Raw genomic sequence first — 144,179 nt, 5'->3', positions numbered from 1 at the left:
ATTATGTATCTGTGATTTTATGTGTTCATTATTATGCTTTTGACAAAAGATGATCCAAACACTGATGAGATGATTTTTCTATTATGATTGGCTGTATCAATCATTGTGATTGAATGTTTCAATCTTATTATGTTGTTCTTAATGTGATTGTTATTGATGTAATTGATGTTGTGTAAGTCCACACTCAAATCTGAAGATTTCCATTGATTTAAGTATTGAACAAAATATTATTAGACTAAGGGTTTAGATTATCAAAATTGATAAAAAGAGAGGAACTGTTGGGGAAATATTTTCCAAGGTCCATAACTTTGACCCAGTTTATCAGTTCATACTGTCCTGACTGAGCACACGCACCTGTAACCTTGGCTGCTGTGCTCTCAGTGTTTTGTCTGCCTGTTCCTGGCTGTTGGCGTCAGCTGATCGAGGTGTTATGATTCTATCTTGTTATGCACAATGTTGATTATTCTCTCTGAACTAGCTAAATACACGGGTCTGGGGTAGAGTTCTTCAGAATTGACGTGGCAACTCTACCGTGAAGTCAGACCTCTGACTCTTGACTTGTTTTGTGAATTCTCCGGCCGAAGCTCCTAATAAACCATCAGTGTTTGACATCAAAGCTCCAGTGACTCCCACTGCAATTGCTACACAGAAGTTTTCCCCCACAATATACATTTATGTTAACAGTACCCCTAAGAGGCAAGTGAGAAAAAAATGTGGATATGATTGTGGTGATGTGTAGAGTGACCAGGGGCCTCATTTATAACAGGCGTACGCCATCTTTAGAGCGTAGGCCAATTTCTAAGCAATCTTTGCGATGTATAAAAAACAAACTTGACTGGAAAATATGACGGAAAAATATGACGGGAATATATGCAGTCCACTCTTTTCTTTTTATCTCAGCAAGTTTGAGCCTGTGCTGAAGTAGAGTTAATGGCATCTGCCACATGCAGCCAGATGCATCTGATTCATTTTTGGCGTTTGTGACACCAACCCGACGGGTGACCCGCAAAAAAAGTCATTCGCGGGTGGTATTTAAAATTAAAAGAAATCCGGGTTCGGTTCTGGGTAAAACAAAGAAGATGCGGGTCGGGTCGTGGGTGTTGCATAATAAATATATTTAAATAATAATAATTTAATTTAATGTTTAAAGATTCCTCAGACCTCTCCCCGCGGGACCGCGCATAATCGTAACCTCTGCACCGCATCAATCTGCTGCTGAGCGCGCCACATTCGAAATGGCTGAGGTGAAGCTCTCTAGTGGAGAATACAGCATTGTAAATAACTCTTCCTCAAGAGCGAAATCCAGCGTCTGGGAGGCTTTTGGTGTCATCCTAGATGGATCAAATAATCAACATCCCACGCTTTTTGAGCCAAATACGCAACTGCGTGTGTTAATAATTGCATGTTTTCACTGGCCCTAGGATATGCGGGTTCGGGTCGGTTTGCAGATCTTGTGCCGACGGGTCGGGTCGGTTTGCGGAACTAATTGGCAATATGTGCGGGTGGCAGGGCGGGTTCGGTATTGCACGTCGCGGGTACGGGGCGGGAGCAGGTCTTGAAAATCAGACCCGTGCAGGACTCTGGCGTGCGCACTGTTTTATAAAAACATATGTACGGGGAGAAGCAACATATGTGAGTTAGAGGGGACGTAATGGCAACGTCCGGAGCTAACGCTAATGATAACATAACGAGACGGGCTAATGCAAAGAGCGCATCAGCTCTAATCCATTTTTGGTGGATATTGATTAGACTGTTTGAGTTAATGTGGATATGTTTAACCAGACGAATATGGATTACGCCGGCTATGGCGATAGCACCAACTAGCATGGAGCTAACGCTAGCCACGCCCAAAGCAGCAGGCTACGCCTCCAAACCATTACCGGCGCAAACTAACCCTTTCATCATGCCGTCAAATCACACCTAAATAGTGAGTTTCTAACCCCCTTTCAATCGATATGTGACGGTTTTATGAGCATGACATCAACCCCAGTGAAACCAGCTAATCCCTGAATGCGCGCGCAGGCCCACAGTATATAAGGCGGCTACGCCTCCTGACTGTCATCCTACACCCTCTTCAGCGAGCGGCATAGGAAAGACAGGGCCCCTAGGTAGAGGGCTCCGCCTGTGCTTATATAACTAGGGTTACAATACGTAACCCCCCATTATATCTCACACAGGCTCCGCCCTATACTGGACTCTATGGGTACAGTGGGTGGAGCCCCGATGGATAAACGCCCTGTCGTCCAACAACATCGATCCGCCACACTGCCCCTGACCGGCCTTTGGTTAACAGCCACCGCACCCCCACTTCCCGTCATCCGGTTGTGACCGAGGAGAAGTCGGGGCCGCAGCTTAATTGGTCTGAATAGGCCCATAGCTCCACCCTGCAGGTGCCAGCGCAAGTGACTACGCACTGCACACTACATTCCCCAGGTCCCTAAGGAGCATGGGGAGAACGTAAGTGCACCATGTCCCCCACACTCACACACGCTCACCTCGTGTAGAGTGTGCATGGACAAAAGTGAGGAAGGCGCTCCCCGCTTGCCTGTGGGCAGGCGGGGAGCGCCCACCAGCCCTGTACGTGTGCATGGACCCTAGTGGGGCCTAGGCAGGCGGTGAGAGTCCTCAAGCCCTGTATGGGGCTTACTGCGCACCATGTTTCCCGGGTCCCTAAGGAGCATGGGAAAACATAAGTGCATTATCACCAGTCCTGTGTTGCCCCAGCAAGCACAGACGATGAAAAGGAGCCAGACATGTCCAAGAGATAAAACCTTATGAAGGGGCCTGGCGTAGACCAAGACGCCGCCGTGCATATGTCCTCCACACTCACGCCGTTGAACAAGCCGCGTGCCCTACATAACATGCCAGCGCACGCACCGGGCAGAGGAGGTGCAAATATGTCCCCAATATGGGGTGGAAGACTAAAGCCGTCTAACTGTATAGCCCTCAACCTGAACGAACTCCTTAGGTTCTTGGGAACAAAGGAGGGGTTCGGTCTGAGTGTCACCCCGCTACGGTCACCCCGAATCAAAAAGGCAACTCGGGTGCACCGACAGAGCGGTCAGCTCGCACACTCTGCAAAGCTGTTTTCAATGATAGTGCCTTCAGGGAGGAGAGCTCCAGAGGCTCAAATGCTTCTGTGACCAGAGCCTCGAGCACCAACGTCAGATCCCATTGCGGGGTGGAGACATGCACCACTGCGCGCTACCTCCTGACTCCCTGCAAAAAACGCGCCATAAGCGGTTGACTAAAGGCTGACCTGCCGCCAAATCCCTCATGGCAGGACGAGATGGCTGCTGCATACACCTTAATTGTGGAATGAGCAAGCCCCCTGTCCACCAGTATCTGTAAATAGGACAGAATAGAGCCCAATGTACTGGACAGAGGCTCTAGACTCTCCTCCTTGCACCAACGTTGGAATCCCAACCACTTCGTCCTGTAACAGGCTGTGGTGGATCCCACTCCTGCTGCCTGGATAGTCTGTATAACATTGTCAGACAGTCCACCCCTTTTCAGCCTGTCCCTCTCAGGAGCCAAGCCTGGAGAGGTTGGCCCAGAGTGGGTAACGCCCCTATTGCACCTGCGGTGGAAAGGCGTAGAGCAGCTATCTTGGCCATGGCTCGTGTGCAAACGTGTCCACCCCCAAGGGTGGATTGTCCTGACGAGCAAGGGAGAACCACCACCAGGGGCCCTCGTCTTGACATGAGGCCGGCCCCCCTGTTCTCCAGTCCCGGAATGTGAGGGGCCTTTAGAGATACAAATATTTTCTGAGGCCCACAACCACAGGTTCTCCGCTCCGCTAAACAAGGCGGCGGAGCTGACTCCGTCCTGCCTGTTGATGAAAGCCACTGTGGTGCGGTTGTCGCTCCTCACCAGCACACGTTTGCCCTGTAGGAAGGGAAGTAACCAAACATGAGACAGGTAGAGCAGGAAAAACGCGTCATCTGCAGGAAACAGCGTCTGAGGGCTTCTTAATATTTAATAAACTATGAATTTTTCATATCCATGTAACGGGAAGAAACTCAGCTAACTGATCTTTTTTTTTTTTGTGCAAAAAACCACAAAGCTAACGCTGAGCCTTTGAATTAGTCACGAGCGAAGAAATGCTAACGGCGTTTGCACAGAAAACACGGTATAACACCCTTATTACTTATCGTAACTGTACATCCAACCCATCGATTAGCATCGTGAGAAGACACAGAATAGATAGGTATCTATATAATCACTCCATGATAAGAACTCGCAACATAATAAACAAAAACAGACATCATAACACGTGGCGCTAGGTAGCAAAAACGGTAATATGTCTTACCTTCGTTGTTGTCTGATCAAAAGTTGTCTTCAATGTAGGGCTGTGCGATTATGGCAAAAATCATAATCACGATTATTTGGGTCAATAATTGATATCACGATTATTAAATACGATTATTCATTGACTTTGAAAAAATCCATTTATTGAACTTTAAAACAAATACAAATAATAATTTGATCAGTATCTTTTTCACTGTTGATTACCCTGAACGTATAATTCAACTGAAAAACCAATACAAAAATAAATGATACATTTAAATAAATAATATCAAAATAATAAATACCAATAAAAACAAGATCAACAAATATTTTGGAGCGCACTTCCACAAGCTACTAAACATATATAAATATGATAAATACAAATAAATGAGACCAAAATTAATTAGATCAAATATGTTGCAGTGCACTGTCACAACCTAGCAAAGCAAAATAATTGTTTTTTTCGATTATGTTGTTTTCGTAATTGTGGCAGGCCAAAATCGTAATTGCGATTAAAATACGATTAATTGCACAGCCCTACTTCAATGGCATTACAACGATAAAAACGCTGCTGAAGGTTAATCCATAGGTTAATCCAATGTGTCTGTGTCACTTTGAAATGATTTATGATAATCCATAAGCAATAAACCTACTTTTCCGGTTTCAGATTTCAGAGCGCGAAGCCCCCACTTTCTTTTGGTAACGATGGTGTGTATGTGGAAATTCCCCTTCGATTCTATTGGCTCTAACGGTTAAAAAGAGATGTCAATCATCAAAATCGACCAATGGGTTCCAGAGAAACGGCAAAAACGCCCATTTCCACCCAAATCACCCCAGAGGTGGAGGTTTTTTTGCTAAACCTCTCTAAAAAGATCAAATGTCACTTGTTTGCATCAATCTTGATACAGGGTACTTATTATATGTTGTACTTTGGATTCATAAAGCTTTTAGTCTACTAACTCATCATCCAAGGGTGGTTTTCACTATAAGTTAGACCCTCCAGAAAAACGCGATTATGCGATCGCATAATTTACCGCATAATCAGCAAAATGGCGCCGATTTTTAAAAGGGCGCATAATCCCCGCATTTTTCCACACAAAGTTGAGGGAAAAAAAAGTTAACGTGAAGTAGTGATGTCATCAGCTCGCGCAGGTAAACAACACCGTAGAGTGAATGTGTGGAACTCACACGAGAGAGAAAACAACAAGATCAGCGCCATATAGATTATTATATACTATTATACTATTATTATTATTATATACTATTATACTATTATACGGCTCTGACCAAGATGAAAAAATCGAATCCATCTCATTTGCCTACGAACATTTCTACTAAAGACCGGGCAAAGCAGTACCCCGATGTCTTGCACGAAAGTGGGGGGAAACTATTCTGCACCCCGTGCAACTGTGTGTTGGAGCATAAGAGAAAATCGACGGTGACGACCCACTTTGATTCATTCAAACATTCTAAAATGCTTTCTGCTGCTGCGGACAAGAAAGTCAAACAACTCAGGTTCACCGAGGCATCAACCTCCAAAACCCTTTCGAGGGCTACAAGAAACGAGGTGAGTAGCCTACAAGATTGAAGCTGGTCAGATAACGAACGAGTAAATGAAAACAGAATGAGGCGGAGAAGAGTGTGTGTGTGTGTGTGTGTGTGTGTGAGAGAGAGTGATTAAAATAGCCCATATATAAATACATAAATAACACTTTGTGATGTAGCTTGCTTCTAGTGTGCTTGTTTATCATAGGAACTCTTTAAAAGGGCTCACTTTCATTCAGTAGTAGCCTAGTAACAGGGTGTGGGAGAAGAATCACCTTTTTTCCGCCTCCCGCATATTTCGCAACTTTTCGCATATTTAGCATATTTCCGCATATTTCGCAACTTCACCGCATAAAATCACATAAAAACCCAGCATGTTTAATCGCATAATCAAGGATTTTAGCCCGCATAATCAAGGATTTTAGCCCGCATAATCAAGGATTTTAGCCCGCATAATCAAGGATTTTAGCCCGCATAATCAAGGATTTTAGCCCGCATAATCAAGGATTTTAGCCCGCATAATCAAGGATTTTAGCCCGCGTTTTTCTGGAGGGTCTAATAAGTAAAAAATAATTTTTGGACGGACACTATAATTTACAGTTTTTTACTATGTTCAATCTGAATTTTCTTTAAAATAAAAAACATCTATATTGATTCTGACTTTTCTACATCCAACTCACAGGTTTATCATTACTTTGAGAAAAAATATTATTAATTTTCCCCTTTTAGAAGTGTAGTTAAGGTCATTTGTTCTGGAAAAGTCATTTTCGAGCCTGAGACCTGAAAAACAGGGATGGGGTTTAACAGGTTAAGCTGTAGTAACGTGTGATTACAACGTCAGGTAGCTGCCGTGATCAAGAATTTTAAAACGATCGATTTAAGATAATATAAGCTATCAGCAGCAGAACAGGCACACAGGATACCCGGAAATGACAACAACAACCGGAAGTGACAACACGCTTACCGCAATAGTGAGGGTCCGTGTAGAAACATCTCCTTATATTATAACCGTTTGCATAACTTGATTGTATGTTCTGTTGTCCATGCTTTTCATGTTAAACTAACCCCAACGCTCTAGAGTCAAGCGTGGTTAATAATTGATGAATAAGTATAAATTAAGCATACTTACATCACACTGCATTATAATGCGTTTGAAAATAAATTCATTTAGAAGTAACAATATGGGACAGTACTTGATTATTTTATTAAAGAGATGATCCTCATCTGGAAAACTGGTTGTTTATAGAACCAGAATAAGGTTTGTTGGCTTATGCCTTTCATCGTAGTGGAAAATATTGTCATATGCAATATTTTCTGATAGTTTCACCATTTAAATGTGTTTGATAACACTAGGTGCTCTAGTGCCAAGTTGTGGCCTAAAAAATATCTCAATTATTCATTTGTATGGCACCCAGAGCTTCCACATTTTAGGGAATATGTTTTATGATTTAACATATCATCACTGTCATAAGCAATGGTTACATTAAAACCCTCCTGTTGTGTTAGTTTTCCCCCCCCTTACTTTGGTGTTCGCGGTCAAATTTGACCGGTCCTGTTTTAACTGCTATTACATTAACACAAAAACCGTTAATCATCACCAAATTTAATTTAACACCCTTTCAAACTGTACATATTGTATCAGACTACTGGTATACATGAAAAACTGCAGGAAATATACAAAGAATAGACACTGAACATGTATTGCGTGTGCCAGGTGTGATCCATGTGGGGGGATGGGCACATAAGAGTGGGAAATGTATCAAATTGTTGTGTGTGTGTGTGCCAGGTGTGATTCACATGGGGGGATGGGCACATAAGGGGGGGGGGAACACATCTAGTGTATGTGTGTGTGTGTTTGTGTGGGTGTTTTATCTGATCCGGTTGGTTACTAATTCCATTTCTTTATGGCGGTCATTTTTGACCGGGAACACCATGGGTGTTACAAAGTTGACTAAATCATCCAAAATTCAATGAAAGTGGTGATCAGCAATTGTATATGTTTAAATGTCTACTGTGAAGGATATCATAAAGCCGAATGTAAAACAAAAAAGTTATGATTGATGAAAGTAGTAAATCGGTCAGATTTGACCCGAACACAACAGGAGGGTTAAAAGCATAGCTATGCTACATACTGTGCTTAGAATGGACTGTTATTTCATATATAAAAATGAAACTATTTTTCTTTTACTTCATTTTTTATAAGTGTGCATGTGCTACAGTCGTGCTGCCATCAAAGACCCCCTGATCACCTCGCAGCCTCCAGCATGAAATGAGGTCATATATGAGGGGACTGTTGTTGGGGAATTACTTTAACTTGAATTTGCAGAGCAATAGCCTATAGGCAAAACACAGAAGATCAACAAAATATATGACATAAAATGAACTTACCAAAGCTGAAGTTGATGGTCAACTTCATTCATTTTCTTTCCGTTTTACTGATTTTAATCGCTATAAGCTGCTCTCCCTCTTCACATCTAAACTTTTCGCGGCACACGTACTTACAGCCAATCAGCTCTCTGAATTATGAGATGACGTTTGGTGGGTATGGCAGCACAGTGCCCCTTTGGTGATTCTTTTTTTGCCGCACACATTGAATAGAAAAATACTCTTGAGCATTCGCAGTGTAGTTTTTAAAAGTACACGTTCATTTTGACAGCAGAGAGAGGGGCTTGCCCCACATCGCTCAACACGGCTCAATAGGCACACTGTAGACACTAATTAGAAGAACGCAGACTAAAACAGTAATGTACAGACAAATCAGATGACTAAACATGATCTTAAAATATATTTTGTATTTTTTTTTGCATATTTTGGGAATTATTATTTGCATTACTTTCTGCGGACACTAGGTGGGGCTGTGCGCGTGTGTTTAAAAGAAATATACAATACAAATGTGTACTTTTGCCCTGAGATCCAGGTGGCGATCTCAGTTCGGGTACCGTATCTGTGAAGTGACAAAGCGTCACCATGACAACGTGGTGATGAGATGTGGATAACTTTCTAGATAAAGACCATCCTGATACTAGAGTTGTTGGTTTCAATAAGTGAAAAAGAAAATTCAAAGTAATCACTACCATTTTAATTTCTCAAGCATTTAAATCTGTCCCCAAAAGCTTTCAAGTGTAGTAGCAAACCCACAGTGATCCACATCAGGATCATCTTAATAGGCCTGTAATTAAATTCTATGCAAGCCTACCTCCAAAGTGTTATACTTCGAATGTTATACAAATTAGATAAGGCAGTGGATGGCAAAGTAACAGATTTCACACATGAATATGCTTAATGTAGGTTATGGTGTTCCTTTCACTGAAAATGAAATCATGTAGTATTTCAACTGTAATTTCCTGAAAAGTCAAATGCATTTTGGTGGAGGTTTTCATCTTATTTCTAATAGAAAAATATTAAATAGGACTCAAATGGAGCATATAAACAAGAGAATAAACATACAAAAACAAAATTGGAGTTCAAATAATAGATTTTATTTGTTTGCGTTATTCCAGAGAATTCTTCAACTGCCAGGAATGAGCCCACTCCTTTCCACTGAAAACAGAATGGAATAATGTTAGATACAGGTCCTTGTTTCGTCTTTCCAAAAAGCAGAAACCATGTGTGAAGCACACATCATCTTATAACTCAATTTATATCAGTAAATGTTTCATTTTCCATTTATTAACAACCACCACCATTTAGAAAAAGTGAACGTAGAAATTAAAACACATTTTCAAACAAACAAACAAAAATACATACATACATTAACAACAATGAATAAACCAATCATTTGTTCCTACACTACTTCAGCTGATTCAGAATAACAGTGAAATATATAAGAGGACTGGTGGTAGATTTGGATGTTTTGCATTTGTTAAATATCATGTGTTTGTTCTCCAACATGGGACTACATCAGATGACATGAAGCCAGGTAACTGGAAGATATATATACCATACTGGACAGGGCTCCCAATCCACCAACATTTCTGCTTCTCCCTATCAAGAGAAGAAAACAAATCTCTAATTTCGGAAAGACCAAACACATATTAAATATTTAGCAAACAATTGTGGTGGAAGTTTGTAAATCATAAAGCACACCCTATGCATTACTTGTATTCCTGTCAAACCTTTCTCATTCTTTCTCTTATTACACTCCTGATGGGGAAAGCTTCTAGGTGAGTGTGGTAGGAGCAATCTGTGAACATCAAAGCAGGTTCCACATACAGTATTAGTCATATTAGAAATAAAATAAATACAACTATGAACACTATTAGTGGCAACCAGACTTACACGATGAATAGTGATCACACTGTCATCACTGGTCAAAAGTGGAAACATCATTGAAATGGAACCAAGCTGCTCTCAGTCCTAAAATGGGATGCTTGTTTGAATGGCCATACCACTGCTGAGCCTGAGATGACAAAAGAAAATACTGCACTGCATTGCATTCTGATATCCACCTTATCAACTATGACTGTATGTATTTTTGTCTAATTAGACAATTAAAGCCCTTTGGATTTCTGGATAATGCATCAGTTATAAGTAGTCACAATATAGCATTGTTAACTCACTGAAGAAGCATTAATCATTGCGTTAACATGCACTTGCTAAAGTATCTTCATTATGGGACAGTGTCATATCTAAATGCAGTTCTTGAGTATAAAGTTGAAATATGCTGCATCACGTTTTTGCACGAGTTGCTTCGAAGTGTACCCCTATGGTCAGGGATTGCTTTAGGTAGACCACAATATTAATGATATCAACCTCTCGTACAATATATGGACATGAGCCAAATCATTTTTATATTATCGACCTACTGCCCAACGCTACAATGTGAGACCCTTTCTGTGGGTAAACATAAAACATAAAACCAAATGACATAAAATCACATTTTATTTTGTGATTTCTCAAATTTACAGTAAGCCTTCTGTTGCTTTGCATTTTTGGGTGAAAAAAGGTATAACCATATAGTAACCACATGTTGTCTGTTCAGGAATGAAAGACTGTATTTTTCTAAATGTTTAATATTTATTTATATCTGAGTACCTAAGGATATACACATACCCAAGTATCCCATTTTCCTTTCCTATTCATGAAGTTATATTTTGTTATCTAGAAATGTTTAGATTAAGCTATTGTTTTTATAATTAATTTACCTATTGGAACAATCATTATTCCCAAAAATCACTTCTAGTATTCACTGATAGGCAGTCACATGTTTCAGCACTTGTTAAGAGAAGTGCAATTAGGTGTTTTTAGATATTGTAGAAGCATGACTTGTCAACAAGTGACCTACAACCTTTTTTTAGGGAAAATCGGAAAACACTTTTGACTTTTAAAAATATAAAATCTGCAAATCTCTCCTTATTACCTGGCCCCTCCGTGGTGGTAGCCCGTGTCACATCTTCTGTAGCTTGCTCAACCTCCATATCCTGCTGGGACTGCTCCTCCTGCCCCACATCTGTGGTGGTGCACTGCTTCACGGGGGGGGGTCTTTAGCACCTCCACCTGCACGGTGCTCGTCTCCAGCACCTGGCTCTCAGTGGTCCCTGCCTCCTGCCAGTTGTTTGTTGGTTCCGATGGGTCACAGGGTGTGAGCTTCAGCGTGACTCTCTCTTCAACAGGATCTTCCTTAACCCCCTGGCCAGTGGAGTCCTGTGTCCAACCTGTGCAAGTTAAACAAATGTTGGTCTTGACTTGCTTAAGACAAAGAGGTTAACTCGTATATCTAGAAATAAGAAATACAGCGTGCTTAAGGTATGTTTCCAGAGAGGGTCAAAAATGTACTTGTCATGTCATAGGACTGTGTGCACTCAAAGCTAATAGAGTAATAGCGATATGTATCCAGTCAACCATTGATGGTTTCGTTTTTGCGATATTATTCTTCCCATTTGCGTCTACATTACATGTGATGTGACATGTCAATTTGTCGGATAACTGCTTTTTGTTTATAACCTGAGAAACATGACATTAATACAGAACTGCCAAACTGAATATGTGGTCAACTGGGATCGTCTTCATGTATTGTGCTCTTACCTCAAAACCTTCCTCCCTTTTGGGCGTTGATAAAGGAAACAGTTTAGGAACGGATTGCTAAAAGGAAATCGCTTAAGGGATGGCTCAACCCTAAAACAACATTTCCGTCATCAAACCCAACTACCTTGACATTAACAACTTTAGAACTTTCTATTTGTATACAATGAATGCGCAAGTGGTAGCACAATACCCCAAAATTGTTTTTCAAATTGAAGTAAACTCTGCTACCTATTTCCTGATAAATAACAGTTAAATGTCCATAAGTTCCCTCTGCAGAGTAAGCCATGTCTCATTAGGCTACATACTCAGTGTTTAAAAATGTATTTATTGTATGTAGTTTGCTATAAAAATAAACAGTCAAATATTCTCCATATCCCCAAATCTTTTGCAATTACTTTCAACTTTTGTAATACTAATAGATACTAAAAATAGTGACAGTTAACAGCAGAGGTGGGGACTCCAGTCACATGACTTGACTCGAGTCAGACTCGAGTCGCATATTTTGGACTTGAGACTTACTTGACTAACATTGATAAAAGACTTGACTTGGTATTCATGACTTAAGACAGATGACTCGAAAAGGACTTTACTTTTTAAAATTAAATATTTGCATTTGTTTTTGTATTGTACGGAGCCCCTAAAGGGCAATGAAAAAACAAAAAGATATGCTACTGTATCTCCACACGAGAAAGTTACCGGAGCCCCAAGTAGGAAGTGGAGCACACAGGAGACAACCAGATCTCCCTTGAAAAAGAGATCAATGATCTCAATGGGATACACCTGGATAAATAAAGGTGAAACAACCGTTTCATTGCAGACTGTTATGTTTATGTTGGGAAATGGCAGTATACATTAATTTAGATATATTTCAAACTCGGACTCTCATTCACTTCATGAAATCGCTACAGCACCAGGAGGCAGCGGGACATGTAACTCCGACTCTGAGAAGTGCAGCACCAGCGCGCAAAGAGCTGTGCCTTTTACGCAACGCCTTCACTGTGTTTACTTTCATTAGAACAGCTGAAGAGCGACCGCATGCTGCTTCGTTTTAACCACACACACACCTCGAACTGCCCGATTAATCCCTCTATTACTCGTTTTATGAAGGAGATGTCCGGTCACTAAGGCGCATGATGTGTGTGTGTTTGTGCTCTGCTCAGCTCTGTGTGTGTGTGTGTTCGGTGTGTTTGTGTATGTCCGACAACGGCATTTGTTTTCAAATGACCATGAACAGTAATTTACACACATTTGGCCAACTCCATATGTATATGTGGGTGTTCCCAAATGAAAGAAATGTGTTTAATCTTAATGTCGCACTGTCTGCACACACACACACACACACACACCATGCGCCCTGGTACATACAATATTCCGTTGCATTGGCTTTGATGCAATATTTCTTTGTGCGCAGACACAGTTAGGAAAACAATGAGACAGTGTTATATGGGAGCACCTTAGACAGACCATGGAGAAATGCTTAACATGTTGATGTAAAATATGTGTGTTGTACTCCTGTTTTCACTTTAGAGCCCTTTTAGAACTTATAATTTCAGCGCCCCACTCTGCATTGCTGTTTATGTTGAAAATCAAATCTAAACTTTTCATAACCACAATATTTTTAACTGATTTAAATGCAGAAACTGGGGTTATTCATCAGAATTTTGTATGACTTGACTTGTGACTTGATTGACCTGAGCAATGACTTGACTTGCTTGACTCTCACCACAGTGACTTGGGACTTGTAGGTTAAGACTTGAGACTTGCTCATGATTTGCACATGTAGGACTTACTCCCACCTCTGGTTAACAGGTAGAAAAGATGTGTGTTAGTTGTCTTACAAAAATATAGTTTGCCAAACCCAAATAAATGGCTCGAATGACTGCTTTCTGGCTGTATCAAAGGATAAATACTGGATCAAGTTGTTGTCTCTCACAAGATTTGGATGGATCGAAAAAGTCGCCGTAAGTTGTTACTTACTTTATTAAATGAGTTGATCCAAACTCATCCCATATAACTGTGTTGGTTATAAGGAAATGTTAAGCTCTCCAACGTTTATATTGTCAGGGAGGGGAGGAGTTGTTGACTGAACTTAAGTGTTAGGGGTGAACCATCCCTAGAAGAGTTTAACATCGATACAAAGATCTTGTGTACACAACACTTTATGTGAACTGTTATAGTGCAAAAATCTCACCTTTACAAAGGAACTCATAAGAAGTGCCTATCTTCTCAAGGTAGTCCTGGGCATAGGCGTTCAGTGTGCAGCGAGGGGTTAGTATTTCACATTTCTTTTCCTTCTTCTTGGTTTTCTTGCAAAGCAGCAGCACTGGTTTAAAGCCAATGGCATGGAGTTTCTCAAGCTGTAATGACAAAATAATATATTTACTGTTTAAAGAAATGGAAATGCAACATCAACAACAACTCAGCATATGAATTATTGAGAAAACTATAACATTACTGATAACAGCATCTAGGTGTATGCCATTCATGAACCTAGATGCTGAGTTTAGCTTTTGCAGAACCATGAATGTACCAGGAAGGGTTACACAGTAGAAGCAGAAAAATATTTTATAGACAAACACAAATAAATCAGTATCCGAGTCCCAGTTCAAACCCTGAAAATCTTAAAGTTAAAATACAATAGAAGTTTGACATTTGTAGCATATGCAAGGCAATTAGTTAGATACAAATGTGTGACCACTCAACAATTAACAGTTAACACTTAAAATGAGTATTGTACAATTAAATATTAAACACAATCCAAGTTTTAGCTTGCCACTGTTGAATGAACATAATCAACAGCGATACTGAAATTTAAATAGAATAGAATAGAATTGGAGGGATGAAACCCTCTTTAATGGTCACACATGCAGAGCACAAAGCACACCGTGACATTTGTTCTCTGCATTTAACCCATCCTAGTACCAGGAGTCTAGTACTAGGAGCAGTGGGCAGCTACTGTACAGCGCCCGGGTGCTCCGCTGTAAAACGTTCCCGTATGTTGTGGCTGCAGTCGTAAGAGTAATATAGAGTAGTAACATACAATGATGTAGTCTTATTAAGGTCTACAAATGTGTACATAACCAAGAATGGAACACAACATGGAAGTGAAGGAAGTGCTCTGTTTATTTAAACGTGAAAGTTCAATTAAAATATTGTCCCTCGGGTGTGGAAGTTAAGATAAGAGTAGTTTTAAAACTGAAAGAAAAGAGAATATTAAATAATACCTTTGCAATAATATCTGTATTCGAAGTTGATATTAAAGTGTATATTGGTTTTCTAAGATACAGACATCATTAAGAAATAAATGTATATAAAAACATTCAACTTTATCCTGGCCAATATATTGGCAAAAGGGTTATTTGTAACTTTGCAATATAATGCTTACTTTATCTCAAATTGTACCACATCTAACATACAGTAAAAATTGTACATACCAAGACAATGGCTTCATCCTTGATGGACCCAATGTTGTTGTTCTTCTTCCGCCCAGACACCCAATCCTCTCGCTTCTCATCAAACATCTTGAGCTTCTTCTCAAGGCGCTGCTTTCTCGGCTGCTCCTTAAGGCAATGTGCACAGATCTTCTGAGCACAAAATAAAATGCCCAGACAGAAGGGACATGTCTTTTTTGTAGACCCACGTGGCATGATGGAAAAAGGGATTACAGACAGACTGACAAACAGAATAACAAACACAGGTTAATATAGACAAGTACACAGAATAGATAGAAGGGTTAATAAAGAAATAGATAAAGATAATAGATATAAGAGAGCTAGATAGGGAGATAGCCTGAGTTTGCCTGTTAAAAGTGCCGTTGGTTTTATGAATGACTACGTGTAGACCAGTGTATGGGTTTGTTGGCTACAGGAGCTGCAGGAGAGAACAGAAAAAGTGAATTATGTAGTGAAAACTAGCTTTTTTAAATGCACATTGTGACCGTTTAACTACTTCAGACAGTCAGGGTGAATTCATTTACGTGTTTCCTGTTTCGTAATTATCCTTAAAACAAGGATAAGTTTGACTCAATGTTGTGTAAAGTACACGTTATGGTTTAAACAAAAAAACTTTAAAAAAGTATTAAAAAATAATACAGCTTCCGGCTTCCCGAGACACGAAAAATAGAACGGAAAAAAGACGTGGAAGACACGAACAATTCTTCCAATTGAAATGCATTACATTACATTAAAATCGTCCTTTCTGAAACGAAAAAACGTGAATTACGTGTCCCTGACCACGATTCAATAGATTAAATTACGTGACCATGTTACGAACTTCCGTGAGACTGGGTTGATCTATCAAACAAGCTACCTAGTTCGCGTTATTCATCTAACAAACGAGCTATCTATTGTTAGCTTTCCACCTAACTAACTAGCCAGTAAATGCTAGCTAGCTTGTTGGCTAGAACGGTATCATGAGAGTATCTAATAAGCTAGTTACCTTACATTATCCATTTAACAAACTAGCTATCTCTATAGCTATCCACCTACCTTACTTCCAGGGCAGACCACGTGTATACTCTTAGATGAGAGTGATTATAAAAACATTTTCGACATGCTTTTTTATATGCTCCTGCCCCACAGCCAGCAGCTCTTGTGACTCCAATATTATGTTCCTGCAATGCCGGAGCGGGCTGCAGTAGTTTCAGGACAGCATTGTTATGGAACCTAGTTGTTTTTGCAACATCGCCACCTAGGGAATTGGATGCCCACACAAGTACAACCAGCGAGTATTGAGTCTACCACACAGCGAGTCTGTTTAGACATTGTAATAAAAATAAAATGTGTTCTAATATGTTTTGCTATTGTCGAGCAAACACATAATAACATACATTGTATTGAATATATACATACACACAATGGATAGATAGTCTTTCAGTGGGGAAGTAGATTGTTATGGCTATTGTATTTAGCAGACGCTTTTATCCAAAGCGACATAACAACTTAAACCACTAAAACAACCATAATTAACACTAGAATATCAATACAAACTTAAATTTATAGAACAACAATAGTGGTGATAACAACAATAATATATGAGATTACACACTAGAACTGGGTCGTTTGGCAATAATAAAATGCATCACACAGATCTCACAGATTAAAGCACATGATTAATACTTGGGGTTAAAAACTGAGACAAGAAATTGATTTATCTGATTAGATAATAATAATAATAATAATAATAATAATAATAATAATAATAATAGATTTATTTTGTTAGCGCTTTTTCAGGTGCTTAAAGTCAAAGTCGCTTTACAGAGATAGTGAAAAGAAAAGAACAACAAATAAATATAGTTAAAGTCAAATTAAAATCAAGCAATACAAAAACAATCACACATTAAAAACCAGATTGAAGAGGTGAGTTTTTGTAAGTTGTTTTGAAGGTGGTGAGGTCAGTGCAGATGATAATAATAGTTCCTTGTATGCTAAGGGAAAACCTTTTTAATTCGTGTTGGATGAACTACCCAGTGCTGTCCGTTCCAGCGACAGCCTTTGTATTTTCAAGAAGCTTTTAAAAACTCACCTTTTAAAACATCTGTCAAATTAGTTCATATATTTGAGTCTTACTCGTACATTTAATCATATAGTTATTATTTTTGTCATCACCACTATTGCTATTAGTCAGTTTTGCTATAAAATTATATTTGTATTACTAAATACCATTAACATAATCAGCCACTTAAACTAAAGTGAATCGGAAGAACGCATGAGAGGCACAAAGTGACGTGAGAATATTAGAATAAATAAGCAGCATATAGTGAGCATATAAAATAAACTCTGTTTTAGAAGCTTTCTTAGAGAAATATTCACTCCAATCCAAATCCAATTTTTGTTAAGTGGAGAAAAGCTTTTGTTTATTCACTATTGTTCAAAGAAAGAAGGCATCATACCTCATATAGCACTTAAATTGAACAATTTAGCTATAGTATATATATATATATATATACTGCCTCCGGTATTGCAGGAACATGCTGTGTTTCAGGGATCTGTGTATGGTAAAGGGAGAATACAAAATTGACCTAATACTTTGGCAAACACACCCCAGAACCTCTTTTTTTCTTCCATGGCTGCACCTTTTATGAAACACATAGTGAAAGCTTAAAACAAGTTTAAATAATTTCAATTCATATCAAATCTTATCTTTTAATAGACTTTGTATGGAACCACAATTGGCCAATACTTGAACACTCGCTCATAGGCCCTTACAGCTGAAATACAGCATTTAGTCAAACATAAACATTGAAAAGGTTAGCTTATTCCATGGTGAGATCAGAACATCAGTTTTGGAGCTGATGCATCTGCAATACAAATATTGTGGAATCCAGAAAAGGACATCATCTTAAAAAGGAAAATCGGCTTCTGTAACTACTGACCACTTATGTTGAAAGCAGGTTGGTACATCATTGATTTATTAGTTAGTCGAACAAAGCTTCTCTTTATTGAATATCCTTGTTTTTTTTAAATATTGTATCTAATAAGTTAAAGAACCCTACTGTATGTTTTACCATAATGTTTAACAGGGTAAACAGAAACATGTCTGTGATGTAGAAGCAGTTTAGCGATTTATGGCACATATTAACCTACACCCAAGGTACAGGCACAAGGAAATGTCTAAAAAGATAATACTGCAGCAACACCTGTAGTATCAACTAGACTTCAGCCTTTGCCTATCAACCATTTAAAATCTGATGGTAACAATATTAATGATAATTAAAGCAGCAAGCAGCGATGAACTGGCCTTCGCAAGTCAACGCATGTCGGGGCACTTCCAGGATCCCTGTGGATGCAACACTGAAACACTATTGTCACTAACCGATCCGTATCAATAACCCTATCTCTTCTGTGCATGTGCGCAAATCAGCGACTTCCGGCCACCGCTAATAAACAGTAAATGTAGCTATAATAAGCAAAACATATAAAATATTAATATAGTCAGTGGTGACTCGTCATTAGGGGCAGGTGGGGCACAATAGTAGCCACTTACTGTCAGCAGAAATTAATTAAAATAATAATTCCAAAAATATGTATAAAACATATGTTAAAATATATTTTAAGATCATGTTTAGTCTTCTGATTCGTCTCTACATTGCTGTTTTAGTCTGCGTTCTTCTAATTAGTGTCTACAGTGTGCCTATTGAGCCGTGTTGAGCGATGTGGGCAAGCTCCGGGCTGCCCCTCTCTCTCGCTGTCAAAATTAATGGGTACTGTAAAAACTACACTGCGCATGCTCAGAGTCTTTTTGTATTCAATGTGTGCGGCAAAAAAATAATCACAAGTGGGGCAAATTGCTGGCAACCCCACCAAAACCTCATCTCATAATTCAGAGAGCTGATATATCGTAGTTCTGATGAACTATTGTGGGAAAAGTACTCCGGTGTGAACGCGCTATATGTGTGCCGCAAAAAGTGTAGTTGTGAAGAGGAGAGAGAGAGAGCAGCTTATAGCGATTCAAATCAGTAAAACGGAAAGAAAATGAATGAAGTTGACCATCTACTTCAGCTTCGGTAAGTTCATTGTATTTCATATCTTTTGTTGATCTTCTGTGTTTACCTATAGGCTAATGCTCTGCTGGATCGATTGATATTGTGACCTCGGAGATGAGTGGCTGTGTTTTCCTTATATTTACAGTGTATGGTGTTTTAATGCTGAAGCATTACGGTTGTTGTTATTGTTAAGTATTGCTTTGTGATGGTGCCCTTTACTCCATGTATTAAGGAGCATTACAATAAGACATGTACGTAAATGTATGCGCTGACAGTGTTGCTCCCCCCACTCTCTCTATCGGAACCATGGACAGCCTACAGCTATTTGTTTACGTGTTTAAAAAAGCACCAGAAGCTTATATATAAACATCTAAGTTGTTCGTGCCCCACCAGTTGTGTTCATATAAAAACGCCACTGAATATAGTTTAGTAAATGAAAGCATAATGATAACAGTAGAAAATAGTTTTAAACAATGGCCATTCTAAAAAAGGTAAAACAATTAAATCTGTTGTCTGAATGTGCAATGTTTAACTGCTGTCTTCAGAGATGTTGATGATGGTGTCCTCGTTTATCAGGTCTTCTCCATCAGGGATTTCTGTAAAGGCATCAGAAAATACACATGATGTTTTAGCCAGGCAATTTTTGTACATGGAATTATATTTCTGTTAAAAGTGTTAAAGTAGAGAAATGTAATTCAATTGTTGTGAAGTGATGTAAACTAGTACACGTGTCCCCTTGTTTGTTTGTTTTTGTCTCCGAAGATGTCGCTGATGGTTTCTTCGTGTAATATGATGTCTTCTTCAGCGATTTCTGTAAAGGCATCCGGAAATACACATGATGTCATAGCCAGATATTATGTGTTCATGGAAGTATATTTGTGGGAAAAGAGTTAAATTAGACAAAGGAAACTCGTTTGATAAGTGATATAACCTTGTTCCCTGTTTGTGGTTGAAGTGGGCTTTCGTGGGCTTTGGAGATGTTGCTAATGGTTTCCACGTATAATAGGTTTTCTCCTTGAGCAATCTCTGTAAAGGCATCAGGAAATACACGTAATGTTTGTCACGGTGAGGGTTAAATAAATCCTGTAGTATTCGAATTGGAGTTATTGTACTTACGAATATGCTTATGCATGCATTTCTTATGCTTATGCACTCAGGGTCATCCACCTTTGGGAATTGATTTGGTGACAATGCCTTTTTCTGTGAAAAACATGAGGAAGTATACAATAAGGGTTTAGAGGGAACCGTTTATTGTGAAGCATTTCAACACAGAATGTGTGTGGTTTGTTAGAGATTATGTCAAATATAATAATAGCAGGTATTATTTGTTCCATCTAACGGTAGTTTCCAGTAGCTTTGAAATAATACTTTTTTCCCAAACATTAATTACATTACTTTTGTCCGAATTTTCAATATTTCTGCAAAAGAAAAACTCCCTTGAATTCAATTAAAAGAGAGGAATAACCCCTATCAACATTATAAGGTCAAATAAAAAAAAAGACCTGAACAAAAATCTTATATAAGTCCAGCAGGTGGCAGTGAACAATCTGAAATGGCTAACCAGTCGTTGTAGATGGACTGCCAGTCTACAGCTCATTATCTAATATAGCAGTGCACTTATGATCAGGCTTAGTACATTTAACATTGATCAAATAGAGTGGTGCAGGAATGAGTGCTAAATCTCATGAGTTAAAATGATAAACTTCCAGTTCCTTCTTCTCGAAGTCAGCTATGTTTTTGGTTAGACGCCTGAAATTCAAGATTCAATGGTTTTATTATCATATGCGCGCATTGCGCAGTAGCTACAGTGTTATGGCAAATACATTCTTAGGTCCCGCGCTCCTCCAAAAATGTAACATATTATATATAGGACATAAGACAAAAAAGAAAAAAAAAATAGTGCAAAAAATAGGTCTGAGGTTAACAAAAGCTGAACAGATTTTCACATTTTGTGTTGACAACAAAATGAGTTTGTAAAAACCACAGTGGTGGTAAAATGTGGAAAACACCATCCTGGACAAAACCTGTTAAGTATCTTAAATGTGTATTTGCGGCAGAGATTATTTTCTGCAGTATACTGAAATCCAGTGGTAAAAATCCCATTGCTTTGCCTAACTCTATCAACTGATTGGAAAGATGGCGCCTTTTTTTTATCTAATCCATGTGAGCAATCAGAGTAAATTAAAGGCTTTCCTCGGATAGCAGAATGCAAGCTGGATGCAGTCATGCTAATGCCTTATTTTGTTAACCTCAAGAAGTGGGCCGCGCTTAAAGCAAATGTAAAATGCACGTAAAAGACTAGCAGCTGCATTGCATGCTGTTAGTGCTTAAGGATTACTTTCTTGAGAGTAGAGAATCTACGTATTTAAACTTTGGCTGGTACTTCCCATTGTTCCTGGTCAGCCTCAGTGTGGTGTATGTGCATAGTTGATCTTTTAAAATTGATATGTGCTCCCCCCTTGTGTTCTCCCTCTCCTCTCCTCTCCTCTTTGCTCCCTTAGCTCAGGCGCTCTTAATTTCCCCCTGACTTCTCTGATCTCTAATAGTCAAGGAAGGCTGGAGGAGAAGGAGTCTCTCTGTCTCTCTTGTTTTGCTGACACTGCAACGCTCAATGCTCAATCCAATGGGAAGATCCCATTGTTTTTTGTCGAGGAATTCATTGGGATTCTAACTTCCTGGTTGGCCTACACAAATATGTCATCCCTGCACCACTCTATAGATGAGTTATAACACATTAAGTCATCTATCAGCAAAGCTTATCCACAAAAGTCATTTTACTCTTAGAGACCCACAAAAACACATTTTTGTCTTTTTTAGCGGGGACATGGGATCTTCAAGTGGAGAAAAACAGGTCAACAGTTTATGCAAGACAGAAGTGACATAAATCATTTGAAAGCTGGAAACCTGAACATTAATTTGAGATTTGGTTAAGTACTGTAAAGTTTTCCTTGTCATAAATCCATGATAAACATTGTGTTTTGGTTAGGCACCTATTCAATTTGAAAGTTAGGGCTAAAAACTGTATTATTAAAGTATTGATGACCATTGCAATGCTTCATCATGGCTCATAAGTTCAGCAAGTGTTGGGTTGAGACCATGGACTGTATGGTTGACTGTTTATACAGATCTTTGCCAAATACAGACCTTGAGAAAAATAATTAAAATTCATTTTCTGATTTGAGATTCACGAGAGGAGTCTTTACTGACATATTTTATGTCGTGGAACATACCGTGAAATCCCCTCTGAGACCTTATTTTAGGTGTCTCAACCAAAACATATAAAAAAAAACCTTGACGAGGGAAGCGTAAGTGGTAAAGTGCTAAGTCATTCCAGGGTTTAGGAGTCATTCTTGCATCACTGTATAGCGTGCCTCACTGAAAGCACGGTCACAGTGACTAAATCTTTAGTACGGTCGTGCGGGATGATTTAGATTTATCAAACTTTATTAGATGTCGTCTGATACACTGAAGGACATTGATACAGTATGATAGTTTGGAGGCCAGAACTAAGTGATAAGGTACTGCCTTATCAAACTGTTCTTTACTCGTTAATAATCCTGAATCTTATCCTACGCTGGTTTATAACTGGTCGTGAGAACAGCATGAACACAACAACATGCTTGTTGTACATTTTAGAGAAACTACTTTAGGTGTGCCTTTTATCACCTTTATTTTGGATGCTAATCTGTTATACCAACATGGTTTGTTCTCCCTCCTGTGCTGCCATTCAGATCTTATTTATTTCAACAGGAGCAGTTGCAGCTACCTTGCTCATTGACACCTGCTATTATCTATACCAGATACTAAAGCAGCAGTGGTTTTAAACCATTTGTGATTCAAAATTAATTCAGTCCAAATGACTTGTTAGGTTGTAAATTGGGCCTAAAAAGGGATTGTTACGAAGTTCAAACCAATAAGACAATGTCAGATTAATAAAGTTTGCAGTTGAAAATGGCTCCTTAAACTTGAGATGTTTAATATGATTTAGCATTTGTGGGAAGTTAATGGTAAAAATGGTGCCTACTGTAAAAACCGCAGCATCAGAGCCGGTGACACCAGCAGAATCAATAAACTGATCAGGAAAGCTGGGTCTGTCATCGGCATCAAGCTGGACCCCTTTGAAGCTGTGGTGGGTAGGAGGACACTGAACAGGCTGTTGTCCATCATGCATAACCCCACCCATCCTCTCCACCTACAGCTGGACAGACAGATAACCCCACCCATCCTCTCCACCTGCAGCTGGACAGACAGATAACCCCACCCCCCCTCTCCACCTGCAGCTGGACAGACAGATATTTTATTTCTAGTCTTTGAATTTTTATTGTACAATGCCATGTCTTTTTTATGCTGCTGCAACGCAAACATTTCCCAAATTGGGATCAATAAAGTACTATCTTGTCTTATCTTATCTTATCTTATTACTTCTTGAACTATCTGCTTAAGGTAGACACTCTGAAAGATGGATGTGAACACAGGAGGTCAAATTCATCCTGGACAAGACTTGGCTCATGTTTCTTCAAGGAAAAGGATTACCCATGCATGGAGACCTTAAAGATTAGGAGTTCCCAAACCTTGTTTCTCTGTATTGGATGGGCTAACACTTTTGACAACCCCTTGTTCTTGTCCTTATGCCATAGAGTGGTGCAGTGATAGCATATGTATTAAGGCCGACCCGGAAGATAGCATTGCAATTGGAATGGGAATTGTATTTGGATGTCCAAAGTGCTATAATACAAAAATTGAATGGATTTGAGGCTTTAAGTGTATTATGGTGGACAGACTTAGATAGTAATTGTGTATTGACAGAAATTATTAATGCTCATGTTCATTTAATAGCCAAAGTGTAATTCATGCAAAAATGCAATGGATAACCATAAATACATTTTTGCAGAAAAGGGAATAGACTAGGAATACAAAGTCACCATTCACACCGCATTCATACAGAGCAATGGGCCTTGTTGAAGTAAGCTAACATTCACAAACATTCACAAACATTCACCCATCGTTGATAAGTATCTTGCCAAAGGATACAACAACATGTTAAAGCCACAACCTTCCGATTGAAAAACAACCACAACTACCTCACTACCTCACGGCCACAGTCAATCCCATCTAAGTCTGAGAGAGACACTGACAGTTGTATCTGTTTGGGTCAATGTCAGATGGGGTGAAAGTGCACAGACTACTTTATGGTTCAGCCATAAACCAGTTCATATAAACCTGGAGGTGGAACTGGCAGTGTATCAGTAGGGAGCGACTGTAAGGGTGAGTGCTGTTCAGTCTCTTTTCACCTTCGGTCAACCAGACTTAGAATAATCGCTTAGCAACTGATCAAGAGTAATGCATTTGTATTGATTTCATGGAACTCGTTTCTGATAGCGTAAAGACTTTGCTTTGTCAAACTACCATATACTTTATATATTGAAATAAATACAATGAATTTGACTTAAATACGTGCACTGCTAAACATTTCCTAATTGACCCACAGGGAATTATTAAGTTCTTGATTTTAATTAAATTGAACTGAAATAATTGATCAAATGATAAAATATAATATAATATTAATAATGATTAAATATGTGATACCATTTCAGAGGGAAAAGATGTGTCTCCTACTAAAGTTTTTGTTATCTTCTATTTTTTAATCAATGTGATATCATACTTTCACTACACAATTATTGTGTTTTGGTTATATCTACTGTAAATTCGGGAAAAATAATAATCATGCAAATTCTTATTTAGCTTGTTAGTTACTGTGCAGGTTTTTTTTGGCAAATACATTTAAGAGGCACTGCATTATTATAATATGTGTATTATTACCAGGGTATTAATATTTAACTTATATATTTGACGGTTATCTTCAATACCACAACCCTAATTCTTAAAATATTCTAAACATTATTTCTGATATACAAAAGTCATATCTGTTGTGAAATGCGAAGTGACATGCTCCTAGGTCTTGCTAAAAAAATAAATGTTAGGTTTATTGGTAAATTTGGTAAATTTGGTAAATTTGTGTTATTTAACACGGATGTCTAGTAATGTACCTTGCACAGATAACATGTTACATGTTGAAAGACCTATATCATCCTTACCAAAGGAAAATATTGATAATGTCCCAAAAGATTTGAACCCAGTCGTTGTTAAGACGAAGGTGTTTTTTCTCTAGTGATCAGCCCAAAGGAAAAAAACGTATCAACGAAAATGTTCCTTGCATAATAAGCATATATTAGATGTTGATGTTGTGGATGTTTAAAGGCTTTTGATGGAGAATATTTTGTGCTTCTTCTCCAGATGACGCTGTCAGTGTTTTTGCTGCTGGCCCTGCTGGGTCTGTCCTCAGCCAGTCTGCAGGACATTGTGACGAAGAGCTCACTGCACAGAAAAGGTATTGTTCTGACCTAAAAATATATAGTTTGCGTGACACCTGTGGTATATAACCATGCAGGCTAAAGCAACTCTGAAGCAGATGTTTTGTAGAAAGTCTGTGGGGTCCCTGGTGTGAGGTCCTTTGACTCTTGCTTTGCCAAACGTTCGGTCCATTTGTTTTTTTCTTAAAACAGAAACTATATGGTTAAATATGTAAACGTTCTGTCTGTCTCTTTTATACAGTTTCTTTCCTGAACCCAGAGCTGGAGGGTCAGGTGCCTGAACCAACTCGTAACAAAGTGTTGGGCCCTCTGGCTCCTGCCGACCTAGAGCAACAGCAGGATCTACCTTCCTCTTTCATTTTCGGTAATAACGTTAACCTGGAGTGGCTGACCTGGAACGGCTCTGTGCCCAATGGCGCAGTTGCAATCTACAATGGCTACACCGAACGCACCGACTACGTCTGCAAGTACAAATGTGAGGCTGGCTTCTACAACCCCATTCTGGGCCCCTACTGCCGCTACCCCTACGGAGATAGTGAGTACCACGCCCCCGAGTTTGAGACCCTGACCAACAAAGACAACTTTGAGTTCCTGGAGTGGAAGGAAGGTTCCTATGGTTCAGTGCCCCAAAATTCGGTTAGAACATGCCCAGGTGTTGGCATCTACGTTGGGAAGAACAAGTATGGTCTTGGGAAGGTTGTTCCTCAGTTCGAAGCCTTCTTCCTGCCTTGGGAAGGTGATGAGTACTGGTACAAGAGTTACCAGGTCCTGGCCATCAACAGGGATGCCTACACCCAGCACATTTCTGACGTCAAGTACGGCATTGATGAGGTCGCAATCTTCCAGTATCCTCCTGAAACCATGCGCATCTCCGGGGTCACCAACAACGAGTGCCAGACGGTGGAGAAGACAGTCACCATTTCAAAGACCACAGAGCTGGAGACAACCTGGAACATCGGCCGATCCACCATGCTCGGTATCACTGGCAGCATCACAGCTAACATCCCCTTCATTGGCTCCGGTGGCATTGAGCTGGGCGCTGAAAAGACCCTGCAGTTCTCCAGAGGAACCACCGTGGTGGAGTCCATGAGCCATTCAGTGTCTGTGGCGCTCAGCGTTCCCCCTAACCACTCCTGCAGAGTCCGTATGGAGGGACGCAAGATCAAAGCGGACATTCCCTACACAGCCCGTCTCAGCCGAACCTACCGTAACGGAGAGAGCCAGTGGACGTCCATCTCTGGCACATATGACGGAGTCCAGATTGGAGAAGTCAGAGCTGTAGTGGACCGCTGCGAACCTGTTGCTGATGCCAAGCCATGCCCCTGAAAGACTGACAGACATCTGATGTTTGTGATTTTGGATGCAAATTATTTGTCTGAATAAGCAAAAATGCCACACATGTATAATTGGAAAATGTCCTTTGTGTCATGTTGCTCTAAAATAAGATTCTACAGTACATGTCAAAAATGCTAAATAAAATAATATGGAACTTTAACTTTTTCTTCATTTCCATTCTCTACACAATTAAACTGATGAGATATTATTGTTCATTTAAGATTTGCAACATACACAACCACGAGAGCTATAAGGTACAGTTCCTTAATTATGTACTTCTGCTAATTTACTTTGTAAGGCTTTTATTTATTTCATAACCAAAGTTATGAGAAATTGAACTTTAAAATGACTTTATTAATTGTTTGGTGTTACTTTATTTGATGAATGGAACTGTGATATCTATTGAAAGTGTAAATATGTCGCATTATACTTTTTGTAGTACACTAATAAATAATAATTTTACTTTGATTACACACATTACATCTATTAACCCATTTGGCCTGTTCTGAGATATCTCAATAATTAATAATACATCCGACTTTTTTGCTTTTCATCATTTCAAAGATGCTTTACATATTGTGGGATAAATAAACAAAAACATTTTAATATAGCTAGGTGAAATAAACTTCAAATGAAATAAAAATATCAAAATAATTTGTGTTAACTAGGAATTACAAGATGGGTGAAGGCAAGTCTGAAGAGAGGGTTTTGTGGGCTTTTCTGAATGATGAGAATGTGGGCACATTTTTGATAAAAGTTTGGCAATGAGTTCTACAGAACCCTGCATTTTTTTTAACATTTATATTTTATTAAACATTTTCAAAAGACAAAAACACACAGACAAGGACATGGCTCACATACATTACAAGTAGGACAGGACATAACATGAAGGGTGGGGGGTAGGGGGATTACAGTGTCAGTTACATTTGATGTATGCATATGGCGTTGTATTTATACATGATTTGCTTCACAATATAGGTATACTTCATTGTTTAATAGGTAAATAAATAGATAGTAAAATAAATAAATACATATATATATATATGCACACATATGTACATATACATACATACATCTCTTCCTTTTATGATTAATTCACCTATTCATCCATTTCCCATTTAATTTAACTTCTTTCATTATTATTACCGTTATTTTTCTGTTTCTTCATAGCTTATTTCTCTTTATTTATATTTATTTATTAATATTATTAATTAATATTATAATATTTATTGTTGGCAGCCGAGATGGTTGGAGTCCAGGAAAGCCCTTATCTTATCCCAGAGCCTGTTGTCTGGCTTAACCAAATATAACAGGGAGAAAGCAGCCTCTTCCATACTTCAGATGTTTAGGAAGTCCTCCAGCCATCTATTGAAATTGAAGCAGTTGGGCTTTCTGACTTTCCAGTTCATAAGAACGAGGCGTTTAGTTGAAAGGCATGCTAGGGCTATAAGTTTACTTGTAAATGTTGATGTTATGCCATTGAGCGGGGATCCCAGCAAGCATGTAGCTGGAGTTAAGAGTATCTCTTTGTTCAGAATCTCAGCGAGAGTATCTCCAACTACGTCCCATAGAGATTTTACAGCCGGACAGGACCACAGACAATGTAAAAGGGTACCCACTGCCGCACAACCATGCCAGCATAGGCCCGAGAGTGTTTGATCCATCTTTTTGAGTCTACAGGGTGTGATGAATGCTCTGTGAAGGATTTTTAACTGTATTACTCTAAACCGGACACACTTGGAGATTGATGTTGAGTTCGACCAGATTCTGTCCCACTCAACTGGGGTATGGGTGATGCCTAAGTCCTGCTCCCATCTGTGACTGCAGATTAGTATTGGCGGTTGAGGTGAGGAGAAGTTTATATACCTGAAATCATTCCTTTCTTGTTTGCAAGTCTTTTTAGGTTCATATCACGGTGTTCATGACAACCTATCTTTATACCTTTTGATGTTAAGTTTTTAATATTTGATTGTAATTGCATATACTGTAGGAGAGGAAGAGGGATTTATTCAGATTCAAATGTTCCATCAACACTGTGAACGGAGTTATGATATTGTTTTTTACTATTTGCCCAATGTGTTGTATGTCATGTGCTTGCATATGTATATTATTCAATGGGTTACCGCCCGCTGTGAATAGTGGGTTTTTCCATAATGGGCATGAAGGAAGGGAAATACCAGTGATGCCTAGCCTCCTTTGTACAGATGTAACCACACTGATAGAAAATTGAATTAATGTATTATTCAGACTGGATTTGGGGCAGTACCATAATGAATTTAAAGATATTGATTTATTGTTTTCTGTAATTATTTGTCCTTCCAGCAAGTCCCAGTTAGCTTTTTTCGGTGTCGCTCCTTAACCCCATACTATAGGGAATCTGGCATTATATGAGAGATAATATAAGTATAAATTGGGTACCCCCGGTCCACCTGTTCTCCTCGGCATAGACAACTTTTTATGGTTGATTCGTGGTTTTTTATCCTTCCATATGAATTGAGAGAATATAGTATTTATTTCTTTAAACCAATATTGTGGGATTTAAAGGGGAATTGAGGATATTATATAGGTCAATCTTGGTAGGACATTCATTTTTAACACATCCACCCTTCCCCACAGCGATAGGGGTAAAGAAGTCCATTTTCTCAAGTCCTCTTTAATAGTTCTAAGTAAGCCTGGACCATTCATTTAGAAGATCTTGTTAATTGGTGATCTGATGTTTATGCCCAAGTATCTCAATCCATCAGCTTTCCAAACAAAAGGAGCAGAGCCTAAGTGATTAGAGTGAGTCTGACAGTTTAGTGGCATGGCTTCACTTTTACTCCAATTTATTTTATATCCTGAAAATAAGCTAAATTCTCTAATAACCTCTAGCACCTTAGGTATAGAGTTTAGTGGGTCAACTAATGTTAAAAGGATATCATCAGCGTATAAGTTTATTTTGAACTGATGTCCGCATTTTGGGATACCCATAATTCCTGGATTTTCCCGGATGGCACAAGCCAAGGGCTCAAGAGCTAAAATTAATATTAGAGGGGATATTGGACATCCCTGCCGTGTTCCCCGATGCAGGGGGAAAGGATCAGAAAGCATGTTGTTGCTTCTGACTGAGGAGACTGGCTTATTGTAAAGTGATTTAAACCATCTCATACAGACAGGGCCAAATCCAAATGTTGATAGAACATTATAAATATGGCCATTCTATTCTGTCAAAGGCTTTCTCTGCATCCAGTGATATTGCCATTGCTGGGAGATGGAGGGTGTTAGCGCTAAAAATAACCTGGAGCAGCCTTCTCATGTTATTAGCTGACTAGCGTCCAGCTACAAATCCTACCTGGTCTAGATTCACTAGGGATGGGATAACTTCCTCCAGGCGAAGGGCTAGGATTTTTGCAAACACTTTGTAATCATTGTTAAGAAGACTTAGGGGTCGGTAGTTGCTCATGTATTGATGATCTTTCCCAGGTTTTGGAAGTAGACATAATGTGGCGGTACGCATTGTTAGGGGCATTGATTGTTTTTCTATCATGTCGTTATACAACATAACCAACAATGGCGACAACACTTCCAGAAAGCATTTATAAAATTCAATACTAAAGCCATCGCACCCAGGGGTCTTACCCGATGCAAGAGATTTTATGGCAGATGCTATTTCGTTTGGCGTGACAGAAGATTCCAACTCGTGTTTCTGAGTAGGATTTAGTACAGGAAGTGTAACATTCTTAATAAATTCATCCAGGCTATGGTCTTGTGCTGTGCACTCAGTTTGATATAATTTGGAGTAAAATGTTTGGAATTCGCGGTTTATTAGCTTGGGATCATTTATAATATTACCTCCAGAGTCTCTTATACCTGGAATTGATCATTTACCCTCTAACTGTTTAAGCTGCAGAGCGAGCATCTTTCCTGCTTTATCACCACATTCAAAGTGTTTTTTACGGAGTCTGTAGAGGGAGAAAGCCGTCTCTTCATGTAATATTGTCTGCAGGTCAGCTCCAACTGTGAGTAATGTTTTCTGAAGTAGTGGGTTTTTAGGATCACGCATATGCTGTTTCTCAATAGTTTTAAGTTCTGATTGTAAATCATTTTTCTTTTTAATAGCTTTTCTGTGCTTAGCTGATGCATGGCTGATTATCCACCCTCTGCAGGTGGCCTTCAAGGCTTCCCATACAGTTTGAATGGAAGACACAGAGTCTACATTTATGGATATATATTCTTTTATTTTATTTTCAATAAGTGAGATGAATGTGTTATCTTTTAACAAAGAGTTGTTAAGTCTCCATTGTTTAGGTCTGTTCTCACTAGCAACTAGGAAAAAAGTGATAGACTGAGGGGCGTGGTCTGATAGGACAATACTATGTATGTCCGCATCCATTACATTTTTAATAACAGAGTGGGATAATAAGAGGTAGTCAATTCTTGAGTAGGATTTATGCACCTTAGAATAAAATGTATATTCACGAGAGAGAGGGTACAGTGTCCGCCATACATCAGCCATTGCCAGTGATTCTAACAGCTCATTGAAGGCACTTGATAGTGATCTGTCCATTGGAAGAGGATGGCTTGAGCGGTCTAGTGAAGCATCTTTTACTAGATTAAAATCTCCTCCCATCAAGATAGGGCTGTCAGTGAACTGGGCCAAACTGGTGATCAGAGGGCACATAAAGGAAGCTTGTGCAGAGTTTGGAGCATAAATATCCACTAATGTGCATTTTTCATTCTGCAATTTACCTCGCAAAACCAGATATCGACCTTCCTTATCACTAACCAAATCAGTCAGTTCAAAAGATATTTTCTTAGATATCAGTATACTGACACCTCTCGTGCCTCTAGAGCCTGGGGAGGAGAACACTTGGCCAACCCATCTTTGCTTTAATTTGTTTGATTCTTCTAAGTTCAAGTGGGTCTCCTGTAACATGGCTATATCACTATCAAGGCCCTTTAGATGTGACAGGATTTTGTATCTCTTGACAATGTTCTGAATTCCATTTACATTCCATGATGTTACCTTTATAGCATTAATCATATGACATTCTGTAAGAGATAAATAGCACAGAGAGTGAGTCTATGAATGGAGAAGGAGTGGGGAGACCAGTGTGTATGTGTGGCCGTTTGCACGCGTCTATGTGTGTGTGTGTGTGTGTGTGTGTGTGTGTGTGTGTGTGTGTGTGTGTGTGTGTGTGTGTGTGTGTGTGTGTGTGTGTGTGTGTGTGTGTGTGTGTGTGTGTGTGGGTGTGGGTGTGTGTGTCTAGTCTCCCGGAACAAAACTAAACACCATCCTGCACTGCTGTATCCACTGTATCAAATATATTCTCAAATCCCTTTTTGATATCTTGAATCTCTGCGCACAGCTGCTGGGCCCAGCGCGGTGTTACGTCTGTGTTTTCCTCAGCTGGTTACATTGTGCGAGCGTCCTCGTGGTGTTTATTCCTCTGCGACTTCGCTGTCTGCCTAGTTTGATGCTTTTTAGACATTTGCTTAGGACCAACTTCAAAAAGTCAATATCAGGAAAAGACTGTTTTAGCCGATTATTTTTAGCAAATTCGGTCTGATGAGAAGCAGCCACCTAGTGCGCCATGTTCACCTGTCGTGTCACGTGATTCTCACACCTGTCTCCTGATTCTCACACCTGAACCCTGCATTTGGCGCATAGGGTCAAGGATGACTCCAAGATTGTGGATTTGGGAGGAAGGAGAGACAATTGAGCCATCGATATTGATTGTAAAATCATAAATGGGGTAGCTAAGGACGTCTAGACCAGTGGTTCCCAAACGGTGTGCCGCGGCACACTGGTGTGCCGTGAGGCAAGTCCGGGTGTGCCGTGGGATTTTGTGACAACCATACGTTATTATTGCAATATACAACTACACAAAAAATAATTATTTTTTAATTTACTATATCAGTACTTTGTATGCACTCATTTCATAATACAGAGGCAAACTCTATACCTAAAAACAATTCTTTAAAAAAAAATCCTCACAGAACCCCATATTTCGCTGTTAACGCAGTTGCAGGTGGGAATTATAAGACCGTGACACATCGAAGGCTGAAGGACAACATTAAAACAGAGAGACACGCAAGAGGGAAAATGGAGCGCTTTCTTGTGCGGAGCAAACCACCAACCACCAGTGCAGAGACTGCCGACAACCCACCACCGAAAGAAAAGAGGAAAAAAACTGTCAGCAGACAGTATCATGAAAGTTACCTGTCTTATGGCTTCAGTTGGACCGGGGATGTCAACAATCTTCAGCCCGAGTGCGTCGTCTGTCGGGAGAAGTTAGCTAATGCGAACATGGTTCCAAGCAAGCTGAAGAGGCACTTGGAAACCAAACATCCCTTCCATGTTCAGAGAAACTTGGCCTACTTCAAAAGAGCGCGGGATCTGAACCAGAGGCAGCAAGACCGTTTGTTGGATTGTGTGAAAGTGTCTGAAAAGGCAATGGAGGCTAGTTACATGCTAGCGGAGCTCATTGCAAAGCAGAAGAAACCTCACACAATAGCGGAGACACTCATCCTCCCCGCTTGCAAAAAAATTGTAGGTGTCATGCTGGGTCCAGATGCTGCAAATGAGCTATCCAAAGTGCCGTCGTCTGATAATACAATCAAAAGAAGAATCGACGACATGTCAGAAGACATTGAGCAACATTTGACAGAGAAACTGGAGGCGAGCGGCAGATTTTCCCTACAAATAGACAAATCTACTGACATAAGTGGGGCTGCCCAACTTCTGGCAAACGTCAGATATGTTGATGCTGACTCTATCAAAGAGACGTTTTTCTTTTGCAAAGAAATGGAAAGCCATACTACGGGAGAAGAAATATTCAGGGTAACTAATAACTATTTAAAAGAGAACAGTCTGACCTGGAATATGTGCCTCAGTCTTTGCACAGATGGTGCGGCAAGCATGACGGGGAGAGTGAAAGGATTTATTGCTAAGGTGAGAGCACAAAACCCACATATCGTGACAAACCACTGCATTTTGCATAGAGAGGCATTAGTTGCCAAAACCATGCCCCCGGAGTTGACTGAGGTGCTGAATCAGGCTGTGCAGATGGTGAATTACATCAAATCAAGGCCCCTGAAATCTCGCCTCTTCTCCCAGCTGTGCGCCGAGATGGGAACCGACCACCAAAGCCTGATCCTCCACAATTTTTGGTTTAAGTGAGTGTGTTGCTGCTTTGATGAAGCCTAATTTGATAAAGTTTCAAATTAATTTCTGAAATATTTCGTTAATAAATATTTCATGAGTAATATAGTTGTCTTTGTCACATTTTATTTGGCATTAGTAAATAATTATGCACATTTACAGATATTTTACATGATATGAGTGATAACACGTGTTATAAGGGCTATTTTGCACAATAGGTGTGCCTTGAGATTTTTACTTGTCCTTTGGTGTGCCTTGGCCACAAAAAGTTTGGGAACCACTGGGCTAGACCAATGATAAAGATGTCCGACTTATTGCAATCAAGTTTTATAATGTTTTTTTGCATCTATGTTTTAATGTCCATTAAGCAAAAGTTGACCTTGGAGTAGATGCAGCAGTCCTGGAGGACATATAGTCCTAGAGTGTCATCAGCATATTATCTTAATACTTTGGTTAGTAACCAAATACTTGCAAAACAAAAGCTAGGATTTAGGGATTAATGGACCATTTATTGTTATTATGCAACTGGAATGCTCAATAAAATACATTTGTAACTAAGGGTTAGGGTTGGACATGACAAAACAGAACAAAAACAGGAGAAGGGCATTCTCAAAATTATATTTTTAGATACATTTGCAAGAGCAAAAACAATAGTTAATTCTAGGGGGAAATGATATGGCTGTTAATTTGACATCAGGGAAATATTGTCCGTTAACTAGTCAACTATGGCGTTTGAGCACCAACCATCATTTATGTAACACAGAGGAAGCCACGCTGTCCTGTTGCTGGGTTAGCCTGAGCCATATTTTCCTCAATCGTAAATTAGACAGTAGCAAGCTTGACTGTGTAACAGCCTTATACTGTAGGTGTTAGCTGGGTTCGCTTATGGCGCGTTTCCACTACAGCGCGGAGCACGGTTTAAGAGGGCTGTGACGTCAGCGGCCCGTCTTTGGTTGCGTTTCCACTTGGCCTAGTACCGGCCGGCGGGTCCTAATTCACAGGAGTTTTTCTGGCCTCATAAAATCGCGGGTCTAGGGCCAGAGACAACGAGGCTGAGTCGGGCTGAGTATGCTAAACTAGAGAGAGAATCGCTGGCAAGGGGGATACAACTACAACAAGATGGACATATTTGACCGTGATTTAATTGTAATACACGTTTCAAAATGATGCCGAAGTAACAACATACTGATACCGGTTAGTAAAAACCATGAATTAATGCTTTGTCAAGTCTGCAGACAGACGGCAGGCGAAAAATCTTTTAAAATGCGTGTTTTTCTAAATGGAGATTGGCTAAGCTAACGCAGTATATGCTCCGACCGTCCACACTCACAACAACGGCCTATACAGACATAAATAAAGCAGCGACTGTATTCACCATGACACAGGCAGTCTGTGGTTTGTACTTGTTTAACTTTTGTCTAGTTTCTGAACATATATGAGGAGCTGTGAGCTCTGAGTGCTAACAGCTAACGGCTGTGTTGTTTTTCCTGTGGTTCTCTGAAGATCACGTCACGGCTCCGCCTACACTGCGTTACTATAGATACTACCCCAGTTCCTAAACTGTAATGGAAATGCGCCATAAAGTGAGCCAGTCCTAACGAGGCCCAGCCATACCGAGCGGGGCCGAGCGAGGCCGTTTAGTGGAAACGCGCCATTAGCTCCCCTCTCGGGCCTCTTCCCTCTCTGTGTATCTCTGTCATATGCCAAACATGCTCCAGTAAAAAATAAGATAAAAAGAGAACTTGTAAAGTTCATGGCAGCTGGCTGTTGCACTTACATGCAATGCCTTAGCTGCCTTTTGCTAATTATCTATTGTTAGCATGCTAAAATACAACAATAGCAACATGGTAAACACTTAATCTACATCACATCAGTATGTTAGCATTACTATTGTGAGCATGATAGTTTATAGCTTAAAGCATCAGTGTGTCCGAGTACACACAGAGCTACACTCCTAACTCTAAGGCCCCATTTACACAGGAACGCAAACGAAACGCAAACAAACCAAATTCGATGTCAAAAAAGTCTTCCGTTCACACGGTGTCACAGAGGTGATCTCTGGGCCCATAGATCTCGGCCTCCGTTACGGGTTGTATAGCTTCATTGTTGTTGATTGTGTTCACCTGGTGCCCTGTGTTGTCTCCTCTCCCCTCACCTGTGTCTTGTTCATTGATTAGTGTGTGTGTATTTAGGCTCTGTTTTCACTGTCAGTGGACAGGTAGTGTGTGGGAGATCCTTGTGGCTGCTGACTGTGTTCAGGGAGGACAGTCATATTGAGGCTGGTGACTATGTGCACATGAGAAATAAATGCCCACACCGGGTTATATTTGAACTCTCTGCCTCTGCCTCCTTGCTTGGTCGGGCCGCTCAACGGTCAGCTTCACACACGGATACGGCTCAATAAACGTGTCCCTTCACACGAGACCGCTCGACCTGCTGGAGACTCTGTAGTACATATGCCGGGCCTGTAAGTGGCGCTGTACTTCCGCCACAAAATACACCAAAAGCAGCGAAGAAGACCCCCGAGCATGGTTGCCATGGTTGCCTGGTTGCCCTTCTGTTTATTCTCCGCGGTGGATTAAGCAACATGTAGTTCATGTAGTTCTCCATGTCGACTTGTTGCTGATGGTTGTGGTAGAGGAGCTGTAGATTTTGCACTAACATCTGTAGCATGGTACAGCTACAGCAGTGAGCAGCAAAGGTGGGGAGAGGCGGGGCTATGGCTTTATCGTTATCAGGAAAATGATCGTAAAGGACAATGCTTCTCAACCCCTGACCGACCCTGAAAATGTTTGATAAAAAAAGCGTATATAAATAATTACAATATGGTGATGTTCCATCAGTGTGTGATTTATTAACTCCTTCATGCATGAATTACAACAAACTAAGGATATTTTCATCTTTATGCATGAAAATAAAGAACATAACGAAAAAAGATTAAAATAGATTAATATATGTTTAACAAACCAATGAACAAAAGGATATATTATGCAAAAACTATAAAATACAATATATAAATATTATAATAAAATCCAATGTGGTGCCTGATGTGCAACTATACCATCCGAAACCCCATGCATATACAAGAAAACAGCATTACATTAGCAGTCTCTAATGTAGTGACCACAATGCATGAAAGGTTTTTTGTTTTTTTAAAAGAACGTTGGAACTGAAAGAAATGTGCAATTATAAGCAAACTATGTAATAACACTGCAATAACACTATTTAGGAGTTTTAGGTCCTCAGCGATCGTGTACTGCTTTTTGGCTTTAGCGATGAGCAGTGACACCGCGATGCCTCCAGTGCTTTGGCTGATGTTGTGGAGGCTTTTCGCATCATCTCTTGCGAGGATCGGTACTCAGCAAGTTGTCTCTTGAAAAACTCCGGTGGCTTACCAACATGACACAGGTGTTTGGTGCTGAGATGTCTCTGGAGGTGCGCTGGTTTCATCGAGCTGTTGGTTAGTTTATCCCCACAGAAAAAACACAATGCCTGGGGGGCGGGTTGCCGTTTGTTGACGTGAATCCCATCAACGCATACGCCTCCTGATATTGACGGCATTTTGTTGGCTCAGTTTTGGTTTTCTTTTTTTCTCCGTTGTCCACGTTCCCTGATGTAGTGCTGCTACGTTTTAACCACGATCCCATTTCAATATCTATTTGTTATAATCTAATATTGCAACTGGCTTCCCGCTCAACTCTGGTTCTTCCTGTTTCCATCGCAGCGGAGCCGGCTCTCAGTAACGAAAACCGGTTCTTAGCTGGCCCCACTCGACTGCCCGGCAAGAACCAATACTTCACGCTTACGTCGGAGGGGGGCGAGATTAACCTGAGCAATAACAGTTAATGGCGAGTACGGCAAATACAAGTTGTAACAAGCAGTAGCGCTGAGCAAAGTGACTACATGACCACACACTTGTAAAAACAGAGAAGAACCAGAGAAGCACACTAGGAATATTTTATATAAAATGGTGTTTTCTATTTAACTTATTGTAACTTATGATTATCTTTGTAATCATGCATGGTATTTTTTTGATTAACCTTTTTTTTGTTTTATCTCACGTACCCCCTGCAGTACCCCAACGTACCCCTAGGGGTCCGCGTACCCCCATTTGAGAATCACTGGTATAGGACGTACACACGGAGCCGTTTGGCCCCCCAGAGCGTTCCGTCCGCAGATCTATCCACCTTGGGACCCGTTATCGTTTTAGGGGTCCGTTTCCGCGGTTCCGTTGCGGCCTCGTGTGAACGAACGGGCTATACGAAAGAGAAAAGTAGCGGATACAACCCGTTTCGTTCCCGTGTAAACAGCACCTAACTCTTTTAACTTATGTAGTTAAGAGGCACTGCTGATTGCAACAACCTTTTTTAAACGGAAACAGCATCATTGAAAGCACTGAAAGGTCAGGTAAGAGGGACAATCCAATCCTTGACTCAAAGCTTTATGTCACCAGCTTCCATACAAAATTACTGTCTTTTTGCTTAATCTATATATAGCAATGTCCTCATATAGACTCTCTTGCACTATTTCTATTCTATTTTATTTGCACATCTCAATTATTGTATTTGTTTATGTCCTATATATATTCATTTTGCATTGTTGGAGGAGCCTGTGACTTAAGTTTGTCATTGCCATATCTACACTGTAGCTATTACATGACAATAAAGCCTTGAATCTTGAAATGAATCATAAAGCATTGGTACTATTAATTTGTACAGCCTATTTTTCTTTACCCAGACACACATTTGGTTTTTAATATTCAGCTTAGACAATAAGTACAGTCATGGGCGGATAACAAAACAGTGGGCTCCTGGGCACATACTTAGAAAAGGCCCCACCACCTCTCCTACAAAGGAGCAGAACACAGACTTATCATTGTGTCACTTTGTATTTGTTGTGCACCGACAGAAATGCTAGAGAGATGCATGTTATTTACGTTTGCTTTCTCTCATTCAAGGCTTCCTGATTATTTTCACCTGTGTCTCCTGTGCTCATCAATGTCAGCCCCGCCCCTGATTGGTCCCACCTGTGTCTAGTTACCCTGTGCTTATATTCCCCTGTCTCCCAAGTGTTCTTTGTCAGTTCGTATTGTCTCTTGCTATGGTCAGGTCTATGCTCTTTGTACTCTTGTAAAGTTTGATTCCTCACTACGTGAGCGCTTTCATTTTGTTCCTCTATTTTTGTCATCTCGGTTAGAGATTTGATAGTTACCTTTTTTGTTGTTCATTGCTGTATTTTGGAAAATAAAGTATCTTACTAATACTTTACCTCTGTCTCCCGGGTCGTGCAATTGGGTCCTACATCCTAAGTGTCTGAGTTCGTAACAAAACGAACTGACCATTATGGACCCAGCCGACCCAAGAACGCTTCACGCAGCGCTGTCAGCACAGGGCGTGAAGATCTTTCATCACGAGGAACAGCTGGGCCTAGTCAACCAGGAAATGCAAGAACTAAGAGGACGCCAGGCCGGGATTCAGGAAGCATTATCCACACAGATGCAACAACTGGCTGTCCAAATGAATCATTTTTTCACTCACCAACAGACTGCTCCTCCGGTGACGTCATCCACAACTGAGAGGTTGCCTGTCAATGCTCCAGCTGATTTCCCAAGTCAGGCTGTTTCTTTCCCCTTTACGGCTGGCTCTTCCGGAGAGATTTTCCGGAGATTCTTCTAATTGCAGAGCCTTTTTGGTACAGTGCGATCTGCATTTTCAACACAACCCAGGAGCCTTTTCATCGGACCATGGTAAAGTGGCGTTTATTGTGTCTCATTTAACGGGAAGAGCTGCAGCCTGGGCTACTGCAGAATGGTCAAGAGAAACTGAACTATGTTACTCATTGACCGATTTCATAGAGACTATGAGTCGTATTTTTGACCACTCATCGCCTGCTACAGAGGCCAGCAGAAAACTTTTTCATATACGCCAGCTCAACCGCCAGGTGGTTGATTACGCCATCGAGTTTCGCACAGCAGCAGCGGACAGCGGATGGAATGTTCCGGCTCTTCGTGACGCCTTCATGACGGGACTTTCGGAACCGATAAAAGACCAGCTGGCTCCACTGGAGACACCCCGGGATCTGGAATCTCTCATCGCCGTGGCCATCCGGATCGATAACCGTCTTCGGGAAAGAGAGAGGGAGCGTCGACGCAACCGAGACGTTATTCCCAGCTCCCAGAATGCATCTTGGTGGGTCGCGCCGCCAGCCGAGGATGTCCAGCCCATGTTACCACACCGTCAGAGGATTACACTTCCGAATGACTCCGGGGAATCCATGCAGCTGGGAAGAACCAGGCTTTCTCTGGAGGAGAGGCAGCGCCGTCTACGGGAGGGTTGTTGTTTCTACTGCGGCCAGTCGGATCATCAACTCGCTTCATGCCCGGGAAAAGATCGTGCTCACCAGTCAAAAGGAGGGCGCTGGTGAGCAAGTTTCCCGCAGACTTTCCTCCTCGACCTGTTACGCAGGTAAACATTTGTATTAACAATCAAACCATTGACCAGGGTGTGTTAATAGACTCAGGGGCTGACGAAAGTCTTATGGACTGGGGCGTAGTAAATCAGCTAGAAATAAAGACTGTTCCGCTATCTCATCCTATTAATGCCAGTGCCTTAGACGGCCGCTTGTTGTTCACAGTCACCCATTGCACTGAGCCCATTCAGATTACTGTGAATAAGGACCATACCGAGAGCATGCAATTCCATATTTTTGAGTCGGCTCAGCACCCGATTATTTTGGGGTTTCCATGGCTAAAGATCCACAATCCTCACATTGACTGGCGTTCAGGGAAAATTAAGGAATGGGGAGAGGATTGTATGGGCAGGTGTAAACTTTCACAACCTGTTAATGCACCAACAGACTCTCGTAAAATCATTATAGATCACCCCGACTATCCTGATCTACAGAAGGTACCTTCCTGTTACCATGATTTAAAGGAAGCCTTTAACAAATCCAAAGCCATGTCGCTACCTCCTCACCGAGATTTTGACTGTCCCATTGATCTCTTACCGGGAGCCCCCATTCCCAAGGGGAAACTTTATTCGATTTCGAGACCTGAGAGAGCAGCAATGGACGAATACATTTCCTCTTCACTCAAATCAGGAATTATCCGTCCTTCATCTTCTCCAGCCGGAGCGGGATTTTTCTTTGTGGGAAAGAAAGACGGGTCTCTGAGACCTTGCATAGACTACAGTCCACTAAATGACATTACGGTGAAGAACCGCTATCCTCTGCCACTCATGACATCTGCCTTTGAACTACTTCAAACTGCCAAAATATTCACCAAGTTAGATTTAAGAAATGCATATCACTTGGTTAGAATAAGAAAAGGGGATGAGTGGAAGACAGGATTCAACACTCAGAGTGGTCACTATGAGTATCTAGTAATGCCCTTTGGACTATGCAATGCACTGGCTGTGTTTCAAGCTCTTGTGAATGAGGTTTTAGGGGAATTTTTGAATATTTCAGTGTTTGTGTATCTGGATGATATTCTGATTTTCTCCCCAGACACTAAGTCTCATGTTAACCATGTCCGTCAGGTTTTGCAGAAACTGCTAGAGAATCAGTTATATGTCAAGGCAGAGAAGTGTGAGTTCCACACAAAAGAGGTATCCTTCTTAGGATACATAATCTCACCTAATCATATGCAAATGGATCCGGCTAAAATCAGTGCAGTATCCCAGTGGCCTACACCAGACTCCAGGAAGAAGGTCCAACAGTTTCTAGGGTTTGCTAACTTCTATAGGAAGTTTATTAGGAATTTCAGTTCTGTTGCTGCCCCTCTACATGTTCTGACTTCTCCTAAGGTTCCTTTCAAGTGGACTCCCCAGGCGGACTTCGCTTTCCAACGTCTCAGAGAGATTCACATCAGCCCCCATACTCACCATTCCAGATCCCCAGCGCCAGTTTATGGTCGAGGTTGATGCTTCCAATGAGGGAATTGGAGGAGTACTGGCTCAACGTTCTGCAGAAGACAACAAGATGCATCCATGTGCTTACCTGTCGCGGAAACTGACAACGGCAGAGCGGAATTACGACGTGGGGAACAAGGAACTGTTAGCTGTAAAAGCTGCCCTCGAGGAATGGAGACACTGGTTAGAGGGTGCAGAGCAGCCGTTTTTAGTCTGGACAGATCACAAGAATCTGGAATATATAAGAAAGGCTAAGCGTCTCAACTCCCATCAGGCCAGGTGGACACTATTCTTTAGTAGGTTCAATTTCACCCTCTCTTTTCGTCCCGGGTCTCAGAATCAAAAACCCGATGCTTTGTCTCGTCTTTATGATCCGGAACCACTTGCGGTAGAGCCCAAGACCATCCTTCCACTTAACCGTGTGATCGGAGCCTTTTCCTGGCAAGTGGAGTCGGACGTAAAAAAGGCGAATGTCAAGAATCCAGCACCTAGCGAGTGTCCCAACAATCTGCTGTTTGTTCCTGAGGCTCTTCACTCCAAGGTCATCCACTGGGCTCACTCATCTGTGCTTTCGTGCCATCCGGGGGTAACAAGGACAATGTTCAGGATAAAACAACGTTTCTGGTGGCCAGCCATGAAGAAAGATGTGGCAGAGTACGTAGCGGCTTGTCCGGTGTGTGCGTGTAATAAGACCTCATCACAAGTCAAGATGGGCTTGCTCCAGCCCCTGCCGATTCCCCAACGTCCTTGGTCACACATTTCAATGGATTTTGTGACAGGATTTCCTTCATCCAGAGGCAAGACTACGGTCCTAACAGTGGTGGATCGATTTTCAAAGATGGCTCACTTCATCCCATTGACCAAGCTTCCCTCTGCCAAAGTCACCGCAGAGGTCATGATGAATCACATATTCAGGATCCATGGATTCCCTGATGACATTGTTTCCGACAGGGGTCCACAATTCATTTCCGTTTTCTGGAAGGAGTTTTGTCGACTCATAGGTGCCACCGTCAGCTTGTCATCAGGATATCATCCTCAGTCAAATGGACAGTCGGAGCGTCTGAACCAGGAACTAGAGACTACGCTACGTTGTCTCGTCTCCCGGAACCAGACTACCTGGAGTGACCACCTCACATGGGTCGAGTTTGCCCACAATACTCTTCCTACGGCAGCCACAGGTCTCTCTCCATTCCATTGTGTCAATGGTTTCCAGCCTCCATTTTTCCCTAACAACGAGGAAGAGGTGAGGGTTCCATCGGCTCATGCCATGATCAGACGTTGTCGACGAGTTTGGGCTGGTGCTCGCCAGGCTCTTCTCCGAAGTTCAGCTCGGATGAAGGCTGTTGCAGACGTCCATCGCAGGGTCGCTCCCTCCTACAGACCAGGCCAAAATGTTTGGCTTTCCACTAAGGACTTACCACTCCATGTCGCCTCAAAGAAACTGGCTCCGAGATTTGTGGGTCCTTTCCCGGTGTCCAGAGTCATCAACCCGGTGTCTGTACGCTTGCAACTCCCCAGAACTATGAGAGTACATCCGACGTTTCACGTCAGTAAAATCAAGCCGGTGTACGAGAGCACACTTGTTCCCGCCTCCAAGCCCCCTCCACCGCCCGAGTTCTTTGAAGGGGGTGAGGTTTACAAGGTCCGTAAGCTACCGGAGGTCCGTAATAGGGGGAGGGGGAAGCAATTCCTGGTAGACTGGAAGGGTTACGGTACTGAGGCTAGAAGCTGGGTAGCTGCGTCATTTATCGTAGACAAGACGCTTATCCACGATTTTTACAATCAGCCTGGGCCATCAGGAGTTGGCCCTAGAGGGGGGGGTACTGTTGTGCACCGACAGAAATGCTAGAGAGATGCATGTTATTTACGTTTGCTTTCTCTCATTCCAGGCTTCCTGATTATTTTCACCTGTGTCTCCTGTGCTCATCAATGTCAGCCCCGCCCCTGATTGGTCCCACCTGTGTCTAGTTACCCTGTGCTTATATTCCCCTGTCTCCCAAGTGTTCTTTGTCAGTTCGTATTGTCTCTTGCTATGGTCAGGTCTATGCTCTTTGTACTCTTGTAAAGTTTGATTCCTCACTACGTGAGCGCTTTCATTTTGTTCCTCTATTTTTGTCATCTCGGTTAGAGATTTGATAGTTACCTTTTTTGTTGTTCATTACTTTATTTTCCAAAATACAGCATCTTACTAATACTTTACCTCTGTCTCCCGGGTCGTGCAATTGGGTCCTACATCCTAAGTGTCTGAGTTCGTAACAGTATTTCTTTTGGGTCTTATTTTAGTTATTTTTTGTCTCTGTCAATCTTTTGAACCTTTTCATAGTCAGTGAGTTTCTTTCTATTCATTTCATGTTTCTTTGTGGACATTTTGAGTGTCTTCTTGGTTGCTACTGTCTCTTTGAGAGACATCCATTCATGACAGTACAGTATGACATTTCTATGCACCGCAAATAGAAAAACCTGCCTTGTTTAAAATACTATTAGCTCCCATTGTGTGAGAATAAGATGGTCATTACTGGTCAACTTAACATACGCATTTGAGTAATACAATGAACACAATGAGGGCCCTAACAGTGCAGTGTGCCAATGTAAATGACTTTTACACAGCTTATTTCACACAAAGACCTCATTCAGAATTAACTAAATACATTGATAATCAGTTTCTGTCTCAAGGACGTACACCAATGGGCATGACATCAGCGATTTTCAATGATAGTACATCCAGGACAATGTCAAGGTTGAGCGGCTCCCCCTCCAGTTTAATCTTGGCAGCAGGCAACATTACGTAACAAGGACCTTCTTAATCAACGACCCACTATTACAGGGGATCTAATCATTTTGTTCCTAGCCTGAGCTTATCTAGATATCTTATCAATGGAGAAAGAGCGCCACAGCACTTTGGACCTCATGCAATCGCCTATTGCCTAGTAGATATGGGATGATAAATCCAGGCAAATTTGAGTGCTGTTTTCCAAACAAGGATCAATAAATCATCCTGTAATCATTATCAGCATGGATGGTCTTTTTACACTCCTTGAGAGCTTGGGCTACATGTTTTGTATTCAAGGACAAAGTAAGACAGAAGAGCATGATGGTCCTTTGTATATCTGTAACTGTTTACTAAGACAACTGGCTAACAAAACAATAAATAAGGCAATGAACTAAACAAACACACACAAAGTAATGCACTGTAATTTGTATATATATCTAATTAAAACAATTTGTATGTAAGTATAACCGTGCAAATGTCTGCATAGGAAGTAATCCAGTGGATGGTTGAGGCCAAAACACCAGAGAACATTTTTGTTATACCGGACATCGTCTTGGATTTATTTGACAACTTACGAACTTATAACAACACTTGCGTTATCATAACCCAAACCTCAATATTTCCTTAACCTAACCAAGCAGTTTTGTTGCCTTATCCTAGCCAAGTTATTTACTGTGTAGATTGGAGGTTATTTTTAAAAGAATGGACGTAATAAGCTAAATGTAACATGTTTTGTTGGATAATCTTGAGAAAATGCTTAAAAATGTACTTTTTCGGAAGATATCACTCTCACTATGTATGAGGAGATATGTTGAAATATTCACTTTGTATGTTCAGCCACCTGTTCTATGTACATGAAAACTAACATAATGTACCAGACCACACACACATACTGTACAGTATTTTCTAAATCCATGATATTCCTTAAAACAATCTGACTGCATGAAAATCAAACACTGTGTACATTTACATTTTGACTTGGCAAAAGAAAAAAGATGCAACACAAAGAATAAGCATATACAAATTTAAAAATGGCAGAATACCGCAGGTGGCTTGTAATGTTTTTTTTTTTAAATATACCTTAAAGGGGGCCGTATTATGGTTTTAATGGATCCCTTTTCCTGTAGTGTGTTATGTAGGTTGTTGTGCATGTAAATGGTCCTCAAAGGCTAAAATCCCCAAGTCCTTTGTTTACTTCCTTGACCATGTGACATCACTGTGTTACACCCTTGCTTCAATTGGCTTGCTCTCCAACACATTGTACCTTATAGGCTAAGAGGTGGGATATCTCTAAGAGGTTGACCAATCACAACCGAGCCGACCAGCTAACCAATCAGAGCAGACTGGGCTCTGGTTTCAGACAGAGGGTGAAAAGAGGTGCTGCAGCACAGGCAGTATGAGAACAATAAAGACCTTTTAACATTAAAACATTTAAACAGGTCACAGTAGAGGCAGAGAATACAAATATGAAACCTGAAAATAAGCTTATCACGCCTTGTTTCCATTAAGCCCTTCAGATGTCTAATGATGTAAACCAGCAAAACATACTCAGTCACACATCCTACTTCCCTTATACGAACTGAAACTAGTTATTTGGGAAAAATACATTGCCAAAGCTTCATGTGAGTATTTTCTAACACTAATACATTAAACTGAGCAGCAGGAGGGAGTAAACTTTGCGTCTGCTGCAGCCCTCCGTCCTGTTTATTGCGGGCAATAAGTCTGCAGAGAGGTTTTAAAACTCAGCACATACTGCAGGCAGCATCACTGCAGGAGGAACCTGTCAAGGTAAAACGGCTTCTCTATACCTGAATGAAGTGCTGATTTAAAACAAAATACTTAATTTTACTGTCTTATTCTTTTCCTATAGTGCATGCTATTGGTTGACAATCAGAACTTGCAAGGCAAGGCAAGGCAAGGCAAGGCATAATAATTATGAACACTAAATGTGACTTTTTTTTGTATTACTAGAATATGTATGTATGGCTAAAATAACAATAATAATTCATGAAGGGGATCATACTGTTAATAGTACAGACAGATAATAAAATACAGGCAGATAATAACATCTGAGTTTGGCAGTTTTTTTATTTATTGTCTTTTATTGTGATTGTAGTAATGTGTTTTTATTACATGTACAGCACTTTGGCTCGACCAAAGATCGCTTTTAAATGTGCTTTATAAATAAAACTTGATTTGATTTGATTTGATTTGATCATCAACATAATATAGATTTCTGCTTTATGTATATGGCACCACCCTATCTCCTCCGGCGGAGACATACATGACAAATTATTTTTTAATGAGAGGGGAAGCTTTTTAAATATGCACTATTTAGTATGTTATTTATCAGGGTAGTTGCACTGCCCTTCAACTGAACTTCAACTATTGATCAGGAAGGATTAATGACAATGGCCGACGTTTTTGAGTTGAAAAACATGGTATATGAAAACTATATTAATTGTTGCATTGTAATAATTGCTGAAATGGATTAATCATCTATTCAGAAAGAAAATCAACATGTGAAGTAAAACATGGACCTATTAGTGTCTGAAACCTCAAGCAGTATGGGTCTATTTTACTCACCCTTTTCCATCCAATTTCAAACCTGAAATGTGTGAAAAGGAACATGTCATATCAAGTACTTTCTACAAAACTTAACTTGTCTCTTTCATTAAATTCATTATCATTTCAAGTATTATTGGTTGGCACGAAACTAGTCTGTCAAGTACACATACCGAACTGTAACCCAGGGTTTATAATTGGTTGGTTTGATCAGTTTTCCTTTTTTGCTACAGACTTTCAATGCTGACATTTGGGTTTTGTTTTTCTCTGTTGGTCCAGATGAAGTGGTGTGTTGCTGTTGTGTTGGCAGTGTTGCAGCTCTGCAGCCCGGCGCTGCAGACTGACCCGCTGCTCTACATCTCCCAGATGCATGAAGGGAAAGAACAACTCCGCAGTAAGTCTTAACAATACAGAGTTTCCCATTTGCCATTTTTTATTATGTTTACATGTTGCATTACATACAATATAAGATATACTTTATTGATCCCAAATTGGGAAATGTTTTCATGTTGCATTCATATCATTTTCTCCCAAAAGACCATAGTTTGCGTCCCAGGTGTAATCAAAAGTCAACATGTTTTTTATTTAAGTTACGGAAGAAATACATTACAACATTAGTATCTAGCAAAGTCAGTGGAACCCTCTTTATCAAATATGTATGTAATAACTACATCAGGTACTCAATTTGACCCAAACCACAATCTTTTCCTAAACCTAACCAAATATTCTATTTGTCTTAACCGATCTCTTTTTACGACGTTTAATAGAAAGGCCATGTGATCGCGGGCAATCTACCTATTTTGTCGTTTTGTATGAAGAGATGTTGATCGGTCAGCTGTATGCGTCCTCGAAAATTAACACTACAAGTCTCGCAGAAGCAATTAAGTAAATGTTTTCCATGGAGGAAACACTTTTAACATTCAAACAAAATACGCAGGCAAGGGAGTGAAAAATATTGTTTGCTTATGAGAAATACGCGTTGGTTTACCTTTGATTGAGACTTGATTCAGTCATCTTTTTTGAAATTATGGCAATTGATTTGATTCATCCTGTATTCTCTTTCAGAGGCATGGCTCAACCCCACGCTGGAAGATGTTGTCCCATCCCGGGAAGTGACCCAAGCTGCTGAAATGAGAGAGATTCTAGAAACTGAGACGACCACACACTCCTACCCCATGTTTGCTGAGCACACCAACCTCAAGTGGGTGACGTGGAGTGGCTTCCTCCCAAGCGGTGCCGTCGCTATCTTCAACGGCTACACCGAACGCACCGACTACGTGTGCAAAGTCAACTGTGAAGCCGGCTTCTATTCTCCCAGTAAAGGGAACTTCTGCCAGTACCCGTACGCCGACAAAGAGTACGCATCCACAAAGTTTGAAATGCTGATTAACGTTGACCAGTTTGAGTTCCTGGAGTGGGTTGAAGAATCGTATGGATCAGTCCCAGGTTATGCCATCAGAACCTGCCCTGACTCAGATATCTTTGTGGGCAAAAACAAGTATGGTCTCGGCAAAGTGGTGACCCAACATGAGGCCTTCTTCCTTCCCTGGGAGGGCGATGAGTATTGGTACAAGAGTTACCAGGTTCTTGCGATCAACAGAGACAGCTACAGCCAGCACATCTCTCATGTGGAGTATGGCATCGACCAGATGGAGCTCTTCCACTATCCTCCGGAGGCCCTGCAGCTCGCCAAAGTCACCAACCTAGAGTGCAGAAATGTGGAGAAGACAGTGAAACTGGAGAAGACAAGTTCTGTGGAGAAGTCCTGGGACATTGGCAGAGAGACCCGCAATGGATCCATCTCCACCATGAAGGCCAAAGTGCCCATCCTTGGCCCAGGGACTGTGGACCTCAGCAAGGAACATTCGGTCACCTTTTCAGAGGGAACCAAAACGGTGGAGGCCATCAGTCACACCGTGTCTGTCGAGCTGGTGGTCGCACCCAACCACTCCTGCACCGTGAGGATGGACGGCAGAAAGATGACGGCCGACATTCCCTTCACTGGCAGGCTGAGCAGGACCAACCACAACGGGGACACCCACTGGACGTACATCACTGGAATCTACGACGGCGTGACGGTTGGAGAAATCAATGCTGTCGTGGAGAGATGTCAGCCGGTGATTGACGCTGTTCCCTGCTCCCCAACTCAAGACTGATGATCAGTGTGTTGTATTAAAAGGCAAATGTAAAGAAAAATGTTTCCAAATAGATTACAATAAAAAATGTCAAGGACTCAGTTTTTTGTTTTCTTTCAAGTAAGATATTAAAAGCCAGTTACTATCACCAACCTGACCCTTGAAGTCATTTTCAGATGAGTTATTTTGTAATACTACTTGTCCAGTTACAAGAATGTACAATTTATTAAATATCTATTTTTAAAGATTATGTTGGAGCCAGTTTAGCCTCTATTAGAAAGGGGATTCCTTAAATTCTTGAAGTACATTTGATAAGTTTAATGATACGGCAAATGTAGTAAATACATTGTATGGTAAATTAAAGTACACTTATAAGAACCTTTCAAAATCAGGGATTAAAAAAATAAATAGCCACAACATAAAATGATTATACGTTTGGACAGGCCACCACCAAGGCCACAGATCTTCAGGCTCCAGGTTCACAAAGTGGCAATACATTTGTGAGATGTAATTAAATGCATTGGTGTTTGTTAATACAGGACTAGAAGTTGATATATACTTAAATATAAAAGCTTTAAGACATCTAAATTGCCACCAACTCAAAAGTCCACTGTGTCTGTATTTTACTTCAAAAAGACATTTAAATTAAAGAAAAGTAGCAAAGTTTGAACTTTAAAAATAGACTTACCCAATAAGTACTATTTTAAGCAGAATATAAAATGTCTGTGTTACATAATACTGTATCGATATGTACATCGCTTTAATATGCATTGGGTAAAGGTGGGCTAAATCTAATTCATCTACAATGTTCCCCCTAAGAAGCAAGTCAAAATGAATAAATAATATCTTATGTAGCCTACATATAAGTTTGTTAAATTTGTAGAATTATTTTGAATCCTTATATAATCCAATAAATAATGGTTGCATAGTTGTTTTGTTGTTGTTTTTTCAATAGAGATAATGAGATTATTTTCACATTCTTCCGGCTTATCATTAGTAGGTCACGCCCTGATAAATAAAGCAGGTGATTTCACTGATGAACTCCTGATTAGTTGAAGGTGTGTTTTTCAGGTAATGCAGTTATGCCCTGCCACCCACTCAGTTTTTACTTTGCTGGATTACTAGCAGGATTCCAATGTTAGTAAAATAACAAATATATAGTGTTTGTTGTAAAATGATAAGATCTTATCTCTTCTCTGTAAACTGTACTGTTATAGGCTAATACTTTAACTGTGGATCAATACGCCTACTGCCTGAATCTGCCTTATGGTTGTATCTCTCTTTGGTACATTTGTCCTTGCTTAATTCAGTAGGTGAACCTAAATGTTCATTACAAAGTGTGTTTGAACCCAACTGTGTGTATTAAATTAAAACGGAGCATTTTCTGTCTGCTCAGATTTTATTTCTGCTTTTTGAAACTGTAGTATGTGCTCATGTCTTTCATTGTTAGTGTATCTACTCACACAATATTCTTAATGAAAGGCAGGTTTTCCTATCAATACATAATGTTTGATCCTAAAGATCTTGGTTTCTTCTATTCTAAGGTCTCACTGTTATGTGGTCTTACATAATACACTTAAGTAAAAAACATGTTATTGTTATTTATTTTCTCTTAGTTTTAAATGCATTGCATTTGATATTGAGATAATCCAAAAGGAATTTGATATTTTGATATTTAGATAGGCTACATAGAAGTAACTAGTAATTGTAACGGATTACATTTTTAAAGTAACTCTCCCGCTGATAAAATGTACACTATATTGCTTTTGTTGATTGAAATATAGGCCCATTGTAATTCTCAGTCACCATGCTAGATGGTGCTGTAGCCCAACAGAGAATGAACAGCCTGTTCTCTCATGTTGTCTTTGTGGAGCTCGTTGACTTGTTTTTGGGAGGAGAGGCATTGCATGTCGTGCTGTTAGTGTTAACTAATGTAACCTCAAATGAGACCAGAGAATATCTTAAAATTGAATTAGTTCTCAATGTGTGATTAGCCTAAACCGTGCGTTTGCCTTACTTGTTCAACCGCAGTGTGTGGCTCTTAAGTGTGCCTGTTGAGTTAAAGCTGTCTCGAGCTAACAATTACTGTAAGCTAACCTTTGCAAGCTAACGCTAACAATACATGTTACAAATCACACAGTTGTGAGATAAATACGATGTAATAACTTTTCTCCGAAGGGTTTAATGATTAAGCTTATCTAATACATTAAAGACAAATACATAAAAAGTAAAAATACATTTCAGATATATTGAATCCCATTGAGAAATACATCTTATTAATCAATAAACATAGCCTACAGGGTATTCTAATGGGAATTTGTGGCTCATTACTTTATAAAAACGAATGCAATTTGACTGACCGTTTTTCTTTATGAGCCGATTGAAAAAAGTCACCGTTTTTGGTACATTGTGTCGGTATTTTTCACTCTTTTGTAAGAAGCTGTTGAACTTTGTCACAATGCGTCGACTTTTAACAAGAGTCATACATCGAGTTTTGTTGTGTGGGCCGTTGAAACCGGCCATGGGCATTGAAGCAGAAATACACACACAAGGCCAACGGAGACTGGTAAGTGTTTAACCTCAAATATGTTACATACTGTCTACTATAAGAAAAGCAGACTTTGTCTACCATAGATTTTCTAAACCATTAATCACCTGTCAAACTGGATTACTGGACTTCATAAATCCCACCAAAAACCATTCAGGAAATCAGGGAATTAAGCACTGTTGGGACAACGTTGCCATATCCATCCCATATTTCACGTTTAAATACATGTTCTGGATCAACCCAGGCCACTTTATTATTCGATATTAGTGCTACATTCTTGGTAAATATCGAATAGAGAAACGTGACAGCTTCAGCCATGTTGTTGTTGTTACTAATGCAAGCTATCTTTAATTGATAGATTTTAGAATGGAGTTTGGTGACTGAGATGCAGTGGTGTAAAGTAGCCTACATTTACTCTGTACTGAACTTTCAAGGGGACTTGTAGTTGCTTTACTTGAGTATTTCAATATTTTTGCTACTTTATACTTCTACTCTAGCCTACTACAATTTAGAGGTAGATCGTGTACTTTTACTCCACTACATTAATTTTTTTCCTTTAGTTACTTTTCAGATTTGGAATAATGATGTGAAATATAATCAACACTTAAATACAACTTTTGTTAAACCTGGAATAAATTCCCAAGCTACCCTGCAGTATACAAAGTCATTAAAACTAGCTGCACCTTTACCAGCTTTGATAACACTTTAATGCATCAATAATAACAATGAAATCATATCATTTATAACAAAGTATTCCTTCTCTCTGCTACATGTACTTCTACTTTTACCTAAGTACAAGATCTGAGTACTTCTTGCACCTGTTTTGTCAGAGACTTGTCATAGTTTGTCCAAGGAACTTAGCCACAAAAATGGGTTTGGAACACTGAAAGACACAAAACAGGCATTGTAACTATACTATGATATATAAGTTTAATTCTTATTGTACCATGATAAGGACGATCATGAGTAATTTATGTTTCAATAAAAGAAAACTCTTTATTGTACATTCTCTTTACTGTACTGAGTACTGTTCGGGTAAAAGAAAATAAGAACTTAGTGTGTTGAGACAGAACACAATGTGTGCAGTGTGTCAGCTGCCCATAGAGTCTAATACAATGTAGTCTATATTGTAACTGTTGCTGCTGCCAATGGAACAGTACCATCAGTGCAAGGCAGTGGCTGTGTATGTGTCCTGTGTGTTTATGTCAGCCCTCTCAGCTGGCTTTCTCTCAGGAAAACAGTACATTTACCATTCTCCTTTAGGGGTTTTAACCCTTTCATTGGATGTTTCTCAATCATCTGATTCAATGCTGTTGACAAAGGCTTTGTAAACGCACAGTACTTGTTAGTAGAAGACATTCATTGTTAGTTTTCAACTTTAAATTAAATCTGCTGGTACATTTATTTATATAATACCATTCTCATTCACTTACTTTAATACACATAAATCATGTGTGAGTTTGAAAAAGACAGTAAAGGAAAATGTAAACCTATTTACAAACTTATGGGACAACCATGAGGGAAAAAATGAAATAAATGAACAAGAAAATTACAATATCGGAATTTTGCTCATGTGTACAAACATTTAAATTATCCAGTAATTTGTTCCATGTATAAATATATTAAAAAAAATCCCAAGCCATTTTATTTAATATCTATTTATTTAGAAAAAAATAAATCATATTCTAGTAAAAAAATCAAAGATAAGGTATGAAATGATGTGTTTGTTTATATATATGTGTGTGTGTGTGTGTGTGTGTGTGTGTGTGTGTGTGTGTGTGTGTGTGTGTGTGTGTGTGTGTGTGTGTGTGTGTGTGTGTGTGTGTGTGTGTGTGTGTGTGTGTGTGTGTGTGTGTGTGTGTGTGTGTGTGTGTGTGTGTGTGTGTGTGTGTGTGTGTGTGTGTGTGTGTGTGTGTGTGTGTGTGTGTGTGTGTGTGTGTGTGTGTGTGTGTGTGTGTGTGTGTGTGTGTGTGTGTGTGTGTGTGTGTGTGTGTGACAGGTGGTGGGGCTGGGTAACACAGGGATGGAGGGTACCAGACACAACGTCGGCATGTCGGTGCTCGGCGCGCTCGCCGCCCGGCTCGGCGTGGCTGACCGTTGGCGTGACGACAAGCACGTGTCCGGTGAGGTCATCCTGTCACAGGTCGCACAAACACACGTGGTGCTGCTGCGGCCCAGGCTGCTGATGAACATCAACGGAGTGTCAGTGGCCAAAGCAGGTGAGGTCAGTGTGTGTGTGTGTGTGTGTGTGTGTGTGTGTGTGTGTGTGTGTGTGTGTGTGTGTGTGTGTGTGTGTGTGTGTGTGTGTGTGTGTGTGTGTGTGTGTGTGTGTGTGTGTGTGTGTGTGTGTGTGTGTGTGTGTGTGTGTGTGTGTGTGTGTGTGTGTGTGTGTGTGTGTGTGTGTGTGTGTGTGTGTGTGTGTGTGTGTGTGTGTGTGTGTGTGTGTGTGTGTGTGTGTGTGTGGCAAAACAGGAGGGTGTTTGTGTGAAGGGATGATGAACTAATTAACATTTTACAAAGATCCTAGATTTGAAAAAAGCAAAAATGATGACAGTACATTAGTCAATAAGCCGAGGGCTTATTCTCTGCTACGTTATGTCAGCTTTTTAAAAATATTTCTTTCTTTTTTTGTACAAATGTAAGTTCCTGAATTATTCTTATATAAAACGATATGGTTGTCATTAAGGGAAAGATTCCTGGTTACATGTTCTTGAATATTCAATATGGATGATATAAAGTGTCTTTTTGTCCTCTGTAGCTGCTAAATATGGCATCAAGCCTGAACACATCCTGCTGGTCCACGATGAACTGGACAAACCTCTGGGGAAAATCGCAATAAAACATGGAGGAAGTGCCAGGTTGGTTTTCATTCGTAACCTTCTCAAGATCTCAGGTTGTCTTTAATAGTTCTACCTTTTGCAGTCTGAAGGTCTGGAAAATGATAACCTTTAATGTGTCATGCTAAAAATATCTGTTCGACCACTATGCAAGAATCCGACCTCACTGCTGGTGCAAGACATAATTACACCGATCAATTTCTTATAATACTGTGATTGTTGGAGCTATTCATTGATTTTGTATTATTTAATAATCAAACATTTATTTTCTTGCTTTTATTTTAAATGCAGCTTTGGGCACCCAGTGATTTGGGCATAGGGTAATTAGGTGTTTATTGGAGACAGGTGGAGGTGGGATTGGATCACTAGAAAGGGCAAATGGGTTCTTATCTGGAAAAGCCACAGGGCATGAGAATAGGTTGTTCTTTGTACTATGAAATAAACTAAAACTAAAAACAACATGATTTTTCTGCTACAGTGACATTTTTGTCACAGATTCACTTCAATCAGTGTTATAGCAAATATTGAGGCTCCCTGTAATGTTTTTGTGGAAATGACAGTTTGATGACCTGTGTTAAAAGTACAGTGAAAATGCAAAATTAACTTTGACCCCAAATCTTCTTGTTCACAGAGGTCATAATGGAGTCCGCTCCTGTGTAGATTGTCTTCATACAGATGTAAGTGTCACTGCACAAATGTTCGCACGATTATTTGTATTTATTAGGGACAACCTGCTCCTCTTATTTGGATTTAGTTTTATTCTTAGATATTATAGTATTTTTTTGTATTTCTATGTATGATTACTTTTATAAATGTAAATCTGCTGGTTAAACTCATGGTAACAGCTCAGACATATTTCCATAGCAGTCATGCAGATTATCTCATTAAGTCTCATCCTCAATAGGCTTTTCTCTGTTTTAAAACACAACAGCAATACGAAAAAGTTACAGAAAGACAAGACATTAAGACAAAGGAACAATTACATTAGATATAACTTAGTTTATCTAGAAGACAATCTTTGCCAATGACGCTCAATAAAGTTAGTATAATAATATCCTAATGTATACTGGTTATGCGTACAGTAAAATCAAATATACAAAAATATATATAAAAGCGTAAAGAAACTCACTCTGGATTACCAATTTAATTTACGTGTGCTTTTTGCTGAAACTTTTACTATAAAAAATGTTGAAAAAAAAATAGACAAACATTTTAATGTTGAAAAAAATATACTGGTCTTTTAAAAATAAATGAAATCAAGCTCAAAACAATAGACCGGAGCTTGATCGTGTGAGTGTGTTATGCGGCTTTCACACCAGCGCTTTTCCCTTTCTAGCTCCTAGCGAGAGCTTTTCTGGTTCAGCTCCGGTTTCCCTTTTCAGCTCCCGCTCTGTTCACACCGCCCAGAGCTGCCGAGAGATTTTCTCCCACAACAACAACGGGCCGGGGACTGCGTCGGGTCGACGATCGTGTTGCTTTTAATCATACGAAGCCAGATTAAATTAAATAACGACTTCTCCAACCTTATACTTTTCTCCAGAGTGCCGTGGTTCATTGTTTATTAATGTGTTTCAGCTGCATTTACCGACCGCTGCAGTGCTGGCTGCTCTTCAACGGGAGTTTATTCTCCCGTTAGCTCACACGGCTCTAAAGTATTCACTGTCTGACTGTCACACAAGCAGCTGATACATATCCCCAGTTCCCCTTAAGTGAATGTGTGTCAGTCTGAATTGACGCTGTATGGCATCACAACGCTGTTATGAAAGTTTCTCTGGTATAACATGGGTGATGTTAGCATAGCAACCGAAGCTAAACTGACTACTTGCTAAGCCGTTTTCTACAGGCACATTTTACCGGCGTATTTTTCATTATGATTCTACTTGTGATAGTCGGACATGACAACCTGTACAGCCCATGTATTGATTCCATCCGATAGCTGCTATAATAACAAACAAAACGTCTGCCTGCTCTCCACAATGATCAATAACAGCGAACGGATGGTCAAAGTAAGGTTTCCTGCACGCCTCGACGTAAGAGACGTAAGCGACGCCGCGTCATAGCTCCAAAGCTCTTGCCTCTGGACCGACAACTTTTTGGAGCTGGAAGTGAACCGCATTCCGGAGCTATGACGCGCCGCCGCTGCGGTGTGAACAGGAAAAACCGGCGCTTTTCAGGCTCTAGCTCCCAGCAGGAGCTGGAAAAGCGCCGGTGTGAAAGGGGCATTAGTGGTCTCATCCTCTTGTCTCTCCCGCAGGTGATGCCTAGACTTCGGGTGGGGATCGGCCGACCGGAGGGGAAAACGGTGGAGCGCCACGTCCTGGGCCAATTCTCAACCGAGGAGAAGAAGGTTCTGAACTCTGTTCTGGTCCAAAGTGTGGACATCCTCCTCTCCCAACTCTCCCTGCAGGACTCCCAACAGGACTCTCCGTCCCCCTCCTCCCCAGCAGGGGGCAGACAAGCAGCACAGAAGACTCCCCTGCCGCTCACAGCTGAACCTAACTCAAAAACATGAACCCTGACAGAGAGAGGATCTTTACTGTGAATGTATTTATTCTCTGTCCTGAGATAAATGAGCCAAAGGAGACACATTTCTACCGAGCATGATAACTGCTCAAAACAATAGACTTGATCCTTCTTCTTGGTAACAGGAGTGTGTGGATGGATGCCACAGCCTCCTTAAAGCAGAGCTGCAACTGATTATGTGTGGTTTTATTTAAAGATTATAATTTATTTTATCACATTTTGGAAAATGAGCGAAAAAGAATATCAAAAGTATTGGTTACTATGGATAAGGAGGTTGTGTTTGTCCTTATTTTGGTGTGATTATTGATTGACATTGATAGCTTAAAAAAGCAGAGCTTATGTTTTTGATGTGGAGTCAGGAAAATATGATCTATATCGTTACATTTTTAAATATTAAACTTGACTGGCAGAAAACATATATCGGGAACATTCATACCATTGTTGCCTGCACTGTGTCTATTCTAAAGCTAATACAGATTTTAAAAAGTAAGATTTATATACATTTATTGTCCTTAAAGTAATACATTTTACTTTTGGAGATACATATGACATTTCAAGTGTTTATGCTACCATTATTTTGGAAATCACTTTCATATTAATAAGAAAAAAATCAAATGTAGTCATAAATGGTTATCTGCAAGGTGGATTTAAAGGTATATAAATGCAGAAAATAATCTGGCACTAAAGGAAAATTGATTACTGATGCATGTTTGATAAACTGCTATCAGCTGATGTATCTAGCAGGAAACAGACGTAAAAAACAGACGTATTGATGCGAAATGGATCTTTGCAGAGTTCATTCTCTACTTGAGGAATCCTGCTACTGACCGAAGCTGGACTTTGTTGCTGTTTTCTTTCAGAACCTCATATTTTTGCATATTATATTTCACTTGTCAGGACTCAAGCCATGACCTAGAAACACAGATGTCTGTACTGAGATGCTCCTCTGTAGTGTGAGCACTGGAAATATCTTATTGTATCTGACGTAAAAAAATAAAATAATTTAAGCATACTGTAAGCATGGTCTCATTTGTGTATTTCTCATGTGTGATGGTATTTAAGTTAATATACTACCAAGTGGTGCGGCTCTTAGAAATCGAAAGTCAAGAATTGCACTGGAAGAAAACAAAAAGCTCTTTTTCTCCTCTTGCATGTAAAAGTGTCAGCGAGCCTCCTCATGCTGTCAGCCGAACATACGCTTCTCCTCTCATGCTGCTCTCTTCCATCTTGTCCTCCCTGATGTGGCTCTTTGGGCTAAAACATATTGATTTCCCCTTTGCGATTGTCACACTAATTACACTCTTCATCAATTAGATGCCTTTAATGAGTTGCATCCAGTCAAGAGGCGCACTGCGTTCTCACACTGTAGAGAATGCCGGAGGAGGGAGGCTTTCGGTGGGGGGAGGTGGCGGACAAAAAAAGCCAGAAAAGAGCATATAAAACAGCGGAAAGAGGCCGACGAGCTGCTGAATGAGGGAAATCAATACAAAGGGGGCCAGTAGATTGCGATGGAGGGCTAAAGAAGAAAGGCAGGCGAGAAACAAAAGGGGCCAAACATTGTTTAGAGCCGGTTTGTTTGAGGCCTTCTGTCCTGCTGTAGCTCAGAGTCACAATAGCTGCAGGGACACACTTGTGGACATGAGCAGAAGGGGGGGGGGGGCTCAAAGGAAACTTCTTCCACACACACACACACTGAACACCCCTCACCCTCCTAAAACCCCCCGTCTTTCTTTGCTGTGACCCCGTTGAGCCACCCTCCGCCTCCATCAGGCCACTTTCCCAGCCCCTCCTCGCTGGTCAGCTTTAGGAGGCTTCACCAGTGCCTTCAATAACGTTTCTTCTGAAAGGGCCAAAGGTCAGCAGTGGGGCTGGACACCTGGGTCTTTAGAAGAGACCCTAAACGTATTCAGGAATGGGACCCCCAACCTTCCCCCATGCTCTACAGTCAGGCGTAGCAGGGCTAACAGTGGCCCGGTGGGGGGTCTTCCCACAGATGTGCTAACCTTTCAGAAACATACAGGCCAGCTTTAACTGATGAAGCTAATTAAGTAGAACTACATAGAATAGAAAATATTCTCATTTACCATCTTTTAAAGTTGAAATCGTACATTTTAGCCATGCTTGCAGCTCAAAGGATGGAGATGAAGGTTGGTCAGTCCAACACTTTGGTCCTGACTGAAATACCTCCACAACTATTGGATGGATTGCCATGAACTTTGGTGCAGTCTGATCCTTTGAGGACTCTTACTATCTCACTGTTGACTTTTTAATTTAAGTAAATATCTCAGCAACTATTTGTAGGATTGCCATCGATTTGCTTCTGATACTCCAGTTTAAGAACTACATAGAATATAAAATGTTGTCCTGACTGAAACACCTTGACAACTATTGAATGGATTGCCATGAATTTTGATGCAGTCTGATCCTTTGAGGACCTTTCCTTTCGCACATGTGTGTTTTTATTTAAATATCTCAACAACTTTTTGAAGGATTGCCATTGAATTTGTCTATGATGTCTTGTCTTGGTGTTGCCCAGAAGATATATTATATTGAATTTTCCAAAAAGGTAAGAATGTGTCACCTATAGAGTGTGCCAGAATCGGAAGTTAGCATCGCAAGGGGTCCTTCGATAAAAAGTAATGGGATGCCCCATTCAATCGCCAGAAATGCAATCACCAGAAGTAAAAAGCTAACGCTGCGATATAAAATAACTACATCACGGTCAATGGCTTCTCATCACCCCCACTAAGCTAACGGCGGACTTGTGCAGTTTTTGCTGCCGTATGTTATGTCGTAGAACAAAAGTCTTCAGCTTCAGTTAACCACATACCTTATTTCAGACTTCTTACCACAAACACCTTCAAGAAAACGTTGACTTCAAGGTGTTGGAACCGGAGTGAAATTCTAAATATTTTCCGGGTTTTAGGCTCATTACTGCACGACTCTATTCAATCAAATATTTTTAAATGTACTTGTTGGATTGGTAGCAAATGTTGCATGGATATCGTTGGGCCACTGCTGCCATCAGATTGACTGATTATTAGTATTTTACTTTCAGATATCTCAGCAACTATTATGTATTGGCTTTCAATTTGGTACAAATTGGTAGATCATACAAAGAGGAAGAATTTGACACCCAAACTACCAACTAGCGCCACCATCAGGTTCAAATATCTTAGTTGGTTACATCTGTTTATGATCCAGGACCTGCACCAGCCTCAGCTATACTTAATTGTGTTAAATGTTAAAATGTTACAAATTGTTTGCATGCTAATATCATACACTAAGATGGTAAACGTTATTAAACAGATGTAAAGATGCAAACATGTTGTCCCTGGTGATGTATCAACAAGAAAACTCATTCTCGATGAATGGCCACTCTAAAAGACACAGTTGTTCTGGTTCCATACGGAAAGTGGCATCCTGGCTACATACCGACCCTATTACCTTGGCAACCTGTAGCACCCCCAACCTGCTGCAGAGGCATGTGGCTTCAGAAGTGTCAACATAAAGGACAACAAGAGTGACTCTTATTCTTGGTGTGAGGAGTTTGAAGTGTGGACATCAGCAGTCTCCAGCTGAGTTGCAGGCACCAGTAGAGGCCCCATGAAAGTGGAGCAGAGAGTCAGGACCTCACACTCGTAGTGGTCTTTATAAGTATATTGCGATGTGTATACAATCAGTTTTTTTTTACATTATTGGCCTGTTCCTTTGATATACTGTAGAGAATCTATTGCCTTATGACTGTCATCATTTCCAAGTACATACAGTAGAAATAGGGCTGTTTTCTTATTTCTGCAGCATTATAATGTGATATAGATATATAGAATAGAATAGAATCCTTTATTGTCATTATACAGGTATACATATATATATATATATATATATATATATATATATATATATATATATATATATATATATATATATATATATTAAGCTATATTGTGCTTACTGTGCTTATTTTATCCCCATCAGTGTAGGTTACCCTCATGATAATAACCTATGCCCTATATATTACCCAATAATATTTCTCCAGGGACTGAATAGCAGTCTTTAGTGACCTCAATGTATTTTATCTCTTGCTGTAGTACTGTAATGTTCCAGTAGGGACCTTTAGTATCTTTCAGCATCTATAGAGTGGCGAAGTCCCTCCCCTTCCGGTGGACCTCCATGGGACCTTATTTCGGAAAAATTATGTATTGAAGTCAATGGAGAGAGAAAGATTATCTTTCGATCCTGTTTGAATTGTGCCACGAATTACACATATGATGTTTGTCAATTTAAAAGATAATTTTGCAAGTAAAAAAAAAAAAAATGTGTCGTAAAACTGTGAAGTAACACATTTGTTTGTGTGAAACGCTCAATGAACTACATCTCTGGTCAACAACACACGTCACCAAGATGGCCGTCACTACTGTCTTGTCAACACAACGATTGACTACCCTCACTATCACCACAATGAAACACGTCCTGAAGAATGTCATGCAAAGCTGCCTGCCTGCCTTCCTTTGATTCTCTCTGAACTGCCTGGTCGTTTTAATGTTTAATGTCAACCATTTGTGCAGATAGCATGAAGTAGAGAAGATCGCTAGCGTTAGCGTTAGCATTTCTCCCCCGGGCTTAAATGGTGTATTATAGAATGATCACACCGGTGACAGTACTCTTCAAAGGGTTCACGAAATATGACTACTACTCTTACTGTTTAACATTTTGGGTTACTTAATGTTACTTCATGTTAAGGCTAATACAAATGACAAGGCTGTAATGCTAACTAACGTGCTAGCTACTAGCTAGCTTGATCCACACACTCCTCTTTCATCAGACGGGAAGCAAAAGAACGAGCAAGACCCATTGCTGGTATAATAACAACCTGGTACTAAGCACACAGACATCTTGTGAAAGTTATCTTATCTTAGCCAGCGCCATATAGATAGATTCTATCTATATGGCGCTGATCGTATATATACGGTATTATACGTATATCGTAGTGTCTCAATTGTGACATCACTTACGCGACTCTGGGATTTGTAGTCTTTCTAGTTGCGTATTTTTCATAGTCTTATATTTCAACAGTTTTACGACAAACTGTGACTTTTTTGACATGGAAATGATTTTTTAAGATTGACAAACATCATATGTGTAATTCATGGCACAATTCAAACGGGATCGAAAGATAAGTTTTCTCTCCCCATTGACTTCAATGCATAATTTTTCCGAAATAAGGTCCCATTACCCGGAAGTAAGTGGGCGTGACTTCGCCACTCTATACAATTTCTTTTTATTGTACACTCTGAAGCCGTGATGGTTTCCCATGGCAGAGCCGTGTGTTACAGTGAATCCAGGCCCGTTGGGGATCCTTTTCTCTATCGTCTCTTTCTGATCAGCATGCATTAATAACGCGTCCTTCTCCCCTTTCATAGCTGTAATCTCCAGTGATCTCCCGCACTAAATTATTCTTACAGTGCCATGAAAAGGCAGCAGCGGGGCCCTTTAAGAGGCAAATGAGCATCCAACGTGCAAAGATGTTCCCAGCAACGGAAATGTTAACTCACCGTACACAGCAGAGCAGAGGAATCCACTGACATGTCTGATGAGAGGGAAAGCAAGGGTCCACCATAACCTTAAAGGCAAAGCCTGCTGTGTAAATTGTCCTTTAACCCCTTGACTGACTGTTTACATTTGCCTTTACGCTGATGTTTTTGTACAGAGCGGGGTGCAACAATACAAAAGGATATTCACATGTTGGATTATCACCCTGGGATCCAAGATATAGGTTTTCTTTAGAAGCCAATAAAACGCAATCATATTGAGTTTTTGTTCCTATTCATTGTTCATTTGAGGGTATAAAGCTTTGAAGTGAAGTGAAACCCAGACCTAAGAATTTATTTCATGGTGAGAAGCTGATCTACAGACCAATACTGCCAACAATATTGAGATAAATGAAGATTAATATATTTTGGTTTTAACGTTTCGCTGCATCTTTAAGAATGAGTATTGCACAGCTATTGTTGAAGGAACATTGTTTTGCAGAATTGTTCAATGCCAAATATTTTCGTCCAATGGGTTGCTTGCAGTTCTAGACCCCAAATCACAAGTATTCAGTATCTGTACAAGAATAATTTTCCACAGCAGAACTGGAGGTCAAAGGGACTCTTGTTTTTTTTGTATCTTGAGAGGGCCATGCCTGTGTCATTTAACCACTTACATAAGGATTCTGTATGCTGAAAACAAACCACACATAATTATGATTCGACCATATATTTATATATATCATTGAAATATAATTGGAAAAAAAATGTTTGCGGCTCTTAACAGCTGGCTGCTGGCCAAACGTAAGTGAGATTTTGAAAATTACCAAATCTGAGGCTTATTTTGATTACCTTCAAACAAATATCTGTATTTGTTCATGAGCAGTGAAATGAAGTCATGTGAAGTTGCAATACTGACAAATATCGACAAAATATTACAGATGACATTCTCATCTGTAATATTCATTTGGTTTTCATTCATAATTTCATAGACTGTATAGTCACCAGGAGGTCTCCCAAAGGTTTGTGGACTACTTTTTCTTGAGTCTGGCATTAAGGCCGTCACCAACCCTAACCCCAACCCTAACCCCAACCCTAACCCTAACCAGCAGTGACCCAAGAGGGTACAAATTGGTAAAAATGAAAAACAAATTTTCCCATGACCGAAATGTTACATATATACTTTCATAAACTGGCAACACATTGTGAAAGTTAATGAATGGGGCTCCCAAAGCAGTGATACACCATGGTAGGGACCCGTCAATCGTAAGGTAATCCCGCCCTAAAGCATACCCTGCTTTACTTTCTATTTCACTCTAAATTGGAACCTACTTTACAAACTTAACATCATGCTGTATTAACCTGTTAAGGGGGCGGGGGCTCCCGCAATATCTTGCAAGAAACAGCGTCTGAGGGTTTCTTAACATTTAACAAACTATGAATGTGTCATACCCACTTAACGGGAAGAAACTCAGCTACCTGACGATATGAACGATTTTTACAGAAACAAAACACAAGTCTAACGCCGAGCCTCTAAATGAGCACTAAGCGAAAGAGTGCTAACGCACTTAGCACATAACTCACGGTAGAAATAATAGGCGCTTTCACACCAGAGTACTTTTCCCAGTATAGTTCCGATATAGTTCCGAAAATTTGCGTTCACACCAAAAAAATCCGGAACTAGAACTTAGTCCATGAGAACCTTTCCACCCCCTTTTCAGTCCCTGCTAGAGAGCAGGTACTTTCATGGGAGAAAAAGGTTCCCATTTCTGATTGGCTGGGCGGATTGTAAACCACGCCCCGTAAAACTCCAAAAATGCTTTGTGAAGCCGCCATTTTATTTGCTCGCATTAACATTATTAGCAATAGCATTAGCCCAGCGCACCAACGGAGAGTGACTAACTTATGGCAACATAAAATAAAACGTGGGAGTGGTGGAGTGATGAGGAGATGTCGGCGCTCTGGCGATTTACTCGGAAGGCTTCAGGGACTCCCAGCAGCTTCTACTGAAGCCAGTCCCCAACTCCGGGGACTTCCGGCCGGGGACTTCGGGTGGCAGTATACGCCGTGAAGTTGTTTGCGGCCTGCCAGTAAACCCAAAGCAGAAGAAGAAGTGACGTCAGCGGCTTCATTTGCCTAATCCTCCCTCAGGGACTTATTCCGGTGTGAACGCCATCTGCTCTTTAGTTCATCAGAACTAAAGAGTTCTGATGAACTAAATTCTGATGAACTAAGTTCTGATGAACTAAGTACGGCAAAGTACTTGGTGTGAAAGTGCCTATTGTATACTTCATCGGATCTGCACAAACAAGACATCATATGAAAGCTGAGAGCGGCAGCGAAGGCGAAACCAGACAACACACAACTTAGCTTTACGTATAGCCAAAACGGCAAATACGTCTTACCTTTGCTGTTTGCTGATCAAAAGTTGTGTTCAATGGCATTAAAACGCATAAAAACGCTGCTGAAGGTTAATCCAATGTGTCTGTGTCACTTTGAAATGATTACTGATAATCCATCATCATATTTATGGCAATAATCGTATTTTTCATATTGAGTGTGACGGAGCTTCAGGTTTTGGGCAAACTGCGTGTGCATCGCTCTCAATCCTCAATGGTAATGTTTAGATGGATTTAGGAACTTCCCCTTGATTCTATTGGCTCTAACGGTTAAAAAGAGGTGTCAATCACCAAAATCGACCAATGGGTTCCAGAGAAACGGCAAATACACCCAAATACACATCCAAATGACCCCAGAGGTGGGTTTTCTTTTCTAAACCTCTCTAAAAAAGGTCAAATTTCATTTGATTTGCATCAATCTTGATGCAGGGTACTTATTATATGTTATAGTTTGGATTCCTAAAGCTTTTTGTCTACTATCCCATCATTCAAGAGTGGTTTTCACTATAAGTAAAACGGAAACTATCATTTACATTTTTTTGCTATGTTCAATCTGAATTTTAATTTAAAATAAAAACATCTATATTGATTCTGACTTTTCTACATCCAACTCACAGGTGTATCATTGCTTTGAGAAAAAAGATTATTAATGTACCCCTTTTAGAAGTGAAGATATAGTCATTTGTTCTGGGCATGTCATTTTCGAGCCTGAAACCTGAAAAACAGGCTCAGGGCTTAACAGGTTAAAGCAAATCTGAAACTAGCAATTTAGTACCATACACTTGTTAGTTAAATCTTTACTGAGGTAATAAATCAAGTGAGAATTTGGTCATTTTCTCATAGACCTCTATTCAGCTGGAGTTCTTTTAGCAACCAGTGGAGTCGCCTGTTGCTGGCTTTTAGAAACAATGCAGGTGTAAGGCCCCCTTGACATTGTTTTTTAAGACCCAGAGGCAATACTTGAATAATTACCATCGATATATTGTCAGAACCTGTGCCATTTGTCAATTTGGTTATGATTTCCAAATATTAGCTTCTTATTTGTGAGCAGAATATGAGTAACTCAGGGTCTGGTCATAAAGACACAGGAACAGTAAATTCTTAACATGGTGTGGAAGTTTGTAGTATACTAAAAGTCAGATCAATTATTAAATATGTGTGTTCTTTCTCCACATTTTCGATGCATGTTATCAAAATAGTAACAGTTTTTTGAAACCTTCATGTCAACACTGCTACATCTGCAATGACCTCTTGTTGATCAGTATTGATTTCAGAAGGGAAATCAATAGAGGATATTGGCTTTGACCCTAGACTCACCTCATCACTCGGCTGATGACTTTTTCGATGTTTGTGATTATCACATTAGCCTATCAAAAAGTTTGTTACATTTTGTTTTCATTATTATCCATGTTGTTTTCCTTCAAAATGCAGCTTTTTAATTTGTTGCTCCATTGGATTCAATTTCGATTGCTATGGGTCAGTTAACACTCTTTTATTTCAATTAAAAGTTTACAATCTTTAAGATTATGAATAGGTAATATGTTAATTGTAAGTTTGTGTTTTTTCATACATTTTTTTTTATTATTATTATTAAGGCTGTATATATACTGTTTACATTCTAGTTGTCATACAAAAACAAGCCTATCTTGCAATATGCTCAAGAAAATAAATGATTCTCCTCCATTTGGTTGGCAACCTCAATCCCCAGCTTTGCAGGAGCTTTCAATATGCAATATAGATCTTTTTTTATTTTTTTCTGAAATGTCAAGTACTATCAAACATTTTAATTTAAACACTTGAATATCATTTAAAAATGTCTCAAATGTGGATCTAAACTTAAGTAAAATTATGTTAAAACGAAATAATATCCTATAGGATCGAAATGACTTGAAGACAAATACTGTATTTATCAAATTCATAAAAATCTTGGAATACATTTCCTTTTTATTTTCCTCAAAATAAAATATTTGTTTGGCTCTGTAATGATGCACACATTTCTATGTTTTAAATTCATTTCGTTGAGTTGAGTCTAAAAACACCATGTGTAGCTTTTTGTTTACTGTTGTTATTGTTGTTTTCTCCTCCGTCACATCATCAGTGAGGGAAGCCTTTGAGCTCTAACAACAGCAGCAAAAAGGGAAACGTCATCTTGTAATGTGTGTGTGTGTGTGTGTGTGTGTGTGTGTGTGTGTGTGTGTGTGTGTGTGTGTGTGTGTGTGTGTGTGTATGTGTCTGTGTGTGAATGTTACAATCCCGGGTCTATGTAGGGTTAACAGCGTTTTGATTGTGATTGGAAATAAAGAAAAAGAGAGAAAAGAAGAAAAGAAGGAAAAATGAGAGCGTTGTCTTTAAGAGGTTTGCTGCCCTTATTCGCAGCTGCTCTCTCTCTCTCTCTCTCTCTCTCCCTCTCTCTCTCTCTCCATCTCTTTCGCTCTCTCTCGCTCTCTCAGATTCATTACTTCTTCTTCTTCTTCTTCTTCTCCTCCTCTGTGCACAATGGGCATTTATCATCACCCCCGCGGTGTGTGTGAATGTGTGTGTTTATTCAAATCTCTGTACCAAGAGCGGACCGGCCCCACTCCCGAGCTCTCTCTCGGTGACACGGACGCACCGGGGCTTATTGTTGGAGGAGCCCCAGAAAAAGCCCCCCAATTCGGTCAGCAAAGGAGGAGGAGAAGGAGGTGGAGGTCAGCAGCGACAGAAGCAGCCGGCGGTGGCGGTAGTGCTGGTGGCTGCGGCGGTGTGCCTTGCGCTCGCATCCCGTCCTCCCTGCCACCATCCGCGGGGAAGCCTCCAGCCTCCAGCCTGCAGCCTCCAGCCTCCAGCCTCCAGCCCGCTTCCCTCCCTCCATCACGAGCCTTTTCTTTCCCCGGAGTAGCCTAAACTGCCCCCAGTATCTCTCCTGGAACTACACGCGGTGGAGCAGGTGCACCTGCAGCACCGTCTTTTTTCTTTCTTTGCAGATTTGTGCAGCTGGTAGATGGTAGTTTTTCGGGGAAATACCAGGGGATGGAGGAGAGATGCGTCTTAACAGGTGCAGATATGGCGGAGAGGAGTTTTGGGGTTTTTGATTTCCGGGATATTTTGTTCTTATTCCCCTGCATATTATCTCAAAGTTAGTGTCCGTGTGATGTTTACAGATGGAAGCTGATATTCTTCTCTCTGCTGTTGCTTTCGGGATTATTTCTGATAAATTGGAGAGTGGCTAATTAGCGGCTGTAATTGGATAGTATGGCTGCTGTGGCCTCTGAAGTGTGGGCACTGTGAGTGTGAACACGCTGCTGGGGACTTCAATGTGAATCGTGACGAAGAACATTTACTTGTAGACGGCTCTTTTCAGGCCTTAAAGCGCAACAAAATGTTTGATTCTGATTATTTTCTTTTCATGTCTGCTTTAAAGGTGATTCGTATTTTGAGCTCTAGCTGCTGATTGTCCAAACGCAATTCTTGTTACATTTTTTATCCAACCCGAGAATTGTGCATGGACATCTGTTGCTTGACGCTCGTGCACTTCTGACCCCTATTCACCGTAACACATACACGTTTTTTCCCCTAACGTTTCTCATTCGATCTATTTTATTTTGTCAAAAAAATCATATTTCTCTCTGATGTATCGTAGGGTTGTCCTGTCTCGGGGCCTTTAGAGGGCCACTGAGTCTTCTCCTGCTACCTTCATTTGACTCACTTTCTTTTATTTCGGCTTTATCTAATGATCCGAAGTCCGTAATGTCTGCACATTTACTGTCATTACAGGCCTACAAGAGAATAAGGTCAAGCAAGAAACTAAAAGAGTGATAATTAAGTATTTTAAAAGATGGGACATCTTGTTGAAGTGATACTAATATTTCCCAGGCAGGCAGCTTCTCTCTTTATTCGCACTTTTTCCTGCTAAACCTCGCAGGGAAGGTTTATTGTCGCTCCACTGGTGAGCTTTTGTTCCCGCCTTTTGTTGGCGTTTTGGGGATTATAATTAGCATAATTCTTCGGAATGTATCATTTTAATTTTGTTTAACAAACCGTGACCTTTTCCAAGCCCTTTATCCTGTTGATAAAGGATGCCATTACAAGCCAATAAAGACGGAATTCGTTTGTACTGTTTCTACTGTTGGTGAATAATAAAGAATGAAGGATCATTGGAAGCATCACATTTTCTTTTTGTTCTTCTTCTGTTCATCCTTCCCACGTGCATGCAGGTTTCTTTACATATTTATTTGTATTTAAATCGTATTCATATAGGGACAATTTCAAGTTAATTGGTTTCAAAATAAACACATTTTCTCTATAATTATAGATAGGCCTACATGTCATATTTTGTGCTCTAAAAAGATAAATCAATGCTTGATTTGTTTGATGATCTCTAATTTTCTAATTTCGGTAATATAATCCTGACATTATTCTTTAGGAATCAAGTGTATGAACATATTATTATTTTTTGGTTTATTTTCTGTTTTAGGAAAAACCCAGTTTCATTCCAGAAAATTGTCAAAAAATGATATACATTCAAAAGTAGAAATATTTGAATATTTTTTCAGAATAAGATTGCATTTCTAAATGTTATCTCAGTTTTTATGGAAACAATATGCAGAATATATCAGACGTTACATCTGCCAAAATGGGAAGGCTGTGACATGACAGGCATCCAAACTGCTGTCAGCAGAGTAAACCAAACGCTCAGTTTGACTTTGGCCTCCTTGAAATCTTGAGACAGGGGTCTGTTTGATTTTCACACCACAGCATCACCTCGGCTCGGATGCGGCCGCTCTCCTCAGGCTAATTTGCTGCTGTAATCCCCTCCCAGCGTGTTGCCCTGAGGAGTAGAGCAGCTCTGGAGCTCTTCCTCAGATCAGTGGATTAAAAACCCGGGGAGGTGTGTGTGCCGAGTCCAAATACCACCACCCAAGTTGGGGGGGGGGGGAAACACACATGTTGGCTATTGACTGAGTGCATCTGAACGCCCCATCAGAGAGGAGACCCTCCTCATGTCCCCATCAGATCACTTTGAGTTCATGAGTAAATTGGGGTTTTACATGTTTGATTGAAGTCTGCAACAAGCTGATCATAGCCTTGACAGTTTTGAATTTGGTTCAGTGGTGACAAAAAGGGATAGCATTTTGAGTCTCAGCTTCTATTTTATATTTGAGTCCAAAAATAAAAAAGGTTCAGGTGACTTTGCAATTGTATTTGCTCAAGAAAAGCTTATTATTACAGTTTGACACCAAAGTTAATTGAAGGAATGAAACCTGTTTGGTTTCGCTTCAGTAAATTCAACCAAATCTGATAATGCTCTTAGTTTTTAATTCTTAATCTTATTGACCACTTGTTTGGCTTTAAAACTATATCTGTCTGCTCAGCTGCGACCAAAAATAGATTTTCTTTTTAGAGGCCCGAAGAATTCAAAGTAATCAGTCACTCACAAAAAAGGGGCAACGATAAGAGGAAAGACTGAAAATAAAACCAGTTAATTTTATGTAGTAGAAATATTAGATTTAATTGTATCCTGTGAGTCCTTCTGGGTGTCCCGATCCACAAGTTAGCAACCGCTGTCATTGCATCTCTTTCATTTAAACAGATCTGAATGTTCAGACTAATCTCTAAATTGTTTGAAGAGAACAAGTTTGGTTCAGCTTGGATCAAGATTCAAATATAAAACCAAAACCTCTGTTAATTTCCCACGCAAAACATTCTCATTGTTCACCTCCAAACATGATAAAACCTGAGCAGCATGGTGCTGATGCTGCAGAATCTTTCCTCTGGCAGTCAGGGTTACTTCAGGCTCACTTGAAGCTGAGCGCCTCAATGAGGAATTGATCAGTATCGGCAGCGATATTGATGACAAAGATATCTTGAGGAAACAATTAGGAGAGCAGTGTAATGATTAGAGAGATCATTAGAGCCATTTAACCTCGCTGGCATCTGCTGATGAGGTATAGACTGATGGCTGGGCCTCCTGTGTGTTTGTGTACGCTGTATTATGATCTAACCTCTCCGCCCCCTGCTTTACTGTCGACATAAAGTTAATTTCTTTCTGAATCTCTTCAAATCACCTCCTGTGAAGCCACTTTTCTCCCTGTTGAATACTTTTAGAAGCATCTGCAGCATCACAGACGGTGAAACAAACCTTTGTTGATGTATTACATTTGGTGTGTTTATGAACATTTTGGCTGCTAACAGTCCTCTCCTTTGCGGCAAAAAAAGCAGGTTAATCTCTGCCTTCATCTCCATGTTGACTTTAATTAAATGTATTATGTCAATGGATTTCACATAACTGTATTAGGTTAGTTGCAAGCAATAATATTAAGTTGAACCTAATATTCAACTAACCTAATACAGTTATGTGAAATCCGTTGACATAATTCATTTAATTAAAGTCAATGCTTCAGTTTTTCCAGTGTGTCGGTTGAGGGGGGGGGGGGGGGAGAACGTTGATGCTGGGTTTTCAAAACTATTCGGGAAACGCTCCCTCTTCCGGTTTCGGCCTCCATCTCGGAGGGTCTGTGTATTCTGCACCGGGTCGCTCACTTCCGCCTCCATGACCTCCCCCTCCCCCCGCCCTCCCCATCCGACGCTTCCACGGTCAGATGACTCTGCCTGTGACATCACTGAGACACACACACACCGCCACAGAATTGAAAAAAAAAAGGCAGGGAGGATGGAGAAGGACACGAAGGGAGGGGACCGGATGTGGGAGGAGGAGGAGGGGGTGGTGAGGGTGGGGGGCACAGTTAGCATCACAGGGGTGTGACGTCACATCACGACCTCCTTCCCAGCATCCCTCCTTTGCTCTTTCCCATCACAGACACACACACACACACACACACACATACACACACACACACACACACACACACACACACACACACACACACACACACACACACACACACACACACACACACACAGAAATGATGACCTCCGGAGCGGAATGTGATGTCTTTTTTGGTTGTTGCGTCGAGCAAGGACGCCATTTGTATTATGTGTGTGTGTGTGTGTGTGTGTGTGTGTGTGTGTGTGTGTGTGTGTGTGTGTGTGTGTGTGTGTGTGGTGGGGGGGGGCTAGCAAGGCTAACATAGGTTAATGTGATATGATGTAGCACTTCCCCTTGTCCTGCTCTCCCACCCACTTACCCATCTCCATACACACACACACACACACACACACACACACACACACACACACGCACACACACACACACACACACACACACACACACACGCACACACACACACACACACACACACACACACGGCACACACACACATAAACACTTGCACCCCCAAATCACAACATCATCAGGAGCACCTCACCTCCTGTAAAATGTCGCTGTATTCGCTAGCCACTTTGTTCTGCGACAAGAACAGGCGGCCATGTTTGATGCTCAAGATGGTGAATGTAATTTTACGACGTTTGAGCTCACACGCGACTTAAAATGTTAGCATGCTTTTTTTGGGCCGCAATTACCACACCAGCTGGAGACATCCCTGACCTAGTCGCCATCAACCCCCCCCCCCCCCCCCCCCACATCATCCCTTATTTTGTACCCAACAGCTCTGACATCACCACCTCTTCTCAACCAATCATCTGTTTTGTTTATTTTAAGCAACAATTAAAGGAGGATATTTTTTTTGCTGGAAGTTGTCCTGTCTGAGTTGTCGTCCACATTTTCTGCAGCGAGGAGTAGAGATTATATATAAATAGCACATGTCAAGTTTAACATTTATGAGTATTACACCCATACATTTCATTGGAGATATCATTTACAACTTCAAAGAGATTTTGCATGAATAAATAACTAAATAAATGGTTTGTTGTTTAACACAGCAACATACATTTAACATTCTTATATTGATTTTGTGGGTTTGGGCTAAAGCCAAACAGAAGAGTCAGCTTGATTGCATTTAAAAAATAGGTCCTTATGAGTAGGAAAATGTGAAAATTCATTCATTTTATTTATGATAAGTACGGTGGCCGACAGGGGCAAATGGGTTACAATGGCCCAACACATTTCCATTAGGAGAAACGTGCTGCAGTTTAAAAAACAATGCAAATATAAAAACAGATGTGCCAATACACATGCCAATGAAGCGCAGCGTTTACTAAAAGAACTGCATACACAGAGCGCTGCAAATTCAAAACACTGCAAAGAATAAAAGTTGGCCAACTGTAATCCAACAAACGCTCCGGTCCCAGCTGTGTGCATCAGTTTTTAGTGTCCATGTTTCCGTTGTGTTTTGAGCTCCTAGCAGTGATTTGTATTTACAGCGTTTTAATATTAGGGCGCTTTTAGTAAACGCTGCACATGTGTTGTCTATTTAAGATGTTTCTTTATTTGCATGTGTTTGGTTTTGGTACATTTCTGTTTTTTTTTTTTTGCATTGTTTTTGAAACTCAGCGCATTTCTCCTAATGGAAATGTTTTTGGCCGTGGTAACATATTTGCCCCTGTCGGCCACCGTAGGTAAAGGACAGAAAGATAACAGAAAAGATACTGAAGTAGTCCAATATTACCAAAAACAATACCAATTTGCTACCCACTACCTAAAACTTTTTGTGTCTTCTGGAAGCTGGACAAACATTTATTTGCGGATTTAATTACACCGAAGGTATTCTCTTGACTGCAGTACATCCAAAGTGCTACAGATGTGATGATAACCTGAGATACTTCTTTCAATGAAAGTATCTGGATTTTACATATTTCTTTTGACTTTTAAAACATCTAAGAAGAAAATGATGCATGTAGAAGCATGCTGTTGGCTTAAATGATAAGCATTTATTAAGAAGTACACACATCAGGTTGTAATCCTGCTGGTCGGTGTGATTAGAGTCGTGCAGGGCAGCTGCAGAGTTGCAGCTCCTCGCCTCTTTCAGGAATATTACCATAATTTGTGGTGGGAAAGGAATCGCTCATCAATCAGAAGAGTTGGGAAAGTGACCACGCCAAAGAACCCGGGGCCACTGTTTGAGCAGCGGGCTCAGAGAGGTCAGCCGGGGTGCTCTGTGTGTGTGTGTTTTGTCATTAATCACCTTCAGAGAGTGAGAGGTGTCACAGGCTTTATCCTCCTCCGCTCTTCATCTTCCTCCTTCACGGCCGGTGGCCTTCGCACCCCATCTGACCACTGCTCAGAGGCCAAGGTCAGCCTGACCCCCTCCGCCACCTTCTCCCACATCAGCCCCTTTCCAGGAGCCAACCCATCACCCCCCCCAACCCCAACCAACCTCGTTCCTCGCCTCACATTCCCCCCGCCGCGTCCCCTTTGTCCACCTGTTGTCCTGGAGACTCGATTGCCACCGAGACCACCCTCTCTACTCTGTGTGTGTGTGTGTGTGTGTGTGTGTGTGTGTGTGTGTGTGTGTGTGTGTGTGTGTGTGTGTGTGTGTGTGTGTGTGTGTGTGTGTGTGTGTGTGTGTGTGTGTGTGTGTGTGTGTGTGTGTGTGTGTGTGTGTGTGTGGCAGAGGCCAGGACAGAAGCTATAACATATAATCTCACAGAACACTGGTCAGGCCATGACATGGAGGCCACTCAGCGACAACAAACGTAACATCACAGAAATGAGCATTGTAACCTCACAACACAACAAACTGTCACATCACATCACCCACGTCATTTCAAATAACTTCATATGACTTGACAGAGCTGTCAAAATAAAGGGAGGTATAAATATTATAAACACCTTTATTGAAGTGGCAAAATCGTTATAAAGTCAATATGTGTCAACCTCTGTAGGTCTTTGTCAGGGTTGTGGCCTCACCTTTATAGTACGACCTTTACATGTCCAGTCAGTATTGACTGTAAATGTAATATATTGAAGCAAAAAAAAACCTCAGTGCCGGCTTTTTACAGAAAAGGTTTACTTCTCCTGCTCTTGGCGCTGCGCCGACAGGGAGTAACTAAGTGCATTTACTCAAGTACTGTACTTAAGTACAATGTTGAGGTACTTGTACTTTACTTGAGCATTTCAATGTTACGCTACTTTGTACTTCTACTTTACTACTATTCAATCACGTCACTATATGAGTGAAGATTAAGAAATTAGATTGCTACCGAAGTAAAAACGTTCTTGCATATTTGCGTATGCGAGATTTTTGCGCGTATATAATTATGGGTGTTTTAGGATGCTAAGGTGGGGCAGAGGCACTAATTCATTTAACACAATGTTTAAATATATGCCTGTGTTAATGTTAATTTCCTGCATGTGGATGTCTTTTTCTGCAGCAACTATTTTAGAAATGTTTTTAATAATGCAAATCAAAAGAAGCACCCATTTCCACCCACACAAGATTTTGATTTGGTCAGTAGATCTGTTAGTCAGGGCAGGCTGTGCTTAAACAGTAACTTATCTATTTATTAAAACAACAAAAGAATACCAGTAAATGGGCTCTGAAGGAAGGACTAGAATTTGAATTTGGATCACTGAAAATGAGAAACACTTGCAATTAGCTGCTCTCCACACACCTGACCCTCATCTGAATCCTAACCAGCTTCCACATATATATCCAGCCCCCCCTCAGATCCATGTAAGATCCTCCGTCCTGTTTGGACATGGCTTCCTGTCTGCAGCGGTTTCCCCAATGCTTACTTAGCCAGTTGCCCACACACTAACATTATTTTAGTTCAGCCGAGCTTTCGCTGAGTCGTGCGTTTGAGTTAATGCCAAGCCTTTGCAAAAAACATTTACTCATGGAAACTAAAGCAGGACTAATGCTTCAGGATTCTGCCAAAAAAACAATAAGCAAACAAACAAAAAATCTAATTGTGAAACACATGATGAAGATCTGGTATGATGTGAAAAGATATTAAAAAGAATCACACTCATTATCACCACACAGTCCAGTAGGTTCAAGGTTCTTTATTTTTGTGATACGAACATAGCTACAGTGTAGTTATGCCGATGAAAATCTTAAGTCACAGGCTTCTCCAACAGTGCAACACAATAACACAGATAAACAGACAAATATAGTGCAAGTAAATAGTAAATACAAAAAGAAAAATTGTTTAAAGGGCCCATGTCATGCTTTTCCGGTTATTACCCGTCCCCTTGTGTGTTATGAAGGTTTTTATGCATGTAAACGGTCTGCAGAGTCAAAACCCTCAAAGTACACCCTGTAGCGAGTAAAACTCTAACACAGAAAATACCTCCCCAAAACGCCTCGTTGGAGATACGTCATTGTCCATTTGATTCTTCCGGGTACGGCATGATGTCAAGCCGCACCCGGAACGACATGGACCAATCCGTGGAGCCGTTACGTTACGTCCGCGGAGCCGTTACATTAAGCCCCTGCTGATTGGTCCAAATTGACCAATCCACGGACTTCCTCACACACACATCTGTGTGCAGGGAGCAGGCAGCTCAGCTGATTTCTCCTCCCTGGCTGCAGGCTGATAACAGACAGTTGGGATCGCGGCGAAATTCTCTCTGCAGACCCATTCTCACAGCGTTTATCAACCTTTTTCTTACTCAATATCAAGCCACACTTATTGTTTTTAATTCGGCTGTGAGTTTGTGTGTGCTCAGGATGAGTTTGGCTGTGTTTGGCTGTGTATCCTAAACAAGGAAACAACACAGAGTTCTGAATTCAATCTTGATGAAAAACATTTCTTTAAATACCTCCAGGTTAGAAGCTTTGTTAAAGCTAATCAAAATGATGCACTTTTGAGACCCCAACACTCATCTTTGGAGAAAAGGATGATAAAGCACAGCCTGAGAAAGGATATGATATCAGAGTTTTACAATATGCTCTCATCTTTCTCATTTGAGAATTCACATTGAAGGTTAAATGCATGGAAGGACAACCTCCCGACTGAACTTTCAGATGAAGATTGGAAAAAAGCTTGTTGCTGATCTTACCAGGTCTATTAATATACGACTGAAACTAATACAGTATAAATAGTTGATGTGAATATACACTGCCCGTCCAAAAAAACAAAACACCAACAGGATTTTACAAAGCCAATCTGAGTCTTCCATTGGATAATTAGTGCAGTTATAATGTATTTCAGCTGGCAACACGTTATTTAAGCCTAGCTGATGCGTTGAGTAGCTGAGTACATTCTGGGTTTGAGGACTCATTCCCGCACTTCTCTATGTTACATGTGATGACAGTTAAGCTCAGTAATTCTAGTCTGAGGGCCTCTGCACACGTCCTCCTACACAACTTTGAGTTGAGCATTCGCTCTGGACTTTCATCCACCTCCGTCCCGTCCCGCTCTCTCCGTCCTGCCGGGGGCCGGCCGGCTGCAGGAATGCGAGTCTGGGTCCCAACCGTCCCAAATGACTGCACACAAAAAAAAGGATTTACCTCTTTGTCATGATTGTCCCCTCACACTCTGGCCGGCAAGAAAAAAACAGCACAAGACTCCCTAAACCAAAGCCCCCTCCCTCCCTGTGCCACCCTCAACCCTGACCCACCCCCTCATTGTATCCTACCCCCCTCCTCTGCTGCCCCTACCTTTCTCCTGACCCCGGCCGTGTGCATAAAAGACCCATCAGAAGTATCGCTGGCCACATTTACAAGTGAAAGAGGCCCAATAATGGAGCGGTTAGGGAGAAGAATGAGGAGACAGAGGGGCACTCACAGATGTGGAGGTGGGTGGGGAAGGGGGGAGGAAGGAGCAGTGTCCCATTGTTCCACCCCCCCCCCCCAACCCTGATGGAGGGGAGGGAGAAGGGGAGGGTTGGGAAGGGGTGAGGAGGTAAAGTGGGAGGTGAGAGGGGCTTTTTACACCCGATTTGTCATGACGTAGCATAGAGGGCAAAAGCAGAGAAAAGGGCAGATTAAGGAAGGGGAAAGTGGAAGTAGAAGAAGAAGAAGAAGAAGAAGAAGAAGAAGAAGAAGAAGAAGAAGAAGAAAGTAAAAGGATAGAAGACAGAGCTGACAGCTGACCAGCTTCTCTTTCTGATATCCTCCCTCGACTGTCCCCCTTTCTGCAACTACCGCTGGAGAGGCTTGTCCGGCTGTTCTGCAGGGAGCGTGTGAAAATAGGCTCAGAGGTCAGAGAGGTGTGTGTATATGTGTGTGGTGGTCATTCCCACATTATTATGTATGTGTGTGTGTCTCATTGTCCAGAAGGATGGAGATGGCGATACAGCAGCTGGGGTGAAGAGGCCTCTGAGCTGACCTTCGAACCCCTCCCTATTCCTCACACAGCCTGCGTGGTGGTTGGTGGGGGGGGGTTAATGAAGTCATCACTGCAGGATCAAGGAGAGATGTGGCATATATTTGAGGCCACGGGTGCTGTCGCAGGACGAGGAGATGCTTCCGAAATGTTGGCGGGACGGTCACCTCCAGCAGGTGACCAGATAACATTCAGACGTCGGAAGAGTTTCCGTAGAAACAAAAGGCGCGTTCACACCAAGTACTTTGCCGTATTTAGTGCCGGCACTTATTACCCCAGGGCATTTAGTACAGATCGCGTTCACACCGGAATAAATTCCCTGAGGGAAGATTACGCAAATGAGCCGCTGACATCACTTCTTCTTCTTCTGCTTTGGGTTTACTGGCAGGCCGCAAACAACTTCACGGAGTATACTGCCACCCGGAGTCCCCGGCCGGAAGTCCCCTGAGTTGGGGACTGGCTTCAGTAGAAGCTGCTGGGACTCCCAGCAGCTTCTACTGAAGCCTTCCGAGTAAATCACCAGAACGCCGACACCTCCTCATCTCCACCGCTCCCATGTTTTCTTTTGTGTTGCCATAAGTTAGTCTCTCTGCGTTTGTGCACTGGGCTAATGCTAATGCTAATGCTAATAATGCGAGGATAATAAAATGGCGGCTCTACAAAACATTTCAGAGTTGTACGAGGCGTGGTTTGCAATTCGCCCACCAAATCAGAACTGGGGCACTTTTTCCCCCCAGGAAAGTACCATCTCTCAGCAGGCACTAAAAATGGGGGTAAAAGTTCCCGAGATGAAGTGCTCTTTTTGGTGTGAACTCGACATAAGGGGTACTAACGGAACTAAACGCGAAAAGTACGGTGAAAAGTACTCCGGTGTGAACGCGGCTAAAGTCAGGGCTGTTGTGAGGTACTAATCTAAAGAGGTGTTCAAAGTGAGAAACACCTTGTTTTTCTTTTAATCATTCAATATTTTCACACAGAAAGCGAATACTAGGCATCACGACTGAAAACAAGTTTTTTTGTTGGTAACAGGTACATTTTTCTGAGCTTTTGCAAAACAAATAAAGTCCATAACCAATAATGTTGTGGTGTTCCTTATATTTATGATGATCCCAAAGCGGTGGCTCAGTAACCAAGATGGCAAACTTGACTTTTACACCAATAAAGGCAGAGCATAACAGATCCACTCCTTCTGCTCTTTCCTTTCACAATAAAAGCCCTATAAAAGTAAAAGAATCCCATTTATTTTTGTATATTCCTCTTGGATTTTAGGGAAAGACTTGAACTTAAAAGAACCAAACCAATGTGTTTTAATAGGGGAACATAAAGGTGGCAGAAAGTTTGATGACACCAATTGAGGAGGAGTGATGGGTAGCAGATATTACCATGATATGGTCACCAGGTTACCTGCATGATACAAGGCATCATACCATCTCCATTTCTGTAGATTATGCAGTCTTCTGGCAGTGCGTCATAAAACTTGAACAATGCGCCAAGTGTCCTTAAGTTTAAGGGGAATGCAAAAAGTATTGGGAGGAAACACAAAAGTAAAAACAAAAAAACATATAACCCTTAGAGGATTCTGTAGTTATATGAAATTGTTCTAAACACTTAAATATGGTGGCCGACAGGTGCAAACACATTACAACTAAAAACACACTTCTTCTCTCTGGCCTTCTAGTTAGAGCGGAGCACGACTCCTGACTTTTCCTTGTGTTTTTTTTTAAATATATATATCTGTTGTAATTTATTGTCTTTTATTGTGATTGTAGTAATGTGTTTTTATTACATGTACAGCACTTTGGCTCGACCAAAAATCGCTTTTAAATGTGCTTTATAAATAAAACTTGATTTGATTTGATTTGACAACGGCTCAAAACAATTCCATAAAAATATTTTTAATCACGTCCTCACAACAGACATCTTACTTCCTCTGTTCCTTTTCCTGCAGGATTCGACCTTAAGGATGCATTTTTAATCTCAAAAACATTTGAGTGATCATCATTTATTTGTTTTTTCCAATCAAATCAATCATCAGTGACAATTGACCAGCCCTATGGGGGACATTAGAAGTTCATAGGAAAACACACACACGCACGCACGCACACACACACACACACCTGAAAGACCTCTGACACCTGTTCATTTCCGATGGAGAAAGTATTAATTTCCTGCTGAAGGAGATAGAGAGATCACATCTCCTCTGCTTCCTGTTCAGCTGTGACAAACAGCAGCTCCACTCCTCACCATCAGAGACAGGTGGCGAAGAGCAACATGCATCAACATACACTAATGTCCCTTTTCAATTCAATTTCATATTCGATTCCTTACACACTTAATCTATGCTTTATATTTTGTTACTGTATATTTGTATTTCAACATATATATTTCCTACTTATTTAATGCAATTGTATTTCTATTTGAGATGTTTACATTTTGGATTGTTTATTTGTAGTCTTTTAATTTCTCTAATGTACAATGCCTTATCTTTTTATGCTGCTGCAACGCAAACATTTCCCAAATTGGGATCAATTAAAGGTGGGGTAGGTCATTTTGGAGAAACCAGCTCGAGTGCGCTAGAATTTGAAAATACACAGCCGGAAAACAAATCTGCCACTTCCTGCTGTGAGCTAGCTAGCTAAAGTAGTTTGCTGAGTCATTTCTAATAAACGGACAAAACACTTGAAATTATGAAACAGACTAACTGCCAATGCGTTTGCACCTGTCGGCCACCGTACTACAGTACCAGAGTGCCTTTCATTTAAGAACAAGTTGGTTATATACACAAATCATCTTTTATAAAAACCTCATGCTGATCAAAACAGAAGCTTCTCCATCTGCATGACTTTTCGTATTTGGTTACAACTTAAAGAGAATATAAGAGAGAGCTATGAGAGATAAGAAGTACTTAAAGGTGGGGTAGGTAAGTTTGAGAAACCGGCTCGAGATACACTTTTTGTTATATTCCATGGAATGCTCTTAACATCCCGATAGCAATGAATATATTAAATGCTTTGACAAAAATCCATACAAAATGTCATCTGTGGAAGCCGTAGTACTATAAAAAGCACGACCAATCAGCCATCAGCATTTTTATTAGCTCTTTTTTATTTGTAGCATTTCCTTTATGCAGTGCTTTCATTAAACACTGCGCATGTTTTGTCAAGTTGGTGAAGATGTTTTTTCCTTTGCATGTGTTTTGGCACATTCGTGTTTTTATATTTGCATCATTTTTGAAACTGCAGCGCGTTTCTCCTGATGGAGTTGCTTTGGGCCTGTCAGCAGCCGTACTGTAGGACTACCTAAAAATGACATTAGACAAACATGCTGTGTATTAAATGGAAATGTTTTTTGAATGTCAGAAAGAAAACAGAACATTGTTTTGTTGTGCGTTTGGAGATTTTATTCTTTCATTACACTATAGTACCAGACATTTGCATTTAGCTTTAGTTACCAGCATCCAGGCACTTCAGCGGCTGAAACTGGTTACTCAGTGCTCATGTAACAACCCTGTAAACAATGTCTGCTCCTCATTGTGAGACTTAAAACGAGAGAATGTCATTTATTGGCAGGGTTAAAAAAATAAAATAAACTACATTCCACTAATAGTATACTCTTACCGTCTGGGCTTCAGAGGCAGAGGAAAAATAGATACAAAAAAACGACAGATTTTTGCATGGAGTCTGGTTAGAGTTTCCAGGCTCCATGTCGGATCCATTGTACCCTTCATAGAAGTAAAGTGCATTTTGAGTGTGATTAAACACACAGGCAACATCCTTACAATACATTTTACATTCATTAAACTACACATCATTGAATTCTTTTGTGAACTCTGCTTCACACTCTTGGCAAAAGGAAGTCTTTACTGCCCTCTGGTGGCAGACATGATGATCTCTAAAAACTACAACATCCACAACAACACTATATCAAGTAAAGCCCTTCTTAGGTCTTTAGATTTCTTCCTCCTTGTTGATGTCTTTAAAAATAGACATGACACTCTTAATTCCAGATGGAGGAAATCCAATCTGAATGACATTTATTAAAAAGCAGCTGCTATTTCAATGATAATGTGTTCTTATTTAAGGTAATATATTGGTGGATAACCTTATAGTTATTGTATATTTCTAATAACATGTATTAGATTTGGTTCAGCACCAATGATAGCTAAAACATTTTCTGAACATATTGCCTAAAACTCTGGTTTTGAATTTGTCTCATGGAATTGCATCTCACATGCAAAGTGAGTTGTAGTAATCAAAGTAGTAGAGTAGTAAGTAGTAAATTGTCTCAGCTCATGAAAATATATTTTCCATAACACATTAAAACATTCAGAAGTTTTTAATTTAACAACCGTTTTCTGAGCCTTTTGATCCATTTTAGTAAAACTCCCAGAAGGCACTTAGTCTCCAGCTGCTGTGGGGGGATCCTGCAGGGGAAGTGGGAGTGAAATGTGTGCTCTGTATAAAAGTGAAAGGAGGGCATTGGTAAAAGTTAAATAAATACTGAATAAATAGTCTTTAAGACATAACTGATGTTAACCCAACTGCAGCTGAAACCTGGACCACCTTTAGAGTTCATCAATTAAAGGAATTGTTTGAGGTAGAGCGTGGCAGAAATCCTGGTTTTGACACTGAATAATGTTCAGAGTTTGACGTGTACCAACGACGCTTTCTAGGAACCTTAGCATGCTTTGAATACAGGAAGCTGTGATTTAAATTCCCCTGTGCAGGAGGACTCCTCGATGCTGCTCCGGAGACGCTGCTCTGACCTCCATGTGAGGGACAGACTCTGTTCTTCTTCACTGACTCACCTCAAAGCCTTTCGCTCCTTAGAAATCAACAATCAGATTGCACCTTGGCTCACAGAAAGAGGTTGATTTTGGCGGGGACTGCCTTACAGCCGGTGGTGGAGAAGTACTGTCCCTGGGCGGGGGTGTAGAGCATGTCGCCCCCTACTGCCTCCACCACGTCCGTGCGGCCGCAGCTGCCCCGCTGGCAGAGCTGCGAGCGGACGCAGCGCTCCACGTGGCGTCGGCTCAGCGGCAGGAAGGGGACGAAGCTGGTGATGAGCTTCTGCTGGATCACGCTGGACTGGAAGAAGCCGCCTGGAGAGAGAAGCTCACTTTAGTTTCCTTCAACTGACAGACACCTAGCGTGGTTCAGGAGAGCCCTTTTCCACTGGAATTAATTCCGTTCTAGTTCTGTGCTGGGGCTAGTCTGGTCAGCAGCTTTTTCAACTTGTGATACACTTAAAGAGGCCCCCTTCCCTATGCTGTAATTTGTAGGTATTTTGTGCATGTAAATGGTCTGCAAAGGCTAAAATCCCAAACTTCCCTCCAGAGGGAATTCTCTCTCCCCCACACTGAAAATCTCTCACAATAACAAAAGTGGCAGACTACTTAGACTACAACTTAAGGTACTATTAAACTTAAGAAGGTAGATTGAATTGCAAGAAATCATTTATACTGATTTCAGAGAGACGTGGCTACAACCTCAACCCGCATATAGCTTAGCGTGTCCTCGCGCCAGCTGCCGCATGAAACTAGTCCCTCACTCTGACTGGTCCACCAGTGCCTTTGTCGCTTTAATTAATATTTGTACAGTTCGGTAAAAGAGAATGAACGGGAGATTTAGCGAGAAAAGCTAAAATAAAGGATAGTGTCATGTGAAGTTTCGCTCTTCCTCCATGGATGATGTTAGCATAGCAAACCCAAGCCAGTCTGACTAATCGATAGCAAGATTTAGAGGATACAAACAAAATGATTCTTGTATTATTTTTGGCGTGACGTAACAGGATATTAACCGGGAAACCTATGGAATATGAATTATTCACCATAAATTGCTTTTGTATAAGTAGGTAGTAAGGACTTGTTGCCATTACAATGATAACAAAGGGGTTGTGACTCAAAGTATGGTAAGAACTGCCTCTTGGAAAAAGGGTATCAGTGTTTCCAACATTTAGCTCATTATTGTGCATTCCACTGAGAAGGCTTCTTATTAGGATACACATTTACATATAGCAACTCTTCAGTCCGTATACCTCTCTGAATATTTTACAGTTAAATATCAAAGGACACTCACTTGTTGTGCTGTTGTAGACCGCCTGTGCGATGGCTTCCTGCAGGTGGTCCAGCTGGATGTCCTCCCTCTCCTGCCCCGCCTGCCGGTTCTCTAAAGCCACTCTGTTAATCACCTCCTCTCCGCTGGTCCTGCGGGGAACACACACATAACACACTGAGTCACAAACATTTTTCACGTTTTATAATTAGGGAACTATTTTCCGTTGGAAGTCATAGGACATTTTAACAGCTCGTCTCTCTCATGGAGGTGACAGTTCAGTCACTGTGAACTCTTATTTCTGTAGTCCATCATTATCAGATGTAATCAGATCAATAGTATTTTTTCATTTGCATGTGTTTTGGCACATTTGTGTTTTTATATTTACATTGTTTTTTAAGTGCAGTGCATTTCTCCTAAGGAAGTGTTTTTTGGCTGTAGTAACACATGCACCTGTCGGCCGCCGTACATTTAACCTTGAACAGTAGTCTGTTTAAAATAAATGAAAATAAATATATCCTCATGCATTCATTTTTCCTTCTATAACAAACTTGCACTGAACAGTGACTTCTGTGTACTGTTACACCCCCGTGTGTGTGTGTGTGTGTGTGTGTGTGTGTGTGTGTGTGTGTGTGTGTACCCGATGAAGACGTAGATGGCCTTCCGGTAGTTCGTGCGAAACACAACGTGGGAGGGACCAAGGAAAGGCTCCAAAACATCGATGAGACCTGGAGGCATCTTCTCCATCTCGTCAAAAAAGAAGACGGAGCGAGCACACTCCGTCAGGTTCCCCTGCACCCAACTCTTCAACTCCTCCTGCAAACAATTAATCATGATTAATCACAGATCATTATTGTGATTAACGCCATTGCATTCTTTAATCAATTCCCACCACTAATAAAGACACACCTAATTGTTTCTTATCTTTGATTATACTCATGATGATGAGATCAAGATTAACACTGCCTAATGACCATACCCTGTATTCCTTGACTCGGTCAGGTAAGGGGAAGTGCAGCGTGGGAACAAACTGATGGACGTACGGGCTGCTCATCGCAGAGCTGTACAGATGATTTCCCAGCATGGAGCTGACCATGGTCTTCCCCGTCCCAGAGGAGCCATGGAAAGACAGCACCAGGGGCCGCTCGGGGCTTTTATTCTGAAGGAACTTCGCCACCTCCTCTGACACTATGTCCTGAGCCAGATGTTGTCCATAAACATTCTTGTAAAGGTCCCACTCCAGATCTGAAATGAAGGGAATAAAGATTTTTTTCATGTTATTGTTAAATTATTGGTTAAGTTAATCTCAACACTTATTTGTCTTTACCCGGAGCTAAAAGACCTTTAAAGACAGGAAAACACTACTACATTGACTTTTTGGGGGAATTCCTTATGGCTGATGATGTTAAATAAAATGACGATCCTTACGGCTTCTGTCCCATGAATTTGGTCATTTATAACCCTCTAAACAAAATCCAAAAAGATCATTTTCAAGCTCAGGATATCTGTTGCTTTGAATTGGACTTTGTATGTCTAGATTGCCAAATTGAATTAGATTTTCTCAACAAATACTGTTTAAGTGTCACATTTTCAACACTATAATAACACTATTCAGCTACAGATAAGACTTAGCTACTTGCAAAACAATGATTTGTTCCAATCTATTTAAACAGTATCTGCAATGTTAAATATGAGAGAACACATCCTGTGTTATGCTAGCTAGCATAACAGCTAACATGACTATAGTATAAGGTAGCTCTTCGTGACAACCTCAGTTCTTTTACAGTTTCAGTACACGAACAAAACATATAATGTATGACACAATTACTGTTGAAACAACCTCCCTATAGATACTTTACATGTTAAACTAAGCCAGCTGACTGACAGAAAGCAGCACCCGTTACTTAACCTGAGCAAGCTACGACATACATATCTGGTCTTACCTCTGATATGTGGCTTAAAGTCGCACTCACAGCTTTCTGATATGCTGCAGTAGACATTCTGATACCAAACACCAAAAACGGGGTTAAAAAGGTATAAAAGCAGCACAGATAGGATGGCCAACATTTTGGCTGCCTGCTGGCAGACAGGAAACCGGAATGGACCTTCTGATAACGACAACCGGTTAGTTTTGTAGTTTCTTAATTTCGAGGAAGCCGTCCAGAAACACGAACCAGAAATGACAGTAACGACTTCATTTCCCAGAAAGCATCTGGAACCGGTCGTATCGTGTGTTGGCCACGTTGGAGGATCACAGTCACAGTCCAGAATGCACAGCGGATAAACACAACATCTGGAAAGATAATCACTATACTTATCACTTTATGTGTAGCAGTATTTTATTACACAAGTGATATAACAAATATTATGTATGAGATGATGTTGGACATTATGGTAAAATGTTGAAGCGTTGTTGTAATATCAGATAAGCAATAAATAATTAAACCAGAAAATTAGACAGTTATTTTTATAATAAACTGTAATGTTTTATAGAAATAATGCACCCTAAAAATAAAACCTTATCGAAAAAGGTAATTTATACAGTAGAGGGTGCTATTAATGTAAAAATGATCTTTTATGGAGCCATAGTGTTGTTTAAAGGTCCCATGTCATGCTTTTCCGGTTATTACCCGTCCCCTTGTGTGTTAGCTTTTTATGCATGTAAACGGTCTGCAAAGTCACAAACCCTCAAAGTACACCCTGTAGCGAGTAAAACTCTAACACAGAAAATACCTGTCTATGCTGCCCCAGACCGCCTCGTTGGAGATTTTCTTTTTCCATTTTTTTCTTCCTGGCCATAGTGACGTAACGCCGACCAAATGGACCAATCCGCTGAGCTCCGCACACACACACACTCACTCAGCCTTATCTTTTCTCAGCCGCGGCTCCGCGGATCTCCGCACACAGGGGGTGTTTCTCAATCGCGAGTAAAGCTGCTGCAGAGCCACTATTTCAAGCATACTACGTCATCGAGTGCCGCCAAAGTACTGTTCCAATGTCCAGCATACTTGGAAATCTACCGAGCCCGGCGTACTTCGTTTGGAGAAATTTCGAGGCTGCACATGTGTAGACTCCGCGGTCTTAAAATCCCCACAATGCTTTGCGCACGGACCAATTTCCATAAATCTGTGGTGGAAAATGTAAGGCGGGGCCTCTCATATGACGCACACCTGCACACTTGCTAGCCTGTTCCATTCTTTGTTTTCCGGGGGGGGGGGGCAAAACAATATTTGCACCGGGGCCAATCACAACCTGGTTACGCCACTGGTCGAAACCAATGTGTTTTTGGAACATTGAACAATATAAATCTATTCTAGTAGACCTCAACAATGGAATTATGATCAGTAGAAATGGCCATGGTATGGGACCTTTAATGAATTTAATATATTCATTAAATTGGCCCGACTGGAAAAACTGATCTGAAAAACTTGGCCTGATTTTGGAAAGGTTGTTGTGATATATTCCCCTTGTGCTTTATTCCAAATACACACAAAATCTAGCAACAATACAGATCAATTTGCAACCTCAATTTCATCACCTCAAAGAACATTAAAAACCCCACATTTATTCTCACTTGTAACTGACAGACAATGTGACAGTATTAGCCAAACAGTGAGGTAAACATGTTTATTTACATTTCAGATAAATATTAGACATTATTAATAAGGTTATGGACATGATCTGTACCTGTGTACTGTGCGTGTGTGGTTAGAGTCAGTTCAATCACTTCCAATTCATATAGTGGTATTAAAAGAAGTAAGAGTAATGAGTAAGAAAAGGGAAGTTTAAACAAAAGAGTTGTGAACTGACCCTAGCACTGGTTACAATACCACTAATTACATCACATTATGTATTTACTTCACATTAGAATATCCTTATGATAAACACATGATGATGAACATAATATTGAAAATGGAGATAAAATGTTATTCTGTTATTGCGTTGTACAATATGACACACACTTTGTATGGTCTTTTTGTTAAGGAAGGTCCAGCCTTCAGGAAGACATAAAAACATTGCTATACATTAAGCTAACAGACCAAGGCACAGCCTCATTTCAGAAACTATTTACCATGACTTCCTGTTTCTTCTGCAGAAGAAAAGCAAAATAACTCGACACAGTTGCACATATTTACACTGATATATTCCCTTCACATTTTGGTTCTATACGGGCTAGATGAAGTTCTCTGGCTGGTAAATAAGCTGAATGGTAAATGAGAATAAAGTGATTTTGTAAGGACACAAAGCACTCATCCCGGATAAAACAGTTATTCAATAACAGGTCTGGGGTCAGCGTGGTCTGACAGGTGGCTCAAGCCTGTTGGACAAGGCGGTCAGCACCTGGTCAAACTTGGCGTATCGCAGAACTTGGCTCTCCTCGGCTCCCCTGCTCCCCCAAAGCAGCCTCATCTGGAAATCGGTCAGGAAGAGCTCCAGGACCTCCGCCTGACCCTGAAAACCTGCAATCAATCAAGAAGGGGTTACCATCAGTGGATCGACTGCAGAGTTCACAATTTGATTTCAATAACTGATTTTCTTAGTTTATAAGTTTTAACCTTATTTAGAAAATAAATACATTATTTTAATACTAAATTCAGGAGAAACACAACTTGGAAACAGACATCTCACTCCTCTGGCTGTGTAAATGTTTAATAAAAAAACTAAACAAAAAAACAGTACAGAGACAAGTTGAATTCAATTCAATTTATTTTGTCATCAGAGTTGACATAATTGTATTATTACGTTAAAAGCGATATAATTCAGTTAAATAAAAAGTATTAAAGGGGCTTTATTCTGCTCACTTTCAGGTCATATCAGTATGTAGTGTCTCTCCTGTGACATGTCTCCATGCTTTAATGTTCAACAAGCTCTTTATTTTTCTCATACTGCCTGTGCTGCAGCACCTCTTTTCACCCTCTGTCTGAAACCAGAGCCCAGTCTGCTCTGATTGGTTAGCTCTGTTGTGATTGGCCAACCGCGTGTCATGTACAATGTGTAAAAGTGCTAGCCAATAGAAATGTAACATAGTGATGTCACTATGTTGCATAAGGAAACTATATATTTTTTGTTATCACCACCATTAGCGACCAAAGTCAGAAAGTTCAAAGTCTTCAAAGTATTTGCAAAATGTCTGCTACTCAGCAATGTCTTGAATTCTGACAAGTTTTGATCAACAGCGCATCTCTCTCTACTCTCTTACCTTGTAGTTTGCTCTCAGCGTTGGAGCGGTAGATTCCCCCGAGCTGAGCGATGGTCCTCGCCGCCCCCAGGTGGAACATGACCACATCCACCCCGGCTTCCGCCACCTCCCACGGCTCTGTCCCCTCACCCACCGCCATGCTCTTCTCCAGCAGAGAAAGGAGGGGTAGGACGTGGGGGAAGCTGGTGTTGGACAGCGGACAGCTTTCTGGAGGACAGACATATACAGAGTTAACATTGCAAAAATCAGGCCACACAAAACATTTGCTGAAAAAAACTAGACTTTGCATTTTTTACTTCAAGGCTGGATTTTCCGGCTGTATCAAAAAGTCTACTGCTGCGCATGTGTATTGACAAACACTGGGAAACAAGATCATATTACTGCTGTATTAGCTGCACTGCACATGCTCCTTATAAAATACAGAATACAATTTCAAATTCTTCTCTTAGCCTTCAACGCCCTTAATGGTTTCCTTTTTGATAAAGCATATAGTTTGGGCTGGCTCAGGCTTACCTTCAACCAGCCCCTAGTAATGCTGTACACACTGTAAAGCCAGATCAGACAAATTTGTAATTTGTGACATTTGGGTATATAAATCATATTTCAATGATTGAATAATAGTACGTGTTTTTTGTTAAATGGGACCCCTACCTCTCCCGTCATTCAGACTCTTCATAAAGGGCCTTAGAGTTTTCTCGTAGAGAATAGCGCCCTCTGTGTGTCGCTGCCGTAACGCCGTCCAGGTCTGCTCCAGACGGCACACCTGAGAGACAGAAAAACGCCTCCATTAAAACCTGGTATCAGTGCATCCACATGCAGGGGAACCAAAGATTCAAACTGAGGACTGAGAAGTATCAAACTTAAAGGGGCCCTATTGTGCTTTTTGGGGGTTTCATCTTTCCTGTAGTGCGTTATAGGTTTGGTCTGCATTTCCCAAAGTTCACACCAGAGGGAGTTTCTCTCCCACACACTCTCTTCCTGCCTGATCAGTTGGATTGTAGTCCTTTGTTTACTTCGGTAACATAATGACATAACCAGTTAACACTTGTGCTTCTATTGGCTAGCGCTCCAACACATTGTACGTGATAAGCTAAGGGGCGGGACATATCAAAGCTGTTGATCACTCACAACAGAGCCGGCCAGCTAACCAATCAGAGCAGACTGGGCTCTGGTTTCAGACAGAGGGTGAAAAGAGGTGCTGCAGCACAGGCAGTATGAGAAAAATAAAGAGCTTTTTGACCATTAAAGCATGGAGACATGTCACAGGAGAGGCACAATATACACATATTAAACCTGCAAATGAGCATAATAGTACTATACTAGTGACATTTTCTGGATTGTCTGTGACAATCCAGAAACATTCTCTATGTTCCTTTCCTCTCAAGTAGTAGTAGTAGTAGTAGTAGTAGTCAAAATAATTCAAATGTTTGCCTTTTTAAACTCTAAAAAGGTTTAACTCTGTGAAAATGAGGTCGATTGACCATAAATGCCAAGAAGATAAGTACAACTTGTGGCAAAGAATTCAATTGGATTAAAAGGTATTTCTTTGGGTGATTTTATGCTATATTCTATACAAACAGGTCAAACCAGGACAAAAGATGCGAAGGAAAGACAACAGAAAAGTTAAGAAAAAGGACAGTTCAATATATCTAATTTAGCTCACACTGGTATTTGAGCGAAATTAAAAAGAATATCTTACTTCTATAGTGTTTTATAATAGTATAGTAGTATTTGGTACATAAAATGTGTTTGATGGTTAATCTCAAGGAAAAAAACCTTTGAACAGGGATTTTACATGTGATGCTAAGTATGATTTTAGTGAGAAAGTATAAGAAGGTTTTCAGTATTAAAAAGTATATATCTTCTTTTTTTTCTTTTGTTAGAAGTGTTAATTCTGACATGGGATAAGTGTATGTAATTTTGCACAACATTGCTATGTTATCTCAAAAAATGTTTTTGGGGGCATCATACAGCTCAGTGCACAATACAAGCTTGATTAAAAACACCTAATGACATATCCTATTACGGACAGTTACTTCCTCTGCTGCTATAAAGATAAGGGATCGTAGATAGCTAACTTGACATGAAGGACACAGTTAGGGTTAATAGGCAATCAAAAGTCATATTGCAGTATTATCAAAGTACAATGCTTTTTATTTGTTATCTCCAGTGGGTAACAAGTTATACTTCAGGTTATAAAACACATGGTTCTTGTCCTTTAGCCTAGGCTACTTTCAAACGTGTTTAAAAAAGAAGCTGCGACAGTGATACTGGTATCCCTGCATAGTTTTTGTCCCTAAAAAACCCAAATGCGGGCGAAAGAAACACATAGATACAGGGATTTATATTTGAATAGCAGGGAATTCTGTGTCCTGATAACAATCAACTTCACCTATAATGCCCCACAGATCAATAAAAAACAACAATATATCAACTAAAAAGGTGATTGACCCGCACTCTCAAGAGGACAGGGATTCTTTGATTTTATGAAGAAATCTGTGAAACTATGGTCTGCTACTCTTCTACCAGCTATTTTTACACTCTACCACACCACCAAATTACTCCATGGTTATCGTGCTAATCTCAAATCTTTATGTCCTATATATATTTTGCACTGTTGGAGGAGCCTGTGACCTAAGTACTTCATTATCTACACTGTAGCTAATGTGCAAATGACAATAAAGCCTTGAAACTTGAAACTATTTGCCTGTGTACCAACCATTTTTAAATGGTATTGTCGTTTTTGCCCACCAGGGAATATGTTTTCTGTTCCGTGAGCTATGGTGAGCTATAATGCTTTTTGGGGTTTTCCCTCTCCTGTAGTGTGTTATATAGGTTTTTGTGCATGTTAATGGTCTGCAAAGGCTAAAATTCCAAAGTTCCCACCATAGGTAGTTTCTCTCCTACACACTCCCCCCCACCCCCCCTGTCTCCATTGGACTCCTTTGTTTACTTCTGTAACATAGTGATGTCACTATGTAACACTAACGGTTCTATTGGCTAGTGCTCCAACACATTGTACATGATAGGCTAAGGGGCGGGACATCTGTAGGCAGTTCTGGTTCTGAAGCTCTGGTTTCAGACAGAGGGTGAAATGAAGTGCTGCAGCACAGGCAGTATGAGAAAAAAAAAGAAAAAATGAACATTAAAGCATGGAAACATGTCACAGTAGAGACACTAAATACAAATATGAACCTGTAAAGGAGCATACTAGGGACCCTTAAGAAATATTGCTAAGTATATGTACTCCACTGCGCTTTATGCTTAACAACGGCCCTTAACTGTTGTAAATCACTGTAACTTACAGCCTCTGATGGCTAATTGCTTGAATTGTTTTCCAGATGACTATCTAGGTTATATGATGTGTGTTTACCTGCGGTAGCTCTAAAGCTCTCATGACGGCGGTGAAGCCAAACATGTTGCCCATGGTGCTCTTGAGCTCAGCTGCTATTTGGATGATTTTATGCAGCAGGCCCGCCCTCTCCTCAGTCGTCCCTGTGCAGCCCAACACATCCACAGCCAACATGATGGACATGGTTTGCAACCTGCAGACAGGGGGAGTTTCTAACATTTAGTGAAAATCACATTAATATGGTCACATCAGCCATATTTCACCAGGGAGGAGCATGACACAAAATCATAAATTGCTTTGGGAGGTAAATATAGAGGTGGATGAAGTACTCCTTTTGTCTTCAAATACTCTATAACAAGTAAAGTCCTGAATGCAAAGTAAAGATACAGAAGTATTATTAGCTTAATGTATCGGATATCGAATACTGAGCCAATTTGAGATAGTTGGTAGAAATAGTAGTACAGTATTGCATAATTTCCTAAAAGCATACCACTATGAGTGTTAAATACATTTGGTGGTGTTAAAAATACATCAATTGCCTGCAAAATGCAGTGAAGTACACTTTTAAAGGTCCCCTATTATACTGTTTTTCATCAATATATTATAGGTCTCAGATATATACAAACATGTCTCTGAAGTGTTTGGCTCGTAATACCAAACAGATCATTGCAGCATCCCATAATCCCCTCTGTTTCAGCCCTGTTTCCAAAGTGCTGATTCCCTGTCTGTTACTTTAGATGAAAATAAGGAGCCACTCCCCACGCCCCTCAGAGATATTTGGTTACAAAGAACTCAATGGTGCTCGAGGAGGAGATTCAGGTGATAAGGTGGGGGGGGGTACCTTGGTTGGTGATTGGCTAATGGTTACATAAGCCAAAACATCGTTATGACATCATAAAGTGGCCAACATCTGATCAGCTCATTTTCAGACAGGTTTTTATATAAATGGATCAGGACAAAAAGAGAGAGAATCTTTGTTCCTGAAACTTTCAGAATCTCTTTTCACAGAGGGGACACATGGTGATGTAGAAGAGACATGAAAACGTGGATTTGGCATAATAGGTGACATTTAAAGAAGATTAAAAGATAAAGAACAAGTATGTCGAAATAGTGCTAAAGTATGGTTCTTGGGCAAATGGTGGTGTACCTTCCACCATTCCACCATATAATTAAGGGCTATACAATTGTTGGTTTAACAATGTAAGTCAATTGGAAAAAGTTTGGGCACAATAATGTTACAGGCTGACACATAAGTCGAAAATTTGCTTCAACGTCTGCCGCACTTCCTGGGGGCTTGACTTCCACAGAGTAGTGGCCTTTCACATATCCAATGTATCTGAAGGCCATGCTTGGGAAGGTTGCACCAAAGGGTGTTCAGTTGGTTGCAATCTGAAATCTCCCCACTAGATGCCACTATGTCTTGTACAAGTGTACTTAATGTTTACAGGCTCTTTCTATACTTGGTCAAATAGTATAGTGTATCCTCTGCTGGACCCAAGTACTTGTTGGATGAGGTTGACTGGAGAAAGAAGGGTCCAGGATTTATGAATCCTTACTCACCTCTCCAATAGATCCAGCCTCATCTGTTGGCCATGTGGCAACGTTAGAAACTCCATCCCTGAACTAACTCCCATCATCCTTTGCACCTCTGGAGTCACCTCCAGAATTCTTGCTACCTGCGAAAACACAGACAAATGTACACACTCCTGTATGAGGGTCATTTTTGGTTGGTGATTTATCTGAGAGCATCCTGTAAAACAGCTGCCTTCAACTCTTTTCATATTAAAATAGCAATGTTAGCCACTGTTGAACTAAAGTATTGATTTCCATCAGTACCATGCAGTCAGCCTTGGTGATATGTTTGGCCGCTGTCCTGGGGTCGACCTCCGACAGCAGCTCCTTCACCCTCCGCAGGATGCCCATCTCCAAAGGCTTATTCTCCTTAGGCATCAGTGACGACTGGTACCTGTTCGGTTTAAAAGAAGATACCGTCTCCACCGATGGCGAGAAGTAAAAGCCCCTGTCCTCGGCCCTCAGTGGATCAATGCCCAATGACCCTTCCTCCACCCGCAGCCTCTCCACGTAGCTCTGGGGGCCGGGGTACAGCTCGGTGTAGCAGCTTCCATCTTCATCAGTAGACAGGGGGTCCAGGTTCAGATGAGGTTGGGATCTGTCATTACACGGTGTGTTCAGGGTGCTGTTGGGAGAAAGCAGGGTTCCGGCAGTCTCAGAGCCCCTGGAGAGGGACGGGGATGGCGCCATGCTGGCTGCCCGGCTACTGCCAGGACTTCTAGTCTGTGGGGCTGGAGATAGAAGAAGAAGAGAGGAAAAGGAGGAATGATTATGAACTTGTACCAATGTGTGTGAGTCCAATGTTCAGCCTATCAAATTATAAGGTATCAGCAAGTTTAATAGGAAAGGATAAGTTTACTGGTTCTTATTTAAAAGGTGCAATATGTTGATCTGAGCCACCTGTTCCAAAACAACATGAACATTAAAGCTCCCATGTCATGCTTTTCCAGTTATTACCCGTCCCCTTGTGTGTTATGAAGGTTTTTGTGCATGTAAACGGTCTGCAGAGTCAAAAACCCTCAAAGTACACCCTGTAGCGAGTAAAACTCTAACACAGAAAATACCTGTCTATGCTGCCCCAGAACGCCTCGTTGGAGATTTCTCTTTTTCTTCCTGGGTACAGTGACGTGCCCATACCCAAATGGACCCATTGGTCCAAATGGACCAATCCGTGGAGCCGTTACGTGACGTCCGCGGAGCTGTTAGGTTAAGTCCGTGGATTGGCACACACACACACACACACACACACACACACACACACACACACACACACACACACACACACACACACAACACACACACACACACACACACACACACACACACACACACACACACACACACACACACACACACACACACACACACACACACACACACACACACACACACTCTTTTCTCAGCTGCAGCTCCGCCGATTTCTCCTCCCTGAGACGGTGGGACGCGGCGAGGCTGTGAGTCGGTGTGTGAGCACACACACAAACTCCCAGCCAGGCTGCGGGTGTGTGTGTGTGTGTGTGTTCGGGCTGGTTTTGGGCTGGGTTTCGCTGTGTCTCGCAGACGGCCAATGGGCTCACAGGGAGGGGGGGGGGGGCAGGAGCTCCAACAAGCCGTTTAGGACAGAGAGTGAATACACGTACTATACAGAGATGCTGTATGAGAAACCAATGTGAGTTTGGAACATTGCACAATATAAATCTATTCTAGTATACCTCAACAATGGAATTATGATCAGTAGAAATGGCCATGACATGGGACCTTTAAGCAATTCACTTCAATTGGGTTCATATAACATCAATCAAAGTGATCTGTTATTTTAATGCTTTTGAATAAGTTACAGGAGGGAAATAATTAAGAAAATGCTGTGAGTTAAATGAGGCACCACCAGTAACCTAGTCTTTACTCTACAGAGAGAGTTCAGAAGGAATGTTAGTTAAGTTTTGTAATATTATTAATACTATTTAATCAAATGTTTAGCTGGCTAACTGCAAAATTAACTGTTAGCTTTAGCCTACACTTTCGAATCATTGATAGTGTACACTACAGGCTATCATGGCTCATCACTATCATCTTTTACGTTATCATCCTCACTGATAAGCAAGGGGCACCACTTTTTCATGCATTTGTTTCATGTAGAAATAGAAAGCTCTTTTTCTTCAAACAACAATCATTTTAGTGTAGAGTGTCAGAATGGACAAATACATTCAGCTTTAAATGAAGCTGCATTGTAGTTCACATTTAGTCCAAGGGTAAAGTTTAAAGTCAACAAACAAGGTTATGTAGTTCATGTATTACCACACTGTTTGGTTACAGGCTAATAACCCAGATTGCATAACTTGACTAAAACTAATCTACTGTATGTACTGTATGTATGTTCATTCTTTCCAGATTTGCATTTTATTTTTGGGGATTTTTTGTTTCTTTTTTAACCGGTTTGTGCGGTTGTAAGGTTCTTTTGTTACTTATTTTTTTATCCAATACTTATTTTGAAACAGAAATAATAAAACACTTTGACTCTTAGTTGTATTTTATCTACACAATTCAATGTTTATTATTTCTTCCTCTGAGTTTTTCATTTTCTTCAAAGAGGCCCTATTATGCTTTTGTGGGCGTTTACCTTCCCTGTAGTGTGTTATGTAGGTTTTTGTGCATGTTAATGGTCTGCAAAGGCTAAAATCCCAAAGTTCTATCCAGAGGGAGTTTCTCTCCCACACACTCCCCCCCTGCCTGAAACACCTCCATTGTAGTCCTTCCAGTAGAGTCCCAGGAGAGGCACCAAAAACAATTATGGAACATGAAAATGAGCATGATAGGGCCCCTTTAATCATAAAATGACTAATGAATTCTGCAGACAAAAAGAAAGGCATAATCGAGGTACTTCGAGGTAATCGCCAAAAATGCAGTGTTTACAGAATGGATACGGTGTAGGAAACACAGTTTAATTTAGTTTATCATATTTATTTGCCCTCCACAGAGTTATCTCAGAACTACATCTTTAAGGTCAAAGTCTGAGTTTGTTACGTGAGACTGCCGTAGATTTAGCTCTCCTTTGTGTAACTAAACTGCTACTGGAGCACACCACACACTCTGAACTTTAGTCCTGTTCAGTGCCCACACCCTCCGAGCTGCAGTATCTCACAGAGCTGGAGAACAGTCGGCCATCCGTTTGCTTTGAAGGAGGAACGCACAAACAAGCTCGTGAACTCCGTTGACCGGGACGCTCTCGGTAAGTGTTTGGGGCTAGAATAGGTATATTACTTTTTGCTAATGATTTCAGTACGTTTTCATTTGTGTGTAGCATGGTGTGAGTATTACTGTGATGTATATGGGCTTGCAAAGAGTAAACCCTGAGTACTAGCAGATGAATGCTACGGTCAGGTACAAAGACTTCCAGATGTTTTCTATTGACAGCAGTTAGAATGCTTTGAACAACATACCTTGAACTATAGTATTTTTAAGGTTTAGCTTATAAAACATGAAAGACAATCTAAGTTTATAGTTATAGATGAGCAGTCGAAGCAACGGGAAAGCACAATGAGACCCAGAGTCAAATAACTTAGTGTTCTTAGTACTTGTATTTAAAACAGATGCCTATCAGCTAGGGATGCTCCGATCGATCGGTCACCGATCGAGATCTGCCAATACTCACTCTCTACCGATCGATCGGTGCTCTCTAAACATGCCGATCGCGAGGGCCGATCGCATGACGTAAAATACATGACACTTTTCTCTGTACGCGGCAAAACAAGCTCGCCAAAATGGTTTCACCGGTCTGGCATTATTTTAAGGTGTCCGAAAAAGACAGTAAAATAGCGGTATGCAACGTGTGTGTGAAGCAGAGATCCTGCAGCTCCACCCGCTGTGATGGGCGGGTGGAGCTATTTTATCTACCTCTGGAACAAGCTAAACTAGTTATAAATATGTTTATTCTTCACTGTCGGCCTCACACATTACTGGATCAGCGAGCTGCATGAGACGATACTGACGGGCTGTCAGGAGAGGGAGAGCGGGGGAGAGAGAGAGGGAGAGAGAGGAAAAGAGAGCTTGCTCATTTCTCCCGTGTTATTATCCAAAGTGAATGTAAACTTGAATAATATACATAATTTGAATGTAATAATTAAGTTGATTGTTGTTTGTGGAAGCTCCAGTGAATGAGCCCCATTAACTGAGTTTTAAACATCACTTTAAATGGAAGATTTAAAGTGATGTTTAAATCTTCCATTTAGGCCCCGCCCACTCGATCGGATCGGCGATCGGTATCGGCAGATACTGATTCCGGCGATCGGCGATCGGCCCCAAAATTGGCGATCGGAGCATCCCTACTATCAGCTCTTGCAATTGTCTCACGTTTCCTGTTGGCAGTAATGTCAGAGTCAGGACCTTTTCTTTCCTTATGCAGAGCGCGTACTTTTTTATTTATAACAAGTCGTATTGGGCCTTTAAATGAATTGCACTAAACTCTCCGTTCTTCAATAGTAATGAAAAGTTGTATTGTTGCTATAAAGAGCACACATCATAAAGTGTAAGCCTTTACTCATATATAATTTTGTATTTTTATAATCAAATGTACCATATTTATATGCCATTATTATTATTTGTTTTTATTATATTTTATTATTATTATTACTATTATTATTATTACTATTATTATTATTATTATTATTATTATTATTATTATTATTATTATTATTATTATTATTATTATTATTATTATTATTATTATTATTATTATTATTATCAGTAGTAGTACACAAGTATGGTCATTGAGACAAATGAAACTGAAAAAAATAATTACTAATATTATTATAAATCTAACAGTTGTGCTTCTTTGCAACATAATGCAATAAGCTTGATTGACATTTGTCCTTGTAAGTACAAAAGGCAGCTGCTTTTATATACCGTTCCTAGTTTAAAACCTATTATTACTGACACACAAAGCTGTGAAACCTGAGAGAGAGAGAACATTTACCACATCAAAACAGCTTTTGTAAAACTCCTGGGAATAAGCGGCAGGAATTCCCACACATTGTGCCTGTGTTGTATAATCAGGGAATCAGGACGTTATGTAAGATTTGAAGCAGTGTGCTTCAGTTTGCTGCAAATCCTTCATAGAAAGCCTTGTAGTGGTGTGCTTCAGCTTTGTTTTTTCTGCACTTCTGAAACTACTAAAAAACACACTGTGCTCTTAGATAGATAGATAGAATTGGAGGGATGAAACCCTCTTTAATGGTCACACATGTTCATGCACACAGCACACACAGTGAAATGTGTTCTCTGCTGTTTACCCATCCTAGTATTAGGAGCAGTGGGCAGCTATTGTACAGCGCCCGGGGAGCAATGGGGAGTGGGGGGGTGGGGGGATGTCCGGTGCCTTGCTCAAGGGCACCACGGTAGGGCTCAGGAGGTGAACTGGGACCTCTCCAAGTACCAGTCCACACTCCATAACTTAACTGTTAGTGTTGTTGATCCTCAGAGCTGGAAAAGGTTGCCGTTGTGTCAATAATCATGTTTACTTGAGCTGGCAAGACTTAGAATGCAGTTGGCTTTTAGCTTAATCGATTAAAATTAGAAATTGATGATTGAAAATAAATAAGTGGTTAAGCATTTGCATATTCATTTGCAGAGGGGCAAGGTTGCTGCTGCCCCTGCCTGCGAAGGTCCGTGTGAACCTGTGTGGACATCTAAAATGGTGATAAACACATGCCATCTGTGCATTCGTGGACTCATCCACATATCTTTGTTAAAGTGGACCTATCATGCTATATTATAATAATATAGTGTAGGACCATACCTATATAAGGCATATTTTTTCAAAATACCAAACAGATCATGCATTTTAGCCATGCCTCATTTCGCTCATCCCCTGTTTTTGCAAGGGCTGATTCTGTGAGAACAGCACCACCTACAGGCCTGGCATATGTACTACATTGTCTCCAGCGCTTTCGAACGGCAATGGCCGTGGCTGTCTCCTCCTGATTGGTGGAGTTGGCCCAATAGCCGTAGCGCCACTTCTGTGACGTCATTGAAGTGTTCAAATCTGGATCAGTTTTTATCAGATCCGTTGCAGCCCCTTTTTTAGAGATTTGGGTATGGAGGAAAATAGAGAGGGTTGTGTTTTCTGACACTTGGTGAGTTCCCTGGAACACCGGGGACACATATTCATGTATAAAAGACGTACAAAAGTGCATTTTGCATGATAGGTCCCCTTTAATATAATAAAAATGACTATAACTTTATTTTCCAACCCTATATATTATGCTTGTTTTTTCATGCAGTTGTGAATTCAGATACTTTCTGATATTTTCCACTAATACAAATGTAACTAATCAGATGTACAGCCTTGAAGAAAGCATGTGCTATATGACAGATTTTAAGTTTGTACTTCCTGTTTAAAAACGTTTTCCTACATTTTACAGGGGTAATTGAAAACATATTTTTACACAAGACATTTATGTTGTAATCTTTGACCAGTTTTGTATCAAAATCTTATAATTGAATGCCCCTTTCCCTTTGACTAAATCATCAGAGCCTTTAATTGTCAAACAAACACAAGAACAAGGTGCCCTTTTGCAAACTGAAATGTCCCAACAATTAGTTGGAAATAAGTGAGGTTAAAAAAAAACCTTACACACACATATGCCAAATTTACAGTAATTATCTTGTTATTTTTGAAGTTTCTCCGAATTGTAGCTAAAATAACCAAGTCAATTGAGCCTGTTGTCTGGAAGCTAGATTACTCACAACTCCTACTTTGCTTAGCAGCTTTGATGATGACACTGCTTGCAGTCTCTTAAAGATCCTTAACCTTGTAACAAATATTGTACATCTTTATCCAACCAATATCTTATATACAGTTTTAGTTCATCATTAGGTTCAGAACCTCTGTAACATGGTAAGTCGTGTCCTCTTATAAACCACTAGCCATAGTTCGCAAATTAGCTCAGAAACCAGATTTATGTTCAATTATTTGTTAAGCTGAAGCATAAGTTGGATATTCAGAAATGCAAAGCCTTTTGAAATCTGGAAGATCTAACATTATCACATCTCTTGTCAGATTTTCTTTCAGAGATGTACCGACCAATCTTGACGGCACTTGCAGTGCTGCTCTGCTCTTCACCCTTGGTCAATTCAGGGAAAATCTTGGTTGTCCCTGTGGATGGAAGCCATTGGATCAACATGAAAGTCCTCGTCGAAGAGCTTCACTCCAGAGGTCACGAAATCACAGTTATACGGCCATCAGACAGCTGGTACATCAAGACAGAGTCCCCTTACTACAAGTCCATCACAATAAATTCTGCTGCTGGCTTTGATGAAGAAGGCTTTGGGATATTTGTAACCAAAATGCTGAGCATGCGTCGGGAAGGTGCTTCACTTTGGGCGCGTTTATCCCTGGAGTATGAACTGGTGGAACAGTTCTATCAGATGAACTTGCAAATGCTTGCAATGGTAGGGGAGATGTTTGAGAATACCCAACTGATGCAGAGCCTGAATGATGCCAAGTATGAATTAGTTCTGACAGACCCTGCGATCGGTACAGGGGTGCTTATTGGTCATCGTTTGGGTCTTCCACTTGTCCTCAATGTGAGGTGGACTGTTCAGGGTGAGGCACATCATGCAATTGCACCTTCCCCCTTTTCATATGTCCCAATACCAGGGGCAGAGCTGACTGACAAGATGAATTTCCTCCAGCGGGTTAAGAACTTAACATACTTTTTCTATATTTGTTTTCAAACTTGGTATGTAACAGATTCCAGCTACAAACAATTTATCCAGCGTTACTTTGGAAATGATGTTCATTACATGGACCTTTTTCAGGCAGCGGACATCTGGCTAATGAGGAACGATTTTACCTTTGAGTTTCCAAGACCCACAATGCCAAACATTGTCTACATGTCAGGATTTCAGTGCAAACCCTCCAAGCCCCTGTCTAAAGAATTAGAAGACTTTGTCCAGAGCTCTGGTGAACATGGTGTTATCGTTATGACTTTGGGAACCCTGGTGGCAAAACTTCCTGAGGACATTACTGAGGACATTGCTGCTGCTTTTGCCCAACTTCCTCAGAAGGTGATCTGGAGGCACAAAGGCAAAAGACCATCAACCCTCGGCAACAACACCTTACTTTTGGAATGGTTACCTCAAAACGACCTCCTGGGTCACCCCAAGACCAAATTGTTTGTGGCCCACGGAGGCACCAATGGACTCCAGGAGGCCATCTACCACGGTGTACCCCTTGTGGGCCTGCCCCTCATGTTTGACCAGCCTGACAACTTCTTCAGGATGAAAGCAAGAGGTGTGGCCCAAGTCCTGGACATTGCAACTGTAAACAAAGACAACTTCCTGGAGGTGCTGAAGGAGGTACTCTATGACCCAACCTACAGGGAGAAGATGAGGGTGCTGTCTAACCTGCACAGAGACCAGCCCATGAAACCACTGGACAAGGCCATGTTCTGGATCGAGTTTGTGATGAGGAACAAGGGAGCAGCACATCTTAGGACAGAGTCTTACAAGATGTCCAAGATCCAGTACCATTCGATCGATGTGGTGGCCTTTTTGCTTGCAGTCGTTTTTCTAGTTTTTGCAGTTTTTATTTATGCAATGAAGGTTTTGTGGCAAATATTTTTTTCCAGAAACAAAGTCAAAAAGGAATGATTAATGTGCTGCAGGATGTTTGTCTGACAATATTTTTTTAAATTTGGGAAGTCTGTTTCTCAGTGTTTAGTACTAGAAGTCTAACCTGAATTATGCCAAAGAAGTTATGTTAACGTGATTTTTTCGTTCGATTGTCTGCACAGATTATTTGAAATAATTCTTGCAGGTTTTTTTAAAATACAAAAATGTTTTTTATAAACTACTGCATTTTTTAAATTAAATTAAATGATATAAGACTATATTTATAAAAACGTTCATATTTTAATTTTTTTGTCTATCATCTGGGGCTGGGCAATGATTTAATATTCCTCATGAGTTTTAGTAATGATCCAATGTTTTAATGTAAATTGTTCAAATCAATTCATGTTTTCAAAATCATGATTTCAGGCTGTAAATAAAAACTGGCAAAAAAAAATGTATTGAATTTCTATTTTACACATATTACAGGTTTGGTCCGATGTATTGCACAGAAGTGAAATATAACTTTACAAAGGATTAGTTATTTTATATGTACTTTTCCTTACTTGATTTTAATCAATGAATCATCACACGCCACCACTCTGGAAATATATAAATATATAAATAAATTACATCCTAGCTTCTTCATCGTTTGTGCATACATTATACCATGGGCGTAGGAAGCATCCTCAATGTGGGTTGGACAATTTAACAGGGGATGTGGGGGTCCTCCCCCAGAAAACAGAGTAGATGTCATTTCCTGTATTCTGGTGCATTTTGACAGGTGCTTTTATACTTTTATGTGGCTATAGTAGCATGAGGAAAATGATGGTACATTTTGTAATTTCATCCACTAGTAAATAAACATATTTGATTATTAATTCAGAGCCGTCTTTAATAAAAAAAACACTCATTATTTATTTTAAATTAGTAGTATTCGACATGGTCAAAGTCGGGGGGTCTAAACTAATCATTTTCAGTGGCGACTGGTCATTAGGGGCAGGTGGGGCACAGCCCCACCTAGTGTCAGCAGAAAGTATTACAAATAATGATTACAAAAATGCAAAAAAAGAAATAAAAAAATATATAAAATATATTTTAAGATCATGTTTAATCATCTGATTCGTCTGTACATTGCTGTTTTAGTCTGTGTTCTTCTAATTAGTGTGTCTACAGTCACAGTGTGTGCCTATTGAGCTGTTTAGAGCCATGTGGGACAAAACCTGATTATGCCCCTCCCTCTCGCTGTGAAGTGAACGATGACTGTAAAAACTACACTGCGCATGCTCAGAGTATTTTGTAATGTAATGTGTGTGGCAAAAAAATAATGACCAGAGGGGCACGGAGCTACCATCCCCACCATACGTCATCTCAAATCATTCAGAGCTGATTGGCTGTAAGTACGTGTGCCGCGAAAAGTGTGGTGTGTGAAGAGGAGACGAGAGAGCTGCAGTGGCGCGTCCTAAAACCAGGAAGTAAGCACAAAAAAGCAATGAGATTTCTCCAGAGGATTTTAGAAAATAGCTCGAAATAAGATCTGTGGGAAACGTACCTGTTAGATAAATGCACGTTTTGATCAGCCGGATAACATCCACATGTCTACCCTACTTATATAATTTTTTTATCATAAATCTATGGATTAGATTTATGATAGACTTTTGAAACTACAAGAAGATAAGGAGGACTTTTACAAAAAAGTTATAGACATTTTTGTCCAGAAGGATAGGCAAATGGACTTCATCTTCAAGTCAAGGTAAGACCGCCATTTTATTGAAAATGGGATCTTACTAAGAGAGAACAATTCAATATTTAAATGATAAAATTACATTTTTTGGGTATCCTTTTGTTGAACTGTCTGTTTAAAATTAATCGAAGCATCAGACAAAAAAAGCTTTTGAAAATAATATTATATTTTGGTTTAGGTCAAAATATAATATTTGTAAACCTGAAGAGTCAGTGCCAGTGCCTCACCAGCCATGAACCTCACTGCACGTCACTGCAGAAGCTTATATATAGACATCTAAGTTTTTTGTGCCCCACCACTTTTGTACATATAAAAACGCCACTGATCATTTTAAAAGGTGGGGGGGACTTGTCACCCTCATATAATGGCTGCGACGCCCATGCATTATACACAGTCATGTATACACTTGACCATGTATATAAAGTATTCAAACATAATAAATCAAAATGTTAGATAGAAATATATATTGCAAAAAACCACCACAATAAAAACATCATTAAATGAATACCTTCTCAACAAAGTGTACACAAGAAGCAAATTATGTTGTAATCTTTGTCCCATTTAGTATCAAAAATCTTATAATTTGTTAGACTATTCCCTTTTAAAGTTGTATTCTCTGCTTGAAAAAACTAACAAGGGATCAACCTTACAAAATAAGATAAAGATAAGATTCACTTTATTGATCCCAAATTGGGAATGTATTTCTTCACAGCAGCATGTTAAAAGGCATTGCACATAATGTGAAAATAAAAAGAGTAGAACATAAACAGTGGAAACCTCTTATAGTGAACATATTTGTCTGTGTCAAATTGATCACTACAAGTGGGTGATTATTACAATTGACTTTCTATTCTTAATTTCCAGTGCATTTAAAATCTAACTGAAAAAATAATATACAATAATTTATAGCATTGATATGTACAGCTTCGCTCAATCCTGTATTGTCTCTTTGAAAAATCTGTACAGCTGTTTCAAAAGCTTTCACACTACCGTACAATTGAAATTCTGCGCTATGTATTATTCAAATATACTACAATACTGCACAGTACTATATATAAATATAGCTCACTGTATTTGAAAATATACTTTGGCGATAGCCTAAAAAGTATTGTACAAACACAGAAACATCAGTAGAGCTACTAAGACTGGAATTGGTTTCAGTGTGTCCCTTAAAATGTGTCAGGCGTTAAAATCAACTGAAGTTATCAATGACTATCAAAAAAATACGGTACATTTATTTCCAGGTTATCCTTTACATGTATTTTCTTCACTGTTCTCTTCTTTTAACACAAATAAAAGTGTCTTACCAGATGATGATGGAGACAGTTACGTCACATAAAATAAACAACTTAAACTCATAATTTCTTATGAATTATTTTACGCATAATTGAACTATTAAATAATCAAACTAGTAAATCAACATTTTGACTCCTAAACTCCAGCCCCTAATTGTTATGGAATCACACATGACAATTATTAATAAACATAAAATGGAGAGGCAATACAAAACATTTGTTTGTTAATAACTATAATTCATATAAAGTCCACTGCACTATAGTGTCCATCTTCGGGGCTTCTGACCCTTTGTGGGGCGAATGTGTAATAACACCAGAGGTCGCGTTAACCGAATATTTTCAGATTTGTTTTAACAATGATGGAAAAATCTGAAAGCAGTCCGTCATTTTTGACAGATTAGAACAAACTCGGAACAGCGCCAAAGCTTCCCCGCAGCGAGGCTCCGGTGTTATCGCGTGTTATGCATGCCCGCCAAAAAGGAAATTATATAGTTTCCAAACCTAACTTTGCCGTACAAATCACTGCTTTACCCTTGTTTCTGTTATTACAGTCTGTTTTTCCATGATGTTTATTAAGTTGTTTATATTGTCCTCTCCCGTGCTAGAAGACGTGCTGGATGAAGTTGAACTTTCGTGACGTTCTGATATGAATTGTGTTTCACTATCAACGGCATTTGCAGTTTTATTGATGTTTGGTTTATGCTTGTCCACATTTAAATTAGCATTTTCTTGCTCTAAGGCTGTACTCACAAATAGTGAGTTATCCAAATATTCGTTCATTCAGTCTCCTGCTTGGCACACGATTGCATGCGATTCCGCCATTCCTTTAATTATACTCAATTTTGCAGTGTTTGCTGCAATTTCTGTTTCAAGTTCCAGCTGTTCCTTTCTGGCCTTCAAAACAGCTTCCTCCTTTTCCAATGCTTACTTCTGAGTCAACCTAGCTGCTCGTGCTAACAATTCTGCCTTTTGACTTTCCAATTCTATTTTAGCAGAGGTGATAGAAGACAGAGAGGATTTCCTGGAACTTTGCGAATAAACACTCCTTACATTTGAAATACTGTCCTGAGGTGGAACACAAAATATTATTTTATGTTTGTCTGGACCACATTGGACACAGGAGCATCAGCGATCCAGTTTGAGACCTCCTGAGTAAACTCTTCCAAGGCAGCTGCTTTGGGGTTGTACCATTCATCTTGATACATTTCCACCTCTTTCTCCTCCTCAATGGACTTTAAAGCTCGAACAGAATCATTGAACTCTTCCATTTCCTTGCGTAGTTGTATAAATTCTCTTTCCATTTTTGACTTAACCAGTTCCACATTGCAGACATTTTTCTTATTTCATTTATTTTCCTTGTCAATGCACCCAATGTTGCACTCCTTGATGATTTCAGTCGCTTGAGCCTTTCCATATACACAGAGTCAATGTCACTTTCCAAGCTTGCAATTTTTTAGTTTTTTGTTCAAGACAACACATTTATTCCTTTTGAATTGTACTTAATTGTTTATGAACTTGCATTGTCTTGCTTTCATTTCCATTGCATTTTGTACTGTTTTCCGCTAGTTGAGATGTTTCCAACAGCTTTTCCGTCTTTGAACGCTCCACAGCAGTGACGCGTAACATACGTAATTGGCGGAGGAGCGATCGTTGCCTTCAGTCATTCACAACACCGCTGTTCCCGGAAGCAGAAGCCGTAGAAAAACGAAGGCGAGTGTTTGGCATACTGTTATGAGTTGAGTTCTTGGTTTCAAAACAAACATTTCCACGGACCAGCGCTCATTAAGCAAGGTTTTAAAACTAAAACTAAAAAAGCAATCTTTCCCACTTCGTTTTTGCTCCTTTCTGTCCTTTGGTTTTGCGCCTGGCCGACGCGCTTACACATCACACAGAGAGATATTGTTTGTTTGTTTCGGTACATGTATTTCCATGTTATCCTTTACATGTATTTTCTTCACTGTTCTCTTCTTTTAACACAAATAAAAGTGTCTTACCAGATGATGATGGAGACAGTTACGTCACATAAAATAAACAACTTAAACTCATAATTTCTCTGCAGTGCAGCTTCACAACCAAAATGAACGCAGAGTATCGTCAGCAGGACTCTTTTGTACCAGCTGAGGCAATCGCAGTGACAATCAGCTGTTTCGTTTAACATCTTAAATGACACAATTAATTTACAACCTATTCCAATCCATAACCAATATTCAATATTTTAGGCATAATTAAACAATTAAATAATCAAAATAGTAAATCAACAGTTGGGCTCCTATACTGTAACTTTAACAATGTTCACTTTTGAGCTGTTACACTATATACAAATGTTCATAGGTGGCACAAACCTTTCTAAAACTAATGAAGTAGCTGAAATGGTGTTCTTTTTAAAAAAAATTCTCTTTGTTCAGTTGTTGGTTAGGTTCAGGGCCGCCCCTCCCTACACGTAGATCACGCAGACTACGTGGGGCCTCATCTTGCGTGGGCCCCCCGTCAACACTCGCGACACATAAGGAGGGCCTCATGAAACACCTTTGTGTGGTGCACATGGTTGACCTCAGGAAACTGTTAACCTTGATTCTTGTATCTCTTGTCAACATCTCTTTCAGTGATGTACCGACCGGCCTTGGTGGCACTTGCAGTGCTGCTCTGCTCTTCACCCTTTGTCCATGGAGGTAAAGTGTTGGTGGTCCCCTTGGATGGAAGCCACTGGATCAACATGAAAGTTCTTGTTGAGGAACTTCACTCCAGAGGTCATACAATCACAGTGTTGAGGTCATCAGACAGCATGTACATCAAGCAAGAGTCTCCTTACTATGAGTCCATCACTATGGATTCCTCTGCTGGTTTTAATAAGGAAATCTTTGGGTCATTTACAACAACAATGATAAACATGCGGCGGAGAGGAGCTTCACTTTGGTCTCGTATATCTCTGGAGTATGAAATGGGGAAGCAGTTTTCTCAGATGCACAAAAATCAGGTTGAGATGGTAGGGGACATTTTTGAGAATACCCAACTGATGCAGAGCCTGAATGATGCCAAGTATGATTTGGTTTTGACAGACCCTGGACTCGGTGGAGGGGTGTTTCTTGGTCACCGTTTGGGTCTTCCACTTGTCTTCAATGTGAGGTGGACTGTTCAGGGGGATGGTCATGATGCAATTGCCCCTTCCCCATTGTCATATGTCCCAATATCAGGGACAGAGATGACTGACAAGATGACTTTTCCTCAACGGGTCAAGAACTTACTTATGTATGTCTTAACACGGTTTCTAATCTGGCATATCACATATTCAAACTACACACCATTTGTCCAGCGTTACTTTGGAAATGATGTTCATTACATGGACCTTTTTCAGGCAGCAGACATCTGGTTAATGAGGAACGATTTTACCTTTGAGTTCCCAAGACCCACAATGCCAAACATTGTCTACATGTCAGGATTTCAGTGCAAACCCTCCAAGCCCCTGTCTAAAGAATTAGAAGACTTTGTCCAGAGCTCTGGTGAACATGGTGTTATCGTTATGACTTTGGGAACCCTGGTAGCAGCACTTCCTGAAGATATTACTGAGGAAATTGCTGCTGCTTTTGCCCAACTTCCTCAGAAGGTGATCTGGAGGCACAAAGGCAAAAGACCATCAACCCTCGGCAACAACACCTTACTGTTGGACTGGCTGCCTCAAAACGACCTCCTGGGTCACCCCAAGACCAAATTGTTTGTGGCCCACGGAGGCACCAATGGAATCCAGGAGGCCATCTACCACGGTGTACCCCTTGTGGGCCTGCCCCTCATGTTTGACCAGCCTGACAACTTCTTCAGGATGAAAGCAAGAGGTGTGGCCCAAGTCCTGGACATTGCAACTGTGAACAAAGACAACTTCCTGGAGGTGCTGAAGGAGGTACTCTATGACCCAACCTACAGGGAGAAGATGAGGGTGCTGTCTAACCTGCACAGAGACCAGCCCATGAAACCACTGGACAAGGCCATGTTCTGGATCGAGTTTGTGATGAGGAACAAGGGAGCAGCACATCTAAGGACAGAGTCTTACAAGATGTCCAAGATCCAGTACCATTCGATCGATGTGGTAGCGTTTCTACTGGCAGTTATGTTGCTATTATTAACAGTTTTTCTTGTTGCAGTTAAAGTTATGTGGAAATGTTTGTTTTATAGAAGCAAGGTCAAAAGTGAATAATGAATATACTGCTACATACACAGTCGTACATTTTTCTAAACATTTATACTTGGTAACTAGTCTGAACTGTATTAAGATGTATTATGAGCATGTCTTACATTGTTATCCTAACATGCTTTAGTGTGTGTATCCAGGTTTTAGAAAATGTTGTCGGTATAATCTTTTTTTATTAATTTCACAAATAGCTGTATATTACGATTGTCTGTCAATAAGACTGGGGGAAGGACTACTTGATTTTTGATTTTATCATGATTTTTAGCTTTGATATGACGTTGTTCTGTGATTGTTCCACGAATCTATGTGTATATCAGTTTCTGTTTATTTCTCACACTCATCTAGTATTTCACATTATCCTGTTGTCTTTTTTAATGATCAGTTGCCTATATTTGAGAGCTAAGAGTCGTGTAGGGAGACATGAATACTGAGGGGTAGGACAACAAAGGTGCAGTAAAGGTCCCCAGCCAAACCTGGGACCTTTTAGTTATTTGGTTAGCACCATTGAAGCTTAAATATACAATGTGTAAGATAAGGCCAGCATTTTGGTTTAAAAAATGTCCCACACTATCATGTATGTAATATGTTAGAAAGCTGACGTTATGTTGAAAACCATAATCAAACAAATCTACTAATATTAGCATGCTTAGCAGAGCTTGGTGCAATCTGTCATGTAATACCACTTTTTATTTTAGAGGCCTTAGTGTCTCACTGTGACATCCAGTATGCCCTCAGTTCTGAGGACTAAGAAGTAGCGTCGATCCAAGGGTTTATCAATACTGTAATACATCCATTGTACATTTTTATATTGGATTTAATTAAAAATACACTTTATAGATCGGGTAGCTGTAGGGGGATGATGAACCGATATTAAGGCCACGCCCCACAACGTCTCGAGCAAATCAAGAGTTGAGCACAGCCACTTGGCTTCTACGTTAGCACCACAGTTTGGCTAGAATGACTACTACTAAAACCTAACCATGATACCTTTTATAAATACATTTATGATACAATTGAGACTTGCTCAATGACACACATTTGTAATTCATGTTTCAGTCGGAGTCATCTGCATGTCTGCTGTCACTGTTATTATTACACACAGTTTAAATTGAATGCAGCTGTGTGAAGCACTTTGGAGTGGGAAACACTGGAGGCCTGCCCCTACTCCCCACCAGATCAGGACACTTTCTGTGGCTACCATAACACAGGCTAACGCCACAAATAAACATTACAAGATTGCATGGTGTTATTTGATCTGTTCGTTGAGTTTCATTAGTTTGGTGGAAGTCTATCTGGGCAAAAGTCAAACTGACAAAGGGTACTTTTATGATTTGATGTTGGCCCTGGGGAATTTTCAGTCATATGGTCATTTATGATTGAACTATTTTATGGGTTGTGTCTCTTCTGTGAGCATGGCAACAAAGATGAAAAAATAGTTTAGTATGGTATGAGACTCACTGTTGTAGACAGTGGAGAATTCTGCAGCAGTCAGCAGAGGACGGTCGTCCTGCTCCCCGTGTACATCTGGCTCCCTGTGGTGGAGAGAGGAAGGACTGCATGGAGACACAAAGAGAGAGAGAGAGAGAGAGAGAGAGAGAGAGAGAGAGAGAGAGAGAGAGAGAGAGAGAGAGAGAGAGATAGAGAGAGAGAGAGAGAGAGAGAGAGAGAGAGAGAGAGAGAGAGAGACACAGATGGTAGATGGTTATCACCATACAGGAACATGTTCATTTAGATTTTTTTTTTAACTATTTCTGACTAATAAAATATTATTCAAATGGAGTTATATTTGTGTATTATTATGCTTTAATGACACTTTGTCGCAACGTGTTGAAACTTTTCTACACTAACCAAGACACAAACATTAAAGGGTATTTTTGGGTTTCTCTCCCAAATCCCCCCCCCTGCCTGAAACGCATCGATTGGATTTACTTCCGTAACATACAGTAATGACATCACTATGTAACGCTCCAACATATTGTACGTACTGTAATAGGCTAAGGGGTGGGATTTCTCTTAGCAGTTGACCAATCACAACAGAGCTAGCTTAACAATCAGAGCAGACTGGGCTCTGGTTTCAGACAGAGGGTGAAAAGAGGTGCTGCAGCACAGGCAGTATGAGAAAAATAAAGAGCTGTTTGAACATTAAAGCATGGAAACATGTCACAGTAGAGGAACACAATACTAATATGAAACCTGTATTGAGCATAATAGGGCCCATTTAATTCATTCCTGAATTGCTTATTTTGGATATGAGGCCATATGAAAAAAAAGTGATGTATGTCAGTGAAATGTTACCTTTTCGGACAGACCCCCCCCTCTCGGTGGCTTGACGGGGGGCTGACAGCAGTGCAGAAGGCGGTCTGCAGGTAGCTGAGAGGCAGAGTCCTGTTCAGTGGCTGCTGAATCTGAGCCTCGCTCCACCCGGTCAGAGCCGCCTTGCTGCCCACGTAGAAGTGAACAAGAGCTGGCAAAGAGTCAAACGCTTTGTCCTCCAGGCTGTACTGCACCCGGGTGTACGTCTCACTGGACTGAACCAGCGTCTTCCTGATGACAAAGTGAAGGGTTTTCTGCTCCCAGTGGCACGTGAGCAAGAAGTCGCCCTGACAGGACTGAGAGTCTCTGAGGAGGAAGTCGCCGTGGTTCACCACCAGACTCTCAGACACCTGAGCAGAAATATTAATTCAATTAGCATATTTTTTTCTTCTTTTAAAAAAAAATACAAATAAACATTTTTCACAGATAATTCAAACAGCATAATGGTTCTGGTCATGACTTTTGGCAACATTATAGCAACTTGTTTTTTATGTCGAATGTACTGTATATAAAAATGCTGCCGCTACTACTTTTTTATGTTTTTGTAGGTCAACAAGAAGATAAATCATTCATGTTTACAACTCACCGATACAAATACCACAAATGAAAATCCACTTGTAATTCAGTTTAAATGAATGACAATAATGTATTATAGCAGGGATAAATACAGTGTGACACCAACTCCATAGATAAATGTTGACTCCCGCATAGATGCCTTTTGGAATTCATATAAAACAAAAAAGACTTGGGGGGGATATTGAAAGATTGCTTTCAAGAACCTGTAATAGTAAAAATGTTCACCAACCTGCCTATTTCAAAATACCGAGAAAATAAGATATCCTTATCCAAATCCTTTTCTCGTCATTAGTTTATAATAAGTTGATTTGGCAGCGTTTTCCGAAAGCACTGCATACACAGAGCGCTGCCTGTCCCAGCTGTGTGCATCACTTTTAAGTGTCCCCGTTTCTCCGTTGTGAATTTAACTGATACAGCTTTTTTTATTTGCGTTTTGTTTATGCAGCACTTTTAATAAATGCTTTGCATTGTTTTATTAAGTTGGTGAAGAAGTGTTTTCATTTGCATCTGTTTTGGCTAATTTGTGTTTTTTTTATTGTATCGTTTTTGAAACTCGGCTCGTTCCTCCTAATGGAAATGTTTTGGGCCGTTGTAGTGCGTTTGCTCGGCCACCGCTACCTTGATTTAAAAAATGGATAACATCAATAGAATATTACTTTATCACTAAAGAACAGTATTAAGGAAACACTATTTCATAACACAACTTACGAAGCTCTGTAGATGGAGTGAAACCACAAAATCAAATCACCCAGCATCCAAACCTCTTAGGAAACACCATCTTAAGCTCATCTGTCATACGTCTGTGTGTGTGTGTGTGTGTGTGTGTGTGTGTGTGTGTGTGTGTGTGTGTGTGTGTGTGTGTGTGTGTGTGTGTGTGTGTGTGTGTGTGTGTGTGTGTGTGTGTGTGTGTGTGTGTGTTTGAGGCCTACCTCCCAGGGGATTGGTCCATGGTACCAGGCATGGCTCTTCAGGTTGCTGCCGCTCAGTTTCAGCTCCTCCTCCAGCTGCTTCCTCAGCTTCTCCGACGGAGGCTCCAACCAGAACTGGTCTTTGGAGAACTTGAAGGGCATCACAGGGGCACAATCAGACACAAAAACCCAACAAATCAAAGAGCAAACACTAGAGCCTTCATGTGGCATCTTCCCGATCTGGGTTCACAAATCCCAACAGAGGCGATCTCTACTGTTGCATTTCTGCGGCTTCTTGAAATGTTCATCCTTTGCGAGAACAAGAATTGTGGGTAAATCTAGTCAAACCGCAGCCTTTATCAGCTCTGTTGTTGTGTGAGTTTGTGTGTGTGTTAACAGGGAGCACAGAGGGGGGTGAGGTAGGAGGAAGGACAGCTCTGGCATTCCCACACTGGCATCAACACTGGCGACACCAGGGGCCCAAGACCCAGACCCGTGCTGGAGTCTTGGCCCGGTCGCTGTGGCAACGTCATTGTGCGATGGGGGTCATCACTCAGTGGCGCTTTGTCAGACGCGTCTTCATACAAATAGGAACAAAAAATGAAGATACTGTATATCAAGAGGTTACGCCAGCAGCAGGCCGGGAATGCTTTTGTTTAGGGAGATACACACGCACACACACACACACACACACACACACACACACACACACACACACACACACACACACACACACACACACACACACACACACACACACACACACACACACACACACACACACACACACACACACACACACACACACACACACACACACACACACACACACACACACCACTTACTGTCAATACACCGTTTTATAGGTGGCATGTTTTTCTTCTCTTCGACACCTCCCACCCCTCCCTTGTTTTTGCCAATGGTTTGTCCCACTAGAGTGTGAATCAAGGGCTGGGCACCGGGCCAGGTCCACTTCAAAACAACATAGAAGAATGTGTGCATATACGGTTTGTGTGTGTTTTGGAGGGGGGGAAAGACCTGGAAGCCACTAATGAATTGCTTTAATTTCATTAGCTATATCATTCATTGCCAGCTTGTCCCTTTTAGACAAGTGTGTTTCTCAAGTATCCAATTATAAGTCAATGAGCTGGAAATTCTCTCTCTGTGTGTTTCTTTCCACCTTTTTCCAGGCAGAGCTGCCGGGCGAATCGAGGCCGTTGAGGTTACCAGGGGCAACCGCAGCCGCTTCAAAGCTTTTTATCCGCAAAGGACCGCATTCCCGAGCCTTTTCTGTCACCCATCCTAATTTAATTAGAGTGCCTAAAGCAGAGGATCACAGCAATCTTAATTTAAAGGGGCCCTATTTTGCTGATTTTCAGGTACATATTTGTATTTTGTGCTTCAGTTGGATCTGATTGGTTAGCTGGCCGCCTCTGTTGTGATTGGACAACCTCTTAGAGATGTCCCACCCCTTAGCATGTCTTATACAATAGGCGCTTTCACACCAAGTACTTTGCCGTACTTAGTTCCCAGTACTTAGTTCATCAGAACTCTTTAGTTCTGATTAACTAAAGAGCAGATCGCGTTCACACCGGAATAAGTCCCTGAGGGAGGATTAGGCAAATGAAGCCGCTGACGTCACTTCTTCTTCTTCTGCTTTGGGTTTACTGGCAGGCCGCAAACAACTTCACGGCGTATACTGCCACCCGAAGTCCCCGGCCGGAAGTCCCCGGAGTTGGGGACTGGCTTCAGTAGAAGCTGCTGGGACTCCCAGCAGCTTCTACTGAGACTAAAAAGGGGGTGAAAAGGTTCTCATGAACTAAATTCTAGTTCCGGATTTTTTTGGTGTGAACGCAACATTTCAAGAACTATCGGAACTATACTGGGAAAAGTACTCCGGTGTGAAAGCGCCAAATGTGTAAGAGTGCTAGCCAATAGTAGCTCGAGTGTTGTAATGATGTCATTGTGTTATGGAAGTAAACAAAGGAGTCCAATGGAGCCGTTTCAGGCAGGGGGGGGAGTGTGTGGGCGAGACAATCGAGGAAACTTTTGGATATTAGCCTTTGCAGACTATTTACTTGCACAAAAACCTACATAACACACTACAGGAAAAAGAAACCCAAAAAGCAGAATAGGGCCTCTTTAACATTAACGGAGAATCGTGCTACCACTGGGAACAGAAAGTGTGAGGAAATGATAATAAGCATCACTGCAACAGGAAGCCACATATAAACAAGATAAGATTGTTAGATGAAAATAGATTAGAAGTCATGTAAAGAGGAAGCTTACCTTCACATACTCTCCACTGCTGTCTGTCTTGTCCCGCGGACTGAAAAATGACAGAAACGCATGAGAAGTTTACATCAAAAATACGAGGTTTTGCTTTATTATAAGTGTCTTTTGGCGATTGCTCATTTATATTTCTAAAGGGTTTAGACAGCCGGGGGGGGATAGGGGGGAATTAGGTTGTCTCTATTTAATTCTCATTTGATGCATACTTTTTTGGTCTCTTGTTAGGACACCTTGTTACCACTTCTTGAAATTAAATAATGCCTTAAAATACTAAAGTATGTATATCTTAGTATGTTTTCTCCAAAGCAGTATGTTATTTGGAATTCATTATAATGAAAACATTTATTTAGGTGAACAGATTGAACCAAACAACAAAATAAATATGAATTGTTCCTTGAATATTGGTGTGGTGTGCACTGACCTAAATACTCTTCAAAATACAGAACTGTTTAGTATATTAATACATTTTTAGGAAATGGAACTTTTAATTTTGGTTCGATGATATCTGGAATTAAGGCAACAGTCAAATGTACAGTAAGTGAGTATGACAAAATGATTTGGAGTTTAATAATAATCTGCTGTATCAGGATTGTGTGGGTGGGGTTTAATCAGATTTGACAGATGACGGCATCTCCATGGCAACATAAAAAACATAAACTGTGATCAGATTTCAGTTTTTTACTGCTCAACTCTGGTTGGCGTGTGGAAAGTTCTCAAATAACTTTAACCAAATATGAAAACATTTGAATAAGGGCTTCCCCTTAAGCCAGTCATTTTGATCTTAGTCGAAATTTCATTTCTTTATGCTTTTTGAATGCGGAATGACTTATTACCAAGAATCACATCTCTGGTAAACACAAGAGATAATGAGGTTATTTTTGCTTGATATATTTACAGATCTGTCAAATAAATTGCCTAATCAAGACAAAACATTTAAAAGTGGTTGTCGACTAAGGACAGCCCCAATTTTAATCTGAATCCCAACCAGAGAAAATGTCAACATGACAAGTCCGAGCAAATATTTGAAGACATCTTTCAGAACTTTGGTGAATCTTACACTTTTTCATGCTTACTAAGAAGTACTGAGCTTTAAAATACCCATCCCTAAGCAGTAAGGAAAGCAGTACAAATAGCAGTTGTAGTAGCAGTAGCATTACAGAAAAGGCAGAACATGAACATGCTGTTTTCTGACTGACTGTTGCACAACTCTCTGTTAATGCAACACACCCAGCAACAACTTGCCACACAACAAACTTCTCCAGGGAGGATGGGGAATACTTCTGCTGCTGTGTGAAACGTCATATCTGCTCAAAAGTCAGTTTTTTTAGGACGGAAGCAAAGGAAACTTCTTTTGTCCCCTGATGTCAATCCAGGGATCATACCAGCTGGCTTCTCACCAGGTCTGAAGGCTCTGGGAGTCACCACTCATGGAGAACAAACTCTTTTAGTTCATGTTAGAAAAAGAGGAAAACAAACTAGTTTCTCTCTGACAGTGAAACTGCACGTTGGCAATGTGAAACTCTTTTGAGTCACTCCACTCTTCCTCAACATGCCGCATATTTCCATGAGTAACGTCAAGGGAGGTGACCTTTTGTTCCCAAACACAAACTCTGAGAGCACACACAATCGCACACACACAGATGTGAACACACAAGTACAACATATTTCATGAGAAACAGTCAGAAGCTACATTCACAAACGTTATGTAGTTGATGTTATATCCGGGTTGGTTGCTTGTATTTGTGAAGAGTTTATCGAGCAATATCAGATAAACAATTATTTTTAATTACTTCACAAGTTATTTTCTGATCATTTCTTGTCTCAAAACAAAACTTGTTTTGAGAAATGTTGCTCAAATCTTGTTATGTTGTTCCTGTGATTATGAAATGTTTTTTTTAAATGGAAGAAATAAAATGGATCATTAAAGAAGAGTTGCGGAAGTTTGATTTATTGTGATCACAAAACTACTTACACATGACCAAGAAAACATTTATTTCATCCTCTAGCCTTCTGTCACGATCTGTTTCTGCTTCCTGTTTTATTTTTAAAAGTGTTCACCCCCTGTTAGGTCTGTTTTAACCTCCTGTCTGTTCACCTGGTGTCTTTGGCCCAATCCCAAACCACGCCCTACACACTTTACTGGTCTCACTAAAAAATCTATTAGAAAGCTGCAGCTGATTCAGAACGCTGCTGCTCGAGTCCCCACTGACACTAAGAAAGTGGATCACATCACTCCTGTTCTGAAGTCTTTACACTGGCTTCCTGTGTGTCAAATAATTGAGTCAAAATACATGTCTGACCTACTGCTACATTATGAACCATCCAGATCTCTCAGGTCTTCAGGGACTGGTCAGCTTTCTGTCCCCAGAGTCAGAACTAAACATGGAGAAGCAGCGTTCAGTTATTATGCTCCAAATATCTGGAACAAACTCCCAGAAATCTGCCGGTCCGCTGCAACTCTGACTACTTTTAAATCCAGGCTGAAGACTTTTCTTTTTGCCGCTGCTTTTAATTGAACTATTCACATCTTTAACTGCACTGTAACTTTTATCCATGTATTTTTTCTTTTAATCTTTATTTTATTATCTTTGCTTTTTAATGACTGATTTTAAATGCCATTTTCATAATGTCTTTCATTGTTGTAAAGCTCTTTGAATTGCCTTGTGTTGAAAGGTGCTATATAAATAAACTTGCCTTGCCTTACCCCTACACACTAACCATGGCTGTATGAAGAGAAATGGCCTGACTCTCAAGAACAAAAACACTCAGATCTCCCTGGATCTTCCGGCGAACTTCTGTACTCGTGGTTTCCCTAAACCCCACCTCGCAAACACAACATTTTGTCAAATCTTGGCTCAGTCAAATTAATGGAGGAAAATAACTCTATCTTCAACTATGAGCCAAAAACTTGGACTTCTAGACTTTTCTCTTCCAGTATACTGTAAGTCAAAGAGAAAAAGTCCTTCTGGGCCCAATGGCATCACGTGACTGACACAGAAGTTTTAGTACCACCATATGGCAACTATGAACATTTGCTCCAACACCTGGTGAACTTTCTGGGGGCTTGCCTTTAGTGTCTTACATTATGAGGCTCTTTAAAAAGTCTCTTTTTAATGCCTTTTTTACAGAAAAAAAGGGAGAGGACGGTACATGAGGGATTATGTAGGAGCAGAAGTAGCAGTGACTGCTTGTTAAAAAAATAATGTCCACACTATTCAAATATTTTCCTTCCAACAATATCATAAATTATATGGAACATTAACGGAACATAAACGGTCTCACGGTCTAAAGGTTTATGTTATGGAGCCAGGATTTCATATTTTCAACTTTTTTTGAGAAATCATGTAATCTTTGTGTGGTGTACAAGACTAAATACTTAATGAGCCCTGGTAGCTGTTTCAATGGATAAAACACCAGTGATAGGCACCAAAGTAACTGAATTAACCCAAAAGTGAGAGTTGATTAATTTAAACTGCAGAAGCTTCCATTAGCAATTATAACATACTTTGTAATTGGATGTTTTTTGCTGATGTTTTAAAAGACATGGGAGGCAGTGACAAGTAATCATGATGGTGCTAAATTGTATTTATAAACCTTTATAAACCCCCCCTAACCTTAACCCTACGACAACACAGGTGTTTAAGGCATTTTGGCAAACTCTACTTTTGCCAGTGACCAAATTCCACATATCAATAAGAGTATATGAAGGTGTGATTTTTCTGTCCTTAACACGTGAAACTGCAACAGGACATCAAGGAGCCTGTTAATCAAGCATGTCCTGCATTCTGAGCAGAAGTCTGTCAAATTAAGTGAACACACCTGTGTGGAAATGGACCTGCAGCTTTAAAAGTGCAACCCTGTGAGCAACATGGGAGTGTAAAGACTGAGGCGCTGTTTACACGAGAACGAAACGGGTTGTATCCGCTACTTTTCTCTCGCGTATAGCCCGTTCGCTCACACGAGGCCGTAACGGAACCGCGGAAAAGGACCCCGCAAACGATAACGGGTGTGGTGGCTCTACTCTTCAGCCACCTCCCTTGTGAGTGTGTGTTCCCTTTCCCTGTCTGTGTGGGCGTGGTGGCTGTCACTCCTGGCTCCCGGCTCAATCTCCACCTGCTGCAAATCTCCACCTGGTGCAATCAGCGTTACACACCTGATTCCCATTCAGCCATTTACTAATGGTATATCAGCGGAGGCTCCACAACATGTCAGCGCCAGATCGTTGTTTAATCCCCAGTGGTAACTCTCAGCCTTCTTAGCCGATTTAAAACTATTTCTCTGTACACGGAATACTTTTCTCATCTGTTTCTCTTATGCTCCAGGATCACTATCCAGCCGCCTTGTTACCATCACCTGCCGCCACCAGTCATCATTCCAACCGGATTACTCTCCACACTCACCAGTCTTCATTCCTACAGGATTACTCTCCACGCTCCTCCACCTCACAATAAACCTTTTTCCAACACTCTGCCGTGTCCTGCGTTTGGGTCCTATCGGATATCGTAACAGAACGATCTGGCCAGTATGGACTCAGCGGACACAGGCCACCAGTCCAAGACTGCGGACGAACTCAGCCAAGCCCTGGCCAATCAAGGTGCTCTCGTGGGGCATCACAACGTGGTTCTCCGTGAGGTTGTGGAGACTCTCCGGAACCTCTCCACTAACGTGCAAAGGATCGGCACACAAGTGGAACTGCTCACCTCCCAGTTTTCTCCCCCGCAGCCCGCTGCACAGCCGACAGCTCCTCCCCCCGCTCCTGCCGCACCTCTCCATCAGCTACGAGAGGCTGTTATTCCTACACCGGAGCGATACGCTGGAGATTTGGGTATTTGTAGAGCCTTTTTGTTCCAGTGTTCGTTAGTCTTTGAGCAGCAGCCTAGTACTTATCACACAGATGGGGCTAGGGTAGCATATGTAATGAGTCTGTTGAGGGGGAGTGCTCTAGATTGGGCTACAGCCGTTAGGGAGAGCCAGCCACACATTTGCTCATCATTTGATACTTTCATTTCCGAAATGAAAAAAGTTTTTGATCACCCGGTACGGGGGAGGGACGCTTCTAGGCGCCTTCTTTCTCTCCGGCAGGGCTCCCGTAGTGTAGCCGAATTTTCAGTTGAGTTTAGAACAGTTGCTGCTGACTCAGGCTGGAATAACGAGTCATTGCAAGATGTTTTTCTTCAAGGGCTGAACGAAGCAATTAAAGACGAGCTAGCTGCTAGGGATGATCCAGTTAGCTTGGATAATTTAATTGCCACAGCTATCAAGATTGATAATCGCCTCAGAGAGAGACGCAGGGATAGGAATAGCCGTCACCCCAATCCCAGCTACTCCTCACTTGATCCCCGAATTGGCACTGCCACTGCCCCAATCTCCAGATCCTTTCCGACTCCTTTCTAGGTTTCACCCCCCGAAGATGAGCCCATGCAAGTGGGAAGGGCCCACCTCTCACCATCTGAGCGGGCTAGAAGGATCCAGGCTGGGGAATGTGTTTATTGCAGCCAAACCAGTCATCTAGTTTCCTCCTGTCCTAATCTGCCAAAAGGTCAGGCTCGTCAGTAGCTGTGGGGATTCTGGCGAGCCCTTCCTCCTCTCTCAACCCCCGACCCAGAACGCAGCTAGAAGCCGTTCTTTGCTGCAACCAACAGTCACTACCCCTGCTCGCCTTAGTGGACTCGGGGGCAGACGAGAATTTTTTGGACATTGACATCGCAGCTCAGGCAGGAATTCCCTGCGAAGTGTTGGATTCACCTCTTAATGCCAATGCTCTTAATGGACAATTCCTGGCCCAAGTCACTCACCGCACCAAGCCAGTAAACCTCATTCTGTCTGGAAACCATCGTGAGTTTATTCAGTTTCACCTTATTTCCTCACCTCATGCTCCCATAGTGTTGGGTCATCCCTGGTTAAGAACACACAACCCCCAGATTGATTGGATAACTGGCAAAATCATTAGTTGGAGTTGTTTTTGTTTATCCTCATGCCTGCAGTCTGCCCTACCGCCAGCAGAGGCCGCCGCTCCACCACCCAAGATCGAGCCGCCTGACCTGTTATCTGTCCCCATGGAATATCATAGCCTAGGAGAGGTGTTCAGTAAACAGCGAGCTCTTTCTCTTCCTCCTCATCGACCCTACGACTGTCCCATTGACCTCCTTCCCGGGGCCCCTCTGCCTTCCTCACGTCTGTTCAACCTGTCTCGCCCTGAGAGAAAATCCATGGAGAGTTACATCCATGACTCCCTGGCTGCTGGTGTCATCCGCCCATCCTCCTCCCCGGTCGGTGCTGGGTTCTTCTTCGTGTCCAAGAAGGACCGCTCACTGCGGCCCTGCATTGATTACAGGGGTCTCAATGCCATCACTATAAAAAACAAATATCCATTACCCCTCATTAACTCCGCCTTTGAACCCCTCCAGGAAGCCACCATCTTTTCCAAACTGGACCTCCGCAATGCCTACCACCTCGTCAGAATCCGTGAAGGGGACGAGTGGAAGACTGCCTTTAACACACCACTCGGTCACTTTGAGTATCTGGTGATGCCTTTTGGACTGACGAATGCCCCAGCAGTTTTTCAGTCAATGGTGAACGATGTACTCCGTGACCTCCTCAACCGGTCAGTCTTTGTCTACTTGGATGACATTCTCATTTTCTCCCGTAACAAGGAGGAGCACATTATCCATGTCAGGCAGGTGCTGCAGAGACTCCTTGAAAACAGACTCTTTGTGAAGGCGGAGAAATGCGAATTCCATGTCAACACAGTCTCATTCCTGGGCTACATCGTTGAGGAAGGAAAGATTAGGACCGACCCTGAGAAGATCCAAGCGGTGGCGGGGTGGCCCAAACCAACCTCAGTTAAACTGCTTCAACAGTTTCTTGGTTTCGCCAATTTTTATCGGCGCTTCATCAGAGACTACAGCAGAGTGGCGGGCCCTTTAACCAGACTCACTTCCCCTACAACTGGTTTTTTCTGGACTCCAGAGTGCGATGCAGCCTTCTCGGAGCTAAAGAGACTTTTCACCACTGCCCCTGTGCTCATCCACCCTGATTCCTCTCGCCAGTTTGTGGTGGAGGTCGATGCCTCCAACACCGGGGTAGGGGCAGTTCTTTCCCAGCGCTCGGAACGAGACCAAAAATTACATCCATGTGCATTTTTCTCTCGCCGCCTCACTCCAGCTGAGAAGAACTATGACGTGGGTAACAGAGAGCTGCTGGCTGTCAAACTTGCCCTAGAGGAGTGGAGGCACTGGCTGGAGGGAGCCGAGCTCCCTTTTATTGTATGGACAGACCACAAAAACTTGGCGTACATCCAATCTGCCAAGCGCCTTAACTCTCGTCAGGCTCGATGGGCCCTGTATTTCGGCCGCTTCTCATTCACCCTTACCTACCGTCCAGGGTCACGGAACCTCAAGCCGGACGCTCTCTCTCGCCAGTTCGCTTCCGAAGGACCAGCTGCCAATCCAGACACTATCCTGCCTGCCTCCTGCGTGGTGGCGGCTGTTACCTGGGAGATTGAGTCATTGGTTAAGGAGGCTCAGCGGGCGCAACCTAACCCAGGTAACTGCCCAGCTAATAGTCTTTTTGTGCCTACCCCTGTTCGCTCCAAGGTCCTGCAGTGGGCACACGCCTCCCGTCTCTCCTGTCATCCTGGTGTCCATCGCACACTGTTTATTCTAAAACAACGGTTCTGGTGGCCTTCCATGGCTCAAGACACCAGGGCCTTTGTTGCTGCCTGTACAGTATGTGCCCGCGCCAAGTCCTCCCACCAATCTCCCTCTGGCCTGCTTCGGCCGCTGCCGGTACCTAGGCGTCCTTGGTCGCATGTGGCCTTGGATTTTGTCACTGGACTTCCACTGTCACAAGGAAATACCATCATCCTAACTATTGTGGACAGATTTTCCAAGATGGTACACTTTGTTGCTCTTCCCAAGCTTCCCACAGCCCGAGAGACTGCAGATCTTCTGGTCAATCATGTTGTTCGACTCCATGGGATTCCCACCGACATCGTCTCTGACCGGGGTCCCCAGTTCATTTCCCACGTTTGGAAAGCCTTCTGTCAGGCTCTGGGAGCATCAGTGAGCCTGTCATCTGGATATCATCCTCAGACGAACGGGCAAACGGAACGGGCCAACCAGGATCTGGGGGCGGCTCTTCGCTGTGTGGCTTTCAGGAACCCTTCGTCATGGTGCCCACATCTGCCATGGATCGAATATGCCCACAACTCCCTGCCAAATGCAGCCACAGGTATTTCACCCTTTCATTGTGCCATGGGTTTCCAACCACCCCCTGTTTCCATCCCAGGAAGAGGAGGTTGCTGTTCCTTCCGTTCAGACCCACCTTCGTCGCTGTCATAAGGTGTGGAGGGATACCCGAGCCGCCCTGCTCCGCTCCGCTGCCCGCAACTGCCTCATCGCAGACCGCCACAGGACCCCGGCTCCCAACTACTTACCAGGTCAGAGTGTTTGGCTTTCCTCCAAAGATCTCCCACTCAAGACAGAGTCGAAGAAACTCACGCCACGTTATGTCGGCCCCTTCATCATCGACTCAGTTATCAACCCATCTGCAGTAAAACTCAAGCTTCCCCCACACATGAAGGTTCATCCGACATTTCATGTTTCTCTGTTAAAACCTGTTGCCAGCAGCCCCTTGTCTCCTCCAGTGAGTGTTCCCCCACCCCCCCGCATCATCAATGATCACCCAACCTACACCGTCAGGCGATTGTTGGACGTTCGTCGCCGTGGAAGGGGATTCCAATATTTTGTGGATTGGGAGGGCTATGGTCCAGAGGAGAGGTCTTGGGTTCCCCGGCGAAACATCGTGGGCGCGTCCCTGGTTCGGGACTTCCACCGGGATAACCCTGGTAGACCTGGTAGACCTGGTAGACCGCCTGGAGGCGTCCCTTAAGAGGGGGGTACTGTGGTGGCTCTACTCTTCAGCCACCTCCCTTGTGAGTGTGTGTTCCCTTTCCCTGTCTGTGTGGGCGTGGTGGCTGTCACTCCTGGCTCCCGGCTCAATCTCCACCTGCTGCAAATCTCCACCTGGTGCAATCAGCGTTACACACCTGATTCCCATTCAGCCATTTACTAATGGTATATCAGCGGAGGCTCCACAACATGTCAGCGCCAGATCGTTGTTTAATCCCCAGTGGTAACTCTCAGCCTTCTTAGCCGATTTAAAACTATTTCTCTGTACACGGAATACTTTTCTCATCTGTTTCTCTTATGCTCCAGGATCACTATCCAGCCGCCTTGTTACCATCACCTGCCGCCACCAGTCATCATTCCAACCGGATTACTCTCCACACTCACCAGTCTTCATTCCTACAGGATTACTCTCCACGCTCCTCCACCTCACAATAAACCTTTTTCCAACACTCTGCCGTGTCCTGCGTTTGGGTCCTATCGGATATCGTAACAACGGGTCCCAAGGTGGATAGATCTGCAAACGGAACGCTCTGGGGGGCCAAACGGCTCCGTGTGTACATCCTATACGATAATTTTCCTGATTAACGATGAAGCCATAGCCCCGCCTCTCCCCACCTCTGCTGCTCACTGCTGTAGCATGGTTAGTAGCTGTCAGTAGCTAGTGCTAGTGCTACTGCTACTGACCATGCTACAGATGTTAGTGCAAAATATACAGCTCCTCTACCACAACCATCAGCAACAAGTGGACATGGAGAATTACATGAACTACATCCAAATGCTAAATCCACCGCGGGGCATAAACAGAAGGGCAACCAGGCAGGCAACCATGCTCGGGGGTCTTCTTCGCTGCTTTTGGTGTATTTTGTGGCGGAAGTACAGCGCCATTTACAGGCCCGGTATATGTACTACAGCGTCTCCAGCAGGTCGAGCGGTCTCGTGTGAAGGGACACGTTTATTGAGCCGTATCCGTGTGAACGGAAGACTTTTTTTATATCGAATTCGGTTCGTTTGTGTTTGCGTTTGCGTTTCGTTTGCGTTTGCGTTCCCGTGTAAATGGGGTCTGAGACTGAGTGTCAGTTGTCATACAAGGGCTGTCAGTGTCAATAATTCACGGTAATGATATTAACACCACATATAAAACGTTTTTTTTAATAATAATGCTATCTCATCAGCAAATTAAATACACTCTAAATGCAAGTTTGTGTGTGGGCGTGCAAGGAATGGGACAAAGCAAGAACAGCAATACACATAAATGATATAAAAAGTGCTGGATTATAACAGCATGTTAACATAAGTGCATGTTATCATTATATACATTTTCTTTTTCTTTTGCATTAAATGGTTATTGTCAGTACCGGTAAATCTTGACACCACTAGTTGACATTACTGAAAGTTGCATCGTAAGAATGGGGAAAAATATGTTATTGGAACATTACAGAAAACTACTGGCTTTATGTTCGAAAAATAAATATTACGCGTCACCGGCTTGAGCTTCAATATCAGGATACATGTATTTATTATCCTTGCAAGAATGGAAGTAGTCATCACATACAGAGCATATGATACAATTAGTTCCATTCTTGCAAGGATAATAAATACATGTATCCTGATTGTTGAAGCTCAAGCCGGTGACGAGTGATATTTTTCTAACACTTCATGAAACTCGGTGGATGGGTGAAACATGGGCCAAGGAGAAACCCATTACATTTGGAGTGGATCTAAATCCTGGGGCGGAAACACATTACATTACATGTCACTTGTTAGACACTTTTATCCAAAGAGACTTACATACTCAATACTGTGGGCAATCCCCACAGGAGCAATTTGGGGTGAAGTGTCTCAGGGACACAACGACATGCTGACTGCAGTGGGGTTTGAACCTGTGACCATCCGACCCCAATACCAAGGCTCTATCCACTGCGCCACACGCCTCCACATCAATTATTGTTTAAGGCATTGGTCGCAAAATCTGGCTCTCCATGACCTTCTAATTATTTTGAGTTTCATGAAGGACAGCTCAAGATATCAGTGCAAAGATGACAGCAAACATCAGGCACAGTGAAACGCCCCGCTTTAAAAAGTGTTTCAAAAGCGCTGTAATGGTCTAAAGAAACTGCTCTGAGAGCCCAGTGAGGGGGAACTCCCTCCGCCTGGGGGCTGCGCTCCCCAAACCAGCATCAAATTTTACAGCACTTCCTGCTCTTCCGGCCAGCAACCCTTGCTGCATTGCATTAAACACACTTAACTGCCATAAACACACACACACACACACACACACACACACACACACACACACACACACACACACACACACACACACACACACACACACACACACACACACACACACACACACACACACACACACACACACACACACACACACACACACACACACACACACACACACACACACACACACACACACACACACACACACACACACACACACACACACACACACACACACACGTTCAGCAAATGTGTGGCCACAGCGCTCCAGCCGCTGCACGCCCATGGCATGAGAGTTTTCTTTTATCTGGACGACCTCATAGTCATGGCCAGGTCCAGGGAATGGGCAATGTTTTGCACAGCCCAATTGATCCTACACCTAACCAAGTTGGGCTTTGCGATCAATTGGAAAAAGAGCACCCCCATACCTCACCAACAGGCGTTGTATTTGGGAGTGGTGCTCGATGCAGGCGGGCTACGCGCCACCCTGTCAGAGAGCAGACGCGCGTCCCTGCTTCAGGCGGTTAGCAGACTGCGACAGGGGGCAACAGTGACAGCTTTGACTATCATGCAGACCCTGGGTCTCATGGCGGCTGCTCACGTTGTGGCCCCACTCGGGTTACTGCATATGCGCCGCCTGCAGAGGTGGTTCTCCAGCCTGCGTTTAGATCCCAAGAGGCACAAACGACGTCTGGTGACCATCCCCCCCTCAGTGGATGGCAACTTCCGGTTCTGGGGTCCCCGGATCACCTCCGGAGGGGGTCTCCACTGGGACGGGTGACCTCCTACATCACAGTGTTCACGGACGCATCCAGAACAGGATGGGGAGGGACCTGCTTGAAGAGAGCTATAGGTGGGCGCTGGTCTCTAACAGAAACACGGCACAGCAACCTCCTAGAGCTACGGGCAGTAGTGTTGGTCCTCCAGCATTTCAAACCCTTAATTCAGGGGAGACATGTACTGGTCAGGAGCGACAACAGCACCACAGTGGCATATATCAACAGGCAGGGCGGAGTCCGCTCCGCCGCCTTGTTGACCACAGCGGAGAAACTGTGGTTATGGGCTTCAGAGGTGGTGTTATCTCTGAGAGCCCTCCACATCTCGGGACTGGAGAACAGAGGGGCCGACCTCATGTCGAGGGGCGGCCCCCTGCCAGGCGAGTGGACGCTTCACCCGGAGGTGGAGAAGCAGATCTGAGCCCAGTTCGGGAGAGCAGAGGTGGACCTGTTCGCCAGCCGGCGCAACAGCCACTGTGCCCTGTGGTTCTCCATGGCTCAGAGCGACGACCCGCCCTTGGGGGTGGACGCGTTCGCACACGAACCATGGCCAAGAAAGCTGCTATACGCCTTTCCACCGCTGCGTCTCATTCTCCCTCTCCTGGGGAGAGTGAGGCGAGAACGTCTGTCAGTCATCCTAGTGGATCCCAGGAGGCTGCGCCCAGTAGTGCACGCCTCCGCCCCGCAGTGGGACCTGCCGTTGGTGCTCGAGGCTTTGGTCACAGAACCATTTGAGCCTCTGGAGCTCTCCTCCCTGAAAGCACTGTCGTGGAAGACAGCATTGCTAGTTGCCTTAACGTCAGCCAAGAGAGTGTCCGAGTTAACCGCTCTATCGGTGCACCCAAGTTGCTTGTTGATCCGGGGTGACCAGAGCGGGGCGACACTCAGGCCGAACCCCTCCTTTGTGCCCAAGAGCCTAACCCCTAGATTCCACCGGGTCCGTCTGCGGCGCGTTACGGGCGCGTTACGGGCGCGTTACAGGCGCGTTACGGGCGCGTTACGGGCGCGTTACGGCTGCGCAGCGGTGCTCACGGCGATCGCGGCCACTCTAGTCAATGGGTGCTATTCCACCACACGCGGCGCGTTACGGCTCAGAAGCGTCCCAGAAGCGGCTCGGCGCAGGGCTCCTCTAAAATTAGGATCGAATCCTATTTTTGTCGCGGCGCAGCCGTAACGTAAGGTCGGGCAGGCAGGAAGTGGAACTTTCAGAGCATATATAGCATATATATATAGATATATACACACACACAAACTAATTTTGCAGACCCTATCCCTCCGTAGTCTTTCAAGTAGGAGGAGAAATGCCAGCGTTCTCCTCCGGTTTACAGGCACTGTGTACATTATATATAAAGAATAATTATGATGATGAATGCATTTTTTTACCACTAAAATACAGCAACACATCTTTGATTCATGTCGTTTATAACTGGAATATTACAGTTATTATTAACTTTGTCTGTACAAAGTAGCCTGTCCAGGAAATATGCCCAAATCAATAAAAACTGCGAGCCGGCAGGCAAGACGCTCCGCTTCTGAAATGCTTCTGAAACGCGCCTGGTAGGGTATGACGCCGGAGGAGGCCGGACCAAAACCGCAAAGCGGCGCAGGCGGACCCGGTGGAATCTAGGGGTAAGGAGTGCTTTTGACTCATGACGGCTAAATTGTCCCCAAGTAGATCAAAGCAAAAATAAATCAATAACGAGAAAGAGAATGAAAGAGGTTAAAAGACACAGAGAGCAGGATGACAGAGAAATCAGCAGAAGAAGAAATACACGTGGTAAACACTAAAGGGAACACTGAGCTCTCGCATTGTTTAAAGACTGGTAAATGGAAAATAAAGTGTGAAGAGAATTCGACGGTTATAAGGTAGGAAACCTTAACATAAGCAATACAATCATTTTTTAAAGCAATATTTTGAGTCAACTCGTCGTTTATTTTGTATATTTTGTAAGCAGCCGTGTTATAAGCGGGATCATGTTCAATGCGCTTGTTTGTGTTTTTCTGAATAATGATGGGCTCAACGCACATTATACCTTACTTATCACTGCATTATAATGTCTCAGACAGGGCAAACTGCATTTACCTACAAAAGGACAGAACTTACACATGTTTTCAACGTTGTGAGTTGCATTAAAACTACTTTGTTAGGTTAAGAAAACTAAACTTCTTGATTGGGTTTATGAAACAGAACTACTTAGCTAGGTTTAGGCAACAAAATTACGTAAACGTCCCCGTAGTGATCCACCTTACCAATAGATGATAACAGCCAACTTACCCAACTAGAAATAAGAATAGGGCCATTACATTTAAATTCCCTTAACTAACAGCATCCATTTCCACTGTTGATAACTTTTGTAGCAGGTGCACCTCTCTGATTTATGTTTTGATAAATCAAACCATAAAATGCTTGGGAAAGTAAAGGAAAGACTGTCGACATTGTTGAAAGAAACAATGACTGTTGGTACGAGATGGGATGCAAAAAGCTGCCTTTGTTCATTCAACCATCTTTTGGCAGAAACCTATGGTGGCCGACAGGGGCAAACACACTACAATGGCACAAAACACTTCCATTAGGAGAAACGCGCTGCATATAATATATAAAAACATACATGTGCCAAAACACCCGCAAATGAAGAAACATCTTCACCAACTTGCTGAAACATGCAAAGTGTCATAAATAAAACGCAGCAAACACAAAACGGTGCAAATAGAAAATGCTGCAAGAAGACAACAACTATCCCTGTCACTGGAAGCAGACCTTAAATGTACGTTTTATTGGCATATTTTAACAATGCGCTTGCATGATTACTCCCGATATTATTGCAGATCTGCTGTAAGCTAGCTAGCTAACGTAGCTTACAAGTCATTTAAAATATACTGTCAAAACGTAAAATTATGAAACAGCCAACTTTGCCAACAGTGACAATGTTTTCTTTATTTTCATGTGTTTTGGCACATCTGTGTCTTTTTATTTGTGTTTTTCAAAGTGCAGCGCGTTCTTTCTAATGCAAGTGTTTTTGGCCATTTAGGGCTGTAGTGTGTTTGCCCCTGTCGGCCAACGTAGAACCTCTCACTACACGTGACTTTGTCCTTATCTGCTAACCACAGGAGATTACGTGTCAGAAGATATTCATGACATTACACATATGTTTTTTGAAGTTTCAAATATTCATTCTATTGGTTTAGTAAATTCTGCAACTTGATTTAAATTATTGATTTATTGTTTTTGGACATAATTCGAATTAATTACAAAAACACACTATTGAAAATCCTTAGTACTTTTTTTTGTATGGATAACTTGCACCATGTTCTTTACTTTAATTGTTTTCGGCTCATCTTGAACTACACATGTAGGTTAAGTACTGTAGCTTAAATTCCAATAGAAATGTCATATGCAATATTCAAGATGCTTGAAAACATACTTTTAACCCCTTTATTCTCACTTCCGGATTTCCACAAGAATGTAAAAAAGGTATTTGCACAACAATATAACAATAATAATAATATAAAATTACTTTTATAGCGCAACGATGCAAGACATTTGACGGATTAGAACCAATCTTTTACAAAAGATACAAAAAATAAAAACGTATATTCAGAAGCCATTTACACAACACACCTTTCCAAAAAGTATGCCAAATATGAACAATATTTTAATTACACATATGCTGCGTCTCATTCTACCATTCAAAATTCCTCTGATATTAGCTGAGATGCTCTTGAATTAAATGTACAGGTAGTGAACTACATTCAGGTGTGGTGATAGTACTTTCACTGAATAAAAATATCTGAATACTTAATTCCAGATCAGGTCAGACTGAAGCAGATAGGACAGACAGGCCGACAGATAGACAGGAACAAGTGAAACAGGGATCTGCATCTCTGCCAACAAAGCCTTATCACCATTCTGACTGAAAGCAGAGCAGGATCAAATTCCTCCTCTTATGTAACATATAGTCCCGTCCAGTTTCAGCCTGCACTTCTCCATGTCCAACACAGACACACAGCTGGTAACACACTGAGTTCAAAGTCAAATGTTTTACTAGTCAGGACCATACGTTTTTAATGGCACCAAACTAACCGAAAACTGATGTGTTCGCGGTCCTAAATACAGTAAACACAGACTACATGCAAAGTTATTTAGAAACGTGTCACTGATTTGCTATGATTAATAGTAGTTATTCAAAATTAATAATAGTAATTATGTTATTACTTTGTTCCCTCACCTTCTCTCTCGCTCTCCACAACGGTCTGACCGAGAAAGAGCGCCCCGGACTTCACACATCTTCTCCCGCACAGAGAGACACGCTCTGCCGAACCATCTGACGGGCTGAACCACAGCGGCAGGCAGGCAGCTACTGCGCATGTCCGCCGCTGCTGCACATACTACTCTAGCTTTTAAAAAATCTTTCTTGGTGGTAAAAGCCATTGTTGTTGAATATTGAAAATGCAGTCTGTATTTTAAAACGTAGCTATAATTTGTGTTACTAGAATAGTTTAAAATTGTAGGCTAAGATCACAGAAATTAATTGTTCCCTTTGTTTAGTTGTAGGTCCTATTTCCAATCATAAACAAAGTTATATGCCAATGCTCAAATCTGATTAAATGTTCAACCAATTTAAAAAAAACGTTTAAAATACATATAAAAGTGTATTTTATTTCATCCTGGTGCAGCAATCTGGTTTATTTGGACTTGTATCAAAATACTGATATATTATTCAGGTTTATATAATCTCACTGTAGTGGCAGATTACTTTGCAGTGTTTCTTTAAACCTTATAAATTAAGTTTAAAAGCAGGTTGAAAAAAGTAAACCCCACAGAATATATTTGGGGTTGAGACCCTATATGTTTCCGGAAAAAGTCAATATAAATAATTCAACTTTCTCACCTGCACTTCACCTCCTGCGAGCCGTTCACAGTCTTCATGGTTTCCTGTGTTCTTGACGTGACAACAAGCTGCGTCTCTGTTTGGTCGCCCACGTGGCCGAGAGCTGCTTCTGCTATCGGGTCCATCGGCACGTAAACATCCTGGTGCATAGCCGTTTTGGTGCCGTTTGTTGCCACGTTTAAAGGTTCTCTTACATCTCTACTAGTTTCTAAATGATCCCTGCTCCTTTGCTGTGACCCTTGGTTTTTAATGGGGTCCACTGAAGGATCATTGACGCAGCCTTTAGGTACAAAGGTCAGAGGTGAAGCCCGGCTGGGAGTCGGGGTGGCTGGCAGCGGCCGGTCCATGCTGGTTAGACTGGACAGGGCACTGAGCAGAGGGGAGTCTCGGACATGGTCCCCCGCCTTCCACTGGCTCTGCCCTTCACTCACCCCCTCCTCCTCTTTCTTCTTCTCCTCCCTCAGCCCCTTCAAGCTCTTCTTCCGTTTCTGGGTGCGGGGCACAGTGCCCACATGTGTGTGCATCTCGCTGGAGCGGGCGTAGCTGGGGCTGCGGAGGCAGTCGTCCATGTCATCCACTGATTGTTCCCCTGCTGCTGATTTGGCACCGCCGAGTCTCCCATCATGCTCTGGGCCTGCCTTGATGTTGGCCTTCTCTGACAGGCGGCGGATGGAGAGATTAGTGAGGCTCCCAAACCATTTGAAACCTGGAAAGTTTTCAAAGTAGGGGGAGGTTAAGCTGCATTCACATGATACGCGGCAAAACACCTCTGTGCTGAAATTGCCATTGTGACATTATAGGTATTTCATCGAAATGTCTACATTAGCATCCATGGTTTATAAGAAATAAGGTCTATTGACCGTGAACTCCAAAAATATACAACATTATTTTTTTGATGGAATGACCATTTATACTATATGAATCCTAAGCAGTAAAAACCTTCCGGGAGAAAGTTGACAACACAAAGGTTAAAATAACTGTGATACATGCTTATAACCAACTGCTCTACAGGTTTCAACATTAATGTTGAGACACTGTAATCTACTGGATGAGGACATAGAGGAAATTATAAAGGTTCTTTTAAAATATGACATTCAGTAGCACAGGGAAATTCAACCTGTGAACGTTAACCTTAGATCTGAGCATTCTGACATTCATTATTACATCCAGTGTTCCTGCAAATGAGTCACAGCACTATTGCCTTTGCGAGATGTGGTTGTACATTTTTAAAGACAATTAAAGAATAATGTTGGACATAGGTCACAAATGGGACCAGCAGCTGCAAACATTACATGTTTTCTTTCTTCTGTGAAACACAAAAAAAATGTTTTCTTTTCCACGGAGACATCAGAGGAATGTTGTTGTACCCTCATCTGCTGAAACTCTCATAGTTTCTATTATAATCGCTCCAGCTCTCAGCAGCATTTGATTATGTTTCTGCCCCGGGGACCTATTTAGACTCTGAAGGATATTTATTTCCTCAGCTATATATAGACTGAAGATTTTGTGGAGGCGAGAGAAGTGAGATGCTGTCTCTGCTCTGATCTGTTGGTTAGCTGGTCAGATCTGTTATGATTGGTGAACTGCTCAGAGATTTCCGGCTCCTTAGCTTATCATGAACAATATGATGAAGCGCTAGCCAAAAGAAGCACGAGTGCTACATAGTGATGTCACTATGTTGCAGGAGTAAACAAAGGAGTCCAATGGAGGCCTTTCAGACAGGGTGAGTGTGTGGGAGAGAAACTCTCTGAGATTCTAGCCTTTGCAGACTGCACAAAAAGTGGCTTGAACAAGTGGCTAAATAATGTTTTAATTTGTACAAAATAAGGCTAGCTGTTCCTTAGCTAGCTTTATGCTAAGCTAAGCTAATTGTCTGCTGGTTGCACACTAGCTTTACATATAATGGAAAAATATGAGAGTGGTATCCATATCTGATGTAACGACTCTGCCAGACAGCAAATTAGCATTACCAAAATGTTGAAGCGGACCAGATGTTTTATTCAACATTTGAAGTAGGTTTGAAGTTTTAACAAATACAACTGACTTTTCTTAAATAAAGTTAAAATCCATTTTGTTTTGGGGGTTATTTTTTCACTTTTGATGGAGTCGTTTCACTCTGCTTCTGGTCTTTGTGCTAAGCTAGGCTAAATACATTCTAGATATGTCTCTGTATGGACTCACAAAAGTGAAAATAATATCCAGGACACTCTGAGAAGGACAGCACACTGTACAGCAGGATTTCTCCAAATCTTCTCAAAATTCCTCGTATGTGTTAACTTACTTGGCAATAAACCTGTTTCTGATTCTTTATGTGTTTCTTAAATTAAAACACAGATACAACAAAACTGAACTATACAGCGTCAAGATAGAATCTGTTGCGTGGGAAACAGCAAACCTCAAATTATCAGAAGCTGTTATCAAGGGACATTTTTTATCTCTTTATTACGAAAATGTAAAAGTGAAGACGTCAACATGGCCGAAACTTTTCTGTGTCTATTAATCTGGCGCAGTGGGGGCAGATCCCTCATGGGTGAAATTCAACTTCAACTAGTGAACAACTATAGAGTCTAACAGCAGAAGAAGAGAAGCACAGAGCTGTCCTTTCAGCAGACACTCGCTGTCTTTGCTTAAACTCTGCTCTCAGCTGGGACGCTGTCCATTCAAACTGCACAAAGACACATCTATGCTTCATTTACAATGCACCAAAAAACTGTGTGTGAGTGGGACAAACAGCAAGCACACAAACACACTCATTCACAGTGAAACAAGTGTCAATGGATCATTTTCTTTTAAAGGATTACACGTATAAACTTGTATCAGCCTCCTGTGTCTACTAGAATGTATTTTCCTGGGTGGAAAGTCACTAAGTAGACCAACTCAAGTACTGTACATGAAACTGTTACTACTACTGTTTAGTACTTTTGCGTGATGTTACAGTCTTTACATGCACAAAACCTATATAACAATAGGAAGGGGGAAACCCCCAAAAGCATAATAGGGCCCCTTTAAGTTTACAAAACTGACGGTTTAAGTTCAGCAAACAAATCTGCTCAGCTGGTTTTGGGAACACGTTGGCAGGAGGTGTTGCGTGATGTTGACAGCTCTTCAGGGCCGTGGCTACCCTCCTGCAGCGGAAACACACTTTCTGTCTGTCAGAGGAGAGCTGACTCACACTCAGCAGGATCTATTCTTCAATATGACAGCTAAAAAATAGGGAGGAAACTCCAGTCTCCATCACTTTTCTACTTCTTTAGAAAAAAGAAAAAAAAGTACACTCTTTCACTCTTACATCAGTATAGACTGATGTTAAGAGTGAAACATTTTGAAATCCAACAAAGATGCCATAGTTTTGGTGTTCATTTAATTTGTGGCAGGGAAACAAATACATTTGTATAAGTCTCGTAAACATGAGTTAACAAAAGCCTCCTATACAATTACATATTCAATAACCTTAGTAACCAATCTGCAGCCTCAGTGCTAGATGGCACTTAATCACACCCAACCTTCATAAGTTCCAATGCAACAGTATAAAAATACTCCATCTCAACACACACAAATGTCCTGCATTCAAACCCCTACTTAAGTAGAAAAAATATGTATTGTCATCTAGATGTACTTAAAGGTTCAGTTGGTAACCTTTTCTAAAATGCTGTTTTACGATATTTTCTGAAACTGTCCCTCTAAGATATCCTATAGTCTTTCAAACATAGACTGTAGTGCATTTTGCAAGTGCCTCTAAAGGCATTTGCAAGATGAAATCGGGCCTGAAGGAAACCAACCAATCACAGCTGAAGAGTCTCTAAAGCAATGTTACTGTTTGTGAATTCCGACTGTCAGATTAGGCAGCGCAGATAAAATGACCTGGCCACTATATAGAAAAACAGATCAGCCAAAACCAAGCTCCTCCTACGAGCTGGAGCAATCTCTCTCATTTGACAGCTACATATTACACTCAAATATTTGGGGCAGAATTAGGCAGTGCAGTAACAGTGTCCTAAATTCATATTTGACACTGCATAAGAGACTACTCAGCTCTGATTGGTTGTATTCCTTTGGTTCTGTTCCTCCTTGTATTTGTTGTAGTTCTAGCATTACGCAGTTAGGAGCACTAAAAGGAGGCACATGAACATGCTTTTTTTCACAGATTTTCTGTCTTGTGCCTTACTCTTAGGCTAAAGTGCCAGTTTTGGCAAATATCAACTTCCAGTAGGAAATACATGTGTTCTGCAGTAAAATGTCCCCTCTAAGTTATTTTACTCCTGTTAATGACACAACATTGTTAGAGCAGCATTTAACTGTTACTGCAGCTCAGGGTGGAGATAGCTTGATGTAAAGTTTCTTAGTTTATTGCAGTTGTTTACAACTTGGTTGGGCCCCTCCAAAGACTCACAGATACATTGGAGAGGTTAACAAAGAAGGGAAGAAGGAAACAAATAAGTTTAAGCCATATACGGAGGGAACTGCTAACTACTCAAAGACATCTGAGATGTGAAAAGGAACCCAAATTAAACGTGGTGTTTTGTCAAACATGTTTGGAACCAATGGTTGAATCCTTCACAATGCATTGTGCTTTATACACTTGTATATAAGTAAATAAAATGTAAATGTTGTTCCAGGTACAATATTTGGTTTCCATATTCCCCATACATTTCGTTAACTCAGTCTTATGTTAGATTTGGAATGAAAAGAGTTGTACTTTTAAATAAAAAATATTTTATTAAATAAAAAACTCATAAAAAGTTGTAATATTCCCTCTAAATTAAAGTCTACTTCCTGTTGTTTCGTCCAAATAACTTAATTTACCCTCTAGCAATTGCACCGTGGGTACTATAGGGTATATTATGAAGGTATTGTATTTTGTCCTTTTTGTGCAATAGGGACTTTGTTGAAAAAATGTAAGGAAACACAACACATCAGAAATATTACACAACAATATGATGAACTAAAATATAACTTACTCAGTTTTCGTTTGTTCATGGTTCAGATGTCAACTTTCTGGTGTATTTAGTGATATAAAACAGTTTTGCTGCAGGGTGACAATGAGCCGCGTGCACTCTGCTTCCTGTGACTCTGCTTCCTGTTCTCTGAACACAGCGGAAGAGTCGGGGTGCATTTCATGTCAAGTTGATGCCATCAGGAGGCATGTCACTTTCTGACTTCACAGCGGAAATGTGTCATTTGGGAGGAAGTCACAGTGGAGCTTTACAGCCCATACAAACCGCGCATCGGTCCCAATACACTTACATTAGGGTAAACGTGCTGCACAACAAGATGTAAATATCCAACACAAATTTGCGAAAACACGTGCAAATGAAGAAACATCTCCACTAACTTGAAAACACAGGCATAGTATTTAGAAAGAATTCACCAACTTGAAGAATCAAGCTCAGCGTTTACTAAAAGCGCTGGATAAACAAACTGTTGCAAGAAGCTCAAAACACAACAGAAACGGGTCAACTAAAAAGTGACGCACACAGCTGGGACCTTAAGCGCCTGTTGACCTTCGGGTATTATAAAGTTGTCCAACTGTGACTCTCGCAGAGTCTGTTTATTACTTGTAAGTGTTTTGTCAGTATATTTGAAATTGCTATGTTCATCATTGATCATCATGAGATCACATTGTTAAAATAAAACTAACATTTTAGGTTAGCTTCCATTGACAGTTTACAGTTGGCCAACTTCATAATCCCTGAACTTCAACAAGCGCTCAGTCCCAGCTGTGTGCATCACTTTTTTAGTGTCCCTGATTTCGTTGTGTTTTGAGCAGCACGTTGCTCCCAATGTAAGTGTTTTTGGCCGTTGTAGCGCGTTTGCACCTGTCGGCCACTGTGGAAAACTCTAAAACTCATTTTAATATGAAAACAACATTTTGCACTGAGCCATATTATTTTTCTTCAAAATCTGACTTTTCAAATGAAACAATTGTCTCCTGAGTGTATACTGTCACTGAAAACCTACCTAAAAAGTTGTATTGACTTATTATAACAGTGTGATTGCATGATTCCTTCCGAAATTATTGCAGATCTGCCGTAAGCTATAGCAAGCTAACAAAGCATTGTCTGTTTTTTGTGTGACTATCTTCTTTAAGTGTGACTTTTGTAAAGTGTCTTTGTTTATATTGAAAAGTGCTATATAAATTAAATGCATTGTTATTATCATAGCCAACCTAGTAATTTAATTGGAAAGTTAAATATTATAAAAATATTATAGTGTTTAAATACTCTCCCTTAAAGTTGTGCATTCAAAACCTTACTTAAATAAAAGGTAGAAAATTATTAGCATCAAAAGTTGAGAAAGTACTCATTATGCAAGATGATACATTTTTGGACTGATATATATATATATATATATATACATATTGTTGGGAAAATGCTGAATGTGCTCTTCCAATATCAGAGTAGCACATGATAACAAAGGCCCTACGTAGCTGTGTACATGGCAGGATGTATGATTACCTAGAAGAGCGTCAGGACACACTGTTTTAGGCATATGATAGCTATGTGATTAACATGATGATTCAGCCTCTATGGAGATAGACATATGACTGTCATGTTTATTGCTTACGCAGGCCTTAGCTAATCTGAACTAAACATTGAATACTGCTTTGAAACGGCATTCCTCCATCTTGTGACTGTGTAACACCCTCTCTTGTATATAAGCATGTCAAGGACACTGTTCTGGGAACTATTTGTCCCAGCAGCTCTGTACTGTATGTGATGACTACTTCCATTCTTGCAAGGATAATAAATACATGTATCCTGATATTGAAGAGCAAGCCGGTGACGAGTGATATTTTTCTAACACATGTATTATTATTGTATTTGACCTATTGATGGATCTCATTTTATTTTATAATTAATAATATTTTATTATTATGCTGGGTAGTTTAAAGGTAGGGTATGTAAGTTTGAGAAACCGGCTCGAGATACACTTTTTGTTATATTCCATGGAATGCTCTTAACATCCCGATAGCAATGAATATCTTAAGTGCTTTGACAAAAAATCCATAAAAAAATGTCATCTGTGGAAGCCGTAGTACTGTAAAAAGCACGACCAATCATTTTAGCCAGGCCGGCTAAAATGATTGGATGGCCTACCTGCCTGTCAGCCTTCCATCTGTGCACAAACTTATCTCGTGCCCTCATTGGTCATGTGCACATTCGTGTGTGTTGGAGGAGGGGCTCTATAAGGAAGTGGCAGATTTTCTCCGGTCGTGTATTTTCAAATTCTAGCGATCTCGAGCCGGTTTCTCAAACTTACATATCCTACCTTTAACCCAATTGATATAATCATGATTTTCTAGCTGATTTGTATTTTATTTTCAATAATATGAAATTGCAGTTGAATCTAAGTTAAAAAGTGTGGGAAGTAAAAAGTGTAATATTTACCTCTGAGAGTTGAGAGGATGTTATGTTTTACTAGAATAAAATGTAAAAACCCAAGTAAAATACCTCAAAATTGCACTATATTACTGAGTAAATGTACTTGGTTACATTCCAGCACTGTAAAGCTGCTGCTGTAGATTATTTTTGATGTTCCAGTCCTTCTCTCTATGTTTTTATTCCAATATTAGATTTTTAACAAAGATTTGAATCACTTGTTATTTACTGAAATTGGATGATCCTGATATGTTTGACCACTAGGTGGCAGCAGAAGTCCATAATAAAGCAGGAAGTGATTCTGAGAGAATGCCATGGATGGAAACTCTCAATACGTTGTTATAAAGTAAGATTAGCACTTTTACATCAGTAAAGAATTTTTGCAAACATTTCTGTGTTTTCACAGAAAATGGTTAACTGTACATTTGATACAAAAACACTTTGATTTTGGGAGATTTACTGAAGCCCCATATGAACTATAGTATGAATGCACGTTTTTGTTGATGTTGTGCCCATCTTTTACATTGGCATTACTTTCAAAACTGATAAACGGACTAGTGTGGCCATGAAGAGTGATTACTGTCGGTGTCATTAATACTGGGGACATGACCCAACCACTTTTTGAAATGGCTGATTGTGTTCCCAACACTTTTTAAAAGTATCATTTGTTAAAAAGAAATTAAATAAATATGGATATAATAAATATAATATAACACATTTTTGTGGAGAAGAAACTCATTAGCATTTTCTAAGAATGTGAAAAATATGGTGGCTGAAACGGCCCAAAACAATTAAATAAACTGCAGTTTCAAAACGGGGGTTATAACCTTGGCCAACTGTTATTGTCACTGAACTAAGCTAAAAATGTACGTTTAAAAAAATATGAAATACAAGTGCAACCATAAGACAGGATGGAGACATGTGAAATGAGATACCCCAAGAAGCTATAGCTTGCGAACAGGTGCCAGACAATAAATATTTACTTTATATATAGTCAATACATATAGAATTGAGCGAGTTCATGTGTTATTCAGAAACCCAAAAATAGCCCACGATAACCAAACATCTACAAACAACTCTAACCCTAACTGCTTAATGGTCTAAAATATTAGATTCTAATTCTAATCATTTGTTCAAAATAGGTTATAGACAAACAGACACTTTTTATGGAAAATGTGTGGTACATATACATGCATATCAGAGTAAGTAAACTTGTGTAGAAGTCCACAGCCATTCAGAATATTACATCTCTGACATATTTGCTTAACAAGTGTTATTTTAATAGCTTTTTAAAGGCATGCGGAGATAAACACATTTTATAGTGTCATCAATTTCATTCAACACTTCCTCTGCAGACCACACCAAAGCTGGTCAATTAAAGTTTGCGCTTTTTGTTTTCAAGTTGTTTTTATTTCTACACCGTTTTTGAAAGTGCAGCGCGTTCTCCTAATAGGTGTTTTGGGTCATTGTAGCTTGTTTGCATTGGTCGGTCACCGTAGCTGTTCAATATTTCCTCTGCAAAACTTTTGTCTCAAAATGAAACAATAGATTTAAACCTGTATCAACTCAATGTACAGATTTCTGTTCAAAAAAAGTGTGCAGCTTAGCAAATCAATCTTTATTTCCTATATTTTTTTCAACTTTTACCAAAATAAGTATCAAAACAAAGACTAGTAATTGTCCTGGCAGTTAGAGTAAAAAGGTATTTTTTTTGTATTCTTACACATCATTTGACAAAAATTAGAACCAGGACTTTCAAAGGAATATCCCAAATTCAGACATAGTGTGTCCATAAAGCTGTTTTTAGTGCCACAGACACTGAATAAGACAATAAAATAAACGTTATGTGCCGCATGACGAAACCGTCAGAGGACTTCACTGTTTCAGGATTAAAATCTGTTCAGGAGGGAAGTCACCGGAGACTCTCCTCGAAACTTGGATACGTCCCTGTAAGTATTTTGTGTTTGCTGGAGGGGATTGCCTTCCTCTCTGAGCCATCTGCCGGTAAAGAAACATGACGTCTGCCACGATATTGTCAAGGTCTCTTTTACCACAAATAAACATGAAGAATACCAGGGCATCTGGTTGATCAAATAATGTGTCCCTCTAACTGACGGCACCATCTGGCCCACTGAGCAGTAAACCTGCACATTTTTATTCTCACTTTGCTCATCTGAATAAACGCTAAATCACTGCACATTATGTGACATAGCCACCAATGTATTAAGATAATACATCTGTTTATAGTATGAAGTGTGTTTGTATGAATGTCAACTCCCTGTAACTAATCAGTTGAATTCAGGTGAGGAAAGGGGGCGGGACCCTGGGGAACAAAGGGAGAGGAAATTGTTCGTTTAAGAGGCTGGTGTTTGTAATGCCCCTTTCACACCAACGTGGTTCCAGGGCCGGTTCGGAGCTAGAGCCTGAAAAGCACCGGTTTTTCTTGTTCACACCGCAGCAGAGCCGCCTCTAAGCTCCGAAACCCGGTGCTTTTCAAGCACCAAAAAATGGTCGGTCTAGAAACAAGAACCGCATACGTCACGCTTACGTCGGAGGCGGGGGCAGGGGCAGGGGCGGGATCAACCTGAGCAATAACAGTTTCTGGCGAGTACGGCAAATGAAAGTTGTAACAAGCAGTAGCGCTGTCCAAAGTGACTAGAACACAACCACACACTTATTAAAAAAAAACACTTTATAAAGTCAGGCAACACTAACCAGGCTTCGTGTGATTCTGTTTATTTCGACCTTACTTTGACCATCCGTTCGCTGTCATTGATCATTGTGGAGAGCAGGCAGACGTTTTGTTTTGTATTATAGCAGCTATACATGCTATCACAAGTAGAATCATAATGAAAAATACGCCGGTAAAATGTGCCGGCTTATGCCACAATAGGATAGCAACAAGTAGTCAAGATAGTCAGTTTAGCTATGCTAACATCACCCATTTTATACCAGAGAAACTTTCATAACAGCATTGTGATGCCAAACAGCGGGCAGCACTGCAGCGGTCGGTAAATGCCGCTGAAACACATTAATAAACAATGAACCACGGCACTCTAGAGAAAAGTACAAGGGTTGAGAAGTAGTTATTAAATGTAATCTGGCTTCGTATGATTAAAAGCAACACGATCATCGACCCAACGCTGTTGGGGAGAAAATCAGCGACGTAAACGGTGACGTCATGACACAGCAGCGGCAGCACCAGTCGGGCTCTGGGCGGTGTGAACAAAACGGGGGCTGAAAAGAAAAACCGGTCCCGAACCAGAAAAGCTCTAGCACGGATCTACAGATGGAGCATCTTATTTCAGACAGTTTGAAACGCGAGGGTCGTGATTGGGTCGTGATTGGTCCGTGATCGGCCCGTGATCGGTTCGTGATGAAG

The 144,179-nt window shown here is 41.1% G+C and overlaps 8 protein-coding genes across 17 annotated transcripts; 5 read left to right on the top strand and 3 right to left on the bottom strand.

The window, feature by feature from the left end:
- Positions 1–9,292: 9,292 nt before the first annotated feature.
- On the bottom strand, positions 9,293–16,492 carry LOC117473236. 7 transcript variants are annotated; one of them, XR_004555000.1, is made up of 8 exons: positions 16,347–16,492; positions 15,294–15,729; positions 14,051–14,216; positions 11,195–11,489; positions 10,114–10,234; positions 9,951–10,018; positions 9,776–9,819; positions 9,293–9,375 (listed from the first exon to the last, which is right to left on the bottom strand). XR_004555000.1 is itself a non-coding variant. In XM_034118760.1 (5 exons), the coding sequence occupies exons 2-4, from the start codon at positions 15,504–15,506 to the stop codon at positions 11,242–11,244; spliced, it is 627 nt and encodes a 208-aa protein (XP_033974651.1). In that variant the 5' UTR covers positions 15,507–15,729; positions 16,347–16,492; the 3' UTR covers positions 9,293–10,018; positions 11,195–11,241. The 7 variants fall into 7 exon arrangements, 2 of the variants coding, with proteins under 2 accessions (XP_033974651.1, XP_033974652.1); XR_004555002.1 differs by having other exon boundaries at positions 15,294–15,531; positions 16,347–16,486; XR_004555001.1 differs by lacking the exon at positions 10,114–10,234.
- Positions 16,493–24,575: 8,083 nt separating this feature from the next.
- LOC117473203 (natterin-3-like) lies at positions 24,576–27,208 on the top strand. The gene is made up of 3 exons (XM_034118720.1): positions 24,576–24,607; positions 25,637–25,730; positions 25,955–27,208. The coding sequence occupies exons 2-3, from the start codon at positions 25,637–25,639 to the stop codon at positions 27,037–27,039; spliced, it is 1,179 nt and encodes a 392-aa protein (XP_033974611.1). The 5' UTR covers positions 24,576–24,607; the 3' UTR covers positions 27,040–27,208.
- Positions 27,209–46,603: 19,395 nt separating this feature from the next.
- LOC117472357 (natterin-3-like) lies at positions 46,604–49,717 on the top strand. The gene is made up of 3 exons (XM_034117504.1): positions 46,604–46,657; positions 47,714–47,828; positions 48,500–49,717. Exons 2-3 carry the CDS (start codon positions 47,714–47,716, stop codon positions 49,588–49,590), a joined length of 1,206 nt encoding a protein of 401 aa, XP_033973395.1. The 5' UTR covers positions 46,604–46,657; the 3' UTR covers positions 49,591–49,717.
- Positions 49,718–51,472: 1,755 nt separating this feature from the next.
- ptrh1 (peptidyl-tRNA hydrolase 1 homolog) lies at positions 51,473–58,488 on the top strand. Its single transcript, XM_034118772.1, has 5 exons — positions 51,473–52,135; positions 54,117–54,336; positions 54,876–54,975; positions 55,586–55,631; positions 57,209–58,488. The coding sequence occupies exons 1-5, from the start codon at positions 51,941–51,943 to the stop codon at positions 57,464–57,466; spliced, it is 819 nt and encodes a 272-aa protein (XP_033974663.1). The 5' UTR covers positions 51,473–51,940; the 3' UTR covers positions 57,467–58,488.
- Positions 58,489–82,837: 24,349 nt separating this feature from the next.
- On the bottom strand, positions 82,838–86,674 carry tor2a (torsin family 2, member A). The gene is made up of 5 exons (XM_034118751.1): positions 86,514–86,674; positions 85,550–85,815; positions 85,211–85,386; positions 84,595–84,722; positions 82,838–83,618 (listed from the first exon to the last, which is right to left on the bottom strand). Exons 1-5 carry the CDS (start codon positions 86,635–86,637, stop codon positions 83,374–83,376), a joined length of 939 nt encoding a protein of 312 aa, XP_033974642.1. The 5' UTR covers positions 86,638–86,674; the 3' UTR covers positions 82,838–83,373.
- A 1,504-nt stretch (positions 86,675–88,178) lies between these two features.
- Positions 88,179–138,515, bottom strand: sh2d3cb (SH2 domain containing 3Cb). 2 transcript variants are annotated; one of them, XM_034117750.1, is made up of 12 exons: positions 138,377–138,515; positions 133,419–134,124; positions 116,607–116,646; positions 114,339–114,467; positions 112,816–113,183; positions 111,979–112,073; positions 94,959–95,425; positions 94,683–94,798; positions 93,144–93,315; positions 90,422–90,533; positions 89,771–89,977; positions 88,179–89,030 (listed from the first exon to the last, which is right to left on the bottom strand). In XM_034117750.1, the coding sequence occupies exons 1-12, from the start codon at positions 138,393–138,395 to the stop codon at positions 88,861–88,863; spliced, it is 2,601 nt and encodes an 866-aa protein (XP_033973641.1). In that variant the 5' UTR covers positions 138,396–138,515; the 3' UTR covers positions 88,179–88,860. The 2 variants fall into 2 exon arrangements, with proteins under 2 accessions (XP_033973641.1, XP_033973642.1); XM_034117751.1 differs by lacking the exons at positions 133,419–134,124; positions 138,377–138,515 and adding an exon at positions 132,756–132,910.
- LOC117472514 (UDP-glucuronosyltransferase 2B31-like) lies at positions 97,433–103,773 on the top strand. Its single transcript, XM_034117755.1, has 2 exons — positions 97,433–97,920; positions 101,749–103,773. The coding sequence occupies exon 2, from the start codon at positions 101,763–101,765 to the stop codon at positions 103,341–103,343; it is 1,581 nt and encodes a 526-aa protein (XP_033973646.1). The 5' UTR covers positions 97,433–97,920; positions 101,749–101,762; the 3' UTR covers positions 103,344–103,773.
- Positions 106,852–111,846, top strand: LOC117472513 (UDP-glucuronosyltransferase 2C1-like). Of its 3 annotated transcripts, none has more exons than XM_034117752.1 (2): positions 106,852–108,075; positions 108,944–111,846. In XM_034117752.1, the coding sequence occupies exons 1-2, from the start codon at positions 108,072–108,074 to the stop codon at positions 110,524–110,526; spliced, it is 1,587 nt and encodes a 528-aa protein (XP_033973643.1). In that variant the 5' UTR covers positions 106,852–108,071; the 3' UTR covers positions 110,527–111,846. The 3 variants fall into 3 exon arrangements, with proteins under 3 accessions (XP_033973643.1, XP_033973644.1, XP_033973645.1); XM_034117753.1 differs by having other exon boundaries at positions 106,854–108,131; XM_034117754.1 differs by having other exon boundaries at positions 108,022–108,050.
- Positions 138,516–144,179: the final 5,664 nt, after the last annotated feature.

This window comes from Trematomus bernacchii, unplaced genomic scaffold (assembly GCF_902827165.1).
Source record: "Trematomus bernacchii unplaced genomic scaffold, fTreBer1.1, whole genome shotgun sequence".
NCBI classification, from domain to species: domain Eukaryota; kingdom Metazoa; phylum Chordata; class Actinopteri; order Perciformes; family Nototheniidae; genus Trematomus; species Trematomus bernacchii.
This window is presented reverse-complemented; position numbering and strand designations above follow the sequence as displayed.

Coding starts and splice junctions, on each gene's coding strand:
- ptrh1 (XM_034118772.1), top strand. CDS start 51,941: ATGAGCCGATTGAAAAAAGTCACCGTTTTTGGTACATTGTGTCGGTAT. Junction 52,136..54,116: donor CACAAGGCCAACGGAGACTG/GTAAGTGTTTAA, acceptor TGTGTGTGACAG/GTGGTGGGGCTGGGTAACAC. Junction 55,632..57,208: donor TAGATTGTCTTCATACAGAT/GTAAGTGTCACT, acceptor TCTCTCCCGCAG/GTGATGCCTAGACTTCGGGT.
- sh2d3cb (XM_034117750.1), bottom strand. Junction 95,426..111,978: donor ATTCTCCACTGTCTACAACA/GTGAGTCTCATA, acceptor TTCTATCTCCAG/CCCCACAGACTAGAAGTCCT. Junction 89,031..89,770: donor CGCTGAGAGCAAACTACAAG/GTAAGAGAGTAG, acceptor GATTGATTGCAG/GTTTTCAGGGTCAGGCGGAG.
- LOC117473203 (XM_034118720.1), top strand. CDS start 25,637: ATGACGCTGTCAGTGTTTTTGCTGCTGGCCCTGCTGGGTCTGTCCTCA. Junction 25,731..25,954: donor GAGCTCACTGCACAGAAAAG/GTATTGTTCTGA, acceptor TCTTTTATACAG/TTTCTTTCCTGAACCCAGAG.
- LOC117472514 (XM_034117755.1), top strand. CDS start 101,763: ATGTACCGACCAATCTTGACGGCACTTGCAGTGCTGCTCTGCTCTTCA.
- tor2a (XM_034118751.1), bottom strand. CDS start 86,637: ATGTTGGCCATCCTATCTGTGCTGCTTTTATACCTTTTTAACCCCGTT. Junction 85,387..85,549: donor ACCGAGTCAAGGAATACAGG/GTATGGTCATTA, acceptor AATTGTTTGCAG/GAGGAGTTGAAGAGTTGGGT. Junction 83,619..84,594: donor GGTCTACAACAGCACAACAA/GTGAGTGTCCTT, acceptor TTCTCTCTCCAG/GCGGCTTCTTCCAGTCCAGC.
- LOC117473236 (XM_034118760.1), bottom strand. CDS start 15,506: ATGCCACGTGGGTCTACAAAAAAGACATGTCCCTTCTGTCTGGGCATT. Junction 14,217..15,293: donor AGGATGAAGCCATTGTCTTG/GTATGTACAATT, acceptor TTGTCATTACAG/CTTGAGAAACTCCATGCCAT. Junction 11,490..14,050: donor TTATGAGTTCCTTTGTAAAG/GTGAGATTTTTG, acceptor TAACTTGCACAG/GTTGGACACAGGACTCCACT.
- LOC117472357 (XM_034117504.1), top strand. CDS start 47,714: ATGAAGTGGTGTGTTGCTGTTGTGTTGGCAGTGTTGCAGCTCTGCAGC. Junction 47,829..48,499: donor AGGGAAAGAACAACTCCGCA/GTAAGTCTTAAC, acceptor ATTCTCTTTCAG/AGGCATGGCTCAACCCCACG.